The following is a 117,571-nucleotide window of genomic DNA, read 5'->3' as shown; positions in this document are numbered from 1 at the left end:
TCCTCATACCACCATCTGTGCCCTATTGCTTACAGAATTCTCTTAGATATGTTTGAGTGGCCCTGATTTATATGCTGTAGGGGAAAAAGTAAGGACTGATTGAATTGAGTGCAGTTGGGCTGTGGCTCGCTAGAGGGAGTAAAGAAGCGAGAACCAGGAAGCGAGCGGGAGAAGACTTGGTTAAGTTTGCGAGGGCGTGCACCCCGAGGAGGCGGGGCGGGCTTGCGTGTAGCTGCTCCACCCTCACTTTGTCAGCAGGTAGAGTGTGTGATTGCAGTCCCAGGGGAGGGAGTTAGAGCTAGAACGCCAATTACCAACCACAGGCTTCCTGCTGTGGGGAGCTGATCCAGAATTGTCTCTGGAAAGGAAGCGTGAGTCCTTCCTTCTTCTGAACTTCCCAAGTCCATCCATGATTCAGAGATACCGCCTTCTCCCTCTGGGATTTTCTGTTTCTGGTATTGAATTGTTGTATTTACTACTTTGTTGTCTTTCAAGAGCTGATCATTTAATTTTCTGTACAGAAACTGGGGGAAAGGACTTTTGTTAGATTTCGGAGAGGATTTTGGATCTTCTTTAAGCATTTCCAGAGTCCTTGAGGACAGTAGCTCTCGTCCTGGAATAAGTTTCTGCCTTTGACCTGCGTGGATTGCTTTCTCAGGCTTCGGAATTTCTCGGCACCTACCTGTAGTGCGTGCACTTGTCTGACTGCAGAGTGAGAAGGTGGAGGAAAACTGAGCTGCACTGGGTTAAGCAGCTCAGATCTTTTAAAAGCAGGATTTATAAAAGCATAATTGAATTTGTTTCACCCCCGTGGATTCCAGTGGGCCCGACAGCGCAACAGGTTTGCAGATTTCTTTTGAAATTCTTTTTTGTTTTCTCCCTCCCTCTGTCTCAGCAAAAGTATGGAGTCTATATAGCAGGTTCATGTCCAGTGGCTTGGCTTTTGAGCACTACTGAAGACTGTAGGATTTTCACACTTGGCCTCAGAACGCAGTAGGCTTTGTGAGGGAAGTACATTTAGAGTTACTTGAATGTGCTCATTTTAAAATCTGATGCTTATATAAGAATCTGAAGTTTCATAGGAGCCTAGAAATACCCCAGATCTGCTCTACTCTGCTTGACCCCCCCACCCAGGGTGTGCAACATAGAGCCTGTGACTTTCCCCCTATCTTTTATTCCCCACCCCCTCAAGGAATTTGAAAACGTGTTAGGAACAGTCCTTTGTTTTTCTTCTGAGTCCCAGAGATTACAGATTCTAGGGTCTGGATAGTAGTTTCTACAGCACGTTGTGGAAAGCCAAAGTGCTTGATATTCTCAAGCTGGAGAATAAAATCTGGAATCCCTGAGCAAGAAAGGAAAGTGGAAACAAATCTGAACTGGGAAATACCTGGAAAGCTGACCTCATCGAGAGTCAGAGGAGAGGTTTTGGCATTCAGATTTACTCTGTCGGATGTCAAAGATATATGAATCTGTGCCTAATTTTACAGGTACTTTTGGTGGAACACAAAAAAGAATATTGAAGTTCTTTAAAAGTGTATAAATTCAGTAGGCCTAGAACTCTGGGCTCTGCTGAAACACAATCTAGCATGGACGTTTTAATGAATTCATACTGTAGCCACCTTCGGTATCCCTCCAGGTGTGGCCTAATTAATTTCCACTCCTCTCCTATTAAAAAGAAAACCCCCTCATGGTCTTCAGCCATTTAAAATGGACCGTTTTTCTGGTTAACAAGGCCCATCTTCTGAGCTCTGAGCTGGAGCTCTGCCTCCTCACTTTGATGCACTGCTTAGCCGGCTCCCTTGGTTTTGGTTCCTCAACACTGGGTTTCGTGCCTCAGAAATGGGATACATATGGAAGACCAGCAGCAAGTGATCTGACACACAACCAGTCCATGCTGGCTCTAAGGCACATTTGGAAATTCCAGCGAGCAGTGGCGGTTCTCTACCCACAGTGACGATGGGAGAAAATGACATACCTGCCCCAGAAGTGGGCTGAAAACAAACAAACAAACCCTCTTCTCCTCCCAATCAGGAATGCCCCCTGTGCTTGGGAATACACTGTAGAGACAGGAAGGACCAGAGCTCTGACTTGGCTTTCGGAAACTGAAGCACAGCGTCTTTCCCCTCCATTTTCTGGATCTGAGAACCTGCCTTCGGGATGAGCTAGTGGAAGCAGTATGCATGGCCGAAGAGCATTGGTGCAGCTGGTAGCATGAGTGGCAGCCAGCAGCTGCAGCTGGCTGCCCTCTGGCCCTGGCTGCTGATGGCTACCCTGCATGCAGGCTTTGGACGCACAGGACCCGTGCTGGCAGCAGCGGTGGAGTCTGAGAGATCAGCAGAACAGAAAGCTATTATCAGAGTGATTCCCCTGAAAATGGACCCCACAGGAAAACTGAATCTCACTTTGGAAGGTGTGTTTGCTGGTGTTGCAGAAGTAACTCCAGCGGAAGGGAAATTAATGCAGGCAAGTATAACTTTATTCCATTTTACTCTCCATCTGTTGGAAATACGCCTTTTCTGTCTGACAAACCAAAACCCGTGCAAGGGTTAGCGTTCCTCCTTCCACTGCTTAGCTTTGCGTTTCTTCATTCTTGTGCAGATGTTGCTTTATTAGCAGTCTAAAGCAAATTTTTATTTTATCCTTAAAGAGATATATAAATTCTGTATTGTAGATGATAATTTGCTTATTTTAATTGGTATTACATAACCTCTTGGGGTATGCATAGTAAAAATTTTCTTTATAAATATGTATTTGGGGCACTACTTTACTAGGTCAAAAATACAAGTGTATATTTAATTGACTGGAGGAATATAGCTTACATCCTGTTAAAATGTAAATGCTAATTTTAATGATCAAGAGCACTCTGAAATTCTAGACTGTCCTTGGATGATATCTGATTACAGTGTCACTTTTAAAATTCAGTCAAGCTTGGACGCTATGGCTGGCTTTCTACCACGTGTGGGTGGCACCCTATTGCTAACCCCCAGGTGAAGGGACTAGGTTACAAAATGGACCCCAAGCATGAACCTGCCCCTGCTCCTTCTGGACCAGTTTTTAAATGTACTGTTCAAAACTTGAAACGTTTCTTTGATATATGTATTTTTTTGAACTCGCAGAGTTTTTCCTGACACAATTTCCTAGGCTTTGGGGCTGTAGCTCACTCACAGGCTACCTATTCTTTATGTGTTGAATTTATGAACTTCCTGGGGCCATCGCCTTTCTTAGACCAATTGCTCATTCCTGTGGTGAAGACAGAGCTCGGTGAGCTGTGCCCTTTTGATGGGCAACCTCCTGCCTCACTTCTTTAAAAGATGTTGTCTGTTTATTAAAATTCATTTTGTAAAGTGACACTTCTTGCTGTAGCCATTGGAGGCAGGTTTATACAAGTAAGTGATCCCAGCATACAAAGTCAGATTTTTATTTTGTGATATGTGTGGACTATGAATTTTAGTTCGTAGCTATATGAAAGAAGGTAAGAACATGAAATAAATTACAGCATTATTTTTCAAACATGAATACTTTAACTAGGCGTGGTGATCCATGCCTTTAATCCCAGTGCTCAGAGACAGAGGCAGATGGATCTCTTTGAGCCTGAGGCCAACCTGGCCTACATAACGAGTTTCAGGACAGCCAGCTGACATGAAGAGATCATGCCTCAAAAAAAAAAAAGAAAGAAAGAAAGAAAAGAAAGAAAGAAAAAGAGCCTGTTTATCAGTGGTTTTGTGGCTCTGCACTGCTCTTCTTTGCTGGCATTTTGAGACTGGAATAAATGAAGAGGATAAAGAATTGAAGTAGAGCCGGGCGATGGTGGCGCACAAATCCCAGCTCTCAGGAGGCAGAGGCAGAGGCAGGTGGATCTCTGTGAGTTCGAGGCCAGCCTGGTTTCCAGGACAGACTCCAAAGAGAAACCCTGTCTCAAAAAACCAAAAAGAAAAAGAAAGAAAGAAAGAAAGAAAGAAAGAAAGAAAGAATCAAAGTAGAAGCTCCTGCTGGTTAGAAAGACTGCAGAATGCCCTAAGATTTGCTGTGTGTAAGAGGGAATGGTAATTCTGCGGGAACAGAGCGGTGTGAGAAGAAACGTACTCCCTGTGCTCCCTGACCTTGCCTCCCTGAGGTGCCTGCTGCGTTGTGATTTTAGCATAGACAGTTTTACCACTAAGCCATCTGTTTGTATCTCTGACATCTTAGGGAGCCCCAGTCAGATTCTGTGATGGCATTGCTCAGTAACTTTATGATCTGCTCTGAGAAACAGCGTCCTCTGTCAGTTCACACTGCTTCTTTTCTAAAGCTCAGTATTTCCTAAGGGAACAGTACCCGAGGAGCCCCGTGGCATGCCCCCGCCACCCCGCATTGCTCCCTGAGCACAGCTCCTTCACTCTGAGCAGGACTGCCATTATGTCCTTGTTTCTCAGTGCACAGCTTTGCATCACTGACGATTCTCAGGTTTTACTTTTTCTGTCCGTATGTGCTGCTTTTAGGTTTTAAAGTAAGTTTTATGATGACTTAGTGTTAATCACTGAGTGTGCCAGTTTGGGTCCTGTACACTCTCAGTAAATCAATTTTTTAGTCCACAGCAGTTAACTAAATTTTCTTAATCATTCCTGAAGACAAACATTTTAAGAAAACTTGTAAGATATCCATCTTTATACATTATTTGATTAACTCTTTCAAAGACCTCTGGTGTTAGGGATACTTGGTTAGTGCGACTTGGATCCATTCTGTTTGCTTCTTATCAGATAACTGCAGCTCACTTCCCTTGGAAGTGCTGTCCCTGGTTCTCCAAGTGCACCCTAGCTGTCTTGGTAGCTCCATTATCCCGTAGCACAGATGGATCATTGCTTGTGACCTTCTGCCTATGAGTTGTTCCTGTTAATATCTAAAGATTCAGTTGGGTCTTTGTAAAAGTACAATATACCAGAAAATTTATATGAAACAGTGGTTTAAAAAAGAATAAGATATTTCTTTCCATTTTGCCAAATTAACTCAGAATGTATACACTTTCATGAAAACCAAATTAATAGGATTTCATTGCTTTGCTTTTTATTGTATTGTACTTATTGCATTTCATTGTATTGCTTTTAAAATTTCCAAGCCATCCCTTGACAATGTAGCCCCTTTTGTTTAATAATAATATAGACCATCCAACTGCCTTTAAAATAATTTTCTTTTTCTTGGCTTTTCCTGATGGCTGCAGTTCTCATACATAAGCATTTAAAAGCTGAGCAATGGTGAGTTTCTGCCTAGATTCTCACTCCTCACTCTTTATCTTTAGATTTCTCTTGTTAGCAGTGATGTCTGGGTCTATCTCCTGCCTGTCTCTGTCTCTCACTGTGTGTGTGTGTGTGTGTGTGTGTGTGTGTGTGTGTGTTTATGTGTGTGTAACCTAGGGCCTTCCACATGCTAGGTAGATGTTCAGTTGACTAATGTTCTTCTCCAAGTGCTGAAAGGCAGTTGAAAGAGGAGCTGCCTTCTATTTCCCATCTTCTCTTTTCCTGGAAACCTCGCCTCCTGGGACAGTCATAGTTCTACTCTGCCCTGGAGTTTCCCTCTGAGCTGCTGTACCATGCTAACCTGATGTTAGCCATGTCTTTGAAGGGTCCAACTCTCAGGTTCCGTCTGCATTTGCCAAACCTTTTTTTCTTCCTGCTTGTTATTTCCTTCTGCCCTTCCTGTTTGTCTTCCATTCGATTTGTGTAGTTAGGGTGGCTCAGCACTGCTCCCCTGATCAGCTGTTGTTTTTAACTCGTCATCAAAAACAAACAAAGGCCAAGGAGACTTTTGAGCCCTCCTAATAGTTGTTGGTGGTTTATAGGGTATTATTACATGATGGTGATTACGACCTATATATTTTTTTCATTTGAATATATTGTTTCCTGGTTGCACCATGCTGATGGAAAATATCCTAGAACTGAGCACCGTCTAATTTCCGGTTTTCTGCCTTGCTTATAATTGATTAATGTTTGTGTCTATTATTATTATTTAGCGATGTTCTTGGGACCACAGCTATACACGATTGTAGTCATATTTTCTTTTATTTAGAAGAACACCTCCAAGTCGTCTCCAAGCAAAAGAATCCAAGCATCTTAATGTAGCTCTAGAGAGGCCACTGACTCTTTGGCTGTCGCACTTTTCCTGCTCAGCTGGTTGTCCTGGATTTTCTTAGACTCCAGGATAAAGTTATGATCAAGATTAGAATGTGTTGCCTGGAGGCAGCAGACCTGCAATGGGAGTTAAGCCTGGGGTAGTTTCACATTTGACCCAAAACAGGGAGCACCTCCTGGACAAATTCCCTTCGCAGGTGCCTCTTCTTGCCTTCTCATCTCACCTACCTGCCAGCTCGTGCTTACCCCCTTGAAGTTTTCTCTTTGTTTGTATTGAGCACCAGAAACTTCTAGATTGATGTTTTTGGCCAGTGTCAGAGAGACAGTCCTCTGTTGCAAGCTGAAGACCTAAGGAGCAAACCGACCCTACATAGTTGTGAGATTGGAACAAAATAGCTTTTACCTCGATGAGGGTCACATTCTTTGTCTGTGACATTGAGGGATTTGAATATAATAGCTGCCAAACTGATACTGCACGTTTTATATGTATTACCTCCTTGAATTACCACAATAACTTTATGGGAGAAAGTGTTCTATGCATGTTTTCTCACATTTTACAGAAAAGGAAGTTGAGGATTTAATACCTCTAAGGCAATAATTAGTGAGTGATTGGCATAGCTACAGCTTGAATGGCAGAGCCATGGTTCTTCGACTCTGAATCCTATACAGGTCAAAGGTGGATAGGACGCCAGAGTGCGGCTGTCGGAGGCTGAGCCTGGCTGCAATATTCTACTGCCCTCTAATAATTTCTCTATTTCTGTTTTTCTTGTTTTGAGTTTGATTGCAGAAAAGTGAGTCAATTAAAGTGTTTATCCAGGATCTCCATTACATTACCTTCCTGCTCACTTTGAAATGTGATGACTACTAACACAGGAATGCTAGTGATAACTTTTGAATAGCATGCATTTAATTGACATTGCTTAAGTGAGTTCCTTGGATGCAGATTTCAGAGTAGATTTTAGGATTTTTTTTTTTTTTTGCTTTGCTGCCAGCCTTTAAAAGAACTACAGAGTAAATATTCAAGGTACAGTCAGCTCTCAGTTATTCATGTTAATGGAGGTGTAGAAAATATAATTAATAATTGACTCTGGAATGTAGTCAGAAATTCACTATCAGATACAAAGTGTGCCCAGATATGAACCCTGCTCAGGGCCTTCTAGATCTGGCTTTTTGTTACAAACCTGACCTCCAGGAGAGAAGAAGCTGCACAATATTTTTAAAATTTTTATTTTTGTGCATATGAGTGTTTTACCTGTAAGTTTATCTGTGTACCTCTTGTGTCCCTGGAACTGTGGAGGCCAGAAGAGGGCATTGGATCCCCTGATCTGGGGTTACAGACAGTTGTGAGCTGTCATGTAGATGTTGGGAATCAAATCCTGGTACTCTCAAAAAGCAGCCTGGGCTCTTAACCAACCGCTGAGTCATCTCTTCAGCCTTTGCAGAATATTTTTAATGGTACTTTTCAATTTTAAAAGGAAATCTCTTGCTGAATGTGGTGGCACAGGCCTGTAATCCCAGAACTCAGGAGACTAAAGCCAGGAGCATTATGAATCAGAAAACAACCTGGACTACATAATAAATTGAAGGCTAGCCCAGGCTATTTAGTGAGACTTTGTCTCAAACAAATAAACAAAACAAAATAAAGATAACAAAACCTAAAAAGTATGTCTTTTATAATTACTTCTAAAGTAGATGTGTGTGTATGTGTATTCAGTATTTTATGTAGAAATGAGAAAATTTAAGTTCGAATTCATAAATATCTTCCACTAGAAGGAATTAATAAATGAACTGTGCTTCAACTGTTCTTCCTATCATCTGTGTAGTGTTCAGTTATCAGATTCTGTGGGCAAGCATTTTCCTGGTTTGTACTCAAGTATGTGGAGGTCATTTTCCTTCTTTTTTTTATTGATATTTATTGAGCTCTACATTTTTCTCTGCTCCTCTCCCTGCCTCTTCTCTCCCCACTTCAATCCTCCCCTAAGGTCCCCATGCTCCCAATTTACTTAGGAGATCTTGTCTTTTTCTACTTTCTACTTCCCATGTAGATTAGATCTATATAAGTCTCTCTTAGTGTCCTCATTGTTGTCTAAGTTCTCTGGGATTGTGGTTTGTAGGCTGGCTTTCTTTGCTTTATGTTTAAAAACCACCTATGAGTGAATACATGTGATAATTGTCTTTCTGTGTCTGGGTTACCTCACTCAAAATAATGTTTTCTAGCTCCATCCATTTTCCTGCAAAATTCAAGCTGTCGTTATTTTTTTCTGCTGTGTAGTACTCCATTGTGTAAATGTACCACATTTTTCTTATCCATTTTTCAGTGGAGGGGCATTTAGGTTGTTTCCAGGTTCTGGCTATGAACATAGTTGAGCACATGTCCTTGTGGCACAATTGAGCATCCTTTGGATATATACCCAAAAGTGGTATTACGGGGTCTTGAGGAAGGTTGTTTCCTAATTTTCTGAGAAATCACCACACTGACATCCAAAGGGGCTGTACCAGCTTGCATTCCCACCAGCAATGCAGAAGTGTTCCTATTTCCCCCACAACCTTTCCAGCGTAAGTTGTCATCAGTGTTTTTGATCTTGGCCATTTTTATAAGTGTAAGATGGAATCTCAGAGTTGTTTTGATTTGCATTTCTCTGATGACTAAATATGTTGAACATTTCCTTAAGTGTCTTTTAGCCGTTTTAGATTCCTCTGTTGAGAGTTCTCTGTTTAGGTCTGTACTCCATTTTTTTTTATTGGATTATGTGATCTTTTGGTGTCCAGTTTCTTGAGTTCTTTGTATGTTTTGGAGATCAGACCTCTGTCTGATGTGGGGTTAGTGTGAAGATCTTTTCCCAATCTGTAGGCTGTCGTTTTGTCTTGTTGACTGTGTCCTTTGCTTTACAGAAGCTTTTCAGTTTCAGGAGGTCCCATTTATTAATTGTTTGTCTCAGTGTCTATGCTGCTGGGGTTATATTTAGGAAGTGGTTCCCTGTGCCAATGTGTTCAAGTGTATTTCCCACATTCTCCTCTATGAGGTTCAGCGTGGCTGGCTTTATGTTGAGGTCTTTGATCCATTTGGACTTGAGTTTTGTGCATGTTGATAGCTATGGGTCTATTTTCATTCTTCTACATGTTAATCCAGTTATGCCAGCACCACTTGTTAAATATGCTTTCTTTTTTCCATTTGATATTTTTTGCTTCCTTGTCAAAGATCAGGTGTTCGAAGATGTGTGGATTGATATCCGGGTCTTCTATTTGGTTCCATTGGTCCTCCTGTCTGTTCTTATGCCAATACCAGGCTGTTTTCATTACTGTAGCTCTGTAGTAGAGTTTGAAGTCAGGGATTGTGATGCCTCCAGAAGTTCTTTTATTGCATAGGATTGTTTTGGCTATCCTGGGTTTTTTGCTTTTCCATATGAAGTTGAGTACTGTTCTTTCGAGGTCTGTGAAGAATTTTGCTGGGATTTTGCTGGGCATTGCGTTGAATCTGTAGATTGCTTTTGGTAAGAGGAGGTCATTTTCTTTAACAGTTACTTGAATTACTTTTTTATAGATGATTAAAAAAATTATCCCTAAAGAGCCAGAGCCACGTGGTGGCAGCTCAGGCCTTTAATCCCAGCATTTGGGAGGCAGAGGCAGGCAGATCTCTGAGTTCAAGGCCAGCTTGGTTTACAGAGCTAGTTCCAGGACAGTCAGAGCTACACAGAAAAACCTTGGTTTTTCTGTTGGTGGTTTCTTTTTTTATTTCTAATGAAGCTTTTTGCATTTTGTCTCTTGTTCACTTGAGAAGAGCTTTTGGCCCTTATGTGTTTCACTTTTTCCCTTCAGTTGGTAAGTACAATAGAAGGGAATGTTACAAATTAACAATGTATTATTATTGCAGTATTAGCATCTAGAAACGGTGGCAGGGTATTGTAGAGATGGTACTCTTAAAGCTTCTGTAGCAACTTTCTTCCATGAAGCTGAAGTTGAATCCCAAATTTTTGTTAGCCCTGTAGGAAGAGGTAACATTTTACAGAAAATACCCCGAGGCCAAGGAGGCAAGAAAAGAGAGGCACAGAGACAGAAGCACTGTGCTTTCCAGGAGATGGAAGAGAAATCTCAGGGCCGTAGAGAAGGCTTGGCTTAGGAGCCCTTGCTGAAGACCCTGGTTCAGTTCCCAGCACCCACATGGTAGCTCACAGCTGTCTATAACTACAATTCCAGGGGATCTGACATCTTCTGGCCTCTGCAGGCACCAGGTATCCATGCGATGCACAGACAGACGTGCAGGGAAAACACCCATGCACATGAAATGGTAGTTGAAAAATCTTTAACTGGGCAGTGGTGGCACATGCCTTAATCCCAGCACTCAGGAGGCAGAGGCAAGCAGATCTCTATTGAGTTCGAGGCCAGCCTGCTCTACAGAGTGAGTTCTAGGACAGCCAGGGCTACACAGAGAAACCCTGTCTCAAAAAAAAAAAAAATCCCCCCAAAATATTAAAAAAAAAATAAAAGTAAGAGCAGAGCAAACAAACAGACAAAACCCTCTGTTTGTTATTTGAAGCAGGACAGACATGTGTAGACCAGGCTGGCCATGAACCTCACAGAGCTCTGCCTGCCTCTGCCTCCCAGGTGCTGTGATAAAGGTGTGAGAAATCTACTTTAAAGACATCTGAGGAAGCAGATTCCATGGTCAGTTGTATTCCATGAGGCGCTACAATCTTGTTGATGGCTGAGTAGTTCCTCCATGGATATATGTTGCTCAATGTGACAAATTAGTCCAAAAAATGTTGACGGAGCAGCTTCCCAGCTTCTCTGAAAGCCCTTTAAACTGTGTTCTGACCTGCACTTGCTGTTAAAGCCTAAGTCTGTCCGGTGAGAGACCTGTAAGCGCCCTAGCAACCCGGCTCCCTTTCTTTCCTTTCTCCCCAGTCATTTGGCTCCGGCCACTCAAGCTTCCAGTAGACTGGGCATATTCCCACCCTAGACCCCAGACACCTTGTTCTAGCCCCCCAGTGCCATCGCTAAGTGTCAAATAGGCCTTGCTGAGGCCTTCCTCCACCATTCTGCTTGAGCCACTTCTTGTTCCCTCAGGGTCTGTATTCCCCTTCTGTGATTTAGTTTTCTTTCCCAAGTTATTGCCTATAATGGCATTCTATTTTTCTAGTTGCCCATCTCCTCTTAGTGGACTGTGAACACTGTGAAAACAGATTTTTCCCCTCTTTTGCTGAAAGCTACATCCCTAGAAATGCCTGTTCTGCTAGGCAGTGCCTTAACACTTGACACGTGCTGCGTGAACAGAACTGTCTCCGAGCTGAGAGACAACTCAAGGACAAGACGGGTTTACTTATCGATCTCACTCAATTACTTTGACTTATTAACAGCCAACTATTCCCTTAATATTTCAAAATCAGACATTACTATCATGAATAAACTCGATATGCTCCTTTATACAGCACTTTATCCGTCTATCTATTGATTGATTGATTGACTCTGGAGATGGATCCCAAGCACACTAAGAAAGCACTGTCTTCCTCATCTACATTTCCAACTCCTGTTTAGCATTTTCTTGTTTGTGTGTTTGTCTTGCTTAATTTTGTGGATCATTTCGTTTTGGAGGCCGGGTTTCACTGTGTAGTCACGGCTAGCCTGAAGTTTGCTGTGTAGGGCAGGCTGGCCTTGAACTTGTTGCCAGCCATTCTTCTACCTCTCCGCCTCCCAAGTGCAAGTATTACAAAACCCAGCTGCTGACTCAGCATTTATTTCATAGATCGTTCAGCCTTTGCTTCTTAGGAAATTCTGGTTTCCCAAGAATGTGTAGTGGGAACTAGTTTTAAACCTCTGATCCCAGGATATTAGCATATATCCAAAGGACCTCACCTTCTTATCTCTTAAACTTGTGATTCCTAATTCTGGTTTTCAAATACCCTAAAATAGTAGTTTTTCCTGCCCCCCTACACCTCCTCTGTGTGTGTGTGTCTGTGTGAGTGTGTGTGTCTGTCTCTGTGTGTTGCTAGAGATTGAAGCCAAGACCTTCTGCATGTTAAGCAAGTGTTCTTCTAATTGAACTATATACTTGCCTCTAGCCTTGGTATGTTTTTTATATATTTATTTTTATTTTATGTGCATTGGTGTTTTGCCTGCGTGTATGTCTGTAAGGGTGCCTAACCCCTGGAACTGGAGTTTCAAACAGTTGTGAGCTCTCACGTGGGTGCTGGGAATTGAAATCAGGTCCTCTGGAAGAACAGTCAGTGCTTGTAAGTGCTGAGTCATCTCTCCAGCCCTAGGCCTTGGTAGTTTTAAATAACAGATAAGCTATTGTCCATATTCTAAGCATTATAGTTAGGGAAAGTTTGTCTCATGACTTTTAGTATCTTAGAATTTATGTTAAATTTGCAATTGTAGAAACACCAAAATGGAAAAAAAGAAACACCAAAATGATTTAAAAGTTAATTTTTTAAAATTGTAAACCTAAAGGCCCATATATTATTTCGTGAAATGGCAAACAAGATAATGTAGATGTTCTGATCCCTGAGCTACAAAAACACTGGAAGTTCTTCAAGCATGGTTTATTTTTACATCTAGACTATGTGTGCTGTGAGGGCTGACACAGCACCAGCACAGTCTTCAATGGAATTATCAGGTACCTATCGAGTCTGTGCTCCTGGGGGCCCAACCCGGGCCTTGCACAGGCCAGCAAGCTGCCTCTCAAGTTTCGATGCTGAATCGGGAAGGGCTGCCTTCAACACTTGTAACTACGTGACAGTTGAGAAATGGGGTTGTTACTTCCTTAGACTAATTTGGCTGAAACTAGAGGCTCTGTGTTTATGTCTGCTACTTTGATTATTTCCTAAAATGTGCACATGGATGTTCACTCTTTGTTGTTCTTGTTTTTCACAAACATTTTCTGTAGTCTGCTCAATTAACCACTCTAAACGAAAATCGTCTGGTGGCCAAGGCTTTATACGCTCTTACTTCCTACGTTCCACTTAGAGCTGTTTTTCCTCATATTCTCATGCCCACTTCTTTCTTCTTTACCCTAGTGAGGGGCTTGTTAGCTGGACGTTGGGATCGAGGTCTACTATTGTAGCCTTCGGTTGCTACGGTAAAACAGTGTTGGTGTGGGAGTGGGGAGGGGACAGGAGGCACCAGGTGTTCCATGTGGCAAATCATCACAGTTCAAGGTAGAATAAAACCCCAGTCCATTCTTTTCATTTTACAGATCAAGAATTGAATCCAAGAAGATTAATGTTTATCAGCCAAAGATCTGGTCTATTTTATTGACTGATAGTTTTAGCCAAGCTCATTCATTTTAAACGATGAATTGAAAGCTGGACAGTGTATTAAGAAGATGCTGTGGCTGGACATGGTGGCGTACATCTAGAATCTCAAAATCTGGAAAACTTAGGCAAGCGACCTCGTGAGAGTTCAGGGCCAGTCTAGGCTACATAACAAATTTGAGGCAAGGCTGGGCCACATAGTAAGACCCTCTGCCAAAACCCACCAATTTAGAAAAAAAAATCCTAAGCTTGTATGGTGGCTCACATGTGTGGCCCTAGCACCAAAGGAGGCTGAAGCAGAATTGTCATCCTGGATCAGGTTAGCCAGGGAAACAGAGCAACAGCAACAAAAACCAAAATCAGGGCTGGGGAGATGGCTCAGCAGTTAAGAGTACTAGCTTCTCTTATAGACCACCTAGGTTCAATTCCTAATACCGGTATGGTGGCTCACACCTACCTGTAACCCCAGTTCCAAGGGAACTGATGTCCTCTTCTGACTTCGGAGGGCACCAGACATGCTTGTGGTGCACAGACATACATGCGGGCAAACACTTAGACACATAAAAATCCTATTTTGAAAAGTAATGATTGATTTTTAAAAGATATAATACTGGGGATATAGCTCAGTGGTAGAGTGTTTGTCTTGAATCCATATGTTCCTAGGCCTGAGCCTAAGTACCACAAGGGAAAAAGAAGTCTGTCTGTCATCTATGGCAGTGTAGATTAATAGTCCTGGTACTCAGGAGGCTGAAGCAGGGGGTTGTAAGTTCAAGACTAACTAGGGCTACAGAGTAAGACCCCATCTCAAAGGAAAGAAAAGAAAATATTACAGACTACATTGGATGTCTTTCATCTTTGATCCCTAGTTAACTAGAAGGCATGCTTTAAAACAAACAAATCAGGAAAAATATAATTTGTCACAATTTAGCATTACTTTATGTGGTTCATGCCATTTATTCTACCATAAAAATCAGTGTAGACCAAATGTTCTGTAACCTGGATCATCTGAAAGCAAGATGTTCTTGGGAGTCTAGGTTGAGAAAACTCATCCCAAGTGGAGGCTGTGCTGGCTTTCCAGGATGCTAACATGGTGATTCCCTTTCTGTGCCCGTATGCTGAGGCAGTTACCAAAGGAAATGGGAACGCAGCACACCTTCCGCTGGTCCAGCTGAGGAGATGCAGTTAAACACCAGAAGGGCAGTGTGTGATGAATGGCACCAGAGTTGATCACATGACTGTAGTGGGCTGGGCATGTGGTTCAAGCAGTGAGGTAGGAGCCTAGCCACATGAGGCCCTGTGTTTGTTTCCTGGTAGCACAAGTCGGCAAATGAAAGTGAATACAGAATTAAGCAAAAGGAAAGAAAATGACTATGGTAATTCAGCCTTGAGTCCCCTGTGATTGAAGCAGAACAGAGTTGTATTAAGTTTTAACCCAAGCAATTTTCAGTAGCTTAAAGCTGAACAGCTGCTGAGAAGCCCGAGTGGCCACTCACAAATGCAAGCTGTAATGTCCCCTGTATAGTCTTGCGTCATGTGCTCCTCAGTAACCGTCTCTTTAGAAGTCCAAATAACTAAACATGCTGGCTTGCGTTTGGATCAAAACTGACTTTCCAAAATAGCCAAGACGTTTCTGTTGATACATTTAGCTTCAAATGAAATTTTATAGAGTGGGAACTTTGAGTTAATAGTATCAAGTGTTTTGGTTATGATTCTTCACAACCTGACTCCCATGAAGAGGGTGCTGGATCCCTGGAACTAGATTTCTAGACAGTTGTGAGGGTCTGTGTGAGTGCTGGGAACAGACCTGGGTCTGGGGGTCTGGAAAAATAGTCAGTGCTCTTAACCACTGAGATATTTTTCCAGCCGCTTAAAGGGACACATGTCCCATAGACATATCTATCTCTTCATCCATCCATCATTTCTTTTTCTTGAACTTGCAACTGCCTCCCAAGTGTTGGGATTATAGGTGGCTTCACCATGCCAGGAGTACCTCATTCTTTGATCTGAGGTAAATATGTGGTAGATGCTACACCATAGAGCTCAAAACCACCCCAAGTCTGATTAAAGCCACACAGTTTTTTAGCGGGGCCTGGGGCAGCACCACTGTCTTTTGGCCCTGTTCTGTCCTTAGCATCTGTAACACAGGGAAATGAGTCTTTCCCTGGCTTTCTGATTGTAAAGTTCCTTTAGTTGAATTGAGGACCTTTATTCTAAAAATCATCAAAGCTGTCCCCAGCCCTCTGTGGAACCATGTTATCTTCAGTCGTTAAGCGAGCCTGAGGGAATCGAATCTGCCTTTTAGAAAGACCTGGAAGAGGCAGAGGGAACCATGGGAGCCAAAGGAGAAGTGTGAGTCTGAGCTTCAAAAACCTTGTGATCATGAATTATTAGAGAAAAGCTAAATAATCACACCAGAACTAACGTTTCGGAGCATTTGGTAGGTGTTCATTGTACGCATTCTGAGAGGGTGGAAATGGATTCATCTGGTTAGTTCCTATGCCATCTCACTAAACCATGGCTGTCTGCATTATGTGACCCCAGAAGACTCCTGTAAAGAGAAAGGCTGCCGTGAAGTTTGTGAGACCCACAGTAGACACAAAAACGCCTTCTTGGAGGCCAGGCGGCAGAGGCAGCTTGTACAGGCAGGCCTGCTCCTCTCAAAGACTGGGAATCAGATTCTTTCCCCAGGGGGTTTCCAGCTAGTTTGCACTTCAGAAAATTCTTTTCTTTCTCCTGCTGTTCACGCCCTGCAAAGAATTTTCTTCTAAAAAAAAAAAAAAAAAAAAAAAAGTTTTATAATCAAAGATCTTTGTCCTTAGTTGTTGGACATCAAAGGAAGTTTGGAGGAGACTGGGGGATTATGTGAGTGCCCAGAATTTATTCTAAATGCAAACTTAGAGCATTAGCAAGTCCCCCAAAGAACATGCTTAGAGCTGAAGGAGGTCCTGTGTAACTACATCTTCATCCTTCCTTGCTTTAGAGGTGCTACAGTACAGGACAGATGGGTTGCGTTCCTCTGCCTTTGAGCTTGGACTTGTCCCAGGAATGTTTGGTTTTGAGCTGCAGCCTTACTAGAAGAGGCCACCCACCCTCTGGATCTGCTGCTTTATAACCTTCTATTTGGAAACATCGGGTACTGTGGAGGAAACCAGTCTTTTAACCTTCAGCGCTTCAGCTCTTGGGAACGTGGTGTTTCTTTCTGGGCAGTTGATGGTATCACCAATTTTGGGAGCCACATTCTCTGCATTCCCCCGCTGTCTCTGGGGTGTCGGTGATGTCATTTTCTCCCACAAAGGAAAACCTCAGCACCCCGAGGGCCTGAACTCAGGTCTTGGCAGGTAAATGAAGGAGGAACTTGCTTTTAGATTTAAACTGATTTGGTCAGGCAAAAGGAGGCATAGCCATCTCCAATACTGTCACTACAGCCTCGGCTCATTTGTCACCTGGCGAGAATTAAGATTATAAATTACAGAATTGTTTTTCTGGGTGAGAACAAAGATTCATTTAATATTTTGATTTTTATGCTTGTGACATCTATAGGACATTATTCCCTGAGCTTTCTGATCCCTCTGAAATGTCCTTCTCTTAACTCGGGAAATTTCTAAGCTATTGAGAACCTATTTCTAGATTATCCAGCTTTCTTTCATTAAACAGATTGACAACATCAGCCGAAAAGAGAACTGAAATGATGGGTAAAGCAAACTTGGCAACTTCTGCCCAGAGCGAAGCACAGCGCTACAGTAACCTTAGCTTTGTGGGTGGGAGCTGAGGAGCGTTTGCCCTCGGAGATCAGATTCCAGGAGCACCGAGAATGCTCAGTCTCCAATATGGCAGCCCAGGGCCCCCACAAGGATTCTATAAGCGTCCTCAGAGCTTTTCTGTGGTGTCCTTGTGGTTCACAAAAACCAACATCATCAGTTACAAAGGTTTGCCCTAAAGGGAAACCTCAGAGAAGCATCGCTTGTCTGTCTTTGCCCTTAAACATAATCTTTTATACTTTTATTCCTCTCTGAAAGAACATGTTATAGTTTTGTGGGTTTTTTTAAAAGTCTTTTTCAGAGACTCAGCAACAGACTATTCGCAAAAGTGTTTTTAAATTTTTATTGTGTGTGCGTGTGCGCAAATTTTGTGTCAGTGTGTGTCACATTTGGGGATGCCTGTGGAGGACAGAAAAGGGAGAATATACCCCAGAACTGTGGTTACAGGCAGTTGTGAACCCTCCGATGTGGGTACTGGAAACCACAGTTGGGGCCTCTGGAAGAGTAGACAGCCAACCTTAACTACTGAGCTATTTTACCAGTAGTTATTTTAATGTATTTTTGTTTTTATTTTTATGTGCATTTGTGTTTTGCCTGCATATATGTCTATATGAGGATGTCAAATCCCCTGGAACTGGAGTTACAGACAGTTGTGAGCTGCCATGTGGGTGCTGGGAATTGAATCCAGGTCCACTGAGCCATCTCTCTGGGCCCTCTCAAAAGTTTTAAATGCACTAATTTGCTCAAGGATAGTAGTGCAGTCTCTGACATAAGTAGTATTTACCAGTTTATTCTGCTCAGCAGTGAAACCTTACCTATTCAAGATCAGTCTGTTGCCACATTACCCTGCCCAGGACTGATGGAGGAAGCTAAGCTTGGCTGGGCCTATTTAGTCCTTGGGAGAAAACAAACCAGTTTGGGGGGAGGGGAGTTGTCAAGGCATGAAATTCCTGGTGACAGGAAGACCCGCCAGCTCAGAATGTTAGCATGTGTACTGGCACACACCTTTAGTCCCAGAACTCAGGAGGCTGAGACAGACAGATCTCAGTGAGTTCAAGGCCAGCCAGGGCTACTGGGGAGACCTTGTCTCAAAACAATAACAACAACAACAACAAAGCCAAGAGACCAATCAAAAAAAAAAACAAAACAAAAACAAAAAACCTTGCCTATTCAAGTATTAGAATACAGAGTTTTTAAAAACACTCTTAGGACCAAATGAGAAAAGTTCACTGAAAACAGGCATTCTAATCTAAAGACACAGGGGATTAAACTATACTGACGGAAGCCAACCTGCAGCTGACTTGACTTTCACGGTCTTATTTCTCCAGAGTTTTACGCTTGAACCAAATTTATATTGCTATATAAAATGCTTGTGTTTTCCAAGCAATGTCATTCTTTAAGGTATGGGACAGGACTTCACAGTTTGTTTCCATTTCTGTTGTTTTTCTAAAGGGAAGTTTGAGTTGGAGACTGTCTGGCATGTTTCCACACCCCTGCCATAACATACCACCTGCCCTGGCAGAGACAATGGAGTCAAAAGTCAAGTTCTTTAGAGCTGCACCTGCCTTGTAAAGGCTGCCAGAAGACTTGGTTCTCTCCAGTAGCTAAACTACCCAGAAACTCAGAGCTGCTCGCCGCCGGCCCCGAACAGCGGGTGCGTGGCTGAAAGTGTGGAGTCCTCATTTCTAGAGGATGAGGCAGAGCTCATTCTCCCACTGTCTGCTGTAGGTTTTGGCATGGCATCCCGTGATCAGTGTGTTGTTTGTCAGATGGAGGAGATGGAACTTTCTGGCTCACCTGGTTTTCAAGACTTCTGGAAGGGTCATGTGGTGACTTGATACTTGAAACCTATCTTGTCCAATTCTGCATCTAACGAGCTCAAACGAGTATGATCTATGAGGAGGCACGTATTCCAGGGGGGCCACCGTGTGGCCTTCTCAAGGGTGAGAAGTGGGGGTTCTCCAGCACTGCAGGTTATCGACTTGGCCACCAGATCAAAGCTCTTCAGTTAGACAGTTATTTGGAAGGCAACAAAGCAATCTCATGACTATTTTCCCCCCTTTTGAATTTTCGGAGTGTTTCTTGGGTTCCTTCAGGGCAGAATTACCTCCTTAGCTTTTAATTTTTGTATTTAACTGGAAGCATTCTAGCCTAACAACATAATTTCTATCACCGATCAAATAATTGAAGAAAATATGCCCCCAAATTGTGCTGTGTACGTAGTGTCCACATCCAGTTAGACACTGGGGTAGCAGCGTGGAGGGCGCTCTGCAGTCAGTGCCCTCAGTGCTCTCAGTGCCCCTGTGCCTCCCTCTCTTCTCTGAGCCTGCTGAGCTTCATGACCTCAAGGAAGATTGCTTAACCTCAGTGAGCTTGTGCCCTCCTAAGTAGGGCTAACACTAATAAATGGCCTGATCACCCGAAATGAGATCATGTGAGAACGACCTTTGAAGACTGCATGTGTAAAGTGTTATTAATAGCAGTTAGACTTGGGCTCCTTCTCATCCCTCCAGTAACTGTCAGGAGAGTGAAAAAGTGTGGGGATGATTTAGAGACAGCTAACCTGTTTGCTATTAGCCCTAAAAAGCCATCGAGGCTGTCTGTGTTTTCATGTGGCTGCAAAGATAAAGCTTGAGCTTTAAATTTTTGCGGGTCAAAGGATTGATTAATGTTCTGGTCATGTAGCGCAGGCAGTGGCTTGGAGAATGACTAACTGGGAGTTCTGGGGTGGGGACCGAAGTTCTGCGTCTGTCGTGGTTGTGCGGTGGTGAATCACTCCTGTGCCCTGGACCTTTGTACATGTGGCCATTCTCCATTGGCAAGCCATTAGTGTGTGTCCATGGCCACTAAGCTAGCTGATCGCTGATGCTGAGCGGATGTGTTCTGCCTTCCCATGTAGTCATCTGAGGGGTCCTGGACTGCACTAAAGACGTTCTTCCGCCTTCCCCCTTTGGCTTTTACAGCACTTCATTTCGTGCTTTGAAGCAACTACTTAGTGCCGAAGCTTCTTCACTTTGCCATGCCGCTTGCAGCTGCCTCCGAAGTGAGGCGTCCAGGATTGTGTCGGGGACTAACTTACCCAGTCCATCATGCTGTACTGGTCCCAGCATGTTCTCTGAGGCTCGTCAGATAAAAGTCTATATCCTGCTTGGAAAGTATCTCGGTAGTCCCTGAGCCTCCTCTGAGAAAATTAGGTCAAAACGAGAACAAAGCAGCGCCCTAGCTAGAGCACCTAGCAAACCTTTGGGGCCCTGACACTGCCCTCAGGTTAAGACCACTCCTCCAGCCATCCCTGAGATGGGTCTTCTACAGGATGAAAAGTCAATGCTTTGTAGCTTTACCAAATTGAAGCCTGCTCCCCCAAATAGATAGATAATGCGATAAAGGTAATTACAGGTTTCCTGGTCTTTTCTTCTTACTCGTTCCCTGTCATGATTAAACACACACAGCCTGTAACTCAATGACCATTATTAACCTCTCAGCACTTGCGTGGTGTTATAACTCATTTCACCAGCACGAAACAGTGGGGGCTGGGAGAGGAGGTGGGTGGGGTGGGGTAGAGGGGCAAATGTTTCCTTGTTACTGGTTTTCAGTAGCATTTTTCCTCCCTGAAGACACTTCTGGGAGAAAACACTTTCTTCTCCAGGCCTGATAAATAGTGCGTGAAGTCTGCAAAGCATTTGAAGCTCTTTGAAATAAAGGCTGGGACAAACACTCAGGTTCACTGTCAACTCTCATGGAAAAGGAAAGCCAGCACGTGATGCTTTGGGGCGGCTCCAGCGGTCTTGTTTGATGTCCCATTGTGACCTTTACCCCTTGATATCTTTATACTTTTATTGAGGCTGTTGGACAAAGTCTTGAGGTCCTAAGCCATAGGGTGGTAAGAATGAAAGAATGAGTGACTGCTAGCCTCTACCTCTTACTGTTTTTGTTTGCTTTTATTTAGGGGCAGGGTTCTGCTGTGCAGCCCATAGCAAAGAAGTGGGCTCAAATTCGCGAATGTAGCACACACCAGCCTCAAACCTCTTGCCTTTGCCTCCTGAGTGCTGGAATTATGGGAATGCGCCACGGAGCCTGGCTAGCCTCCAGGCTGATGGGTGGAATTTTTTAAAACATTTTTTCTGTCTTTAGATACCTTGTTGTTCCAGTTTGATAATCCTAGTGGCAAGGTCAATTTAATCTGTCCATTTGAGGCTTTTGTCCTGTTGTTAATAATCTGTGAGCGGATGTTTTATAGGAGATTTTTCAATAAGTAAAATAAATATGCATACAAAAGTAAAACAAATAGTATATTAACTAGACCATTTCTATATTGTGCTTCTGCAGATAGAGACCTAAGAATCTCTTGGATAGCTTCTGAGTGTAGCCCTCTACTTCATGCTAATAAGGCCCATGATAATATTCTTGTGGTGTTATAAACTATATAAATTAAATTATTAGCCACGGACCTGTGCTAATTAGAATAGAATATCCTATCCCCTAATTAACAAGTGTATTTAAGAATTAGAGCCATATTCTCTGAATGTGTCTCTGTTTCTCTCTTCTCCCCTTGTTTTTCTATTGCAGGATGGAACACAGAATGAGCCGTCTCCTGCTGAGGTCTCTCTGAGTCACACATGCCTCCCCACTCTCTTCTTTCTCCTCTCTTCTTCACATTCTTTTCTTTTTAAATGATGTTCATCACTTTTAAGTTTGTGGTGTTGCTGTATTTCATACCAAAGGGAGTGTTCTTAGTGGTCCTAATTGATGGATTGTTTGCTCTAAATGTTTAAATAGCCACCCTGCAGTAACGTTTGTGTACACACGCACACATATTTTAGCCTTGTAATTGTTCAGTTGAGTTTTTTTGTTTGTTTATTTGAGATCAGGTCTCACTTTGTAGCCTTGGCTGACCTGGAACTCACTACATAGACCAAACTGACCTCAAACTCATAGAAATTCTCCTGCCTCTGTCTCCCCAGTGCTGGGATTAAAGGCGCGTGCCACCACACCTGGCATGATTTGATTCTTTGAGGCGGGGTCTTGTGTATCCCAGGCTGGCTTATTACGTTGCTGGTCTTGAGCCCCCAATTCTGCTGCACCTGCCTCTGGAGTGCGAGGGTCACAGGCAGCACAGGTGTGTGACGTGGTGTCTCGCTTTCCCTCTAAGCTTTCACCAGGTAAGTGCCAGCTGGGCCAAAAACAAAGCAAGGGCACCTGGGTCTTTCCACTGGCACCAAGAGAATTAAGTTCTATAAGAACCTGAATTTAAGGGTGGGTGTGTTGTGGCAGTGACTACAGGAAAGTTTTTGAAATTGTCATTATGCCTAACTTTATACTAAAGCAGCTATGACTCTGCCGTGGTACCTCTGTTTAAAAACAATAAAAGATTTTAAAAAGAAGTGTTTAGGTTATCATCAACATAAACACATATGTATCTACATATATTTATGGAGAGAATAAATACTCACCCCCTTTCAGTGTTTTGAGACAGGGTTTCACTCTTAGCCCAGGCTAGCCTAGAACTTATGTAGCCCAGGCTGACCTCCAACTTTTTGTGATCCTCCTACCTTAGCTTTCCCAGTGGTGGGATTATGCTGAGATTACAAGAGGAACACACCACCATGCCCAGATTAGAGAATATACATACAAACACACACATATATGTATGTTATGTATATCATACAGACATACTCCAGAGACAGAGTTTTGTTTAAATAAGCACTTGTGTGTCTTGTGTATCCCAGGCTGGCTTTGAATTTGCTAAGATGGCCTTGAACTTCTGAACCCCCCTTGTCTGCCCTCCCAAGTGCCGGGATTAAAGGCTTGTACCTTATCACCGTACCTGGTTCTATGCAGTGCTGGGGGAATCACACCTAGGCCTTCAGGCATGCAAGACAAGCACTCTGCCAGCTGAGCCCACCCCTGCCAGAATATGGATTCTAAAAGCTTAATTTTCAACCCTTTTAAAGGGAAACTACTTCTCTTAAACTATGGATCAGTTCTTAAGACAGATGCTTTTAGAGATCCTACAGTAAAACTAGTTGTCTGTCCTTTGAAAGTTTGCTTGCTGAGACAGATTGGTCACAAGCAAAATCGGTGTCCTCAAGTCCCTTCTCCTACTCATAATTTTAGGTAATTTCCCAAAATGAAGTCTAATCCTTTTGCAAATGCCTTTCCCTCAGTTGTACGTTCATCTCTTCCCATTGTGTTGAATTTTAACCTACGTCATCATCTCTCTTGTTTCTTATCTGCCAGTCTCATTCTTCAGGCTTTTTAAGAATCCGGACCCACTGGTAAATCAATTGTTCTTTCTCACTATTAAAAAGAAAGAAGTGTCACTTGTATGCTCCCCGTTCTCTCTATCGTTTGGGTGAGGGTTTTGATGAGCAGACCTGTCCCCTTCTGTGCCGCTCACTGCATCAGGATGATTGTCTTGCGTTTCCGTAAATGTTTTTAAATGTCATCGTTGTTAAGTGTGTTGGTCCACCGCCGCTGTTGGTCATGCAGAGATGTTCCTCTGCAGCCTACAGTGGTATGCACCTTCACTGCATGCCGGGCTGCATGCTGGCCAGTGTCTTCCCATTAGAGACCTTTCCCCCCTCTATCAGATGAAAGTTTAGGTCTCTGAGGAAATTAGGAAATAGAGAAAGTGACGTAGAAGAGCAGATGGCAGCATCTGTGGTTTTCTATGTCTCAGTGGTAAGGCTGCTTCCCTAGGGGACTTCACAGTGACATGGTGACATAAACAGGCAACCCGTTGCAGTTTGCTCAGATAGCTGTTCTCAGTAGTGGTTCCTGCAATCATCTAGAAGAGATTTAGGCAAACCACGTTTCTCCCTCTTCAGCCGTAGAACCAGCACCTTTTTCTTTAAAGTTTAAGACTGTCTTTAAAGTGAGAGACATTACACTCTCTCTTCCAGAAGAACACCCCAGACTCTTGTGTTTTATAGCTTTCTGATTTTATTGCCATCATAGATTTACTTAGCGGGACATTCTGATCTATAGGAGCTCAAGTGTATGCAATAATGAACTATCCTTCACAAAAATAAAAAGGGTTAACGGCAAGGCTGTTGCTATGCTGGTAGGTTTAGATGTATCTCAGTAGGGAATTAGATCTGTTATCTGGCATAACTGAGGGTGTGTGTGTGTGTGTGTGTGTGTGTATGTGTGTATTTAAAACTAGAAAACTTACCAGTACCCCAGACTGCCTTCATAGTCTTTGGATAGACAGGGACTGTCGTCACAGACTTTTTGACTTTGGCTCTGCCATCACCTTATATTGTTTTCCCCAGAGTAACTAAAGTTCCTGTTAATAATTGCTAGTTTTGCTGGTTACTGCAGGCAGAGCAAGGTTGCAGCAGCAATCTCATGGAGAAGGAAATCGATATTCCTTATCTATTTTCATATATTGCCTATCTGTCCAGGCAAACCCATTCTATGGAGAACCGATAAGGAGCCCTGTTTTTCTCCTGATACACTTGCCTGTACAGTACCATGGCCTGCTTTGGAGAACCTGTGATAGTGTCAGCTTGCTAGGTAAGGTGCAATATCTATAAACATAAGTGAACCACTGTGCCTCCACGGATTTTCCCAACTCTAGAGGAGGGGAGGATGAAAGGGGCTATTTTTCTCTAGTCGTCCTGAAGTTCAAAGACACAGCTGGTTTCTCAGTGGTGCCAGCACATCTGGGGCAGCTCTATCGGTGGAGCTGCCCTGTGCCCTGTCTAACGGCCTCTGCCGGTCCCCAGTGGATCATTGGCTCAAGCCCTGTCTTTTTGTTAGGCCTCTTTGAACTCTTGTGGACTAATCTGTCTTACAAGTGGGGGCTCTAAGCAGTAGGTGGTAAGTACACACCGTGCGAGGAAGATTACTGAATATCTTGTTTCTGCATATTTCACAATTACAGTGGTATCGCATTCTAGCTCACGTGACTTCCTGTTTCCCAAAGAACTTTCTAAATGATGCTTCACCATTTGTACAGAATCTACAGCACAACTCTTCTTCCTTCCTTCTGATATCATCTTAGACGTGAGGTATGTTCCCATCCTTCTTTGAGACTGTCTTCTAGAATAATCCAGGGTTAGTTTGTAAGGTATCCTCTGGGATTTCTTCTAAAACTCACCGTCTCCTCACAGGGTTTCACTTTGTCATTTAATCTGTCAATCTTAGCATCAACTCAGACCATTTTCCCAAGTCCAATGCAACTCAGACATCTTGTATTCTGAATATCAAACGGAGTCCTTAGTCAGAGAAAGAAGAGTACCCTGGCAGATAGGCGTCCAGAGACTGTCGGTCGGGATGCTTTCCAAGCAGCGATGCCCGATTGTTTCCATTAGCGTGTTGCTCAGGGGCTACAGTCCAAGCGAATTCACACTGAGCACTGGGATGGTGAAGAGAGAGAGTGTGTGCTTAGCATGCACGAAGCCCTGGATTCAGTTCCCAGCACCAGAATGTAATGTGGTGCAGCATGCAGAAAGCTTTGTGGCAAACCTCAAAAATCAAAGCGGTTAATGAAAATGATAATAGCAAACAGGGCATGGTGCCTCGGGCCTGCAATTTCAACACTTGAGAGACAAAAGCAGGAGAATCAGGAAATGAAAGTCATCCTCAATTACATAAGGAGTTCAAAGACAACCTGGTCTTTGTGAGACTCCCATCTGAAAAACAAAACAAAACAAAAACAAAAGAAACCAATAATCTAAATTCATCACCTCTTCAGGAAGATAACTTGAAGAGCAGTCTTGACATGAGGGCCTGTCTCCTGCCACACAGGGTAGGCCACCAGCTGCTCCCAGATCAGGTACATTCACCAACAAGTTAGTACAGGAGAATAAAACAGTCGTATCGCATTGAAGCTACAAAGGATGTTCAAGTAACACAGTGCAGTAGTGATGGTTGTATTCTCGTATAGATAAAAAAGTGGGTGTGGCGTTTCATTTCTTTTCTTCTTTCCCTGGTGCTAAAAATTGAACCCGGGGCCTGTCTATGCTTGGCGTGCACTCTACCACTGAGCTCCGACCTCAGCCCCAGAGTTTCCTCTAAGGTGGCTTGGTGATAAGTTACGTTTCGACATGAGTTCATGTCTGGAATTTTTTTTAAAGCTATGTAATTTCTCCTTAAATTCTGAAAGCAGATACTCCCCTTGAGAGAACTGTGGTAGCTAACTGCCTTTCATATTGACCTGAAATACCTATATCGTCAACACAGTGGCCATCATTCATTCCCCCTTTGAAGTACGTTCCAGGACCAATAGGTACTTAATAGATCATAACATCTCCATCTTCCTTTAGCTGGCCTATAATGAGCAGACTCTGAATTCCCTTTGGTGACAGTTTACCCGGGAAGCTTTTCCACCCATGTTGGTGCGAGATCTGTATTTCTGTCATAGACTGGCTGGTTTCTGTGCTCTGCTTGATTAGATGGTCTGTACTCAATGTGTACTTCCAAAAAGCAGTCTGATAATTCTCCCAGGGGTGTGCCATCCAGTCTCTTGGGATCCATCCCAATAAAGAGGCATCTTAGTTCTCCCTCATTTTATTGACTTTTGTTTTGTTTTTGAGACAAGGAAGGTCTCGTGTAGCCGGCCTCTACCCCCCTGCACTGCCTACATGCTGACATTGTGGATATATGTTCCACACATCAGGCTCCTTTTCTTATTTGAGTTGGGATCTTGCTGTGTAGTCCAGATGTGCTGTTTTCTGTGTAGTCTGGGCTGGCGATGAATTTGCAACAATCACACTGTTCAGCCTCCAAAGTGCCCAGGTTATAGGGAAGCATCACCCGTGCTGGGCTGTGCTATCATTTTTTTTTCTTTTTATGAACTTCCCTATTCTGTTCTGGCATCAAGGTGATTTTTCTTTTTTACAACGTGTATATTGCCCTTTTCACTCTGTCAACTGTCCTATTGTAGTCAATTCTTCTGGATCTCTTGTCTTAGGGACTGTTTGCCATATCACATGGTATAGGTTTTTGTCTCATGTCAGGATCTTATTTCTCTACCCTCTCATCCTCTGGCTGCCAGTTGCAAAGACTCTTATCTATATGTCCTAAAGTGCTTTAAGGCAATCTGAGTCTCTTGGCTCCAGGACTGGCCTTCACCCTTTCCTCCGCCCAAGCAGTCCTGAATATCCAATGTCTGCAGCATCTAATTCATGTCCAATTTCTCACTGTTTCGCTCTGATTCCGGAGAGAGAAAAGGAAGGAAAGGGAGGGGAGTAGAGGGGAAGAAGGAGGAAGGGAGAAAGGGCCAAAGTGGGAATGAGAGAGAGAGAGAGAGAGAGAGAGAGAGAGAGAGAGAGAGAGAGAGAGAGGATCCTGAGCACTCCTTTTGTGTTGGCATCTCTGTGAGGCGCTTTGGAAGGACTCCAGCCAGGCATGGAAGGGCTCTTTGATAATATCTGACGGGTGGGTAAGAATTTCGGGCACCTGGCCAAGATACACACTGCCTGTAATCGTTAACTCAGTCTGTAAACAGTTCAAACGGCACCGAGAGGCCGGCCTTTATTACATTAGAAGAAGCCTTTCATCTCTCTTGCTCAGGAGCCAGGCGTCCAGGATTGGCCTCCACAATGGCCTTGCAGCCGTGGTATTCGGTGCACAACACCAAGACCCAGGACATGTAGGAACATACAAGGGAGCCTTCTCCAAGTGACTGACTTTCAGGCTCTCTGTACCCGAGCAATAACAAAGTCATTCTTTTCCTTTTGTTTTGACCCTGGCTGATTTGGGAAGGGAAGGATATGAGGAGTGGGACCAGGAACAACCGTGGAGAAGTCTGCAAACTTGGGAACCTCACCCCTCACCTCTTCATTCTACCTGTTTGATCCACATTGATTCCGAGTTTGGTCTTTGGAGTATTCCATGTGTCCTATCAGCTATACAATTGCTCAACATTCCCAGGGCATAAAGCTGCACTAAAGAGCCCCCACCCCTCCAGGAGCCCAAGATAACAAGCATTCCTGCCCTGAAGGTGCTTGCTGACTGAGACCTTAAGATAATGCTAGATATATCGGAGAGATAAGCTGTCCGAGTTTGTTGCAAGTGCCAAACAAGGGGTTTCTACAGGCTCTCCCAGGGAGGACAGCAGTGTGCACAGGGGCAGTGGGGAAACCCCTTTGAGTCCTGGGAGAATTAAAATACTTTTAAGTGTGCTAAAAAAAAAAAAAAAGGGTTTCTCTTTCACTTCCTTCCCTTTTCTAATGAAAATCGCTGAGCAATTGAGTGTTTTAGGCACTTGGCTGGAATCATTAAACTTGTGGGGAGTGTGTTTGCTTTTTAAGAGTCTCCTCTAGCCTTGGCTGGGAATGACCTTGCGCTCCTGATCCTCTGCCCTCTGTCTACCCAGCTCTGGGATCACAGGCGTGACCCACCACACACACACACACACACACACACACACACACCACACACACGCACGCACGTGCACACACGCACGCGCGCACACGCACGCGCACACACGCACACGCACACACACGCACAAACACGGTGTGCAGTGCTGGGGAGTAGGTCTAGTTAAGCCAGCTCTCTATCAATTGAGTGGCCTCAAGCAGCCCTTAACCTTGTCTCAGCCTTCAGAGAATAGGCCAGAGTTTTGTAGAGGTGCAGTTCTGCGACCCTAAAAATTGTACAGGAAGACCAAGCACAACTTACCCAAGTGTTTTACCGAAGACATCATGCCCCTGCCCCATCTCTTCAGTTTTAGATAGAGTCCACACTGTAGCCTAGGCCTGCTTGGGACTTACTATGCTGCTCAGGCTAGCCTTAAACTCAAGGCAGTCCTCCTGCCTGTACCCCAAAGGTTGGCACTATTGGTATGAGCCACCATGCCCAATGTAGAAAATTCTTTCCTGGTTAATGTTTTTGAAGATATTTAAAAATAAAGGCTAATGTTGGCAGAAACAGTTTATTTGATAAGCCAAGTACTAGAATTTAGATTAGACCATGGGTTTTGTTTGTTTGTTTTTTGAGAACCTCCCACCGTAGACCTCAGATTTTCTATGTAGCCACGGATGATCTTGAACTTCTGGTCTTCCTGCCTCAACATCCCAAGTTCTGGAACTATAGGATGAGCCACCATTTTGTCTGGTTTATTTGGTGCTAAGGAATCAAGCCCAGGTCCCTTGCGTGCCACATAAGTACCCTGCCAACCCAGCTGCGTGCCTACTGCAGCCATGGGTTTGAGTAAATGTACTAGAATTCCCCTTCAGGATCATTCAAGCTGCACATCACCTCCAGGTTTCGCCCCTTCTACAAAGTCTCAAGTGTAGGCAGCTGGGCTCTTCCTCTACGAAACAGTAGTTTAGCGTCTCCTCAGCTAGAGGGAGTGAATGAGAGGCTCGAGACCGTCTCCCAGGATGAGGCCCAGGCTGCCTAAAGCCTGCAGCTGCTGATCCGGCATCCATCCATTTCGGTTGTTTGCTTTGTGTTTTGCTCAGATTTCTGGGTCATCTTCTTATTTATTTTGGATTTGAGGTTTGTCTGTTTCTCTCCATCTGGATTTTCTGTGCTGATTCTGAAGATAGCTTTGAGGAACAGGGATAAAAAAAAAGGCAGAGCTGCTGACAGTGTTCTTGTTAGTGCCCAGTCCACAGCTTTTGATGTGCTCAGGAAACGTGTGTGTGTGTGTGTGTGTGTGTGTGTGTGTGTGTGTGTGTGAGAGACAAGTGTGTATGTGTGACCAGTGTGTGTGTGACCGGTGTGTGTGTGTGTGATCAATGTGTATGTGTGTGAGAGATTTGTGTGTGTGTGTGTGTGTGAGAGACTGGGTGACTGGTATGTGTGTGTGTGTGTGTGTGTGTGTGTGTGTGCGTGCGCGCACGCGCGTGAGAGAGAGAGAGAGAGAGAGAGAGAGAGAGAGACAGAGAGCGTGAGTGAGCATGGACTGGCCTCCAGCTCACTGCCTTGCTGAGGATGAGCCAGGGAGTCCTTCCTTTCATATGAGACAACCAGTATTTTCCCCACTTCATGGAAAAAGTGGTAATTCAATCTTTAAAGAAATCCGTCCTTTTAGAAGAACACAGTCACTAAAGCAAACAGATCAAGTTTGCTCAGCGTCGTTATTTGTTCATGGCAGAGGGAGAGTGGTTATTTGAAAGCACGTGTTAGCTCCTACTTATGTAGCAGAATCATAGAAGTACAGACTGCACATGGTACTTGGATGAGGAAGCTCTGAGGCGTGCTCTCCGACTGGCTCAGGTCAATGCTCCGGTTAATTCTCAGGTCACGTACAACCTGAAGGCAATGGGAGGTAATACAGGAAGCCTCTGGTATTCTTTGTGAATATAGAGTCTGCCTTTTGAGACATGATCTATCTTGAATTTTGACTTCCCGCCCCAGCTGCTTTTCATCTGTGTATAGTGGAAATGTATTCTGAAAGGGGTTTGTCGTCGTCCCCCCTGTCATTGCTGCACAAGTCTACCATGTATCAGAGCCAGTTTTAGAAGGTTTACTAAGATGCAGATGGTGAGCCCTCCCTGAAGGCTCTGTCTCCACGTGCCTGGTGTAGGGCCTGAACCGAAGACTTCCCAGGTGGTGTCAGTGCGCCTGGACTACATGTTAAGAAACGCTGCTCTAGGCCACTTGGTACCTTATAGTCACCGTGACTTTAACACGGCCAGAACAGCCAAACAAAGTTTAAGTAAAAAGATTGGCTTTAATATTTAATAAATGACCACATGCTTGCAGAGACAAAATGCAGCCAAAAGACCATGTGCCCAAGGCTTGGGCAGTCGCCTACCTATACCAGCAGACAAAGAGTGTTTTTCTGATGCTGAAATAGCAGGAAGCAGGTGGGAGCTTGCTTTAGGAGAAAAGGCTTAGCTAGACTCAAGAGCTGGAAGATTCTTCCTCAGTTCCTCTGTCACCTTCAGAGAGTAGGTTTGCAGTTTGCCTTGCCTTTGGGAGTTCCCATTTTTCTTTGTTCCACCTTAGTTTGTACAGTAGGTTATGTTAAAACCAACCGACGCTGCACGTAGTGGCGCACACCTGTAATCCCAGCACTTGGGAGTTTGAGGTCAGCTTGGTCCACATAGAGTTCCGGAAGAGCCAGAGCTACTTGGGGAGATCCTGACTCAAAAAAACAAAAACAAATAAAAAAACTAGGTGGGGCCTGTGAGAATGCTCCGTGGGTACAGGCCCTTGATGTTCAACATTACCAGCCTGGTGCCCCGGGTCCTGTCCCCAGACCTCACGTGAAGGGAGAGGGAGAAGACCTGAAGACCTATTCCTCCAAGTTGTTCTCTGGCCTCTCCCTGAGCACCATGATATGTGAGCTCTCTCTCTCTATCTCTCTCTCTCTCTCTCCTCTCTCCCTCTCTCTCTCACACACACATATCATCATCATCATAATCAATGTAAATCATGTTAAAATTTTAAAATAAGAAAGAGAAACCGAGCTGGTTTGAGTCACACTGTGTCCTAGCAAACAGCACAGTGTCATCCCTCCAGACTTACTGACCAAGAAACCAACCAGAAACAACTTCCCCGGTATTTCTTCCTTCTGAGCATTAATCTTAGCATTTAAAATGTTCCATCCTGCTGCCAGGTATAAAAATATAGACAGTGTTTTTGCGAGCTTAGACCTTCAACTCTTTCGCTCAGATTCTAATTCCTTGTTGTTGTTGAGTTAGTACACCCCTATGTAGCCCAGGTTGCCCTGGAACTCACTGTGTAGCCCAGGTAGCCCGGGATGACCTCCGACTCATAACTCTTGCGCCAGGGCCATGCTAATCTCTGCACCAGTCCAGTTTTAGTATGCGAGCGACTGAAGTGAGACAGACCCCCCTGTACCCCCAGTTCTCAGAACTTTCAGCTCCTCCCTCTACTTCATCCCTGTCGTCCAGTCTGTCCGCAAATACTGTCAGCATTTTCTCCATAACATCTTTGGTTCACCCCTTGCAGCTGCCACTGCCGGAGGCCAAGTCCTCATGGACCAGGCTGGATTCTCAGGAGAGATGTTCTGGGTGGGTTTCCACCACCAGTTTTCCTTCTTTCCACTACTGTTTTTATCTTCAGGGTAAAATCAAGATGCTTACAATATTGAGGTGTTTGTTTGGGACAGAATTTTGCTGTATGTACCCAGGCTAGCCTTGACCCCCTTACGTTGCTTCAGCTGACCTCCAACTCATGATTACTCTTCCTCCCTCGGCCTCATAGTGCTGGGCTTGCAGGCATGAGCCTCAACACCCTACACAACACTGTTTCGATAATAAACACCCCTTGTTCAGAAGCTAAGGTGAGCTCTTTTCCTCATATGGAAGGACCAACTCATGACACTTTCTTTCTCCCAACCCTTCCCAGATCCTTCCCATATCCCCACCTCCCCAATTCCTTGCCTTCTCTCTTTCTTTAGAAAACAAATAAAAACAAAAACCCAAGAAACACACACACACACACAAAACCCACACAAATGGAAACCATAATATACAAGCAAAAGACCAATAGGACAAAAAATGCTCAAATAATTCAAAATGAGACAAACCATTTACAAGAATACCATTTAGTTCATTTTGTGTTGGCCAATTACTGAGTATTGGGCCTGCCATGCAGTGTGGCTGATACACCCAGTGAGATTCCACTAGAGAAGCCATTGTTCATTACAGGTTGCTTCTTAATTAGAATGGGAGCCCATGTCTACTTCCTTCTCTCAGAAATGGGACCCCATTTGGCTTGAACCCATGCAGGTCCTATGTGGGCTGCCACAGTCCGTGAGTCCGTGTATTCATCAGCCCTGTGGTCAGGAAGGGCTATGTCCTCGGAGCCATCCATCCTCTCTGGTTCTTACAGTCTTTCCGCCTCCTCTTCCACACAGATCCCGGAGCCCTGAGGGGAGGGTTTTGATGAAGACAGCCCATTTAGAATGGGGTGCTCCAGAGTCTCCCACTCTTCTGTTCAAGTAGCATTCATAGCATTGACTCCCCCTCTCAGCTCTCCAAACTCTAGAAATTACTTATTCATCTTTATTATTACTACTGAATGTGTGTGTGAGTGTGCATGTGTGTATGTGTGTGCGTGCGCGCATGTGCAGTTTACATGTACCAGGGCAAGTATGTGGAGGTCAGAGGTCAGCTTTTGGGAGTCAGTTCTCTCCTTGCACTGGGGGGTTCTGGGTAGTCGACCCTGCATGTCAAATGGCTTTCTTTTTCTACTCAACCATCTCAGCGGCCTAGCCAGATGCTTTCAGGTCTGGTTTTCAGTCAGACAAGTCTCCCTGTTCTTTGAAGACCTGAGAGAAACAGTCCGCAGCCACATTCCACACCTAGTTCTTCCTTTCATCTCAAGGCTGAAACTAAGATGTTCCAAAAAACTCGCTTGGAAGGTAACAACAGATCCTGCCTTTTCTTTTAATGTGGCTGTTTCTCTCCTGTCTAAACCCTGTCCTCTTTAAGAGCTATTTGAAGACCCTCACAGGCCGCAGGGCTATTGGCTGCCCTGAGTGCAGAACTTGATAGCACCTTGCACCACCAATGGCCTTACATGTGCCATGCGTGTCCTCCTTAGGAGACTGTGGTTCCCGGGTACAGCCCAGCACAGTCTTAGGAAGGAAGCAGCTGCTCGTCAAACTCTTGCCAACTATTAAAAGGTCATCTATTAGTACCATTCTGATGTATCACAAGGAGCTGTGCATGTCTGTCCATCTCCACATGCTCAGGAGTCACATCAAGGGATTCCCCGTATATCGACAAGGAGCCCTGGGTGCCATTGATCTTCCCTACTCCAGACAGCGTGGAGGAAAGAGCAGTGGCTACTATTTTGGGGAGAAAGGCAGTTTCATACCCAGGTCTGATAATGCCTGGGGTTAGTATGGGCTTACAGTCGTTGGTTATTTGGCTAGGAAGGGGGATTTGGCCTTTGAAGTATTCCAGTTAGGTGTTGGCTTAGCAATTAGATCTGCTGCTGTTTTCTGAGGTCAGCCTACATGAGGACACAGCCATGGTGGAGCGACTGGGTGTCAGTCTTACACCATAAGAACTCATTTATAGGCACCCACAGAGGAGTACCCACCCGGGCAGAGAACAAACACCAAGGAAGAGCAAAGGAAAGTGCCCTTCCCATAGTCACTGTGTCAACAGACGTAGCAGATAAGGCGGCTTTTGTGAAGCAGGGATGTGGTGTGGGGGGGTCGATGCACCTGGGCTTGATGATTCAGAAACTTGGTGCCACATTATATGGCACTATGAGGCCACCTTATATGCCAGCCACTCCATGGTGGCTGATGTCATGTAATTACCCATTTGTTAACTGGGCCAAGAGGAAAGGCCTGGAAGACAGCCAGAGGAAGGTATACTTACATCTTTGCCGAGCCGCCTTCAGAACCCATGAACGACATGGCTGTTGGAGTCCTCTTTCCTTATGGGTGGAGTCATTGTCAGCCCAGTAGAGGCTGACTCCTAATATGGGTGTCGTGTGATTTGCCTTGCTTATTTCTATGAATAGTATTCTCTCGTTTAAATGTATTCAAGGAGGGGAGGGGGAGTTGCCAGAGAGATGGCTCAGTGGTTAAGAGCTGCTATTGCTCTTCTAGAGGACGGGGTTCAGTTCCCAACACCCACAGTTTTGCTCCCAACCCTTCAGACTCCAGAAGAGGGATGCCCTCTTCTGACCTCCATGGGCACCAGACACACACGGATCTGCAAGCCAAACACATACACATAAGCAAATAGTAAAGCTGGTTTTTGAACAGCATCAGGTGGAGCCGGGGAGATATCTCAGTAGGGAAAGTGACTTCCCCGCTGATGGAAGAGCCTGATCCTGGATCCCAGCACCCAGGTGAAAAGCTGGGTGCAGACGCAAGCACCGAGAACCCCAGCACTGGAAGGTGAGGTGGGAGCTGAGAAAGGACCATCCAGTCTAGCTCCAGATTCAGGGAGAGATGTTTCAAAAAACAAGGTGGGCAGTAGCCAAGGAAGATACCCAACCACAGCACACAAAGTGAAGTAAAATAAAATAAAAGTATGCAGATGGGTTTCTGTGGCTCAGCCACCAGCCCGCCAGCTGTGCCTTAAGCAGGAACACGGTCTGGCCAGTCCTGCTGGCTGAAGTGGCCGGGATTTGATTCCAGGCTCACCCAGCTTCTGTTGCAGTTGTCTCAGTGCGTAACTCAAACACACTTTCAGGAGACCAAATGCTCAAGCTTCCAGTATCAGTAAAGCATACATTTATGGATCATTATGTGAGGACTTTGTAATTTGTGAGATACAAAGACAAGCCTTCCCTGGTTATACTCCCATGGATTTCAGAAATCAAAAATTATTACATAATAAAAAGACAGAGCAAGATGCTGTGGACATTTCTCTTTCATTTTTCCCCTCCAAGACAGGGTTCTTCTGTGTAGCCCTAGTATCCTGGAACTTGCTTTGTAGACCATGCTGGCCTCAAACTCACAGAGATCTGCCTGCCCCTGCCTCCCCAGTGCTGGGATTAAAGGCGTGCGCCACCACTGCCCTGCCTGGGCATTTATTTAAAAAAGAAATTCTCCGTGAAAGAAGTAGACCTGCGCATCCTGAAGGCTAAGTGGGATGGGTTTGCTTACGCTGTAGGAAGGGAATGAGACAGATTCCCAGAGACCATAAGAACCACGATACAATTGTTTTGGACAAGCGGTGGTTTGGGAGCGAACTGGAGCTGTCTCTGAGGAGATGGGTAGAAGTGACACTTTGTGTTGACACTGCCTGTATTAATGGCCAGTAATTAAAATATGTGATTTCATCTCTATGCTGACCGTTTTAAGTATTGTTCTCTTTTTAAATATATTATTACCATTATCATTTATTATTATTTTACTTGAAACAGGCCAGGAGCTCACCAGGTAGACCAGGCTGGCCTTGAACTCACGAGCTTCACCTGCTTCTTCTTCCTCAGCGCTGGGATTAAAGACTTGCACCATCACATCTAGCCAATTAACTTTATTTTAATGTATTTTTAATTGTACGTATGTGTGTGGGTACAACGTGTAAGTGCAGATGCCCTCTGAGACCAGAGGCATTGAATTTCCCTTGAGCTGTGGGAGCCACTCAACAGCAGCGCTTGGAACTTAATTCGGATTCTCTGCAAGAGCAATGCACACTTCTTCACTGTTAGAACATCTCTCTAGCCCTGGTTTCCCATTTTTTGATCAAGATTCAGATAAGGTAGACCACTCACTTCTTGGAAGTGTCAGAGTTGAAATGCAGAAGCAAGTGTGCTGCTTCCAAAGGCTGAATAGCATCGTCTCATTTGATAGGCAAGGAGTCTGAATTTAAGTCAGAAGGTTGTCGACATCTGAACAGAATGATGATTCGATTAGCATTTTGTTTAGGGATATTGTTCTTGCAGGATCCACAGGGGGTTAGAATGCTGAGAGACCGGTTAGGAGTCGGCTATAAAGCCTCTGACTCTGGGGACAGGGAAGGCAGTTTCCCAAGACTAGTTAATAGACACGGCAAGATTCATAGTGACTCTGGGGTGTGGTGACCCTAACAAAGATAAGTCAGATAAGAAGGGCTATTGGCGCCAGGTGGTTGTGGCAGCGCACGCCTTTGATCCCAGGACTCGGGAGGCAGAGGCAGGTGAATCTCTGAGTTGGAGGCCAGCCTGGTCTACAGAGTGAGTTCCAGGGGACCCAGGGATATGCAGAGACACCCTCTCTCAAAAAACAAAACAAATGGCTATTAGTTTAGGGCTGCATGCTGGCAGAAGGTGATATTTCGGCTCCATATATTTGAGTTTGTGGGTGCCATTAAGACAGCAATGAAGTAATGTCTAATGGGCCTATAGAAGCACAGGCCAATTTGACTTTAGAGACCTGATTTAAGAATCATCTGAAAACACTAGCGTGTATAGGAACTCCAGGAAGGAGAGCATAGAGACGAGAGAATATAGCTTTAGGATGTGTGTATGTGTTAGATGAGAGGCAAAGGAAGGGGAGAAAGAGGAACTCACGACAAATGGAGGGCAGCCGGAAGAGAAGCGGGAGTTCAGTTGTGTGTCACAGACAGTAAGTGAGGAAAATCAGTTAGAGGCAGAGTTACCGAGGGACCTTTCTCCGCATTATTAGTGTTGATCACTGTCAAACACTTTCTTTTTTCTCTGTTCTTGGCCCTGTTTATGGAGGCAGTCAGTCAGTCCAGAGCACTGTTTCCCTATTAAAGACATGTTTAGTTGCCACGCTTTTAATTTGAGCTAGTGAGAAATCTCTGTTTTATTATCAACAAATTAACATAACCGTGTGCTGGCTTTGATCAAGTCATTGGAGAGTAATTGGTCTTTGGGTCTCTCTCTCCATCCAAGAAAACTCTTGTAAAGATTTTGGCTCTTGCTCCACACCTCCTCCCGTGGTCTACCAAGTCTCCATCAGCTTGAGCCTGTGAGTCTCTGGGCAGGGTTCAGGTCACAGGCTGAGCACCCCTTGTGTTGGTTCTGGGGTTACCTGCTTTGTGAAGGGGGTGATGCTAATGAGATGAGAATAAAATCACTAATGAAGGATTATAAAGCACTTTGCAAATCTAAAAGCAACATCAAAGCTAAATATAATCTTAATTTAGGGTAAAGAGTTCCATTACCCGAGTGAGAAAGAAAGAGGACAAAGGGTAGTAGTGCTTTGTACCTTGATAACTGCAGATCAAAAGTGCTATATTGATCGCAGTTGCTCTGTGAACTCTCCAACCTAGGAATTTGGCTCCCCTCCCTGGTTCTCTAAGTACTCCTCTGGCCCACTCAGTGTGCCCTTGGCGTTTCTCTGAGTCTCCGGACCAGCACCAGCAGGAACTTCTTTGCAGTGGCAGCTTGATAAGGGAGAGGAGTCTTCTTCCATTTATCTTCTCGGTATCTCTTCACTACCTGGGCCTCGCTAGAAAAGTAAAGAGGTTTGAGCAATTAGGAAATAACAAAGAGCTCACGGTCCACAAAGAACAAGTTAAGGGATGTTTGGAATATTTGAGCATACCTGTGCCTTTGCTGTGAGGTGGCCTGCAGACACCCTCAGGTACCGAGCATGCTGGAAGCTGCTCAGGAGGCACTTGGGAAGCTAAAACCAAGAACCATAGTGGGGATCATGGGCTTCACCTATATCAACTTTTCTGAGTATAGAGGATAGAGGAAAGAAATTAATTCATCTCTCAAAAGCAAGCAGAAAGACCTACTCTGAAAAGAAACCTACAGAATAGTACTGGGGCTGAATTGACTCTAAATGTTCCCAGAACCTTTTTATGCAGCCCATGGGCCTGGTTGTCATAAAATCTTGGTAGGGAGTGAAGTTCACCGGAAACACTCAGTCAACTAAAGCTAAAGCCAGTCCCCGAGTCCCCATGGGGAGCAAATGCTTCTTTGGGGCAACATTAAAGGGACATTTTCTCCCCCAACCCCTCACTTTTTTTTTTCGAGACAGGGATTCTCTCTGTAGCCTTGGCTGTCCTGGAACTCACTCTGTAGACCAGGCTGGCCTCAAACTCACAGAGATCCACCTGCCTCTACCTCCCAAGGGCTGGGATTAATGGCGTGCGCCACCACCGCTGACTGATCTTTTCTCAAATTGATTCAGTTGTCTCTAAATGATTTCTCCCCACAAAATAACTATCCTTCAGATCTGAAGATTTATATCAGGGCCCCAGATGACAAGAGAGCATACTCCCAAAGCCATGTAGAGAGAACAAATTAGTATATGCCCACATTCTACATTCCTCAGTGTGCAACGCTGTGTATGCACACATTCTACATTCCTCAATGTGCAACGCTATATATACACACATTCTACATTCCTCAGTGTGCAACGCTGTGTAGGCACAAATTCTACATTCCTCAGTGTGCAATGCTGTGTATGCACACATTCTATATTCCTCAGTGTGCAACGCTGTGTATGCACACATTCTACATTCCTCAGTGTGCAACGCTGTGTATGCACACATTCTACATTCCTCAGTGTGCAACACTGTGTATGCACACATTCTACATTCCTCAATGTGCAAAGCTGTGTATGCACACATTCTACATTCCTCAGTGTGCACACATTCTACATTCCTCAGTGTGCAACACTGTGTATGCACACATTCTACATTCCTCAATGTGCAAAGCTGTGTATGCACACATTCTACATTCCTCAGTGTGCAACACTGTGTATGCACACATTCTACATTCCTCAGTGTGCAATGCTGTGTGTTTGTGTTCCCTGTGCTATTGACATGTGACTTGAAAACCTTGTCTGTGTGCATGCACATACTGGGCTGTAGAAAACTTATTACTGACCTATGTCTCAGGTGAGCAGAGCTATTCTTTTGGCAGGTGGTGGTGGGAGGGCTTTTTAGAATGTTTCTTTGTTCCCCACACTGATTCTGAATGGGCAGTCATTAAGGAGGAAGGCTTCCTTGGAAAAGGTTAGTCTTGCTCAAATTAATAGATAAGGCTTAGGCATGATGGGTAAAAGGAAGGATGAGAACTCTCCCTTTTTATGAGGTTGAACATCTGTGACTTTGAGCTTATAAGGCGTGTGTAGAGCTAGACACCACCAGGTACATGCTTGTATCCCAGCAGTGGGGAGGAGCACACGACCAGGCGCCAAAGTAGAGTGTTGGAGTGTTGGGGAGGCTTTCACTGGGTTTCTGAAGAGAGGACAGGAGTCTGAAGATAGTTCTTCCCTGATGAAGTGAGAATGCAGTTGCCAAATTTGCTTCCTACTGGCTTGTTAAAATGTGACCTAGCACGCTTTCTTTTCTCCTGCTTCTGCTTGGTATTGTGCAAGTGGTGAGGAGCCCTCGCCTCTGACCTGGAGGAGCTCAGGATGTACTTGCAGAAAGGAGGACATGACTAATATTTTATTGAGCACCTACTCTAACCAGGCCCACTCACAGAGGAAGTGACTAAAGGGAAGGGCCCCAGTGGAGTTGCCAATTAATACTAACAGTCACTTAAGAATTTGGATAGGGGCTGGGGAGGTGGCCCAGTGGCTAAGAGCAGGTACTGTCCTTTTAGAGGACACGAGTTCAATTCCAGCATCCTCACTTGTAACCCCAGCTCTAAGCAGACGGCTGTGGGGGAAGGTGTTTCACTCTAGTGACTAAGAACAGGTCAGAGGGCTTGAGAAGGACCCAGTTCTGAGGAGTGGGGGGGGGGGCAAAAAGCAGTATAAGAGTAAAAATCCACTCAGCTGCCAGCAGTCTTTGGCTCACAGGACATAGCAGAAGTGCCATTTGTCCCCTGATCTGTAAAGGAGATAGGGAAAAATCCGTGGGAAGACAGAGAAAAAGGAATGTGGCAGGCACTGGTAGTGCACAACTTTAATCCCAGCACTCGGGAGGCTGAGGCAGGCGGATCTCTGCAAGTTCGAGGCCAGCCTGGTCTACAGAGTGAGTTCCAGGACAGCAAGGGCTACACAGAGAAACCCTGTCTTGAAAAACCAAAAGAAAAAAAAAAGAAAAAAGAATTTTGTATACAACAACAAAACTCTCCCATTATACCTTTAAAAAAAAGATAATCTAATTTTTTGTATGTGGGTAAGCATCTCTGGTTCACGTGGATGCGAGTTCCCGGAGAGGCCGGAGAAAGGCGTTGGTTCCTCTGGGACTGGCATTATAGGTGCTCATTTAGCCCGCTTGTGAGTGCTGGGAACCAAACCTGGGTCTTCTGTAAGAGCAACAAGTGCTCTTAGCTCCTGAGACATCTCTCCAGTCCCCACACATACTTCTGTACACACAAGTTAAGAGTTTTTCTGGTTTTACTCTTAGTGCTTAGAATTCTACCATAAAAAACAAACAAACAAAGCCTGCAGGGCTGGATGCCTGAAAGGTTAAGAACACATACTGCACAGAAGACCCAGGTTCAATTTCAAGCATCCACAACAGGCAGCTCTAGCTCCAAAGGGGATTTAACACCTCTGGCCTCTGTGAACACTTGTATACACACACACACACACACACACACACACACACACAAAATTTTTAAAAACAATACCTATCTTAGGATATCTTAGGGATTGATAAATAAGTAAAAAGCTTCTTATGTATGTTTCTTTTGAGTTCCCAGGAACTGCATGGATGCTGTTAGACATTACTGAAATATTCAGAAGATGGAAATACCAGCTGATATGAATGCTGAGATATATGCCAGGCACCATGGGCAGAGAGACCCAGTGAAATGCTGAGCCCCAAATGGCACCCACACCCCAGGCTTTCCCAACCCCATCGTACTTTCTCCTTTGTGCCCTGCCTAGAAGGCTCTTCTGTGAGTGGGAATAAAATATCTGCGCTCCTGGTGCATCCACTCAGCTGCCAGCAGTCTGTTTGCCATGTTCTTGGCTGGCAAATCATTAAACAGTCCCCCCAAAGCAGGCCTCTTCCCCAGGGCCACCCCATAGACAAGGAATCAGAGTTGTGGTCAAAGGCTGTCAGCAGTCATGCTGGAGCCTTGGGGCTGTCTCCAATGTGAGCCTTTCTCGGCTAGTGCCTCTTCTGAACAGAAACCTCTTTAACCTGCTATTAACCCCGCTACCCCTCCACCCCATAGCTTCTGAGGGTAGAATGAGCATCCGAGTTGGCGGGTGACTTGCATAATTGTACCTATTTCCTCCTGATGTAATTTCTAAGTGCAGCCACCCTGTGTTCAATCTACTGTTTCTTTATTGAGGCACGGAACCACCCCTCACAGCTTTTCCAGCTTGAATCTAAGTGTAATCCGCGTTAACTGCCCAGGAGCCAGGGACTGAGAACCGCCAAGCAACCCCTCGGTGAGCTTCGCCCACCTTCACTGTATGGCACTTAGAGCCTGGGCTGGGACGACTTAGTTGAACTTGGCTCTTTTGGAGACAGTATCTGCTCTTGTAGAGCTTTCCAGCTGCAAAACAAGCCAGCTGTGAAAGACAGCAGCATGGACCGGACCGGGGTTGGCAAGACAACTTGACATTCCCTGGGGTTTGAGCTAGATAGGCTGAAAGGCCTGAATGGGTGTGAAGTCGACCAGTCGAAGCTAGACCCTTTCACATTCTTGCATTGACGTCATCAACCAGCGGTGCTCTGGTAGTTCCCATAAGCCTCTGGCATATTTAAATAAACACTCTAGCTTCCTTAGGCTTCATTCCTCTGTTTTTTCTTTCTTTCTTTCTTCCTTCCTTCCTTCTTTCTTTCTTTCTTTCTTTCTTTCTTTCTCCTTTGTGTGTATGGTTTTTGTTTTTTTGTTGTTGTTGTTTGTTTGTTTTTTTGAGACAAGATTTCTCTGTGTAACCCTCTCTGGAACTCCCAGAGATCTGCCTGCTGCCTCTGCCTCCTGAATGCTAGGATTACAGATGCTCACCATGCTCTCTGCTCTTTTGGTGTGTTTATAAGAACTGTCTGGTTTTAGTCTTGGGCCTTTTAAACTTCAACTTCTTTACCTTAATGATGACTTTGGAAGCGAACATTACCTGCTTCTAACAGGCTTCTAAATTCCTACCATCTTGGACATGAGTTTGGCCAGAATAGAAATCGAGAAAGCATAAGGCAGAACACGCCAAAGCGCTTTTTAAATAGTTTACTGGGTTACGTATAAGAGGACAGTTAGTAAACTCACTGCGGAAAGAGGTAAGGCCCTGCCCCAGAAGCACCTAGGGCAGAACTTCCAGAATGCTCATCTTGGAAATGAGAGGATAAGGTTTTACCTGTCTAGCCCTTGGCTTCTCTGCAAAGGGCAGCTTGGGATAAGAGTTGAATAGAGCCAGCATGCCTCAGTGGTGCTTTCTGTACAGTGGAGCCACGGGATAGTGTCAGGACTCAGGTGATCTTCAGGGCCTCCTGGGATTCTTGGAGGTTGAGCCTTGAGTACTTCACCTGGTGGAGGATAGGTGTCCAAATGACATGACTAGGGTGTCTTCTAAGAAGAGTGTGTGTGTGTGTGTGTGTGTGTGTGTGTGTGGTGTTGGAAAAGGTCTTACTGCATAGCCTCAAACCTAACCATACACTTGCCTCAGTCCCCAAGTACCTTCGCACAGGAGGCCTGTTTCCACCACACAGTAGGCCTGTTTCCACCAGAATGGACTGTGCTCCGATTGTGTAATCTCTGCTGCGGTCCCACTGGATGCATCGATGATGGATGAACTACTGTGTGGGTATACAACTGTGTGATGCTATAAGAGGTCAGCAGCAGCAAGTGGTGGCTGAGTTTCTCCCTCTGAAGCAACCCCAGTAGTCAGCTTTTGTTTCTTATGTTTCTGAATCTTCTAAACAAAGAGGCTAAGCAGAGGGGGTGAGGATCCCCCATGGAGGCTGTTTTCCCGGAGGTGGGTCTAGGTACAGAGTGAAGCTTTGACACCCTCTGAGAAGAGGGTAGGTACATTTTGAAATGGAAGAATGACGTCTTTTCTATGGGGTGAGGGACGGGGTGGCGGGGAGGACGGAACAGGAGTCCGTCAGAAGGACCATTGTTCCGGTCTAAACTGTGACCTCCAATTTCAGGACACACCTTTCTCACCCCAAACATGGATGAGCCCCTGCAAAGGCATCTGCACCAAGACTCCTCTGCCTTCACTGTGGCTGTCGAACAAACTGGGTGGTCAAGGGGCAAGCCTTTAATCCCAGCACTGGGGAGGAGGAGGATCTCTATGAGGCCAGAGAGAGTTCCAGGACAGCCAGAGCTACACAGAGAAACCCTGTCTCGAAAAACCACAATAAGAAAGAAGAGCTATTAAATCCTATCAGGAAGAAGGAAGCTGAGGCAGAGCATGCAGAGACCCAGCCAGAGGCAAAGGAGCAGATAGATCCAGCCTCTCTGGCTTGCTAAGCCTGAGAACCGGGATGGATTCTGAAACCTTTGGGCCCAGGTGCCTGTGCTGCAGCTCTGTATGGGGCTATGTGCTCTCATGGGAAGGAGGCAGGCTGACGTGTGTTGTTCCAGGCCACATTGCCTCTCTGGCTTGTATTCCTGGAGACATGGTGATGCAGGCAGGGTAGAGGCTGAATCTAGGAGAACTCAAAACTCTTTAGCCAGAGTTCATTTTCCTCTTCTATGAGAAAGCAAGTTTGTTTTCGAGGTAGGATCTTGCCGTATTGCTCAGGCCCAAGCAATACTCCTACTCCATCTTCCCAGGTAACGGGAACTGTAGCTATGTGCCACACCAGGCTGAAGGCAAGTTTTGAAGATCTCAGATAGGTATGAGCCAGGCTAGGCATTTAGCAATTCATGTTTCTTCTATGAACTGTATGGTGACTGGATTCAAAATTAGTTTATTCCTTCATTAAAAAAATATTATAGCTGGGTACTGATGGCGCAAGACTTTAATCCCAGCACTCAGGAAGCAGAGGCAGGTGAATCTTTGTGAGTTCGAGGCCAGCCTGCTCTACAGAGAAAGTTCCAGGACAGCTAGGACTGTTACACAGAAGAACCCTGTACCAAAAACACAAAATACAAAAACAAAACAAAACAAAACAAAACAAAAAGTTATTTATGTGTATGGGTGTTTTGCCTGCATGTATGTTTAGGAATGGCTTGTGTACTGGTACCCACAGAGGCCATAGAGGAGTGTCAGATTCCCTGGCACTGTAGATATAGGCAGTTGTGAGCCACCAATGTGGGTGCTGGCAGTCAGAACCAGGTCCTGTGGAAGAGCAGCCAGTACTCTCAACCACTGAGCCCTCTCGCCACCAAACACTAGGCCTGTGATATGCAAAACCCCAAAGTAGACTTTCTGTGAGCTGGGCTTTTCCCTCAGGCTTCTGTGCTTCAGGAGTTGGTTCTAGCTCATCTGCTCTCCTCTGCCTTCTGGCTCACCAGCACTGCTGCTCCACAGGGAGATTCTCTCTCCCCAATACGATCTTCTTCTGTAGCTTGAAATAATACACAATGGCCAGGCAGGAAATGGAGGCATGGGGATCATCCATGGGCAGTGTCAGCTATAAGACAGAGTTTGGAATCAGCCCAGGCTATGTGAGACCTCATCTCAAATAAATAAAAATTTTTAAAAAAAAATTTTAAAAAAAGCCACGCGGTGGGGGTGCATGCCTTTAATCTCAGCACTCTGGAGGCAGAGGCAGGCCAATCTCTGAGGCCAGTCTGGTCTACAGGGTGAGTTCCATTATAGCCAGAGCTACACAGAGAAGCCCTGTCTCAAAAATCCAAGAGCTGAGAGGTGGACCAGCACTAGTCTGCTTTGCCCCAAGCAGCAAGAGCTATATTTTATGATGCTGGTGTGTCCTGCCGCCCAAGATAAAAGTCAGGTGGTTCTAAGTTCAAGCAATGGAGGGTGCACTGATGCGGATGATTATCAAATCTGGGAAGAGGAAATAGGGAGAAGGGCGCCTTTGATGTCTGGCCAGTGCTCCTGATTACAAAGGCAAAATTGTAGCAGGCAGTAAAGTTACCTGTCCAAGGCCTGGGTGAAGGTCTGAGTGTAGAATCCGAGAACTGAAAGATTGTTGCAGCAGAGGAGGGAGTGGGGGAGGGCTGGGAAATGGGATATAGTGCAGAGTGGCTTGCAGAAGCCCACGCCCAGGAGGAGGTGATAGATGCTGTAGAACTGAGACAGGAGTTAAGTACAGAGCTCACTGGAGCCCTGGAATGCCCTTTGTGAGGCCGTAATGAGGTCACATGGGAAGGAGGCGGGCTGAAAAGTGGAAGAGCTTGTTCGGTGGGGTTTGGAGGGCTGAGAACAGGAGTAAAGTGGCCTTGGATGAGGAACTGTCCCAGACTCTGCCCTGCAGAATGCTGGCATTCAGAAGCCCTGTTGACCGCCAAGGGAGGAAGGTGTCAGAAAGGGCCTTGTCTCTTCCAGGAATAAGGAGAGAATTGTTATTGTAAGTACAATAGTAAAGCCGGCTCCCATTTAATGAGCACTTGCTAGGTGTCGGTCTGTGCTGGGCACTTACTAGTCATTATCTCTGGTCTTTGAGATGAACAGGAATCATTTTTTCTGTGGTATTGGTGGTCCCATCCTGAAATGAAGGCTGTGATACTCAGAAAGTAACTTGCCCAAGGCTCCACAGGTACATAGTGAGGCCATTTCAATTTAAACCTTACTTCTGTCTTGGAAAGGAATTAAACCAGAATGAATAAGTTAAAGAAAGAACAATGGACTTAAAAATACGAAGTCCAGATAGTTGTAGCATCCGTGCCTGTAATCTTAGCACTGAAGCAAGAGAAGGCAAGAGTTTAAGTCAACCTAAGCTACACAGCAAGACCCTACCTATCTCTAAAACAAAACATGGACATTGGAGTTCACAGTTGGAACCGTAGCTATTCCAGGGGTTAAAGCAGAAGTGTCCCCTGAGCCCAGAAGTTCAGGGCAATCCTAAGCAACATAGCAAGACCATGTCTCTTAGAACAAAAGGATTATAACATCATACACACACACACACACACACACACACATACACACACACACACACACACACACCAGTTTTAATGTCTTTGCTGAAGGGTGTGTATGCAAAGCCAATTCTAAACCTGAGTGATCTGGACCTCCCTCATGGTAACTCTAGGACAGGGGTATCCCAACTCATGGCTTCTCTTGGGAATACACACCACCCACCAATTCTTCAATTCCTCCAATTTCTGGAAGCCCTACCCAGCCACACCCTCACTGAATCTAAAAAGCACTTGGTCCTCTTCTGGTATCACTGAAAGAATGGGCAGGCCAACAATTTCCTATTTGTGATTAGGAGCCCTGGCATCCTAAGGAGATGAGTGCCCCTAGATCTACTCTCTCCCCAGGAACTCTCCTTTGGCTGGGATGCCTAGAAGGAGGGGGGAAGGCTGCCTCTGTGTTCACGGGTAATGAACAGTCTTGGTGGGAATGACTGGTTTTCATGTTTAATCTGAGGATACTTGCAAGGCTCTCATTGTAACCAAGTCAAACTGTGCAAAAATGTGGTGAACGTGTTTCTTATACTACTAATTGGACTGTACAAGAAAGGTCATGTATTTTCTATTAAATCTGTTTCCAATGGCCGGGCGGTGGTGGCGCACGCCTTTAATCCCAGCACTCGGGAGGCAGAGGCAGGCGGATCTCTGAGTTCGAGGCCAGCCTGGTCTACAAGAGCTAGCTCCAGGACAGGCTCTAGAAACTACAGGGAAACCCTGTCTCGAAAAACCAAAAAAAAAAAAAAAAAAAAAAAGAAAGAAAAGAAAATCTGTTTCCAAGGCCCCATCTCTCGGGGTGAGCGCAAGGTAGCTTCCCTTCAAAAAGGAAGAGACACAAACACCCAGAGTTTGAAGAAACCTCCATTAGCTAGGGAACCCCTGATGCCTATGCTCATCGCCACAAATGCCTGATACCCAGATGCAGGTTCCCTTTGAGATCAGAGGGGAAAGCTCTGGGACTGTAGCTCAGTGGAAGAGCCTTTTCTAGCATACACACGGCTCTGGGCCCCAGCTCCAGCATTGAAAGAAAAGAAAAGTTTGGATATATTTCTTGTCTGTGGATGTGGCTCAGTTGGTTAAGTAGCAGCATGAAGCCCTGGGTTCCACCCCCAGCCCTGAATCAACCCGGGGAGGGGGGAAGGGAGGGCGCAGAGGGCACATGCCTGTAACCCCAGCACTCAGTAGGAGAAGGAAGATCAGAAATCCACTACGTATTGAGCTTGAGGCTAACCTGGGCAACACAGGACCTTGTCTCAGAAAGAAAGAAGAGACAGGAGGGAAAGGAGAAGGGAAGGGGGAGAATCTGAGTGGATACACCTTTTCTCCTGGGGTCCAGTCTCCCTATACCTGCTGCTCAGTCATTCTACAGGGACCACACACCTTCTGGGGCTCAGTCTAGACTCCTCCTCACCCCTTTATGTTCTAGAGGCAGGACCCTCCCTCCACACTCCACTTCTTTCTGCCTTTGGGACATCTGCACTTCCTCAGAGAGTTCACCTTTCACCAAAGCCAGGAAAGGAGCTGCTAGCCAGCGTTGGCATGTGGCAAATCTCTTAGGGCAAGGAGATGAAGGAGAGAAAAGACAGGAAGTACAGAAAGCCATTGTTCATTCTTCTTCCCGTTCCATAACCCTCCCTTACCACTTCCTCTCTCTCTCTCTCTCTCTCTCTGTCTTTTCCAGAGCAACCATTGCCAGGGTTTTTGGTGTACACTCTGTTGTCTTAGGAGTTATCTGCCAGTCATCTGGTTGTAGACCCTTGATAACTAATCAGTAAATCCTGGGTACCCCATGTCCAGCAGTCACTGACAGGACAGTGGGGGACAGGTGGCCTGAGGGCTGGGTAGGGAAGACAGCAGACAGATTCTCCACAGTGGGAAAACACTGTGATTAGAGAAATACAGGACCAGTCTGCAGATGCCAAGAGTGTGTTTAGGGAAGTGGAGCAGGTTATTATTTTTGGACACAGAGTGCGGGGGCGGGAGTAATAGGAAGAGAGAGTAAGCCACAAGGCAAGGCAGCCCAGACACAGCCTTTAAAACCTGTGTCCGTGTGTCTCTAGTGGGCACGCACATACACATGATTTGTATGTGTGGGCATGTGGGCCATAGCACACATGTGGATGTCAGAAATCGACTTTGTAGAGTCGATTACCTCCTCCTGCATTTACGTGGGTTATGTGGGTTCCAAGATCACGGCCGACACAGCAAATGCTTTTGCTCACTGAGCCATATCCCCCGAGCCCAGGCCAGGCGTTTAAGGCTGCAGACTTCATCCCAAGAGCTGTGAGGAATCCACCCAGAGCTTCCATTCAGGCAAGCAAGCTCAAGTTAGCATTGGAGCCACTTTGTACAGAGGGATGAGTGGGGTAAGACAAGCCTAGTTAAGAAGTTTCTAGTGATTCTGGGTAGCAGTGGTGATGGCAACTGTAACTAAGGACCTGGGCTGATTGGGAAGAAACAGGAGTAAAGAGACAGATAGATAATTGGATCCCTGAGCTTCCCACTTTATGATGAACCCAAAATGACCTAAAATGATGGTTCCTCTCTGCCTGGGGAATAAACTGACCAAGTTTGGTGACTTCCTTTCTTTTTTCTTTTTCTTTTCCTTCCTCCCTCCCTCCCTCCCTCCCTTCCTCCCTCCGTCCCTCCCTCCCTCCCTCCCTCCCTCCCTCCCTCCCTCCCTCTCTCTCTCTCTAGCTCTGGCTGTCCTGGAACTCATTTGTAAATCAGGCTGGCCTCGAGCTCACAGAGATCCTCCTGTCCCTGCCTCCTGAGTCCTGGTATTAAAGACATGTGCCACCATGTCCGGTTTATTTGTTTATTTCTCCCATGTTGATGTTTGAAGGAAATAGAGGAGACAGGATGGGTAGCCACTGGCTGGGTGATAGGTGGATCCTGCTTCTGATCCCCAGGACAGGGGACACTGGATACCCAGTTTCAGACTGTACAGTGATCTGGTCAGTCCGACAAGCTAAAAGCTAGTCTTGTGTGAGCTTGGCTTCTCTGAGCCTCAGGCTCTTCTTTATACAGGAGGCAAGGTCTGCCCCACAGTGGAGTAAGGCCTGAAGCCCGGGAAGGCAGGCGGCACAAAGACCGGTCACCCCCCATTCTCGTTCTTGGTTGCCGGTTCAGACTCGGTCTGCTGATTCTGACTCCTGGGTCCCCTCTTCCCCTTTACCAGAGGCATCCTCCAACATGATGCTGGTTCTCCGCTGAGACTTAGGGATGGAGTGCTGGGTAAATCGTTGCAAAGCTTCCCTTTCCAGATCTGCCCTCTGCTCAGTGTGCGTGTGTGCGCATGTGCGCATGTGTGTGTGTTGGGGGTCTTAGAGAGCTGGCCTGTGAAGGGAGGGCAAACTAGTCAAAACAGTGGACTTCTGCGACTAATTTCTACGTCTCAGGAATTTCTGCTCACTTGGCACAGCCGTGTCCAAATCTACTCCACACAGGCTTCTTGGAATCAGCAGGGGAGTCCTCCCGTGTACAAGTCTGTGGTCTCCACAGCATGGGCTGGCTCCTGTTGCCCGTCCCCTGCCATTCTGCTCACACCTGCCCCATCTTCCCACAGTTCCGTCTCAGTCTGTGTTCTCAGAACAGGTGGCTTCCTCTGCTGGGAATGGCCTCTCCACCCTCTTCTCTTTGTTGGTCTTCTGGGTGAGCACGTATTCAGTCAGCCTCTGATAAAGTTATCAATTCACTCTTGCAATAAATGCTCCGTTCCTCATCTGGACCCACGAGTCTCTGCTTCCCGTATCCTCCAGTAGTCTCTTGAACACGCTAGCCTCAGAACATCACAACGCAGTTTACATAGCACAGTGGGAGCCTGCAGGGTTATTGAATTAAAGAATGGATGGAGGGCTGGGAGACGGACTACTTGGTCAGTAAAACGCTTGCCGTACAATGTGAGGACTGTCTGTGCCCAGCACCGTGTTAAAAAGCTGAGCGCTGGCTGAAGAGATGGCTACTTAGTTCAGAACGCTGGCAGAGGACCTGGGTTTGGTTTCCAACACTCACATGGCAGCTCACATATGTCTACAACTTGAGTTTTGGGGAATCTGATGCCCTCTTCTGGCCTCCTCAGGCACCAGGTACATGAGTTGTGCACATTCTGGCAAGCATTCATACAGGCAAAATAGAAATAATAAACCTTAAAAACAAAAAAGGTGAGGTACGGCGTTGCTCACCTGTAGTCTCAGTGCTGTGGAGGCAGACACAGGCAGGTCCCTGGGAGTGTGCTGGCCAGCCGGGCTAGCCTAGTTGACGAGCTCCAGGCTCAAAGAGAAACCCAATCTGTAAAAGTAAGGTAGAGAGCAATTGATTGAGGCTTCCAGCATCAACCTCTGACCTTCACCCACATGTGCAATACATACAAAATGAATTGCACACATACACACATGCACACACACACACACACAGAATGGGCGGATGATTGGATAGGCTGACACACGGTATACATTGAAAAGAAAACAGCCCAGCGTCTTGGCATTCATTTCTGGAGACAAGAGTGTAACCTTTCTCCCACACTAAGCCTCCATCACCGCCAGGCCAGTAACCCCTAAATTCTGGAAATAAGCATAGGACCCCTGCTACCTCCCCAGAGATGTTCTTATCAAGGCCATGATGCAAAGCGACATCGTACATATTGATTGAGAACCTACCGGGTTTGAGTCAGTAAGAGATGAGCCTGAGAAAGCTTTCGGAAAGTTACTCCGGTTTTCAACCCGTAGCGGACATCATCATCATCAATTTGAAATTCTCTGTGCTTCCTCTGATGGCTCTTTCTGAAAGTACTTCAAACTCTAGCATCAGTAGAGAGTGAAGTACCAACCACCCCTTTGTAGGAAATCACTCTCTGGCCAGGACATGGGAATCCCTGACCTGTAGGAATATCCAGGGACAAGCAAGTACTACTTTGTTTTCTTAGCACTTTGGGAAAATCAGATTCAGATATATTTGAGAATTGTCTTGAATATAGGGCAGGTGAGATGGCTCAACAGGGTTGTCACCAAACCTGATGATCCAAGTCCAATCACTTGGATCCCATGGTGGAAAGAGAGAACAGGTGCCCACAGTTGTCCTCTGACCTCCACATATACACCATGGCATGCATACCACACATGCACAGAAAATAAATAAGATGTTATCAAAGAATAATATGGAATAAGATTGTTAAGTGAAGGGTCTCATTTCTCTGATGAGGGGTCCCGGATTTCTGTTCACACAGTTGGCCCATTTTCTCTTTAGTCATTATTTCTATACTAGTTTGGCTTAGAGGTACAGTCTTGGATTGGACCTTCCATAGTCCTAGAGCTAATAGGCAGAGGTGGTCCCATCTCTACTGCATCATTCCTGTGCCCAGGAATTGTGTTGGTCAGTCCCTAAGTCTTGGCCCAGCTTCATTCAAAAACAGCCTCCTCCAGCAACTTGCTTGATTCCACGATGGGCACAGGGCACTCACAGGCAGTGAGAAGGAGGGGCAGGTACACTGAGTTAGAAGACACAGGCCAGAATCTGCAGGGCTGTTGAAGCATCCCAAAACAGCATCGGTAGCACCTGGCACTGCCTCCAGGCTCAAGGACAGAAGGCACAGAGGCAGGAGTACAGGAGCACTCTCTGAGCCTGGAGCTTACAGGAGCACTCTCTGAGCCTGGAGCTTACAGGAGCACTCTCTGAGCCTGGAGCTTACAGGAGCACTCTCAGAACCTGGAGGTTTGGGAGCAAGTAGAAGGATCCGGAGACACTGTGCTCATCAGGAGAGGGGCCATCTGGACTTGGTCTGTTTAAAAAAGTGTGGCTTGAGAGTCCTGCAGCTGTTCCACAGCAGGTTCTTCATTTAGGTCCTGCCTGCAATGCTCCTCCTTCCCATCCCCCATCCTCTGTACTCTAGCACCTTTGAAGTCACAAAGAATGATTACTAGTTTAATACGAAGCTCTCCAGTAATAAGACTCACTCTTCTTGAGATACAGTGGCCTGAAACTCGCTGTGTAACCCAGGCTGGCCTCATACTTTTGGCAAATCCCCTGCCTCTGCCTTCTGAGTTCCGGAGTTACAGGCATCAGCCACCATGCCCAGGGAAGGTCTACTCTTTTCTAGTAGCAAGAGACCTACTCAGGGCCAGCAAGATGGCTCCGCGGGTAAAAGTACATGCAGCGCAAGCCTGGCAACCTGAGCTTGAGTCCCTAGACCCCATGGCGGAAGGAGAAAAACAATTCCTGAAAGTTGTCCTCTACCCCCACATATACATCATGGAGCATGTGCTCACATCCACATATGCACGCATGCGCGCGTGCACACACACACACACACACACATTATTTTTAAACATCTTTTAAAAAGACGCCAACCTGGAGCCTGCCTAGAATAATGTAGATGTCTTGGTTCTTGTCCGCAGCTCATACCTGCTCTAACCCAGGTCTTTGTCTCTCTGCAGTCCCACCCGCTGTACCTGTGCAATGCCAGTGACGACGACAACCTGGAGCCTGGCTTCATCAGCATCGTCAAGCTGGAGAGTCCTCGAAGGGCTCCTCGGCCCTGCCTGTCACTGGCCAGTAAGGTAGAGTCTCACAGCACACGTCCTCAGACCACATGTCCTCAGCTGCACCCAGCACTGGGCTGTGGGGCTCTGTGCTCTCTTGTCCCCTTGTCTCTTAGAACCATAAGCCCTGGAGGCTGGAGTGATGGCTCAGTGGCTAAGAACTCTGGCTGCTCTTCCCAGCACCACTTGGTGGCTCACAACCATCTGTAAGTCAGTTCCAAGGGATCTGATGCCCTCTTCTGGCCTCCACGGGTTCCAGGAAAAAGTAGTACACAGACACATATTCAGGCAAAACATCTATACACATACACATAAAATAATATTTTTTTAGGAATGCTAAACCTGGCTGGGCAGTGGTAGCACACACCTTTAATTCTAGCACTTGGGAGGCAGAGGCAGGTGGATCTCTGTGAGTTCGAGGCCAACCTAGTCTACAGAGTGAGTTCCAGGACAGCCAGAGCTGTTACACAGAGAAACTCTGTCTCAAAAAAAAAAAAAAAAAAAAAAAAAACAAACAACAACAAAAATTGCTAAATCTGATTCCTCAAGTTCCCTTAGCTCTCAACCCATCCGAGAGCCATAGAAATCCACACTTGTTTTTCTACCAACCAGTCCCAGGATTTTGAGTTTCCCACTGCCTCACCCCACTTCATTTCTTAGAAATTCTGAGGGCTTTCCCTTCCTCGGCACAAGAGCAGATCAGGTGGGCGGTACAGGGTGGGATGTCACTCGAAGGTTTTGTTTTTCACACTTCAGAAACATCTGCTGAGCACTTTCACAAGAACAGCAAAAGAGCCAAATTTGGTGGCTCATGCCTGAGGTCCCAGCACTCAGGAGGCCGAGCTAGGATTGTGTGCTTGAGGCCAGGGTCGGGCTGTAGAGTAAACACGAGCTCAGCCAGTGCTGTGTAACAAAACTCTGGCTAAAAAAAGGAAAACAAAACAGCCAAGTGGAAGTTATTGCTCTCCCTACGATGTGTACACATTTCCTGTGAGCTTTGTTAACTTTAGGCCTGCAAGATGACTTTGGCTTACCCAAGGGTCATATGTAAATTAGGGCTGGGGTATGGCTCAGCTGGCCTGGATTGCACAGGCCCTGGCTTTGTTCTCTGACATCTCATAAAGTCAGGTTTGGTGGTACATGCTTATAATTCCGGCCCTCTAGGATAAAGGCAAGATGATTAGAAATCCAAAGTCACCGCACTCACACGGTGAGTGTGAGGCTAGCTGGGCTATATGAGACCCTCTTACAAAATTAAAACAAAACAAAATACCTCCCACTAAAATGTAAATTAGTTGCCACATTTAAAAACTGGAAATAAACCAGGCAGTGGTGGTACATGCCTTTAATCCCAGCACTTGGGAGGCAGAGCCAGGGGGACCTCTGAGTTCAAGGTTAGGCTGGTCTACAGGAAGAGTTCCAGGACTGCCAGGGCTACACAGAGAAACCCTGTCTCCAAAAAATAAAACAAGTAAAAGCTTAAAATAATATTAAGGCAGAAGATACTCACAGGCCTGCATAGGTACTCAAAACCTAGACTAGCTGCAGACGCTCACAGGTCTGCACCACACCCAGCTTCCGCAGTTCTTTTAACACAGTCTGTGACTGCACTATCTACACATGGCCGACTGTAAGGGTGCTTCTATGCAGGAGGCTTTCTCCTTGACCTCTGCAGGAACACACACACACACACACACACACACACGCACGCACGCACGCACGCACGCGCGCGCGCTGTGCTAGTGTGCTTTCTCCTTTCCTCCCTTCCATCTGTAGCCTCAGTCTTTGGGATGGTGTGTCTTCCCCTTTAATTAAGCTCTCTGGAAACATCTTCACAGACACACCCAGAGGTACCCTTTGCTAATCTCTTAGGTGCTTCTCAGCCCAGTTAAATTGACAGTCAGGATGAACCCCCACACCTGGCTTCTCAATCATTGCTAAGAGAATTGCCTTTTCCCAAGCATGCCAGTCGGGTCCCATCATCTAACCTGGCCAACTGTTCCACACTGGACAGTCTTACCTAGAGCCTTGCACATGCTAAGTGTGTGTCCCACACCGAGCCGCCTTACCCAGAGCCTTGCACACGCTAAGTGTGTGTCCCACACTGAGCGGTCTTACCCAGAGCCTTGCACACGCTAAGTGTGTGTCCACACTGAGCAGTCTTACCCAGAGCCTTGCACACGCTAACTGTGTGTCCCACACTGAGCAGTCTTCCGCATATGCTCTACAGTTCACAAAGGCTGCTTTTGATTTTTTTTTAACTACTTATCTCACTTGGTCTTCTCTGAAACCCTCACCGTGATTCATTTGGACTTTTCTGTTCTGTTTCTGTCCCTACCCAGTCACCTGGAGTGGTGTTTGCCTCTTTATCAGCCCCAAGTCCCCTGTCATACCTGGACAAACACAGAGGCCTTTTGCCTAAGAGAAGGAATTAGATAGGCAAGCCGCTGGGTACCAAGATGGCCACCAAGCCAGCGGCTAAGGGGAAGGCCCTCTCAAGCTGGACATGGTGGCACATACCTATAATCATAGCATGCAGGAATACTGAGGGAGTAGGGTACTGATTTGGGGGCCAGCCTGGGCAACATAATGAGACCTTGCCTTGAGGAACACAGATCAAAACAGAAAGAGAAGGCGTTCTGGGGGCTGAAGTCCAGGATGATGCCGAAGAGTCTTCCATGGACCAGTTCAGGCCCTATGGGTCTTGGTTTCCTTACTGTCTTAGGGAATTCTGAGGGATAAATGAACTCATGTATGCAAGCCACATATAATAGTTGATATAATAGCACCATGTGCCAGGTACAAACCTAAGTACTTTACATGGATTAATTAATTCAGTTCTATGAGGTGGGGTCTGTTATTGCCCCAGATTACACAAAAGCAAACAAAAGCGCGGAGAAGTTTCCCACAAAGTCTCACAACTCCTGGTGGGAGCAGAGCTGGGATCCCCACCTTGGCTCTCTGGGCAGGGCAGATCTCAGTAAGAAGCACACACCTTCTCCTTCCTTCTCCCGTTGCTCTCAAGCCCAGCCTAGTGCTGCTTATCCTACTGACTCTTTCCAGTCTGACCCAGCCCTATGGGGCTGGAACTCCTCCCAGCAGATGGGGGTCTTTGGCCAAGTGGACTTCAACAAATGTTCTGCTAAGTCTGTGTTTCTTGGAGGGGGTGATGGGTGGGGGACAGGGGGACTAAAGTGCTTTCCTCTCCCCCCACCCCCAGAGGGAGCTGCTTCACATTTATCTGTTTCGTGTGTTGAGTGTTTGCATCAGATTGGGGACCAGAGAGTAGAGGGGACGGCATTCTGAAGTAAAAGGTGTCGGCCATTGTCTGTTCCTTTCATGTATGCACTAGAATATCGTTACAAGCAATCTAGGTTTTTTAAACCATTTTTTATTTAAATTTTATTTATTTATAGTTTATAGTTTATGCATGACTGCTCTGCATGTCCACCTGCATGCCCGAAGAGGGCATCAGGTCCCATTAGAGATGATTATGAGCCACCATGTGGGTGCTGAAAATTGAACTCAGGACCTCAGGAAGAACAGCCAATACTCTTAACCACTGAGCCATCTCCCCAGCCCGAGCATTCTAGTGTTGTGTGCGCAGGGAGTCCGGAGCTTCCTGGCTTAGTGGGCTTAGTGGATGCTGTTGTATTATGGATGAGCAGGTGATGGACGGAAACGGTCACTGTGGTCTGTAGAGGAAAGTTGAACAGCCGACTAATGGACCGAAAGACAGGATTCCAGCTCCCTCCTTGCATGCTCTGAGTTGGCTCCTGGTGCAGTTTTGCTTGCTGGCCCAAGGTCTGGCCACCCTGTAGCATCCAGAGAGGACCGTGCTGTCTTTGGCTGTGGGAGCTTGCCCATCCTCCCTGTCTTCCAGATTCCAGTCCTCAGGAGCTGCTCCATAGGTAACTCCTGCTCTTGGGTGCAAGCTGGCAGGGGGTTCAGAGAGCTCCAGGTTGGACTGCCGTCCATCCCCAAATCTTGCTTTCTGTCTCTGGAACTCCGGACACAAGAATCCACTGCCAGAAAGTCCTGTTTATATTCTCCTGTTGGCAAACGCTCTGGGCTCTTTGATCACTTTTACAACTTTGTAATTATGGGCTGTAATGGGCTAGGGTGTTTGAACCTCACAGTAATTGCTTTCTACTGTTCCTACCCAATTCTTCAAAGAGAGCTGGATGAAGAAGTAAGAAAATCTCCAAAGAAGGGAGCCCCCATACTCTTCTGGGCCACACTGAGCCCAGAACCTTGGGTATGGGAATCTTTCTGTGACTACTGAATTTCCCAACCCACTCCTGGCCCATCCCTGGACTATTTGATCACAAGCAGGATCCCCTATGGGGTTCCTTTTCCAACACTTCTTTTTGTTGTTATTATTTGTTTGTTTTGAGACAGTGTTTTTCTGCATAGCCCTGGCTGTCCTATAACTCACTCTGGCTCGCCCTGAGCTCAGAAATCTGTCTGCCTCTGTCTCATAAGTGCTGGAATTAAAGACAGAGGCCACTCCCTGTCAACACTTATTGAAAGCCCCAAATTGGAGGGCCCTGAAGATTTGTTTGGAGCTGGCTGGGCTTTCTGGGAAGAAGTGGTTAAGAGGACAGTAGAAGCTGCAATTTCTCAATTTCTTCCCCAGTCCATTCATTGTAGAGTCCATGAATTTCCTCGGGACTTGGGGTCCTAGGCAGGGTCCGAAGAGGGACCAGCCCAGTTCCCTGAAGTGAGAGAGAAGAAAGGAAAGTTATCTTAACCAAAATAGCGCACCCCCTTAAGTGTCTCAGTGCCCTCTCCCTGCCCCCTGCCTGCATGTAGCTGGTTCTGAGGGGCCCACTAGCCCCTGCCACTGCTTGGGGAGTGGGGAGAAGAGAGCAGAAAACAAGCTGCTCCCAGCCTACCTGGCAGGGGACCTGCTCCAACAGGCTCTCCCTGGGAAGGGAGCACAGATCAAAGCTCTGGGACTATGAGTAAGTCCCAGTATGGGCTCCTCTTCCTGCCACTGTGACTTGCAGAAGGGTTAACTCCTTCACTGCCTGCAGGAAGGCCCCAGGGATTCAGCAGGGTCCCTGGGTGGGAGATGGCACGGGAGGTGGCAGCTGGTGCCCTCTGGTCTGGTGGTCTGGTGGTCCGGTTCCCGGCTGGGGACAGCACCTTCCCAGTGTCCGTCCTTGTCAGTTAGTTGTTGCTGTTGTGTGCTTTATCTTCCTTCTCTCACCCCACACAGGCCCCAGATTCCCTCCTCTTGTCCCCTCTTGGGTTGTTATCTGTGCTGCTGTGTTGCTGCGTGGCTGGCTAGATTGTACTGCCTCAGACACACTCCTGGAGCCCTTGGAGAATATATATGTGTATTTGTACAGTGTGTCCTTGTGGGAGCAGCCCTTTCAGTCCCTGTCCAATCCAGCCATCCTAAGGGAGAGGACCAAGGGATCAAGAACTGGGCAAGGCTCCTTAAGGCCCTGATCTGGAACCAGAGAGCTTGGCAAGCGAGAGAGTGGAGGGGAGACATCGCCCCTGGGTGACCACTGAGGTGGGGGAATCTGTTATGGACGCTTTGGGTCAGAGCAGTGTCCCAGGCATTCAGCACTTGTTGGTCTCACTCCTGATGGGCTACATTCCACAGCCACCTCTGGATAGGTGGGGCTGGGTCCTTCTCTGTTTTCCCCATTCCCTCTCTACCCCCCCCCCCACCAGCCGCTGGTCACTCCCTGCCCTTTGTTCTCCCACTGCTTGATCCTTGAGCAGGGGCTTATCTCACCCTAGAGCCAAAGCCGGCTTCCCGGCACCCACTAAAACCTGGGTGGGTGTTCCGTTTCAAAATGAAAGACCGAATGTTGTTCTTTGAAGGCAGTGGGCTGGGTCAGCCAGGGCTCCCAGGCTCCTCGGCTCCTCGACTCCTCGCACACCGCACACATACATGTGCGTGTACAGGGTGCAGAGATGCGTGTGTTCAGGGTTGAGAGCCACCTGTGGCCGGCTGTGACAACACTCTGCTGTGTCTCTGCAGGCCCGAATGGCTGGCGAGCGTGGAGCTAGTGCGGTGCTCTTTGACATCACCGAGGATCGATCAGCAGCTGAGCAGGTGACTGGGGACGTGTGGGTGGTCCAGGAAGGGTCTGGATGGAAGGAGGTATGGTTCCTGGGGGAAGCAGAAGTCGCAAGAACCCTTGTGGAACTCTGTTCTCTGCAGCTGCAGCAGCCGCTGGGACTGACTTGGCCAGTGGTGCTGATCTGGGGTAAGGATGCTGAGAAGCTGATGGAGTTTGTGTACAAGAACCGGAAGGCCCATGTGAGGATTGAGCTGAAGGAGCCCCCGGCGTGGGTAAGCACCTCAGGCCTCGGCCTTGCATCTGTCTTGCATCTGAGCAGCCTTGCGCCCACTCCCTGGAAACCCTAGACCGCGGCACCCTTTAGCCACGTGTCTCTGGGAATTTTTCCCGCTCTCCCAGCCTCGTCTGCAGGGTGAACAGATTGGGTCTGTTGAGTCTGCTTGAAGCTCTGTGGTTTTATAGCATAGAGCACAGAAGCCTGCCTACCTGCAGAGCCCAGGCTCTGACCCCTGGCGGGTGCCTCTCTACTCCCTGTGCTCTCCAGCAAGTAGCTCCCACTGTACAAAGAGATTCTTTCTGCATCTGGCTGGAAATACATGGGTTTCCAGGATAAGGGTCTCACAGCTGCAGCTCCAGCCCCCTTTCTTGCAGCCCCAAGGCAGAGAGAGCACCTGGTCCTTCCAGTTCCATCCTTCATCCCTCAGGTGGGAGGCCCAGGGGACCCTCCAACTCCATCTCTCCTCCAGTGTTCCCTCGCACCTTGACCTGGCTCTTTCTGGAGGATGACCCTTTCTCCTCTCTGCTCCTCCCCACATCCCCAGCCAGATTATGACGTGTGGATCCTCCTGACTGTGGTGGGCACCATCTTCGTGATCGTCCTGGCTTCAGTGCTGCGCATCAGGTGTCGCCCCCACCGTAGCAGACAGGTGAGCGGTGTGGGCTGCCCGATATGAAGGGGCTTGGGTGCAGATGTGGAGGCAGAAAGAAGAATGTGAGGCAGACAGGTGTCCTTAAGCCCTCAAAACAGTCTCCATCTAAATTAACTCTAGGTTCTCTGATGGTTTTAGACTTCATATCTCGCATCCATCCATCCATCCACCACATATACTCAATAATATATATCAGTTTCAGGTGCTGGAAACAGCACTGTGAGTAAAAATGACAAAAAAATCCTTCACTTTTTTTTAAGGTTTATTTATTTATTATGTATACAGTGTTCTGCATACATGCCAGAAGAGGGCACCAGATCTCATTATAGATGGCTGTGAGCCACCATGTGATTGCTGGGAATTGAACTCAGGATCTCTGGAAGAGCAGCCAGTGCTCTTAACCACTGAGCCATCTCTCCAGCACCAGCCCTTCACTCTTAAGAAGCTCTCATTCTAGTGGGAGGAAGCAGGCAATAAAAGAAGTAAAATGTACAATCTTTTGGATGGCAACATGTGCTTGCTACAGAGAACAGTGAGGTAGCAAAGAGGAGCCAGCAGGCAGGGAGACAGGGTTAACCATTTCTAAACCAGTCCAGGAGAGTCTGCATCGAGAAAATGACAGAATAGCATTGGCCAGAAGTGGGTGAGCATGGGCGTTACTGTCTGTAACTCCAGTTCCAGGGGACCCAATACCCTCTCTGGTCTCCGTGGCCACTAGGCACACACATGGTGCACAAGCATGCATACAGACAAAATGCCCACACACATAGACTAGAAGAAGAATGATTTTTTTAAAGTGTCTCTCACAAGTAATCAAAGGAAGACAAGCATAACGGAATATTGCAAGGCGGTGGGATGGAGGGTCGCAGCTCTGCAGGAGCTTGGAAGGGATCCACCCTCAAGGGCAGTCATTCGGCTGTGTGATCTCATGGGGCGATGGAGCCGGGGCCCAGGGAACAGGGAACCAGAGCCCTTGCTCCAGATTGAACTCTATTCCTCTTCCCAGGACCCTCTTCAGCAACGGACAGCCTGGGCCATCAGCCAGCTGGCCACCAGGAGGTACCAAGCCAGCTGTAGGCGGGTGCGAGCCGAGTGGCCAGACTCAGCGAGTAGCTGCAGCTCAGCCCCTATGTGTGCCATCTGCCTGGAGGAGTTCTCAGAGGGGCAGGTGAGGTGGGCCAGGCTAGAGATGGAGGTGGTAGCTGGGGCGGGGGTGGACAGGTCTAGATATGACTACATCCTACCTACACCTGGGTCCTATGTGTTGCTCCTCAATGTGGTCATTTTGTTGGCTTCTGAGAAAAAGCATCGGTATTGCGGAGAGGGAGCCTCCTGTCAGGCGACAGTGGCACTTTAAACTAAACATATTATCTCTCGTTAGCCCCATGGCAAAGGAGGGTGGGGAGGATTGGGTTCTTATCCTTACCGACAGCAGAAACTGTTAAGAAATTTGAGCCAAGCATTGTGGTGCAGGACTCTAATCCAGCGTTTGGCTGACAGGAAAAGGAGGGTCAAGAGTTCAAGGACTATCGCACAGAGCTGTGAAACTATCTCAAAAAAAGTAAAACCTAAAACAGAGAGAGAGAGAGAGAGAGAGAGAGAGAGAGAGAGAGAGAGAGAGAGACTTGCCCAAAGTCGTGCCTCTTGACGCAAATCCACCAGCTACCAAAGCCCACACCTCCATGACCCTCCTGCTCTTTTGCAAGTAGGTGAGTCAGGGAGATCCGTGTAACCTTTGGTTGCGACACTCTCGTTTGCTTCAGGAGCTCCGGGTCATTTCCTGCCTCCATGAGTTCCACCGTACCTGCGTGGACCCCTGGCTACACCAGCATCGGACTTGCCCCCTCTGCATGTTCAACATCGTAGGTAGGAGGTGGACCAAGGGCTCCCCTTGTGCCCTCAGATGGATCTAGAACATAGTTGCCCTCTGGGAAAGACATTCTACTGTGAGACTAAGGAGAAGCAGCTGCCACCATGGTGGCTTCAGCTGCACACTGCTCAAAAGCCCCTTGTCTGCTGGGGAGGGCTGTCCATATGGAAGCCATCTTCATTTGCTTAAAGAGTGTGTTTTTCCGACAGTATTGTTGATTCTAAATCTGGGTTATTTTCAAATTCATTATTCTAATGTTCTGGCAATAAAGGGTCCTAGTCTAATAAAATCGATATAGCAATTTTCTTTAAAAAAAATGGATGTGAAATCAATATCTTGAGGGAAAAGAACCTTATGCTAATTCATCCAAAGGGACAGTGTGAGCTAATGGTGGCCCTGGGTGAAAGAGCCCCGCATGGCTGACGGGAGGAGCAGGGATTGACAGCCTGACAGGAAGGAGGAGTTAAGTCCAGTCACAGGCAAATTTCAGATTAGACGTTCTTGGTTTCTCAAACTGAGTTCAGAGGCGACGCAGGATCAGACAGGGTGGCCTTTCTGCGTTCATTCGCTGAATGAAGTCTGTGTCTGTGAAATCAAATGTGCATCTTCTTTGTTCTTTTTTTCAGAAGGAGATTCATTTCCCCAGGGCCTGGGGGCCTCTCCATCTTACCAGGAACCAGGCAGGAGGCTCCACCTCATTCGCCAGCATCCTGGCCATGCCCACTATCATCTCCCCTCTGCCTACCTGTTGGGACCTTCCAGGAATTCAGGGGCCATCCCCCCAAGACCTAGGCCCTTCCTGCCCTCCCAGGAGCCGAGAATGGGCTCTCGGCATCAACGCCTCCCCAGGGCTTCACATCTCCGTGCCCCAGAAGAACAGCAGCACCTGGCAGTACCTCAGCACCCCTACGCGCAGGGCTGGGGGCTGAGGCGCCTCCGATGTACCTCTCAGCACCCCACAGCTTGCCCAGCGGCCCTGCGTCGGGCCAGGCCTCATGACAGCAGCGGATCTGGAGAAAGCTACTGTACAGAACGCAGCGGCTACCTGGCAGATGGGCCAGCCAGTGACTCCAGCTCAGGGCCCTGCCATGGCTCTTCCAGTGACTCAGTGGTCAACTGCACAGACATCAGCCTGCAGGGCATCCATGGCAGCAGTTCGACCTTCCACAGCTCCCTGAGCAGTGACTTTGACCCCTTGGTGTACTGCAGCCCCGAAGGGGATCTCCGAGGGAAAAGAACGCAACATAGGATGACCTCTCGACCCCGTTCCCTGGAGTCAGTGGTACCCACTGGGGAGACTCGGGTTTCCAGCCACATCCACTATCACCGCCACGGCCACCACCACTACAAAAAGCGGTTCCAGTGGCATGGCAGGAAGCCTGGCCCAGAAAATGTCCCTCAGCCCAGGCCTACTGCTCCTCAGACTCAGCTCCAACCGGAGCCATCTATCTTGGACCCCAAGTCGACCACGCCCAACCCAGCAGCTTCTTCAGTGCTCCCCAACACACACCGGCCCAGGTCCCTTACAGAGCCAGCTCCTGGCCTAGCAGAAGCTGCCAGCCCCAACCCCAATTCCAACCCCAACAGTCTTTTGAACTTGCAGAAATCCAGCCTCCCTGTCCGACACCCACAGAGAAAACGGCGGGGTGGCCTCTCAGAACCCTTGCCAACCTCTCGGCCCCAAGACTTGACTGTGCACCCAGCTTGCCAGGTTTTCCCCGGTTACAGCCCCAGCCTAGCATACCCTTGGCCCCCAGAGGCTCATCCATTGATCTTCAGACCTCCAGGCCTGGACAAGAGGCTGCTGTATGAAGCCCCAAGCCCCTGTTACTCACGGTCGCAGCCAGTGTGGTTGTATCTGCCCCCCCGCCAGCCTCTGGGACCATGCTCTCCTGGAGAGGGACATTCCGAGTGGAGTTCTGACATGCCAGAGGGAAGATCATGCCCTTATCCACACTGCCAGGTGCTACCAGCCCAGCCTGGTGAGTTTTCAGGGAAGCAGGTGTTCTGGGGAGAGGGGGCTACACCTGGATGTTGCAGGGCAGATGAAAACAGCCACAGGGTTTCTGAAAGCCGAGGGCTGTAACTTATCTAAAGCGCAGAAATCACAGGGAGTTCCCAGCTTCCCTAGCAGCCTTCTCTTCCAAGCACTCTTGTTAGTTAAGGCCAGCCACATCTTCATGGGAACCCATGGCATTTCTGTGTCTCAGCCAACAGCAACGATGTAAATCCTTGGCTCTAAGCCAAAAGCATTTGAGCATTTATTTGCCCAAACCATCCTCCCTTTCCAAGGCTCTTACCTCCCACTCCCTCCCTGTTTGAGAGACAGCATATGAATGGTACACTTCTTTGCCTAGAGCCATTGCTAGAAGAACCCTTCTCCCTCAAAAGAGGACCCCAGAGGTCCTGAAATACAAGGCCCGGAATCCTACAGGCAGGGCTTGGGAGCTACGGTCACTCATTTATTCATTTCCTCCTGATTGCATACTTGCTATGTGGTAGGTTCTGGGCAGGCTTCTGAGGACACGGAGCTTGCTCAGGTCCATAGGGAGGCATGCATGCAAGCAGTGGTTGGGATGGATGTGTCCACAGTCGTGTGGCGTGAGCATGGGCCAGGTGTTTGGTGGTTCCCTTTGGGCTCGGTCGTCTCTGCTTTGGGTGCTTCCAGCTCAGTCTCCCTCTTTTTCCTGTGCTAGCTGTCACCTTCTCCTCGGGTCCACAACTGACAGCCCCTCCCCTTGTGGGGCACAGCCTGACGTCAAAGCAGGAGCCTCCGACTGACAGGGCCATGAAGGCCAGAGGCCATGAAGGCTGCACGCCTGGTATCATGCAGTTGTGCCCCACAGCTACTCCTTCTGCTCCCCTGCATGCTACTGCCAGGCTCACCAGCCTTTCCACAAACTGTCTAGAATCAAATGGTCTGTTACGTCCACAGGAAGGAAAAATCTAACCTAACATGGCCTTCAGGGCCAGCTAGATCCATTTCCCGTCCCTTCCTCTGCCCTCTGCTTCAGTCACTTTGGGTAAACACTACTAGTTCCTGCTGCCCAGGATACCCCACTGACTTCCCTGTCCCTACAAACCCAGTTCTTGCCATCCCTGTAACTCCAGCTCGCGAATCTTCAGTCAGAAAGTCTTTCCTCGCTGCTGTGCCCGGATGTGTTCTCTCCCCTTCCATGATGCACCTCTCATGACCCTCGGTCTGTGCCACTGCCGTAATACCCATGTGCATGCATGCTTCCCCTAGCTTATTCTTTTGGAGATCCTGTTCAGCAAATGGTAGCAAGCCAACTTCAAAGTGAATACTAAATAAATATTTGAGTGAATGAATGAATAGTAAATACTGGTCATACAGGGTTGCTGCAAGTATTTCTCTAGGTTTGTTTGTTGTTTTTTTTTTTTTACTACCGTTTCCCAAAGGGCCCCTCTCAGCTTTCAACCTAATCACCTTTCCAGATATATTTCCACTTCTCCGTCTCTGCAGTCACTCCCCGGCCAGTCTCCACAGATGGGAGAAGCAGGAAACTAGCTGGACCCTCGGTGACCTCTTTTCTCCGCTCTCTTCTCATGCAGGCTCGGAGGAGGAGCTTGAGGAGCTCTGTGAACAAGCGGTGTGATGTGAGATGACCAGACATAGCTCCAACCACGGGTGTGCTCCAGACGACTCAGGGTTCTACCCGGCACAGGGTTCTGCTCCTGGGAGAAGCCAGGGCCTCAGCAAGCCTCTCTTTTTGCCGCACTTCCTGGGACCACCGGAAGAAGAGTGGTGATGGTGGATGGCGGGAGGTGCTGCTCTCTGCCCCTAGCTCCCAGGCTTGTCTGCAGAACACACCCACTGTGCAAAGGTCCTGTGTCCAGCCAGACCGCCAGCCACGATGCAGTTGTGGGGTGGGTCTCTAAAGGCTGAGTTTTTGACAGGAAGCTAGGGTGAATGTCTAGGTGTCCTCAAGGTGCTGCTTTCCCCAGCCCAGCTGGGTCTCCTGCTGGGTCTCCTTTGCTCCAGGCCTCTGGTTCACACAAGCCAATGGGCTCGGCTGAGGGCATGGCTGTCAAGGCTTCACAGGGGCGACTTCAGCTTGATCAGTCCCCGTCTTCACACAAGAACAAGGGGATTTGGTGAGCCCCTGTCCTTAGGGAGGTCTCTGCACCTTCTCCAGCCAGTGCCTGCCCTGGTGCTCAGGGAGGAGTAGTCTCCTTCCCTGTTCTTAAACTGATCTTAAGTTGCAGGCTTCGGGAGCCAGGGTGTAGAGTTCGGTCCCAGAGGTGGGGACTTTTGACAAACCTGGGATGAATCTTTTGATTATCAAACTCCGCGTCACTCCAGCAACTCCAGTTCCTCTGAGGTAGAGAGCAGGAAGAGAGAGAACAACTCCTCCTGGAAGCTCTCCTGTCTCTAAGTCCCACAGCAGGCAGAGAGGAAACTGACCACCTGGGAAGAGGGAGAGGATGAGATGAAGGCAGGGAAAGCAAAATCACAGCTGAGCAAGGGCAGAATTTCTCTCAGAGTGATTCTCAAAGATGGAGCATGTGGCCTCGTGGGTTTGCAGGGCCCAGAGGCCCACCTTCCCAGTGCAAGCCGTACAACCCAACAGAAGGTGTACACGTGGAATCAGAGCAACAGGTTGGCCTGGGCCGCTTGTACCAAGTGGACAAGGGCTGAGGGGCCTCCTGTAGCTCTTCATCCCAGGGCTTCCTGACCATTGTTAGCCCCTCAGGCATTATCCTTGCCTGGAATGTGAATGTGGGGGCAAAATGGGCATGGGATCCTACTTGGGAACCTTGTCTCCTCAGAGTCAATGAGGAGACTGGCACCCAGGCACCCACATAGGTATTTATATCTGAACCAGACAGAAAGATGCTTGAATCAGGCACTATGTTGAGAAATGTATTTATTTGCTAATATATTTATCCATAAATATGATCTGGCTTTGTGGTTTTGTTTCATTATAATTTTCCACTCAGGATAACAATCTCATCTTCTCTCTTAACTTTTGTTGAATTTTTGAGGCCCAGCCTCACTCAACTTAACTTTGCAGCTGAGACTAGCCTTGAACTCCTGATCCTCCTGCTTGCCCCCTCCCCCCAATTACTGGGATTATAGGCATGCAATGTTATTATGTCTGGCTTCATATGTTACTTGTGATATCAAAAGCTCGTAAGGAAAGGTTGGTTTTAGATCCCCAAAACATGGCTTCATAAGATCAGAGAGAGCATGCCTGGGTCCTATCGCAATTCAGTTATTTATGTTTTGTACTATTGCTCACTCTGATGCTTCGGTGACTTGCCTTTTGACCTTAACCAAACCAAATATGCTGCCTTGACATGTGTGTATGTAGTGCATGTGTGTGTACACATGCGTATTCAGGTGTGAGTTTGAGGTCAGCCTGATCTATGTATCAAGTTCCAGGACAGCCAGAGCTACATAATAGACCCTGTCTCTGGAGAAAACAACAGAAAGGGTCTCTCACTGCACCTGGACCTTTGTTTTGACTAGACTGGCTGGCCCTGAAGCCCCTGAGATCTGCCTATCTCTGGTCCCCAGTGCTGTGATTATAGTGCCTACCATCATGCCCAGCTTTTATGCGCTGGGTCCTGAGCCAGCTCCAGCTCCCCAGCAGGGTTGTCTAGCTTTTCCCATCAATAAAATGATCCTCCTTCAGAGTTGATACAAGGCTTACTTACATGAGATAGAGTAGTGAAAATGTATTCCAAACTGGAAAGCTATTTCCCACTGCTAGGAAGCATCCCAGTTACAGACCCCGTCTGAACGAACACAGCTTGGGACAGGCAAGAATCAGTCTTTCTGTAGTTAAGTTTTAATTACAAGGGTTGGAAGGCCAGAACAGCAGGCATTGCGACTATTTATATCCCAGCGCTCCAATTCAGATAAACACAATGACTACACTTTGTCCACACGCCAAGAGAACTGGTACCTTTTCTGTATGAATTCTTGTAGGGATCCCCATGCCCTCCACAGATTCCCTAGGGTCCGGAGGGGGATTTGCTCTGTTTACACTGCCCCAAACCTCGTTCTTCTTCTGTATGGTTTGCTCAAGATACTAGGTGTCTGGGTGCCCTGTTCAGAAGGCAAAGACTTTTGCGTCATACACTGTTCAATGGCGGCTGAGGTGGGGGAGTGTATGAGAAGTGAGATACCTAATCTACAGAGGTTCTCATGGAGTTATGTCTCAATGTGCCAAGGGTTTTACAAAGCGTAAATTCTCAGCCGGGACGCGCAAGCGAGAGGTTTTTTTTGTAGGAGGAATTGAATATGCGTTCCCCCCACCCGTCTGCGCGGCTGGGGCCAGCATTCCTGTGGACCGCAAACGCAACCATATCACGCTCTCGCAGTTTCAAGAAGAGGTGGGGCCGTGTCGGGTTTGTTTTCTTCTCTGCAGACGACCCAGAAAGGCAAGGACTCCCTGCCTCTTGTTTTAAAACAACCTAGCGCGAAGCCGCAAGCTTGTATTCTGAGCATTCTGGAGGCTGAGACACGAGGGCAGGGAGTACCAGATCAGCCTGGTTTCGAAAAAGTAAAACACCCGGACGCTGTGGCACGCGCCCACGATCCCAGCTCTCCGAAAGGCAGGAAGATCAAAAGTTCAAGGTCACCAGCTCAGGAATTGCCATTTACTGTACAATAAATAAACAAATTAAAACAAGCAGACAAAACAATCTAGGCTCTCTTAGGGAGCCTGAGAAAATCGGCGTCTGCCGCCAGACGTCTACATCAAAAGGCCCGCGCGCCTAACAGTGCTCAGTTCCGCAAGCCGCTTCGCGCCACGCCTCCTGCGCAGGCGCTGACCGCACCCCCACAGTCCCGCCTCCAGCGCACCGTCTTCCGCTCGCTCACGCGGGTCCAGGTGACGGGCGCGCGCGGCCCAGGTGGCGGCCGGCTGCCCCGCCCACTGCCCCTACGGGAGAAACCATCTCCTCCGGGGGGGAGAGGGCGGGGCCGCGGGCGTCTGCACCGGAAGAGGAAGTTACGTGAAGGAAGTGGCAGGCATTCTGGGTAGTGGTCTGTTTACTTCCTGTGGCTGATTTGTCGCGTCGGTGAGGATGGCCCTGGAGACGGTGCCGAAGGACCTGCGGCATCTGCGGGCTTGTTTGCTGTGCTCGTTAGTCAAGGTGTCGGTCGGGGACGTGGTTGTAGGGACGACTGGGGAGGCAGAATGGGAGAAAGAGGGTGAAATGGGGCCACAGACAGAAAAGGAAAAGGTCTGAGAGCCCGGGAGATCACCAGGGGAGTGGGAAGCCTAAGGGAGCCGTTGTTTACGTCGCGGGAACGTGAGCAGGGCGTTCGTGCCCGCTGAGGGCGCGGGTGGTCGTACCCGCCTTTCAGCATACGCTTGGCTCCCCAGCGGGCGGTTCGGTGGATTGCTGGGTTGGACTGGAAAGACTAGGAGTCAAGGCAGCTGAGAGAGTTGGAGGGGGTACCTGACCCCAAGGAGACTAGAAAAAGTGTATAAGCTGAATTAGGGACGATGAGAGAAGAAAGGCGTGTGGGGGTGGAATTTAGGAATAGTTTGCAGACCAGTAGGTGTTGGACTACGTAGAACCAAGAGGTTGTCTTCATCAAGATATTAAGACTTTGTGCCAGGCTGTGGCGGCGCACGCCTTTAATCTCAGCACTCAGGAGGCAGAGGCAGGCGGATCTCTGTGAGTTCGAGGCCAGCCTGGTCTACAAGAGCTAGTTCCAGGACAGGCTCCAAAGCTACAGAGAAACCTTGTCTCGAAAAACAAACAAAAGACCTTGTTCATGTTTATCCTATCTGTTTTTTTCCCTCCAGACCATAGACCAGTTTGAATATGACGGCTGTGACAATTGTGAAGCCTACCTACAAATGAAGGGCAACAGAGAGATGGTGTATGACTGCACAAGCTCCTCATTCGATGGGTAAGCCCTGCCGTGGTCCCCTGTTCACTTCTGCACCATGTTGACTTGTGGCCCAAGAAGTAAAAACAGGGCAGATCGTTGAGGTCATAAGACTAGCTGGTCTCAACAGTTCTTTAGAGACCCACTAATTCTGTGCTTCTGGACCAGTAGCTGCTGAGTACTTGAGATGTGGTTTGTTCAAATTAGAATATGTTTACGTGTCAGAGATACGCCAGAGAGCAAAGATTCTGCTTGAAGAAAAAAGGATGCCTAATTATCTTAATTTTTAAGATTAGTTAAATGTTGAAATAATGTTTTGGATTTATTTGATTAAATACTGGAATTAGTTTCATCTTGTCTTTACTGTTTTAAACAGTGGCTAGGAGAAAATATAAAATCATATGTCCTGGATGGGCAGTGGTGGCGCACACCTTTAATCCCAGCTCTCGGGAGACAGGAGGCAGGCAGATATCTGTGAGTTCAAGGCCAGCATAGTCTACAAGAGCTAGTTCCAGGACAGGCTCTAAAGCTAGAGAGAAACCCTGTCTCGGAAAAAAAAAAGACACCCCCCCCCATGACGTGTCCTTTTTCTGTATTTGTTTAACAAAGCTCCCCTACCCTTGTCAGCTCGGTGATGGTTACCCTGTGTTTATCTTGGACAACTCTGCCTGGCACAGGATGTAGGAGGTGGAGGCTCCATAATGCCGAAGGAAGGGTTGGAGTATAATACGGCAGTACAGCTTGATTCCCATATACAACAACCTCTGATTTCTGATGCTTCCGCAAAAACAGATGCACGAAGATCCGTTTTAAAAATGAAGGGAAAGGAAGGTGGTTGCAATAAACTATGCCCTCAAACATTATCTTAGTGGGTATAGTGGCTTGCACCTGTAATCTCGTCTTCTGAGGGGGAGAAGCCAGAGAATCAGGAGTTCAGGGCATGCTTGAATTATGTGTGTTTGAGGCCAGCCTGGACTGTGTGAGACCCTGTCTCAAATAAGGTCAGCTCAGTGGCTCAGCAGGTAAAGATGCCTGATGGAAGGGAGGCCTGGTAACCTTGACTTCAATCCTGGATCCCACAAGGTGGCAGGAGAGAACTGAGTTCCTAGAATTGTTTTTTTTACCTCAACACATGCACCCTGGCCTGCATGCATCTGTGAGAGAGAGGGAGGGCACTCCCCCAGTAAGCTAACTAGAAAAATAATAATAAAACACAACAAACTTGACCATCTCAAAGAGGCCTGTAAGAGGACTATATTTTGGTGACATGGTCCAACCGGGACAAAGGGAAATGAGAGAAGTGTGAATGGCCCGGTCTTCTTCCCCAAGGCATCAGCATTGCTAAATTTCTTCTGGACCCCAGGCCAATTAAAGATTTACATCTAAACTGGGCTTAAACCTAGTATTTGTTAAAGTTCTATGAAGGTGGGCAAAAAAGATGTCGATTTGGAACCTTTGGTTCCTGTGCTTGCGAATACACATTATGGCTTCTTCATTAGCCATTCAAGATTGATGCTTCAGGAAGAAGCTGGGTGTGTTGATGCTGCCTTAAGTCCTAGCCCTTTATTGTATCACGAGATCCTGTCTGAAATTATAGTCTAAAAGGAGTTGCTCCCATCTATAGGTGAAGTTCTATGCTAGCTGCTTGGAAAGATGTTGTTACACAATGAGATATAAGAGGCACGCTTTGAGTTCTACCAATTTAACCTTTTTAAAAATTGTTTTAAAGATTTATTTTTCTTTTTGAATTACATGTATGTGTGTGGGTGTGCGCACATAATGCAGGTGCCCAAGAAGGCCAAAGTCCTCAGATCCTTGTGAGCTGCCCCGTGTGGGTGCTGGGAACTATACATGGGTCCTATTCATGAATAGTATGTGTTCCTAATCACTGGGCTACTCTGTCTCCCAAAAGTTTCTTTTTTTTAAGTTGGCTGTTTTTATTACATGTATGTGTATGATACAGATTGTAAAGTTGTTATCTGTTGATGCTGTGGTTTCTTTCCTTTTGGCCATTATGAAGAAAACCGCTGTGGAGATGATCCACACATGCTTGCTTAAGTCCCTGCTTTGGGGCTTTTGGTCTTATGCCATGAGTAGAACTGTGATAATGTGACGACTATTTCGTTGTTTGAGGAAACAACTCGAAGGTTCCAGTTTCTCTCCTCACCACTGCCTGTTACTTCCTGGGTTTTTGTTCTTGTATTTGTTTGTTTGGTTGGTTGTTAGTTTTTGTTTTTATTTTTAAGACAGAGTTTCTTTGTCTCCCTGGCTGTCCTGGAACTCACTCTGTAGACCAGGCTGGCGTCAAACTCACAGAGATCCGCCTGTCTCTGTCTCCCAAGTGCTGGGATTAAAGGTGGGCGTCTTGCCTGGCTTTCGTTTGTTGTTTTTTAAGTTTTAAGAGTCATCCTCATGGCTACAGGCTATATCTGTAATTGCCACCATAATAGGTAGGAAATATCTTGTGGGTTTGATTTATATTTCCCTAATAATTAATAACATTGGTCTTTTATTATTGCTGAAGCCATTTTAAAAAGTTTTTTTTTTTTTTTTCTGGGGCTGGAGAGATGGCTCAGTGGTTAAGAGCATTGCCTGCTCTTCCAAAGGTCCTGAGTTCAATTCCCAGCAACCACATGGTGGCTCACAACCATCTGTAATGAGATCTGGTACCCTCTTCTGGCCTGCAGACAGAATATTATATACATACTAAATAAATAAATATAAAATTTTTTTAAAAAAGAATCTTTTCTTCACCGCTAGAGATTGAACTCCACATGCCCTAAGCAAGCTCTCTATCGCTGAGCTGCATTCCAAGCCCAATGTCACTTGTCTTATGTGTTTATAATCCGTTCATGTCCTTTGGCCATGATGGTGTGCAACTGTAGTCCCAGCATTTGAGAAGTAGAGGCAGGAGGATCAAGAGTTTGAGTCCACCCTGAGCTGAGAGAGAGAGAGAGAGAGAGAGAGAGAGAGAGAGAGAGAGAGAGAGAGAGAGAGGGCGAGAGCGAGAGAGCAGAGAGAGAACAGAGAAAAAAATTTTAAAAAAGTCCCTCCCCTGCCACCCTGTTTTGAGACAGGGTCTCATGCAGCCCAGACTAACTTCAAACTTGGTGTGTAATAGAGGATGACTCCTCATTCTCCTGCCTCTACCTCCTGAGTGCTAGAATTAAAGGTGTACACTCCTGAGTGCTAGAATTAAAGGTGTACACTACCACACCCACTGGAAGCCAGATTAGGACATGCAAAGTTAGCATTCTGCTGATTGAAGTATATCCCCAATTCTGTCTTTCCCACTTTTTAAATCTGGTTTGTTTTGGTACTGTTGAGTTGTGTATTCCAGTCCATATTAAGTTTTAAAGAAGAAGCAAGTCAGAGGCTGATGGCAATCAGAGGAGAGCTACATTATTGTTTAGACAGAAGTCGGGGGAGGTAGATGTTTATCTGAGAGAACTATAAGATCCTTTTTTTCACTTTTGTTTATTATTTCCTGTATATTATTGAAGATTGAACATAGGGCCTTTGCAGATGCCAAGCTAATGTTCTACCTCAGAGAAAGAGAATGCCTGCAGCCCTCTTTGACTTTTTATTTTTGAAACAGCATCATTTTAAGTTGGGCAAACAGACCTTGGACTTGAAATCTGCCTGCCTCAGCCTCCAGAGTAGCTGGGATTGCAGGCTTGCCTGCCCAAGCCTGTCTAGAACTATAGGATTGTAGGAAGTTGAGATGAGGTAGAAAGAACATTTCAAATAAAAGAAGTATGACTGAAGCAGAGGCAGAGGGTAGGAACACCCGGGCATGTTTGGAGAAGTGTGGGCATTGTCTTTAGGTTCAGTCATTTGGGTAATAGGTTGTTGATTGGAAGGGTAGGTTGTGGGGGCAGAGAGAGTACTGATGGTGGGAGGAAAGCCTTTGTGTGTGCCTGTCCTGGATCCATCTGCAGAGCCATGTAGCTGTCCTTACCCTTCTTGCCACTCCTGGAAGTGAGATCAGTTCCACTCGAACCATGAGCAAAAGCATAGACTCTAGCATTGTTGCCAGGGAAGCAAAATGGCCTTGGGGAGGGAGTCAACACTAGAACAGACCTGACAGTTCAGACTATGGAACTGCTAGGTGAGGAACAGAAATAACCCCTGTGACTCCATAGTGCCTGCCTGCTCACATAGTGCCTTCCTAGCCCTTCAGCCGCCTTTGTGCTCACTGCCAGCATGTGGAAGCAGCCACCTGCCAGAGGACTGTTGGAATAAGAAGTGGTTGGTCCTTGTCTGCTCTGTCAGTCTCTGCACTAGGAACTTTGTAGGCCCTATCTCAGCCTCCAAGTCCCATTGTGAAGGTCTGTGAAATGTCTCCATGTATTTCAGACTGCACAGCTTGTTAGAGAATGGGCTTGGTCAAGTCTCGTTCATTTCTAGTAAAACGATCCATTGTTTTGAGTCCTTTGCAGCAGGCTCCAGCCCCTAGTGATTGGGCTGGTCATGGTCAGTACTGGCCATCTGCGTGTAAAGCTCTTCTCACTGGCTGGCCAAGGACACAGACTGAAAGATCGTTGTGACTCCCTCCTAAGTCAGCTCCTTCCCAGCGCTAGACCTGTCCCAGTTCTCTGGTGATGACTTTCTTCTCAGACTGCTCTCCTGGGGCTACGGCTTGCTCAGTGCCCGCTCTTCAGGCAGGCTCAAGCTGACTCTGAATTTCCCTCTCTAGGATCATCGCGATGATGAGCCCAGAAGACAGCTGGGTCTCCAAGTGGCAACGAGTCAGTAAGTGTTCTCATCCTGGCCTCTGCAGTGCTGGGAATGGGCCTGAGGGTCTGCAGGAATGCCTTAAATCGGCAGCCTGTGCTGTCCTGTGGTGGGAAAGGTGGAGTTATGGGAAAGCTGAGTCTTGAGGCTGGTAAGATGGCTCAGCAATGCCAGGACAACCTAAGTCTGATCCTGGGGATCCACATGGAAGGAGAAAGCTGACTTCAAAAGTTGTCTTCCCACCTCCACCCCTCTTCCATTTTTGGCTCAATTCTCCATTGGTCTCCAATCTTTTTTTTTTTTTTTTTTTTTTTTTTTTTTTTTTTTTTTTTTTTTTTTTTTTTGGTTTTTCGAGACAGGGTTTCTCTGTGGCTTTGGAGCCTGTCCTGGTGGTCTCCAATCTTAACTCATTCCCATTGTAATCTGTTTTCTTCCTCAGGTAACTTTAAGCCAGGTGTATATGCTGTGTCAGTCACTGGTCGCCTGCCCCAAGGTAATAACAATTGCAACAGTGTTTCTGTGTGGGTCCAGGAGAAGCCAGTCTTTTATGTGATTTAACAGGAGTAACCTGACTGATATCACCCAGACATTTGGCTTCATACCTTTGTGGGGGTTTCGTCTGTTTGTTTCTTGGGGGGGGGGTGTTCAAGACGGGGTTTCTCTGTGTAGTTTTAGAGCTTGTCCTGGAACTCACTATGTAGACAAAGCCGGCCTCAAACACACAGAGATCCACCTGCCTCTGCCTCCCAAGTGCTGGGATTAAAGGCGTGTGCCACCACTGCCCAGCCAAACCTTTGCTTTTGGTGATTGTGTGAGTCCTACTTTTAGTTGTTCCCTGGTAACTCTTTGCCAGGATTTTAGGTAATAATCGGGCATTCTCACTTCACAGTGGCAGGTAGGTCGGGTGGCTTTATCCCTGTGACTCTCTCATGGGACTGGTTTTTTTTTTTCCTGTCATAGGAATTGTTCGGGAGCTGAAAAGTCGGGGAGTGGCCTACAAATCCAGAGACACAGCAATAAAGACCTAGTTAGGTGCAGCCCACGGTGTCTTCTCTCTTCTTCTGGCCTGTGCTTGTTTTCGTGGAACTAAATAGGCGGAACTCCAGATGCTCCCTGCCCTCTGTCTCAGCATCAGCAGACTCCTGTGAAAGCAGCACATCCGGCCGGCCCTTGAGTCATTTCACTTTCTCTGAGGCCTGGTGAAGTGGGAGTGTCTGCTGGGTGGAGTCTCCGAGACTGATGGAGGAGAGTAAGAGGCTGGTTCCTACCTCTGCCCAAGGCTCTGCCTTTGTCAGATACCAATAAAATGAACTTTTGGGATACACTTAAAGCTGTGGCCATGCCTTGTGTTCCATGCCTGTGTCCCTGTCTCTCTCACAGTGAGGGCTCACTTGCCCTGTGAGCCCTGAGGCCTTTCTCTCTCTGGCCTGCGTTTGAGGCTGCAGGGTGCAGCCTTTCTGCTGTGCTTGCTGGCATATGGTCGGATCTGCAGTCCTGATGAAGGTAACGCCTCTGACTGGAAGCCAAGTGTCCCACCTAGACCTGATGCAGCAGACTCCTTTGAAGGAACCCCATGACCTTAGTCCCCTTACCCCATTGCCCTGTTTTCACCCCTCTTTCTTCCTCGCTTTGTCTCTCCTTTTCCCACTCTTGCCAATCTCACATTTCACATTTCTCTTCTTAGCCTTAGTGGCTATTGGGTCTTGGTCTGTGTTTTTGTGTTTGCATGGAAGGCAGGCTCTCCTCTGGCCTAGGAGGGAGCCCATGGGTAATGAATGTCACACTGACCAAGATGGGTAGTTTTTATAATAAAAAGTTTACCGTTGTATTCTCGTTTTAGTTTCTCTTCAGTTTCCATCTGTAAAACGGGAGTGAGCTGTTCTTCCTGTCTGTTTACTCTGGATTCTAAAGACTGGAAATGAAAAATAAAATTATGTAGCTAGTCTAAAAGGGCCAGATGTGGCACATGCCTGAAATCCCAACACCTGGAAGCTGAGGTTGGGGTTAGCTCAAGACCAGTCTGGTCTTCATAGTGAGGCCCTGTCCCAAAAAGGTCAAATAATAATAAAGAGTAATATGTAAAATTTGCTCACCAGTTATTAGCTATTCAATATTATAATTAGTCAAAATTGGGGTAATGCCCAGAACCTCCCTGTTGGGGGAGTACCACCTTGCTAGCATAGGCACCTGCACCACTCTCTGGAAACCAGGCTCCATAATACTTGTGGGAAACATGAGAAAGTCTTCTGCCCTGGCTGTGTGGCTGTGTCCTGGCTCCACTTGTCTCGTCCCTGCCTATGGAAAGAAGTTGGTAGTGACCAGGCTGCGCACATCCACTCGGGTACCCACTAAGACCTGTGCCTTCAAGCTCTGAGGTCATCACCCTCAGTTCTAACTGAGCTGTTGAAGGAGATTTCTGGCCATCTAAAATAAGAGCTCAGCATGTGAGTTCTTCAGCTGGGTGTCAGTCAGAAAGGGGCTTGGTAGATAGCCAGAGCAACTCCGCCAGGCTGGAACCTCCCTCCTGGAAGGAACAAGGTTTCCCCAAGAGTGTGCCCAGGCTGTGGAGCCAGCACCTAAGCTTTCACTGGCTTTCTCAGAAGTCCCTTGGAAAGCCCCAGCTGCTGTCCTGTGTGCACGACCCGGACGTGACTGCGTGGTGAGAATGGAAACACTTGCGGGGAGGGGAGGCAAGAAGAGCCTGTACAAATAACCACACCAGAGCTGCCTGAGTCCCACACCTAGCTGGGCCCCAACTGTCAATCTCACAGGAAGTGAGAGACAACCACTGTCATTGGGGGCAGGGGGGGCTTGTTGCAGCGCCCACCACTCGGTAGCTGCTTTTCCATCACTCCCTTGCCTTCTGGTACTGGAACCGTGCAGCCCAGACAGGCAAAAAAGTGCCAAAGTCCCACCCTTTGTGTGAGCCGAAAGATCCTTGAGATGGGACCTCAGTTTTGGGCTCTCAGGGTGGGCTGTCCTGTGGCAGGGGTGGGGGTGCCTTTCAAATTCCAGGACTGCTGTTTGCATTCTATGTCAGGGTAGTAAGGCCCGTACTTGCTGTTTAGACTGCCCTAGCTCATGAGGTTCGAGTCAGCCCAGTCTTAAGACCTGGCTGTCCCCACTTCAGTGCTCGGGATCGAACCCCGGGCCTCCTCATGCTAGGCAAACGATTTTCCACTAAACCCCCCAGCCCTCATAGTTGTTGAGTCAGAGCTCACGAATCTTATACATTGACTTTAAAACCACCCTGCAACCCAGGCTGACTTTGAACATGAGATTCCCCAGTCTCCTGAGTAACTAGAATTGCAGGTGTACACCATGAGGCCTAGATCCTCCTGGTCTCCTGTTTAGTGGTTTGACCTCTGTCCCTCAGGGGGACAAAGCTTCCCTCCTGTTCAACAGGACAGATTCAACTCAGGCAAAACTCGAGAAACAGTGGCAGCCGAGTTGCTTTCAGAATGCTGCCTTGACCTCATTTTCTACCACCTGGTATTGGTCTCTCATAACCAGGGGCTAAGTGACCGGCAGCACAGTGATGGCTGGTAGCTGATACAGCACAGACAGCAGTTTCCCTAAGAAGGCAGTAGGCTGGTAAGGGTCTAACTTCAGGCCGGGCTTGCCAGGTCAGGGACTGAGACTCTGCTCTTGATGTAGCCACTACGTTGTTACCCTCAGCCTGTGTACAGCCAACAGCTCAGGCCTGGCATCCCTCAGACACCCCATCTGAGTATGTAAGAGGCAGGTAGGTAATGGTAAAGATAGACCAGTAATACCTTACTTTGGAAATCGCTCCCTGTGGTAAACTTTGATGTAAATAGTATTTGGTAGTTGACAAACGTCTTTGACACCCATTATCTCATTTGTCTTTACAAAACTCCTGGGACATAGTCCTTATTTAGCAGCAAGGAGACACGCTCTGTGGGTTAAAGTGGCTTAGCCATGATTAATTGAGCCTCAGCTCAAACGAGGCAGTGTCCACAGTTGAGCACTGCTGGCTCACGTGGTCACTCCCTGTGTGAGGTTTGCACAGAACTGTGAGGCATTAGCTTTTGGTTTGAAGCCATAGCACCTTGTCCCTCCACACTGGACCCTGCTAACCACCCTACTCTTAACGCCTCCCGTCCCACATCTAAACTTAACCACGTGAGGCAGTGGGAGTAATGGTTAGGGAGGAAGGGAAAATGGTCAAAGGGAAATGGGGCCAGCCCTTCGGTTCTCCAGCTACATCTTCCATTCATCTCCAAGCACTAGGTACCCACCAGCCTGTGCCCCACATTTCCCATCCTCTTCTACATTGTCCTCCCCACCTCCCCCACCTGCAGTCTGACTGTGGCCCCACCACACCCTGATGGAACAGAGACGCTTGTGTGTGTGATGCAAATGTGTTCCCGCCAAGAGCAAGAGTCCTTGCATCCCAGGTCTGCTGCCTCTGCCAACACTGTCCCTGTGACTTTAAATCATCTTGTCTACACACTTTCTTTCCTTCCTTTCTTCCTTTATTTTATTTTATTTTATTTTATTTTATTTTATTTTTGAGACAGGGTCTCACTATTGTAGTCCTAGCTGGTTGGTCTGCAACTCACTGGAACAGACTGCAATCGAACTCAACGAGAGCTGCCTGCCTCTGCCTCCCAAGAGCTGGGACTGAAAGTGTGTACTGTACTCAGTGCTGAGCTCCTCTCCACACCACGGGTGACAAAGCCATGGCAACCGTTGGCCAGAGAAATGTGCCTGTGATAGTGTGAGTGGAAGAGGGCATGCAGGGCACCCAAAGTGCCTGCTGGGTAGATTGACTGTCTCCTTCCTTCCTTCCTTCCTTCCTTCCTTCCTTCCTCTTCCTTCCTTCCTTCCTTCCTTCCTCTCTCCCTCCCTCCCTACTTTCCTTTCCTTCTTCCTTTTTCTCAGCCAAGCACTCTACCACTGAGCTGCACCCCCCCACACACACACATTAAGCTTTGAAACACTTCAGCATATTATCCATACTGGTCTAGAAACTTACTCTGCAGCTCAGGCAGGCTTTAAGCTTTTTGTTTGTTTGTTTGTTTGTTTGTTTGAGACAGGGTTTCTCTGTGTAGTGCTGGCTGTCCTGGAACTTGCTCTGTAGACCAGGTTGGCCTCAAACGCGCACAAAGATCCACCTGCCTCTGCCTCCCAAATGCTAGGATTAAAAGTGTGCACTTTGAACTCTTAATTCTCCTGCATAGCTGATATTGCAGGCCTACATGACTAGACTTGTCTGTTTTCTCTCTCGCTCTCTGAGTGTGTGTGTGTGTGTGTGTGTGTGTGTGTGTATGTTGCTGAGGATTGAGCCAAGGGCCTCGGGCATAATAGGCAATGTTCTAGCATTGAGATATATGCCTGATCTTATTTTTAATGTATTCCATGCCTTGCTATCTGCCCACAAAAGTCAGGATACAACTTAACCTCTATTTAGCTCAGAGTCATTGTTACGAACCTTCAGCTTTGTATCTCTGGTAAAATGGCTTCAGGACTAATTTTTTTTCTATCTCTTGGATTCACAGCATGTCAGCTGCCGCTGCTGTCACTCGTTCACAGCTGTCCCCCTTCTAGTCTCGCTTGAGCTGATGGACAGACAGCTACATCTGGTTCCTTCTGTAGTGTGGCCTGTGAGTGAGTGGAAGCACACGGCTGCTTGCCTGGGCCTTCGGCTGGGCGTAGGAGCCTCCAGCTGTGGGAAGTCAGAACCTTGGGGCTGGTGGAATCATACTAAGGCCATACTAAGGCCACCACCTTTTGAGTGACAGGACCAGACCATATCGGCCTACTCCAAGAGGAACCACCACTGTGAGGTGTGTTGTCCAAATCTGGCTCAGAGCTTTTGACCTCAAGGTGCTGCTGTGCTCCACGAGTGTCCCAGGAAACAGGAACCAAGTGCACAGCAAACTGCACTGTGCTTTTGTCACCAAGATGTCTAGATCCTGGGGACTGCGATGAAGACTGTCGTCCCTTTGAGTTTTGGCACTCCATCTCAACAGTCTCTTTGGGGAGAGGACAGGCAACATGATGCAGAGGACTTGAGACCCACGGAGCTCTCCTTGGGTCTCTCCCATGGCTGATGGATGCCTGTGTCTATATGTCAGGGAGCTAGCAGGCCCTTTTCCAGAGCTCTCTGCGTTGTTTCCATATGTGTACTTTCCCCTGAAAACTGAGACCCTGATGCTATACTACACAGCAAACGGGGGGAGGGCTTCAGTCACCAAAGCGGGGGGGGGGGGGGGAGGGGGACCCAGCTGCTTTCCAGTTGTCCCTCCTTCCTGCTCCTCAAACCCAGCACCTGCCACCCTCTGAATCCTTTCTTGCTTTGGAAAAATACCTGGAAGTGATTGATCTCTGTAGGGCCATTAGTCAGAAAAGTATGGTGGTTATGGTGGTGGTCAACTGTTGATCAGTCCCTGGGTGACTGAACGGCGAGATCAGAGGGGGTAACACAAATCCATACTTGGCAGGGGAAAGAGCTCTGGGAGGGAGAGGGTGCCAGTAACAACCTAGTTTTCTCAAGAGCTCTGGTCCCAGCAGGGACTGGATGACCCCGGGGACAATGGCGTGATACAAAGCCCAGAGACAAGCTGGCACCTTCCTCAGCCCAGCTGCAGCACTTTCCCTGGGCAGCTGAGTAGACTCACTTCCTCAGCCCTGCACCCTAGAGAAGCAGAAAGATGGAGGGCGGGTCTCAGACAGAGGTGGGGCATGACCTGGAATCCAGGCCTCTGCTGGGGAAGATGAGGTGGGCATGTCCCTGGAATGGGCAAGCTCCTCCTCTACTCCCTTAGAGGTCCTGGGGTCCAGGATTGAGCTGATGTTCACCCTGGGGGCCGGGACAGGGTCAGGGTTGGGGAGGGCAGCCCTCCACGTGTTCCTTTTGCCTCCTAGAACCCCAGCAGACAGGTGGGGCTGGGGGAGTGTGACTGCAAGTCTCCAGACCTCAGCACCAAGGTCCCTTTGGGAGTGGGGCCCTTAATGCCCCCACTGTGTTCACGAACTCTCAGACCCCTAGAGGAGGAGGGCCTGGATCCCCTGCCCCCATCTCCTACCTCCGTTTGTCCCCAGCCTCTCACCTCCCCCTCTTGGAACCACAGCCCCATGACGCTGACACTCAGGCTCCATTGGTCTCTGTGGAGAACATTTGCCCTTATTTGGCCAGGCCAGCTCCACACTGGGCCTCCACCTCTGGCCCAGCCCCCACGGGCCTGTGTCTCTCTCACTTCGTCTTTTTGAGGTTTGGCTGTGGGGCCCAGTGGGCGCCACTGCAAACGCACTTTCTGGTTGAGTCACTTCTAACGGCTCCACCACCGCTGTGAGCCGGAGCCGCTGCCACTGCTGCTGCTGTTGCTGCTGCTCACTCCACTCCTGGACGCCCTCGAGGCTTGGTGGCTACCCCTCCCCCACCTGACTGCTGTAGAGGGCTGGGGGGACGGTGACCTTGGACAGGTTTTGCAGACCACTTGGTGACCCCTTTAGTCACATCTACTGGCCCTACCCACAAGCCTGGGGCAGGGAAGTGGCCCTGAGTCCCTCCCCTAGACTTTCCCAGCTCCTTCCTCAGACTTCCGGGGATTCTGAAGACTGATGGTTCTTATGGAAGAACTGCTTCTTTGGGGGGCAATTAGAATTGACTTCTTTGGGGGAACAGAAAAACGGGATGCAGACTGTTGGCTGATATTTAGAAAGAAGAAACTTAACCTGGCCGAGATTCCGGTTCCTCAATCTGAAATGGGGATACTGACATTTGTCTTACTGGGCCAGCATGATCAAATAAGATGCAGACCGTTTACTGGGTGCTCCGCGGGCCCCTCTCGTGGCATGGAGAGGTGAATACATACACGGAGCCCAGGCTAGCTCCTGCACATCACATGGTCTCCTCTTCCCACATCTTATCTTGTGTTTCCTGTTGTGCCCGGGTGCGAGGAATCCTGTGGGGAACAGGAGGCTGACAGACTAGACAACCCTTTTGCCCCTCTTCCTAGGTAAGAGGACTAGGGAGCCCTCTCTGGTCTTCAAGATGTCTGTCCTGGATCCATCTAGGAAGATACACAGCTGCCCTCTGGCTGGACAGGTTTTAGAACATGGTACTATTGCTTCCCCTGACCACCAAGGTCCTTGGACCTTTGTCCTTGGGGATACTCTAGAGAAAAATCAGATCCTTTGGTCAACTATCTCTTCCATTCTATAGTTGAAGCAGTGGGTGGGATGGGGGTTTGGGGCAGATTCAATAACAGGCTTAAAGTTACACTATAAAGAGACCCAAGAGTCTTGTCTCTTCATTGTGTCCTCTTGGCTCTCATATCAGGGGTAGGATTCCGGTTAACTGAGAGATCATGGCAGGCAATACTCTCCCTCTCTTCCCAAGTCCTCTCTTTGTCTGCTTTCCTCTGTCAGCGTGATCAAATGAGATGTAGACCAAACATAGTATTTACATGTACTCTCAACTCTCTTATGGTACAGAGAGGTAAATACGTGGAGCCCAGGCTACTAGCTCCTACACCACATAGCAGCCTCTCTCTCTCTCTCTCTCTCTCTCTCTCTCTCTCTCTCTCTCTCTCTCTCGATCTCTCTCTCTCTCTCTCTCTCGTGTGTGTGTGTGTGTGTGTGTGTGTGTGTGTGTGAGAGAGAGAGAGAGAGAGAGAGGAGAGAGAGAGAGAGAGAGAGAGAGAGAGAGAGAGAGAGAGAGAGAGAGAGCACATATCTAATCTAGGGAGCCAGAACAGATATACACATTAGGTTTGGCGCCCATAATAGCGGGAACTTTCGCTTTCCTGTCTGTGTCCCTAGGAGATCCCAGGACAATGTGTCTGGTTTCATTACCACTCTCAGGGTGGCTTTCTCCCTTCCACAAACACCCCCTTTCTTTCCCAGACTTTCTGCTTCTTCCCATGCCACGGGAAGAACCCTGCACTTGGTCCCCCTTCCAGTCTGCCTTCGATTTGTCTCTGTGCTTGCAGAGGGGCTTCCTAAGGGTCAGTTTGTTGCTCGAATCCCCATCTTAGATCAGAATGGCTGAGCCAGAGCCCTATAAAACAATCTCCCAGAATGGGCCCTGCATGTTGGAGCTGCCCCTTGTCTACAGGAGAGCATAAGGTGGGATGTGGAAGTTGCCTGGACAAAGAAGACAGAGGCCAAGGGAGACAGCCGGCCCACTCTCCTGTCCTGCTAGGCGGCAACTCTTATGCTCCCAGGGCACTGAGAGGAAATCCTCCTGAGTCTGAACTGACCTCTGCTGGGGACTTCGCAGTCAAAGGTCTTTGAGATGTTCCCCTCTCTTGACCCTGGCTTTCTTTTGACTGCCCCTTTAGGGAGGCCAGGCAGGGCCTCAACAGTTTTAGTGATCGGCTTTGCCCAGTTTTGTGATGCTGGGGGATCAGTTTCCCTCCTTTGTGGCAGGCCCGCCCCGGCTTCAACACTAGTTCTCTGAAGGGTGGGCCTCTCAACCTTCTGACTTCCTGTTTGTGAGTGGTTAGCTCCTGTGGCTTCTCTCTTCAGAAGGCAGGTTATCTGGCCTTCCATCTCTGCCTGCCTGCCTACCTGCCCACTGAATGAGGCCCCAGGCCTGTGTTCTGGAGGAAAATATTGGTTTTCTTCTCAAATTCTCTCACCTTTCGGACCTGCACTCCTAGTAAGGCAAAGGCCTTCAAAAGACCCCTTTTCTCCATTTCTTCTCTTTGCCCAGTTGCCCCTTCCAAACTCTCTTCTGCTTGTACTTCTTCTAGAAGGCCTTTGCTGATATCCGCATGACTCTGGCCCCAGTGATCCCCTCAGCACCAAGGAGGATTACTTGGTACCTATCCATAATGACCCTACACACCAGTACACAGAATTCCCCTGTATCCTCCTGCAGTGACCCCGAGTTCCTCCTCAACTTCATCCTTCTCAGAAGCTGAGAGAACACCCCAGAGCGGGTCTCATATCTTCTCTTCAGGCTAACTTTACCTGCCCACAGCATGAGCTCAGCAGACAAGATGGCTACCCTCAGGGTTAGTTACAAAGGGATGGGAGCAAAGACTGTGAGTTAGAATGCCCCAGAATCGCTAGTCCAGTCTGGACCCATCCCTTAGGTGAACAGGCTTTCATTCCCATCTCCCATGCCCACTTCCACTTAGCAGAGGTATCCCGGGAAATGAGAATGTCAGGACTGGAGATGGAACTGCACTGGTGGAGTGCTTGCCTGGTGCGCACTAGGCGGGGTGGAGGTGGGAGCACACGCCTGTAATCCCAGCACTTAAGGGAAAGGCGGGAGGACTGAAGTCTTGGTTATCCTTGATCACACAGCAAGCTCAAGACCAGCCTGAGCAACACAGGAGCCTGTCTTTAAAAACAAAAAAACAAAAATTATCTTTGATTACATAGCAAATTCAAGGCCAGCCTGAGCTATACAGGATCCTGTCTTTAAAACACAACAAAACAACAACAACAACAACAAGAAACAAAAATAAACGAGGACAGGGGTTGTAGGGGTTGTGTACACTTTAGATCCCAGCACTTGAGAGGCAGGAGGATCTCTGTGAGTTTGAGGCCAGTCTGGTCTACATAGTGAATTACAGGACAGCCAGTATTACAAAGAGAAACCGTATTTTGAAAAACAAACAAAAAGTCGAAACCAGAAAACCTTGGAGGCTGGTTTTTTTTTTTTTTTCCGGAATTTAAATGGTGGCCGCTGCCTCGTGTGCCTCACTGTGTCTGGATGTGTTTCCAAGGGTGGAGTTCAAATCATCTACTTGAACCCCACCTCCTCAACAGAGGGAGACATTAATCCCTCCCCTTTCAGCCTCAGACCACCACTGATGGCTTTGTTTCTCTCTTCCTGGGGAGCTCAAGCAACAGGAAACTTTGGGGGCAGCAGTGGGGTTTAGGCCTGTTCTTCAGAAGTGCCTGTATGCTCCAGGACTTCTGTCACCTCACTGGTCCCAGCCTCCCAAGTGAGGCTCCCTGTGTTCTTGCAAGAGGCAGGGGTGTCCAGGAGTGGGGAGAAGGCCTTCCAGGTGAGCGGTAGGCCTGAGTTGGTTGTGTCTGCTGTGTTCACTCTAGGAAGTGCAGCACCTCACCACACAGGACACATTCACTCTTCGGACACTCACAGCCCTGGTGACCTTGCCTAAGATGCTGCCCCCTGCCTTCTACTGTGTCTTTTCTCTGGTTCTCATTTTTAGGGAGTTTTAGGCCCAGCAATGGTGAAGCCCAAGGCACAGGGGCCCTGGGCTCCTTCTCAGTTCCTTTGTTCTTCAGTCCAGCCTCAAGATGGGAACCACAGAAAATTCCAGACCCTCCAAGAAACTTCCTGATCCCAAAAACTCTGTGGGTAGATGCTAGGCCCCATGTGGTTTGGGGCACTAAAGACTGCCTTCAGAGGGAACGCAACACAGCTTCTTCTTAGAAGGGTGTAGGTATCAGTGACCTCCACCGCCTTGCCCAGGACTGAGGAGAGTCTGGAGTGCCCCTTGGACTCTCAGCTCTGACTTACTCAAGACATCTGTGGCACAACTGGGACCAGAAGCCAGGCCCGGCTTCCCCATGGCATGTCTCTAGGACAGAGCGCCTCTCCAGTGATAGGGCCAAGGGCCGGGAAGCCCTGAAGGATAGGGGTCCAGGAACCCAGGTTACTGCACAACTTTGATATTCTTATCCTCTTATCTCCTGGGGCAGCCACTTCCCCTCCACCCAGGTCTGAGGCCTGGTGGTGGTCTCTTAAAGGAACACTGTCCTATTTTTGGCCAGCCAGCCTTGCAAGGCTGTTCCCCACTATTTCTTTAGACCTTAGGGTCATGTCTTAGTTTCTGACTTTCCATTTGGGGCACCTGGGACAGATAACTCTTTTTCAGGATGGCAGTGCCTCTTGCAGAAGAAACAGATGTGGAGCAATCCCCCCATCTCTCTGGACCTCCCCCTATTCCTTTCTGGGCCTTGAATCTGTATTCCCTGAAGCATGTGTGGTCTTGTGTCTAGATGGGGCACCCAGAAAAGACTCTCATGGCCTTCCCCGAAGGAGTCAATAGTGGATTTTCCTGTCTCCTGCTTCTTCAACTGCCCCTCAAGGCGACTCTTGATTCCAGAACCAAGCTCACTGAGAGGGACGGCTGGGGAAAATACGGGGTCCACACTCAGCCCAGTAAGTTCCTGCCCAGACTCCCACCTAGTTCCCATCCCCCAGCTTGGGGCCCTAGACTGGGTAGTTTCCTGCCTTCCCCATGGGGAGAGTGGGGGTGACATGCAGGTGGGTGGACCCCGTGCCCACATCCGGTGGCCAAGAGAACCTCCTGTTAGAGTCTCTTTTTTCCCCTCCCCCAAGACTCCAAGACACCTAGGCCCTGCCCAAGGACCCTCATCGTCACTAACATGGCCTGTCCTTGTTCTGACCTTAGAGCCCTAAAAACAGAATGAAGACCCAAGCCAAGCCAATTGTGACACACTCCCCCACCACCACCACCATGATGCTGAGGGCTAGGCTGGGCCTGGGGAATTGGTTGCTTTCAGGGGTACTGAGAATGCTGACTGACTCACTAGGGTATGGGTTCCATCTCCCTTCACGCCTTTGTACTTCCACAGCCTCTCAGGAGAACGCATGGAACAGCCATGCCTTACTTGGTCTCAGTGACCAGAGAAAAAGGCTTGTCAGTGGGGGTGGGGGTGGGGGGTAGGACTTAGGGTTCAGGACTCTTCTGGGCTCTCACTGAAGGTCCTAGCAGGAAACTGTTGTCTACCGGGATCACCTCCAATGAGTCAGTCTCAACTCTTGAACCTTCTGTGGCTGGTTCCACTGGGTAAGGGCAGGCCTGGGATCCAGGAAGCCACCTGCCCCGTGCATGTGAGATGGCCTCTTCAGCCCCCTCCCGCCAATACCCAGCCTTGTCTCTGGTTTCCTGTCAGTCTGCACTCCCCAGGGAGGGGAGGGGTGGCTAATCTCTGTTGCGTTGTGGAGGCGGGCTCCAAGACCGTTGGGCGCCCTGAGATCTGACCCACGTGGCCTCGGGGTTATAAGCCCTGCCCACCCTGAAGGGAACCCCACTTTGGATCCTGTTCCTCTCTGCTCTGCAGCATCAGGTAAGGGCCTAAATCTTCACTCCAGCCCCAAGCAGGACTCCTTAACTCTGGGCCTAAAGGGTGGTGAAGGGCTTTGGGTTCAGGTTTGTTCTTTTTTCTCTTTTTTTCTTTTTTGGTTGTTTTTTCTTTTTTCTTTTCTTTTCTTTTCTTTCTTTTCTTTCTTTCTTTCTTTCTTTCTTTCTTTCTTTCTTTCTTTCTTTCTTTCTTTCTTTCTTTCTTTCTTTCTTTCTTTCTTTCTTTCTTTCTTTCTTTCTTTCTTTTTTTTTGAGACAGGGTTTCTCTGTGTAACAACCCCAGGTAGCCTGGAACTAGCTCTTATAGCCCAGGCTGGCCTTGAACACACAGAGATCCACCTGCCTCTGCCTCCCGAGTGCTGGGACTAAAGAAGTGTGCCACCACTGCCCCGCTTGGGTTCAGGTTCTAAGTAGAGGCTCAGGACAGACAGTAGGCGGCCTAGGACTTGGGTGCCAGAGCCTTAGGCAAAGGGGCAATGACACTAGGATCTGCCGCCGTCATAGGGAACAGCTTTCAAAATCTTTTAAATTCTTGAAAGCAAGGTTAAAGGGGAAAATTATTTCTGGGAAAATTATTTCTGCACCCCCCACCTCCGCCCACCCCCCAAAAAAGAGGCCCCTAAGGCTCTGAGGAAGGAGGGCTGGAGAGAAGGACGGGAATCGGGAGCGGGCAAAGAGTAAGAGGGACCAGTATCTGCAACTGGAGCCCAGGTATTTTTTCCGCCCAACATGGCCTCCATTTCCGTTGGCGCATTAATGGACTCCAGCTTGGGGAAAAGCCTCCCGGGACTGAGGGACTCAGGGCCTTGGTCTGATGGGGAGGAACACCAGCTTATGGGAGTCAGAGCCTCTGTCTAATGCCCAGGCCGGATACCGAGGGTTTTAGGGAAGGAGGCTGTGCTGCCTCAGTAGGATTCAAGACGTGGAGGCACCACCCAGGGGGGTGCAGTTTTAAAGATAGGGCTGAGCCTCTCCGGTGGCCGTGGGCTCCACCTGAGTGTCCCCCGAGAAGGGTGAGAATAGGGTGGAAACCTGGTGAGGGGGGAAGGGAAGGACTCATAAAGAGGAAGTTGGGGGGGGGGAGAGACGAGTCTGGCGCCATGCTGAGTCACCGCCCACAAGGCATAGGGCGGGCCCTCGGAGGCCACGGGCGGGTGTGGGGGGTCCTTGGGAAGCTACGAGGAGGGTGGGGGCCGAGGGCTTTGTTTTAAAGCAGGAGTCAGCAGGAAGAGCAGGTGGCCTGAAGAATACCTGCGGACGGACAGACAGACAGTGCAGTCACCCATAAAGTAGAAAGCACTACTAACAGCACTGGAGGGTGTAGTGTTTCCTACTTTATGGATGAGTGTACTGTGGGCTTCGGAGACCGCGCCACGCTGCGGCCACCTGCCACCGCCCAACTTCACCCCGGGATCAAGGAGACAGGTGAGCACACCTCCCCGTTTTGCCAGCGCCCTCCCGAAAGACTTTCACTGCCCCGCAAGGATTGTGCTTCCTGACCCCAGACAACTGGGGAAACACCATGGCAGCTCTCCTGCTTTTGAGTCTGAGGAGATGGGTGGGGCTGGATATGTGGGCCTTGGTACCACACCTGCAGGCGGACTCAGAGGATTCCAGAAGGGAGGCCAGATGACCGGAATGGGTAGGGGGTCACAGGGCTCTCAATACGAATAAAGAATTGGACTTGTTTCGCTTTTGTCTGAGACTCAGTTATTCGGGTATTGGGGTTGCGTGGGTTCCCTGAGTACCTGGGAACAGAATCACCACCCAAGAGAGAGATTGGTTGTCCTGACACAAGAAGAGTTAGACCAGGCTAAGCCACAGCCTGGGGATGGAAAGGCTTGGGTCACCGGAAACACCGGAAGCAGACCACCTGGCATTGCGAATAAAGGGTTAGGGCATGAGGGGGCCTTTACTTTTGGCCCTTATTGCTGCTCCATCTTCTCTTTACGCTCTTCACCTCCAAAATAAAGGCCGCTTACCTCTGGTTTTGGTCTAAGAAAGTCCAGAGCAGTGGTTCTCAACCTTCCTAAGGCTGCGATCCTTTAATACAGTTCCTCGTGTTGTGGTGACCCCCAACCATAAAATTATTCCCTTGGCTACGTCACCCCTGTAGTTTGCTACTGTTGTGAATTGTAATGTAAATATCTGTTTTCCAATGGTTTAAGGTGACCCCTATGAAAGGGTCATTCAATCCCCCAAAGAGGTTGCAGGCCCCAGGTTGAGAACTGCTGGTCTAGAGGATCCTTGGTAGCGTAAGAGTTGGGCAAAGTCACAATAGCACACTGCCCACCAGCACCTTACACATTGTTAGGCCATGGGTGCTAGTCAGCAAAGCACACATGCATCGCACCAGGCTCTACACATGCCAGCAACATGTACAGATCAAGACAGACTGAGACATGGTGGGGTGTAGCACTGGGTATATAGTTACCTACAACAAACACGTGTTCATAGTACTTACACAGTGGTATATATACATGACGTCATGCCCAAGAATATATCCATAGTGACATACATTCACATAGATACATATATACATATAGTGACATTTTTATAGATACTATAAAATGAAGATAATATAACAGCATACACACTGAGTCAGGATCTCTGTGTGGGTTTCAGCACCTATATGACACCTACAGACTGAAAAAAATTTTTATTTCAGTTTTTGTGTGTGTGCTCATGTGCTGTGGCATGCATGTGGGGGTTGGAAAACACTTTGTATGAGGGAATCAGTTCTCCACTTTCACCTTGTGGTTCCTGGGGATCAAACATGGTCAAGCTTGGTGGCAAGTATCTCCACCCACGGGGCAATCCTCCTGGCCAGACTGAGAAAAAAAAAATGTGTTTTTAATGGCAAGTCAAGTATGTGGTGTATGCCTGTAATTGGATTACAGGCAGGTGGAGGCCGGAGCTGCATGAGACCCTAAGAAAAGAAGCTGTGTCTTAAGTTCCATACGTCTCTGTCAGCCTCACGATTTCCCCAGTAATACAGTACAGTTGCTTGTTAGCACTTACGTTGTATTATAAGATAGGTATTATAAATCTAGAGATTTAAAGCATAGAAGAGGACTGAGGACATAAGTGGGAGGGTGCTTGCTTGGCGCGCGAGGGACCTTGGGTAAACAGGATGTGTAAAAGCTGTGGGCAGTTACTTCACCACGTCATATAAAGGAAGGACTTAAGTGTCTGAGAACTTGGAGCATCTGGAGATGATCCTAGAGCCAATTGCCCTTAGGCATGGAAGAGTGAAAAAAATATATCTTTTTTTTTTTTTTTTTTTTTTTTTTTTTTTTTTTTTTTGGTTTTTCGAGACAGGGTTTCCCTGTAGTTTCTAGAGCCTGTCCTGGAACTAGCTCTTGTAGACCAGGCTGGCCTCAAACTCAGAGATCCGCCTGCCTCTGCCTCCCGAGTGCTGGGATTAAAGGCGTGCACCACCACCGCCCGGCAAAATATATCTTTTTAAAAGTTGGTTTTTTTTTTTTTTTTGAGACAGTTTCTTTGTGTAGCCCTGGTTGTCCTGGAACTTGCCCTGTAGACTAGGCTAGCCTTAAACTCTCAGTGATCTACCTGCCTCTAGTCTCTCAAGAGCTGGGTAAAGGCATGCACCATCACACCTGGAGAGTATATCATTATATACATGTCATTGTATGCTATTACACATCACATGACAATGTGTGTCATAATGTGTCGATGCCATATAATGGCATAGATATACATGATTTATGCCATGACGTTATATTTTGTAAACTTACAATGATAGAATCATACTTATAATTGTATGCATATAAACATTGTATCAAATAGACATTCCAATGAGACAGAAACTTGCACAGATAAATATACAATGATATTCATAGACATAAAATAGTCCACATACATATAATGATCCTCTCCACATGTACACAGACACAAATATATCTCTCATTTATACATACAATATACATAACGACATGCATATACATACTGACCTGAAGTTACATGATAAACATCATATAGTGACATCATACTGATGCATGCACGAGTATGTCATCTCCTCCCTCTGCAACCCTCCTTCCCCTAGTCCCATCAGCTCTGGCCTTGGTGGAGCCTACAGTCTGGGGTGGGCCAGTGTTCTCTAGGGTTTAGCTGCTATTCCATTGTGGTGCCACATGAGGGCCCCCGACCTTGGCTTGAGATTGCTTGTCTTATTGAGTCCAGGAAACGGGCTGCCTCTCCCCAACACTCTTATCTCTAGGGATCTAGGTGCCCCACATACAGGCAGGCACCTGGGTGGGGCAGTTCCTATGTCCTTGCTCCCAAAAATCCTTTTCTCATGGCAAAAATAAATAAGCAAACAAAGCCTAAGGCTAGACAGAGGTGAACTTCCTGATAATTGAGGGCAAAGCCAGCCCAAGAGGTCACGTCTTGTGGTCTCCCCTGCTGGCCTGGGAAGGCTGGGCTGTCCCCCAAATGTGTTCTGCTGGCCTGGAAAGGCTGGGATGTCCCGCAAATGTGTTCTGCTGGCCTGGGAAGGCTGGGCTGTCCCCCAAATGTGTTCTGCTGGCCTGGGAAGGCTGGGCTGTCCCCCAAATGTGGTCTGCTGGCCAGGGAAGGCTGGGATGTCCCCCAAATGTGGTCTGCTGGCCTGGGAAGGCTGGGCCGACTCCCAAATGTGGCCTGCATGAAGAAATTGAACTAATTTTTTGTCTTGTTTCTACCTCTCCCTCTGCTCCTTTTCCTGTTTTCAGCCTTATATTTCTTTGTTTTATCCTAAATCCCATCTTTTCCACTCTGCCCTTCTCTATGGCTAGGTCTGTGTCACATTGTCCTTCCTATCTCCATCTGTCTTGCCTGACAGGCGAGGACTGCCCACTCCTTTTACTCTGGACCCTGGAAGATAGGGGGTGTGGAATCAAGGGGATGAGGCCGCATGGGTGTGTGTGTGGGGTCTAAGCTGCCATCCAGCAAGGAACCTGCTCTTCCCCCTCTGTCCCGACCCTGCCAGCCTGCCAGCCGGTCCAACCCACCAGTCCAGCGCCATCGCCATGGAAACCAGCAGCTGACTTCCTATTGGTGGGCAGGAGGGGAGGAGGAGGGGGAAGGGAGGGTTGATGATTCTCCCCTGCTCCCCCCACCCCATTCTGAGGCTCAGCCCTCCTTCGTGCCCACCATCTCATTTGGGGAGCTCTGGGACCGTGAGGGACTCCTGCAGTCCCTCGTGCTGAGACTAGCTGGGGCAGAGACTATGAGGCAAGCAGCTCATCGACCCAGGCCTCCTTAGGACCGCCCAGCCACCCAGCAAGCAAGTGATCAGCGGCAGCGGAGAGAAAAACTGGAGATAAAGGACCACAGTGGATCACTGGGCATCACCCCCCAGCAACTCCTGAGGACCCCATCCAGGCTGAGAGGTTATGATGGATGGCCAGACTCGCAGACACTGACAGATAGACACCACTACAGATACACAGGGCTTGACAACACTGGCACACTGAGATAGGACCGGCGACAGCATCGTACACCGCCACAGCCCTGCAATACAGACAGCCCCCACCCCACGCAGGAACAACTGGTAACTCTGAAATAGGCACAGACAGTGACACATAGCACCACCCTCCTCAGCACACACAAGTCGGGGTACCCATCCTCCAAACGCATATAAGACATCACTGACCTGCAGGGACAGCCCTGGAAACGCGCATACACATACCTTCAGCTAGGTTCTGCTGCTGGTGCCTCTGCACCGCCCCCCCTCCACAGGGGACACCCTTGCCTCTCCACATATTCTCTCACACACAGAACCATGAGCAAACATACCTGACATACCCCAAGCTCCAGTCTGGCAACCCTGATACCTTCTGAAGCTTCCTTCATGTGTGGGAAGAGCTCAGCCAACCTCTCTCTGATGGAGCCTCGGTGAAGCCAGATGCTTACAGGGAGAAGGGTCTAGCCTGGCATGACCCTTATCAGTCTCCCCACTTGGCTGGGTGATGTCCCCAGGTCCAGGTTCTGGGGTTCCTTGTGGAAACCATGGAGCAACTGACAACCCTTCCACAGCTTGGAGACCCTGGAGCCATGGAGCCGTGGACACTGCCTGCCTGGCAGTGCTGGACTCAGGGCCAGGGGTGCGAACCTGGAGATGCAACTCCAAGCATTGCTGCTACAACGACCGTTCTGCAGGCTAGAGGACTGAGGTCTGAAGAGAATTCTGAGCCTGAGGGAGCCCGTAGTCCTGGGCCTATTGGGAATACTGACCCTGAAGGAACAGAGACAGGGCTGCCCAAGCCAGGACAGCAAACAGAGAGCCCTGGGTACAGCGGCCCCAGGCTAGAGGATGAGGAGGCACAGGCTTATAAGGTAAGAGAAGCCGAGGAGGGCTGCAAGATTGGCCAGCCATAACCTGTAGCCCCACGGCCCACATTTCTTATCCGGGGCCTGCCTCTGCCTATGAGTCTGTCTGTGTGATTATCTGTCCTCCCTGCATTGGATGGGAATCTCAGTGACTTTATTCTGTCTCTCTGGCCCTGCCCCTCAGTGTGTGTGCATTTCTCTCTGACTGTTAGGTCTCCTCCTCCATGAACCCGGCTGTTTTGGGGGGTTCTTGGGTATGTTGGGGTGTGAAGGTGGGCTCAGTGCTGGGCTGAGCCAAGTGACTCTGTTAGGTCTCCTCCTCCATGAACCCGGCTGTTTTGGGGGGTTCTTGGGTATGTTGGGGTGGAGGTGGGCTCAGTGCTGGGCTGAGGCAAGGAAGAAGATGATGTGGATGGGTGTGAGTGATTTACTGAAGGATGGAGGAAGCAGGACTTTAGGGGCAGGCAGGGGACTCCCTGGACCCAAACTGTCTAGAGGGATGGGGAAGGGGCTTGATCTGGCATTCCCCGGGAGGATTTGGGCAGAATGGCAAGGATAGAGAAACAGCAAGAAATGCCTCCAGAATGGTGTGTGGTGGCATGGAACTGCCACTGAAGGCATGGAGGACTGGGCACCCCTTCTCTTTAGGTCCTGGGGGGTACCCCTCTCTAAAGGCCCGGGGCAGAAGAGAGAGAGAGCCTTCTTAGCTTCTCAGACTGTATAGGGAGATATTTCATATGGAGGACCCTGGCTAGCCTGAGGAGATTTCTGAGGCACTGTACCGGTCCTTCCCCATGCCAGGCCAAGCCGAACGTGGGCTTCGGGGTCAGGTCCAATCTGGAGCTGCTGAGGGCCCTAGGCGAGCTGCAGCAGCGCTGTACCATCCTCAAGGAGGAAAATCAGATGCTGGTGAGACCTGGAGAGTGGGGTTCCCCTCGTCATCACCCTGATCACCCCATAAACATCTCTTCAAGGAGGGAGGCACCCAAGGGTGACATTATCATGTACCCCACACCCCTAAGACCCTTGCATAGCACCGTCAAGGATCTCACTGTGTGCCTAGGCTCTAGTCTAGGGCCTGGGGAGCAGAAATGGGTCTGTGGGGTGCTCCCTACACCGTCCAATTCTGGCTGACCCCCTGCCAGAGAAAAAGCAGCTTCCCAGAGACGGAGGAGAAGGTACGGAGGCTAAAGCGGAAGAACGCGGAGCTGGCGGTCATTGCCAAGCGCCTGGAGGAGAGGGCCCAGAAGCTGCAGGAAACGAACATGAGGGTGGTGAGGACAGACTGCTGGGTGGAGGCTTGGGTGGCATAGACTTACTGCCCAGGGAAGCAGGAGTCCAGGGTAAGAAGGGCAAATGCTGGCCCGGAGGTGGCTGGAGGTGGCTGGAGCTACCAGGGGGAAAGGGGCGCGTGGGAGAGCCTCCTTAGCAGTCAGGGAGCAGAATTCTGGATTAACACGTGCTGGAGCTGTTTGCAGCCTCCTGCTGAGCTCATCTGGGGTGTGGAGCGGGAGTGGGGGCAGGGAGAAGTCCCATCACAGTGGCAGCCCTGAATTAGTAGCGTCCTTGTCCTCTGAGACTAAACTAAGACGTAGAGTTAACACTTTCGATCCTGCTTGGGGGACTGTCAGGATGAGGTTCATTGAGGATGCAGTTCCTCTGAGGCCCCAGACTGGGTTTCATCCCAATTCTTCCTCTGGGAGATGAGGAGTGGGAGGTGTGCCCCCAGCCCTCAGGTGCTCACGGCCTTTCCTCTGGCTAGGTGAGTGCCCCTGTGCCCCGACCTGGATCCAGTTTGGAGTTGTGTCGTAAGGCCCTAGCCCGCCAGCGAGCCCGGGACCTCAGTGAGACAGCCAGTGCACTACTGGCCAAGGACAAACAGATTGCAGCCTTGCAGCGGGAGTGCAGGGAGCTGCAAGCCAGACTTACTCTGGTGGGCAAGGTGCGAATGGGGCCTGGGCGTCTCTTCCTGCTCGATCCTACCCAAGGATGTCTGCTTAGAGTGTGGGATGTGGACCAGATGTTAATGAGATGCAAATGAAACGGAGAGGTGGTGGCTGCTGGGGGAGTAGGTTCCCCTGGCAACGGCCCAGGTGGGAGAGGGGAGAAGGCGACTGAACCGAAGGGGGTTGAGCCGTGAGTTCCAGAACTGGACATTTTTTTGTGTGTTCCAAGCTTGAAGCTGTGGAACTGACTGCAGGAATCCACACATAGTTCACACTTGTGTGAAGGAGTGTTCACACAAGCATTTAGCACAGCTCAGGAACACTGCGAGCGCCCAGTGAACGAGTTGCTGTGAATGTCTGCCCGCGAGCCAGGGGCATGTGGCTTCATACTCATGATTATACGACCAGCCATATATGCATGGGAAGATGCGCACTTTCCCGCGCAGCTGAACCTATCCGGTATGGTGGAGAGCTGGAGCTGACCAGGGGCCAGGCAGGGGTTGGAACTGACTCGGCTCCTGGTCGCCCCATCCCAGGAAGGTCCCCAGTGGCTGCATGTGCGGGACTTCGACCGATTGCTGCGCGAGTCCCAACGGGAGGTGCTGCGGCTGCAGAGGCAGATCGCCCTGCGCAATCAGCGGGAGCCGCTTCGGCCAGCCCGGCCCCAGGGTCCCACTGCCCTCTCCAGAGTAGGGGCACCGGCCCCCGGGGCCCCGGGAGAGGTGAGCGCCTGCGCGAGGGCAGGTGTGTGAGTGTGCTCAGATGCGGGATCGGGGCAATCCGGGGATCTCCCCCTGCAGGAGGCTCAGAGGGGGACCCCCGTGGTGACATGCACCCTCTCCTAGGGTCTAGGGAGCCTTCCCAACAAGGGAGAGGGGGACTTGTCCAAGACTCCCGCGCTCGTACCTGCGCCGCGCCCTACCCCTGGGGGTTTCGGGGTTCCTCCCTCCGCAGGCCTGCGCCCCACGGGGCCAGCCTGGCCGCCCCTGCCGTGTCGCTAGTGGTACGTCCCGGCCGCAAATCCCTGGTTGCCCTGGCAGCCGCCCGGGGCCCAACCCGCGCCGCCTCCTCCCGCAGCTGCGGTAGAGCGGGACGCCCCCTTCAGCGTCCGCCCGGGGCTCAGGCCTGGCCGGGGTTACCCTGGGGGGCGGTGCTTACGACTCAGTTCCAGGTACGGGCGACCTTCCTTGAGCATGGGCTAAGGCAGCTTCTGTCTAAAGGGCCTGGACCCCCCCCTCCCGCTCCCCAGGAATCTCGGGGCCTGGCTCCTATCCATCATTCTAGGTGGGCAGCATTTAGATTGGCCTCCTGGGAAGAAGCCTGGGAGGCAGGAGGGATCTGATAGTGACTTAACCTCGCGGGATGGGGATGCAGGAAGGGGTGGTGGTGCTTGCTCAGACTCTGCCCCTCAGTCTGACCGATCCATGGAGGAAGATGCAATCAAGCACTGGCCTCCAAAGTTCGCAGGAACAAACGGGAAAGCTGATGGGGAAGGGGGTAGGGGACCGGGGGAGGGGGAGAGCTGGCTAGGATTGCTCTACTCTAGGCCAAGCTCAGAAAGGATGATCCAGAACCCTAGCTCTAGGAATACCACGTATATCTCTGGGGATCCAAGCAGACTCCTGATTCTCTGCTAGTCGCTGAAGGACGCCTAGGACAGTTATTGAGTGCAGAACAGGGCAGCTGCTGGAAGCTAAAAACAGAAAGCGCTGGCCTGGATAAAGGACCCATCTCCCAGGGCACACGTGGGTCCTGGGATCTCAAAGCACTATGGCTCACAGATACAGGGGTGGAACCTTTATCCCTCCGTGTCAACTGGAGATCTTGGGAGGGGTGGGCGGGCAACACCCCTCACCCATTGGCACAGATGTCATTGCTGACCTGGTCATGAGGACAGGCCGCTAAGGGGCCCCGTTCTCTGGTACCATTTCCCCACCCCTGGGGATTTGCAGGCCATACTCCAGGATGATGTGGACAGCCCACAGGTGGTCCTAGGGGAACCAGAGAAGCAGCAAAGGGTGCAGCAGCTGGTAAGTCCTAGGCTGAGGGCTGGAGGCAGCTGACTATGGGCACTTCTACCTTTCCCCATGAGAAGCCCTCGGTTCTGACCCCTGTAGGAGTCTGAGCTCTGCAAGAAGCGAAAGAAATGCGAGAGCCTGGAGCAGGAAGCCCGGAAAAAGCAGAGGCGATGTGAGGAACTGGTAAGCTCTCATGGTGGCCCAGGAACCAGCTCCCTTCTTTTTCCCAGGCCAGCCAGAGGGTGGGTTTCCTCAGCCCCGCTGCTTGCATCCTCCGATCTTCCCTTTCCTTCGAGTTTCCATGCCTGGGAGGGCATGGTCCTTCAAGTCAGTGAGCCAGTAAAGTGAATTCTGGCCTGTTCCTCAGAGCCTGTCTGACCTCACTCCCACAGGAACTACAGCTGAGAGCAGCCCAGAACGAGAATGCCCGCCTGGTGGAAGAGAACTCTCGGCTCAGTGGGAGAGCCACGGAGAAGGAGCAGGTTCAGTTTCTGCCCTGTCCCTGGAGAAAGTTGGGCCCCCGGTGAGGCCTGAAGGCCTCCTCTTGGGGTGTAGTCTGAAGGGAACTGTCCCCCTTTGGCAAGTAGCAGCTGGGCCAAAGCGCACACGTGCACCTCCCTGACAACGCCCCCCTCTCCAGGTGGAGTGGGAGAATGCGGAGCTGAAGGGACAGCTTCTGGGAGTGAAGCAGGAGCGGGACTCAGCCCTTCGCAGAAGCCAGGGCCTGCAAAGCAAGCTGGAGAGCCTGGAGCAGGTGCTGAAGGTGAGAGGCTCCCGCAGGCGCTGTGATGAGCCGGTGGGTGGGACAAGTCGAGGATCAGGGAGTCCTGGTGCTGCCAGCCCTTTGTCGCTTCCAGTCTCGGTCCTCTGTTTCCCTGAAGCAGGTGGTGGTCGAGGTCCCCCCGGTCTTAGGTCTTCTGTGACATGGTGGAGTGGGAAGCTCTGGTCTTGACCTGGTCTTGTGTTTCAGCACATGCGGGAGGTGGCCCAGCGGCGGCAACAGCTGGAGGTGGAGCATGAGCAGGCTCGGCTCAGCCTGCAGGAGAAGCAGGAGGAGGTCCGGAGGCTGCAGCAGGTGGGAGCAGGGACAAGAGAAGGGTGGCTGTGGGGTGGCTGGACCCCAGCTTTGCCACTCACTCATCCAACCATTAAAAGCAGGGAGAGACAGCAGGGAACAAAATAGGGGTTCCCGACCAGTCAAGTGACTGACCAGAAGATTCTGAATTTGAGGCCAGTGTGGGTGATATGGTGTGACCCTGTTTTAGACAATAAAAGGTAGAAAAATAAGATTAATTCTATGAAGAGAGTGACATGATACAACTCATAATTTCGCAAGATCGGGCTGGTGGGATGGGTCCTGGGAGTGGCATCCAGCGGGTGATCAGATGTCAGGGCTGTGGCAGTAGTCTAGGAGGGTGCACATAACTGTGGAGGTAAACAAGCCAGCAGATTGGACACACAGTTCGGGGTAAAACTGTGAGACCCCTTCCGTATCACATTTTATCTGTCTGAAGCCTGGAGAGAATGGGGCTTTTCATCCCTTCCCCGGCCCCAGCATAAGGAGGAGGAAGGAGGAAGAAAGCTAACGAGTCTATTCTGTTGCTGATAGGGGAGGAAAGAGTTCATTTCAGCTTACACTTCCAGGTTATAGTCCACCATCGAGGGGAGCCCAGGCAGGAAGCGAAGCAGAAGCTATGCATGGGGCGTGCCTCACCGGCTCTCTCTCTCTCTCTCTGGCTTCCTCAATGTCTTCTGCTCAACTAGCTTCCTCTCTTTCTCTCTCTCTCTCTCTCTCTCTCTCTCTCTCTCTCTCTCTCTCTCTCTCTCTCTCTCTCTCTCTCGTCTCACTATATTACCCTGGCTGGCCCAGACTGCTCTGTGTAAATCAGGATAGCCACAGATTTACAAAGATCCTCCTGACACTGTCTCTAGATGCTGGGATTGAAGGTGTGCACCACCACACCTGGCCCTCAGCTAGCTTGCTTATACAGCCCAGGGTCACCTGCCTAGGGATGGTATTGCCCACAGCAGGCTGGACCCTCGTACATCAATTAACAATTAAGACAGTGCCCCACGGGCATGCCCACATCCCCATCTGATGAAGGCAATCCTTCAGTTGAGAGTCCCTCTCTCCAGGTGACTCTGGGTTGTGTCAAGTTGACGGAAACTAACCAGGACAGAGCAACAGCTCTGGGAGACAGGACACTTTGAGTTTCAAGTTCTGTTTCTGGCAAGCTTGAGGGGTATGATGAACCATTCAGACGGACACATCCCAGACAACTGGACATGAGTCTGGAGCTATGAAGTGGCTGACCCTGGAGGTATTTGGGGCCATCAGTGCTCAGGAGACTGCAGAGAAGCCTGTGTCCAGGGATGTTGGAGGAAAGCCCGCTTGATGGTTCCCAGCTGCCTGGCTAGCTTAGATCCGAAATAATCACATAGAAACTGTATCAATTAAATCACTGCTTGGCCCATTAGCTCTAGCTTCTTATTGGCTAACTCTTACATATTAATTTAACCCATCTCCATTAATCTGTGTATCGACACATGGCAGTGGCTTACCGGCAAAGTTTTGGCATGTCTGACTCTGGCCACAGCTCCATGGTGTCTCTCTGACTCTGCCTCCTTTCTCCCAGCATTCAGCCTAGCTTTTCCTGCCTACCTAAGTTCTGCCTTGCTAGAATTCCAAAGCAGTTTCTAATGGTAATCACAGCACACAGAGGGGACTCCCACATCACAGGGACACCTTGACATTCTAAGGACAGAAGGCAGGGGACAGAGAAAAGGCTCAGAAAGAGCCACAGTAGGTAGGAGAGGAACCGTCCACCAGAAGGGTGGATGTCCCAGGAGAGAAACCGCACCTGGCTCCACCTCTGGTGCCACCCTCCTTCCTGTTTAAGTCATTGCTCAGGGGGTCTGTAGGAAACCCTTTGGCCTCTGGCTCCCCAGACCCTTTCTCCTTTTCTCCCTACATTGTCCCCCTTGCCTTCCAGCCCCTCCTCCTCTTCCTCCCTCACACATCTTTGTCTCCACCCTGGGTCTGTTGTGCAGCCCTCCCTCCCAGCATTTTGCTTCTCCCTGTTTGTAGGCACAGGCAGAAGCCAAGCGGGAACATGAAGGAGCTGTGCAGTTGCTGGAGGTAGGGGCCTTGGAGCGTACAGGAGTGGGAGAGAGCGGAAGAGAGCGGAAGGAGAGCCTTAAGTGAGGCTGGGTGGAATCCCCTATTGTTTGGCCTGTTTCTTAGACTGGGGTGCCCAGGGGCAGCTCCTGAGTCTGGTGGCAGTAGTCCCCATTGCCACCCATCTCAGAGAAATCTCTTTTCTAAGCTTTCTTTGACTCAGTGCACCGACAGGGTCGTACCCGTCCGTCATAGGTCCCCTCGTCCCTCCTCCCTCGGGGTTATTGACATACAGACCTAAATGTTCTAACCTCCTTGTGTCTTCCTTCCCCACCAGTCTACGCTGGATTCCATGCAGGTACAGTGTCCCTTCCACCTTCCACTTCCTGGGTGTCCCCTCTCCGGCACCCCCATATTTCTTCCCTCTGGTATCCCACAGAGGGGCCGTCCCTGATGGCAAACCACAGATATCTGGAGAGTTTACAGGACACATGGGCTGTCCCCTCGTCCTAAACCTGTGACTGTGCTTGGCAGACACAGGGCCCTCCCTCCTGTTGTCTTAGACCATGAGGACGTTCGTTACCCATTGGCTCACCTTCCTTATGACATTGTCAGTGGGAGAGCCCTTGGTCTCGAAGCTTGCCTAGTAATTGAGAAAAGGTCACGAGAACTGGCTCATTCTATCCAAAGACAGCCTCGTTTCCCATGGAACCTTTCACCCGCCTCTCTGAGGGCAGGGCCACGGCCTATGGGAGAATAACTAGCGGCAAAGCTAGCTAAGAAGACTCCTGAGTTGTTGATGGTGGGCTGAGGAAATCCCTTTGGCCTATAAAGTATTCTGAGGCAAGAGCAACACTGGCCTGGGTCTGAGGTTGTTGCCCTAGGTTGGTACTCAGGCTGGGGTGCCACATATGTGTAAATTAAAGTCTGATGTGGGGCTGTGTGGAGCTGGCTCATTCTCTACAGCTCTGCTAGGCCTGGTAAACCACAGTGGATGTCATTTCAGGCCCGGGTTCGAGAGCTTGAGGGGCAGTGTCGCAGCCAAACTGAGCGCTTCAGCCTTCTGGCACAGGAGCTCCAGGCTTTCCGTCTGCACCCAGGGCCCCTGGATCTGCTTACTTCTGCCCTGGGCTGTAGTGCCCTTGGGGACCATCCGCCACCCCACTGCTGCTGCTCTACCCCTCAGCCCTGCCAGGGGTCCGGCCCCAAAGGTAAGGTGTTCCCTAATGACATTGGTCTGGGGCTTTTGTATAGTGCCAGGAGTTCAAGATTAGAGGCTAGCCGGGCATCTGGCGTCACACAGCGAGTTAAAGACATACCTCCTTAAAGTCAAGAGCTCAGGCAGCTGTTCTCCCTCTAACTGGGAGTCGGGTCTTCACTGTCGGTATCAGGGTCTTAGGAAGAGTCGAGAATTAAAAATCAGTCAGATCTGGTGGGTCTAGCTCGATTCTCTTACCAGCCAGCTGGAGTTAGCATATTGCTTAACCTCTTTAAATGGTAGTTTCCTAAGCCTTGAGGCAGGAAGAACTCAATGCATTTCATTAAACGCTGAGAGGATTCTGATAGATCTGAATCACAGTGAGTTTCTCCCCAACTATTTCCCTTATGGCTAGGAAATCTGGGTATAAAGGTCACACACCCATAGCCAAGAAGCTCCCCCTCTCTCTCCCAGTCCCTCTTCAGACCACAGATCCCAAACCCTTGGCATCTTCTCTTTAGAACTTGACCTCCCGCCGGGCTCCCCAGGACGCTGTACCCCCAAATCTTCTGAGCCTGCTCTTGCTACCCTTGCTGGGGTCCCTCGAAGGCCGGCTAAGAAGGTGGAGTCTCTTTCCAACTCTTCCCGCTCAGAGTCCGTCCACAACAGCCCCAAGTCGTGTCCCACGCCAGAGGTTAGTGCTGGGCCAGGGACTTTGGGCTTAGGGAAGGGGCAGAGGTGGAAGGAGCTTGGTTGGACATAGAAGGCCTGTGGGTTTCTCTTGTGGGCAGGAACTCAGGCGGAGCCTGCTCTCCAGGGCCTGCCTACCAGCCGCACCTCTCTGGGGTCCAGGGAGGCCCTAGAGTTTTGAGCTGGATGAGGAGACAGTTTGGCGCCTGATCCACGTAATGAGTCTGTCAGTAAGCGCGACCGCAGTGGAAGCAGTGGCTTGTGGGAGAAAGAGCACAGGCTCCTGGGTTCAGATCCCAGACTTATCTTAGGAAAGTCACTAGCAGGGGGGTCTCCAGGCTTGGTTTCCTTATCTGTATGCTGGGGGTAGCAAACACACCTTATAAGATTGTTGTGAGGTTACATCTCAGCCAGGGGCACCCAGGAAATGCCCAACCTGTGGCAGCTGTAGTCATTACTAACTTCACCCACAGCTCTTCTGACCACCTGGTCTCTCTTTCCTATGAACCACCCCAAGTGGAGGTGGCAGGCCAGGAGCAAGGCTGCTCTCACCAGGTTTTCAGAAAGTGGTACAACCCAGCCCTGGGCCTCTGCTGCCCCCTGGTGGGATAGACTGATGGTGCTGGCTTTGGGCTAGCCTCAGCGGATCTGAAGTTAAGTTCCAGTGGGCCGGAAGCAGGAGACACAGTCACAGAACGGGGGTGGGGGTGAGGGTGGGGGTAGGGTGTGTGTGTGTAGGGTGTTTCCAGGTCCTCTTTCTTCTTGTTTCCAGCTCTTTAAAGTTAAGATGCTTCACTGAGTTTCTACTTTAGGGAGCCAAACTGTCACTGATTCCTGCTCCCCTCTGGCCTGGCCACCAGTTGGGTTGGGGGATGTTGTTTTAGTTCCTGTGTTGGAGCCAACATTCAGGAAAGGGTCCAAGTTGTCCTCACACCCCCAGACTGGGACAGCTGTGTGCGTCACAGACCTTCTGTCTCAAGTCTGGTTTAGAAAATGTTGTCAGTGGCCTTGCTGTGTGTGTGTTTCCTGTTCCCTTCTCAAGGCCACTCTGCCTGCAGTGTCTTTGGGCCTTGGACCATAGACTCTGGAGAGGAACCAACTCTTTCTTCTTGCCCCAGGTGGACACAGCCAGTGAGGTGGAGGAGTTGGAGGTAGACAGTGTCTCCCTGCTGCCAGCGGCTTCAGAGGGCAACTCGGGAGGAGCCAGGATCCAGGTCTTTCTAGCACGTTATAGGTGGGTCCCACTTGCTCACTCTGCCACCCTCAGCGTTGGGATGCACAGGGGACAGGTATGGGCAAAGATGGATACCCCTGGACATAGCAGAGGGTGGTACAAGGGTTCTGGCTGAACACTGTGCTTATAGCACAATTGAGCCAAGGTGAACACTGTGCATGCCCTACTTGGCTACAGTAGTAACCACGTCTCCAGAAAGGCTTGCTGTGTGACCGTGAGAAGCTGAATTTGAAGGCAAGATGTCAGCTAACGTGTTGTTCCTCCTCTGCTACTCTCCCAACAGCTACAACCCCCTTGAGGGTCCCAATGAGAATCCGGAGGCTGAGCTTCCCCTGACAGCTGGCGAGTATATCTACATCTATGGCGACATGGATGAGGATGGTTTCTTTGAAGGTGGGACAGTAGTAGGGGTTACCCTGTCCAGTCTCCTGCCTTTACTGTTCCTGGAGACTTCTGTCCTTCCAGTCCTGTTCCTCAGCACATTCCGTCCTCTCCAGCTTTTCAGACTCAGCTGAGGGTTGCTCTGAGATTTGGGGCAGCCAACAGGGAAAGAGAAAGTGACAGGTCTGGAGAAGGCCATATGTTAGAAAGAGTGCCACAGGATGTCACAGGATGCTTTGGCCAGATTAATTTTTGTGCTAATAGAGAATGGCACTATTTAACACTGGTGATAATTGCAGTTTGACATCTGTCTGCAATGGGTCAGATAGGAGGAGGAGAAAGAGGAGGAGGAGAAGTAGGAGGAGGAGGAAGAGGAGGAGGAGGAGGAGGAGGAAGGGTTCATGTTCCCATCCCGCACAGTCCAAGCAGGTGGTAGGTGGGTCCTAGGACCAGGGCGGGACTGAGCTTCAGGAAGGTTGCCTAGGTCCTGAAGGGAGCCACAGGGCTCAGCATGTAGCAGGCAGATGTGTCATTGACACTAGGCCAGCTGGTAGAACCTGCAGAAGGAGTAAGTGGTTGCAGGAGCCTCTTGCAGAGTGCTCCTGGCTGGTGCTCCGAGCCGCATCCTTCGACAGAGGGGAGGTGTGCTGGAGAATGTGTGTGGCAAAGACCACAGCTGTGTGTAGAAGTTTAGGAAATGGGCCAGATCTGAGTGAACACCAAGAGCTTCAGAGCCTACCTAGCTCCTTTCCTGGGGCCCCATGAGCAACTTTTGGGATTGCTGATACCTGCCTTTGTATTCCAAACGGCTAAACTCCCCTTAAGGGTAGATGCTGAAGGGCTAGACCAATGGCTTCCAGGAGAATTGTACTTAATTTGTGTCTTCATTTGTTGATTTGTTTTGATATTTGTTGTTTCTGGGGTTTGGACCTTGTGTGCACCTACAATACTGAGCACAAACCCAGCCCTCTTTCTGTTTCTTGACATTGGGTCTCACTAGGGTTTCCAGACTAACCCTGAACTTGGTTTTTTGTTTTTTTTTAATTTGGTTTTTTGAGACAGGGTTTCTCTGTGTAACAGTCCTAGCTGTCTTGGAACTAGCTCTGGTAGACCATACTGGCCTTGAACTCACAGAGATCCGCCTGCCTCTGCCTCCCGCGTGCTGAGCTTAAAGATGTGTGCCATCACTGCCCAGCTTTGAACTTGGTTTGTATCAAGGCTGGCCTTGAACTCTTAATCCTCCTGACTCAGCCTCCTAAGTAGCTGAGATTTCAGGCCTGTGCCACCAGACCTGGCTATCATGTGTTTTAATGAGAACAAATGCTAGAAATTATATCTCTATTTCTAGAGATATAATTATTGGTTGTGAGTCACCATGTGGGTGTTGGGAACCAAACCTGGGTCCTTTGCAAGAGAAACCTGCAGAATGTAGCTGTGCTCTAACCACTGAGCCATCATCTAAGTCCACACTGTCAAGTTTTTTTTAAAAGGGAACAGCAAAAGCACAAACAAATCTTATACCTTAGTTTATTAGACTTTAAATTACATAGTCTCCAGGAGGTTGAGATAGGGTGTTTGTTTGTTTTGAGACGGAGGCTCATATGTAGCCCAGGCCAGCCTAGAATTCACTATGTGGACTAAACTGGCCTCTGACTCACTTTCTGTGGCCACATCACTCCAATCTCTGCACCTATGGTCACGTTGCCTCCTGGTCTCTGTCACTCCTGTGTTGTCTTTTGTAAGGATATTTGTCATCAGACTAGGGCCCACCCAGATAATCTTCAATCAAGATATTTACTTAGTTAGATCTTCACAGGAACTTTTTCCAGTTTAGGTAATGTTCTCAGGTTCCAGGGATTGGGGAACATGGCCATATTTGATAGGTCATCATTCAACCTACTATGGTCCTTATGGTATTATTTAACTTATTGGGAATCCCTGCTGTTTCTTCAAGTTATTTTTTTCTCCTAATATGAGCAGAAAAGGGAAGGGGGAAGGGCATAAAGTACTGCTGGGGCATCCCCTGGCACCCTGGAGACCCCACGGCCACCCAAGGTCTGCTCCCCAAGAGCTGCTTCTCCCTCGTATGCCATGTGTGTGCCCACTTGCTTGGCCTCCAAGTCTTCTCTGTCACTTCTTCTTTGATGAGGTGGTTTCCCCCTTCTTTAGTGGCTATTTACTTTTTGTTAAAGAGAAGTTGGAGATCTCCATAGTCCCTACTCCTCAGGCCTGTGTCAAATTTACTACAGTAGAACATCTTCCCTCCTCCCTCCTTCCTTCCGATACGGGATCTCCTATAGCCCGAGCTGCCCTCCAATTCATTCCATAGCTCAGGGCCACTGTGGGCACCTGATCCTCTTACCTCCACCTCTCATATGCTGTATTGCAGATGTATACCCAGATCGTAACATATATATGTTGATTTGTTCTTTGACAGTTTCATGCTTGTATACAATACATTTTGGGTGTACTCTTTCCTCCTCCTATGCCCACCAATCCCCCCTTCCTTCTACCAGGTCTCCATCTCTCTTTCATCTCTTTTTCCTTTTGCACTGTGACCCACTTTGTTAAAGAGAGCCAGTCATGTGAGCATGGGTATGGAGCTACCCACCAGTGTACGAGTGACTCACCAGTGGCTACATCACTGGAGATAGGGGTTTCCTATCCTCCAGCATCCCTTCACTCCACCGAGTGGGGTTCTGTGATCCAAGAAATTTCATATTTATTTGTGTGTGTGTGCCTGCAGAGGCCAGAAGATGACATCAGAGTCTCTGAAGCTGACATGGGTTCTAGGAACTGAACTTGAGTCATCTGCATGAGCAAGAAAGTGCTCTTAACTGATGAGCCACCCTCATTCTTGAGATAGAGTCCCACTATATAATCCAGGCTAGCCCCAACTTCCCATCTTCCTGCCTCTGACCAGCTGAGAGTTGGTATTACAGGCATATACCACCACTCCCAGATTTTTAGTATGGAAGTTTCCTGAATATGTAGACTACATTGAGAGGTGGAAGGGTTGTGGCTCGTTTGGTAGGGTACTGCCTACCAAGGGCAAAGTCCTAGGTTCAATCCCCAGCACTGTGTGAAACCATGGGTGGTGCACATCTGTTAGTGTCGTGAGGTGGATCAGAAGGTCAGGGTCATCCTGGGCTCCACTGCGAGTTCAAGGCCAACCAGGGCAACATGAAACCACAACAGAGCAAAGCAAAACAGAACACCCGAGGCCAGTGTGATGAATGTCCACATGCCTAAAATCTGCCTAGATTTACAATTGTCTGCACCTTGACATGTTTGCTTGATCCATATGTAGATGAAAAAAAAAACTATTTTGAAATGGACTATGGACCTCATGACATTTCTCCTAGACGTTCTTCAGTCCGTTGCTTTAGAATGTGGGTGTTCTCGTAGGTTGTTGGGGGCACCAGCCTTGCCTGGGATCTGGTTAGAAAGAATGAAACTCAGTATATCCCAGACTGGGCTTATGAAGAGTCTGCATTTAAAAAACAAAAAAAGCTGTGGGTGATTCACATGCACGTTAAGATTTAAGAGGCACTGTCCTGTATGACAAAAAACCCCACAAAAGCAGACAGTAGTTCTCTAATTAAAACCTGGACTGCCCTGGGTCTAAAATCACCACCAGATAAAGGTTGACAGGTACTTATGAAGCTGCCGTTGAGAAAATGTGTTACCGGATCAGCTTTTCTTTGCTTCTTTGTCTTCCCTTCCCCTGCTTTTTCCTGCCTTCCCTCTGCCAGGGGAGCTCATGGATGGCCGAAGGGGCCTGGTCCCCTCCAATTTTGTAGAGCGTGTGTCTGATGACGACCTCCTGACCTCCCTCCCTCGGGAGCTGGCTGATATGTCGCACAGCTCGGGCCCTGAACTCAGTTTCCTGAGTGGAGGTGGGGGTGGCTGCAGTAGTGGGGGCCAGAGCAGCGGGGGACGTAGCCAGCCCAGACCAGAGGAGGAGGCTGCAGGAGATGAGCTCAGTCTGAGCCCCCCACCAGAGGGACTGGGCGAGCCCCTGGCTGTGCCTTACCCCCGCCGTCTCGTGCTCCTCAAGCAGTTAGCCCACAGTGTGGTGCTGGCCTGGGAGTTGCCTCCTGAGAGAATAGATCTACGTGGCTTCCATGTCTTTGTCAATGGGGAACTTCGTCAAGCCTTGGGGCCCGGGGTGCCCCCCAAGGCTGTGCTTGAAAATATGGACCTGCGAACTGGGCCCCACCATGTGTCTGTTCAGGCCCTAACCAGCAGAGGCAACTCAGATCCTCTGCGCTGTTGCCTGGCTGTGGGTGCCAGGGCTGGGGTGGTACCCAGCCAGCTACGGGTCCATCGGCTGACAGCTACATCTGCTGAGATCACCTGGGTACCAGGGAACAGCAACTTGGCCCATGCCATCTACCTCAATGGAGAAGAGTGTACACCTGCTCGCCCCAGTACCTACTGGGCAACCTTTTGTCACCTGCGGCCTGGCACACTCTATCAAGCCCGAGTAGAGGCTCAGATCCCATCTCAGGGGCCTTGGGAACCAGGCTGGGAGAGACCGGAGCAGCGAGCTGCCACTTTGCAGTTCACCACACTTCCAGCAGGTATGTAGGTGTGGACAATGGTGTCCCCCACACCCAGGAGAGCCAGGCCCGAGTGCTCATGGCAGGGGAGACTGGCTTTGTTTGCATTCTTAGGGATGTGGCTACCATCTCGGTCAGGGAGAATCCTACATTGATTTTTCTTGTGCCCCACATCTCCCAGGTCTACCTGATGCCCCGTTGGATGTGCAAGTTGAACCAGGGCCCTCTCCTGGAATCTTGATGATCAGCTGGCTCCCTGTCACCATTGATGCTGCTGGTACCTCCAATGGTGTCCGGGTCACAGGCTACACCATCTATGCTGATGGGCAGAAGGTAAAGCTTGGGGGCTCCAGATACCTAAAGCCAAGGGGCAGTAGGTAGGTCCTTCCGGAGGGAGGCCTGTCTTCCTGGCCTGGCAGAGATGTACAGCCCCTGGCCTTTGGGCACTGTGTAGTAAAGTGATTGAGAGCGTGGGTCTTGGCAGCCCGTGGAGGATAGAATTGCTTCTACTCTAAAACCATATGATAAGTAGAACTAAGAAGAGGGCTTGGGCAAAGCTGCAAAGATGCCAGCAGCCAGCCATCCTGACCTCCCACTTGGCTCTCTTAGCCCTTCTTCCCTGGTTTCTTTCTTCCCTGTTCCTATAGATTATGGAGGTGGCTTCCCCCACAGCAGGCAGTGTGCTGGTGGAGGTGTCCCAGCTGCAGCTGCTGCAGGCCTGCCATGAGGTGACTGTGCGAACTATGTCACCCCATGGCGAGTCCACTGACTCCATCCCAGCCCCTGTTGCCCCAGCCTTGGCTCCTGCCTGCCAGCCAGCCAGGATGTCCTGCCTCTCACCACGACCAAGCCCAGAGGCCAGAACAGCCCTTGCTTCAGTCTCCCCAGGGCTTGGGGATCCCAGCTTTCCCCTCCGGCATCCTGCCCCTCATGGATCTCAAGATTCCCCTGCATGCCTTCCCATGGAGACATCCAAAGGATCCCAGGAGGAACCTCCAGTCTCTTGCGGTCAGGTACTTTATCTGTTTGGTGGAAGGCAGGTGCAAGCTGAAGGAAGGGTTGGAATTTGGGCTTATTCTCAATGTCATCCATCCCAGGAAGAGTCTGGGACAACTGTGCCGGGCACCTCAGAGGAGAAGAGGGCTATCGAGCCAACCCTGGGCCAGGAAGGCCCTGACCCTGTGACTCCCTCCCTGGCTAAGCAGCAAGTAGAGTGGACTTCAGGAGAGACTGGTTCCACGCCTTGCTCCACCCAAGGAGAGCTGATCCAGAAGGCGCCGAGTACTGAGGCCTGCCATGGAGGAGATCTGTGCTCGGGGATGAAACACAGAACCGAGGTAGGGGTGGGAGACGCGCTGTGTAGAATCCAGATGTCTCTTTACACTTGGTCAACACCTCTCCTTGTTTCTGCTCTGGTCTGGTTCCAATGCCTTTGCGTTGTATGTCCGCTTCTCTTCTGTCACCCGTTTGACTCTCTCCCTCACCTGTCACAGCTACCATTGTGCTTCCTGGCCATGGCTTTCTCCTCCTCTGTGAAGGGATCTTTATGATCCCGGTTGTGGCTGACCCTGCCTAGAGCTCTTCTTGCTTTTCTGTCTTACCTCTCCTATTTTAATTTGACATGCAGACAGGGCTCAGTCAGCAGCCCGGCCTGGCCTGAACTCACTCTGTAGCTTAGGCGGGCCATCACTCTTCTCCCTTACCCTCCAGGGTATTGTGATTCCAGCCATAAGTACCTATCTTGCCTTTGCTAGAAAGAAGATACGTCAGAGCTTGGAGTTCGCCTGGTGAATTCCCTTGTAGATCACGGCCGCAACTCAGACTTATCGGACATCCAGGAGGAAGAGGAGGAAGAAGAGGAACAGGAACTGAGTTCCAGGCCTTGTTCCCCCCAGAAGCAGGTTGCTGGCAACAGCATCAGGGAGAATGGAGCCAAGGTAACGGGGTGGGGAGGAGCTGGTGGGCCCAAGACCTGAGGCTCCAAAGGCCTCTACTGCCATGGCAGCTGCTCCAGCAAGTCTAGGTGTGTGGCCTGGGTCCTAGCCTAAGGAGTGGATGTGAAGAAGCTAGGGCCTTCTGCCCTGCTGGGCAGAGGTGGTGGGGCATTTACCATACTTTCCCCTGCAGTCTCCCAGATGTAGCACCCTAGTCCTGGGAAGCCTTCTCAGAGCCTTGTGCTAGGAGGCTCAGGAGAGGTGATGGAGAATTCCCTCTGTCTGTCCTGGCTTGCTCCATGCTCCTGCCCGACAGGGACCGATGTCATCCTCAGTTCAGCCCGGACATGCGCGTGACTTTGGTCCAGCCACTGTCCCTCTGATTCTTTCCTCTTGGCAGGAAGCTGAGGGAGGAGGGCTGGGTGTGTGACCCCAATCCCATGTCCTCATTTGAGGACAAAGGCCCCGGACTTCTTATTTTCCTCGTGGACTTCTTGCTGCTCTCTTCTCCCCACTCCCAGCCCCAGCCCGACCCCCTTTGTGAGACTGACAGCGACGAGGAGATCTTGGAGCAGATCTTGGAGCTGCCCCTCCAGCAGCTCTGCCGCAAGAAGCTGTTCAGCATCCCCGAGGAGGAAGAAGAGGAGGAGGAGGAAGGGCAGGAGAAGCCAGACCCTAGCCAGCCTGAACTTGCATTGCTAGGGCTGGACTGTGACAAAAGTCAGCCCCAGGGACCTGGCTTGTGTCCCTTGTCTTCTGAGCCCTCTGGGGCCAGGGAGTACCTGGAGGATGTGCTGGGAGTAGCTGGTGGAAATGGCCGGAGGAGAGGAGGTGGCTCCCCTGAGAAGCCCGCAAACCGCAAGCGACCTCAGGATCCCCGAGAACATTGCAGCCGACTTCTTGGCAATGGCGGGCCCCAGACCACTGCACGGCCAGGGCCCCCACGGGAGAGGGGCAGCCTCCCTGTGATTGAGGGCATCAGGGTTGGACAGGAGGCTGGTGGGAGAGGGCGGCCGGGTCTTTCCCGGAGGTGTCCCCGTGGCCCTGCTCCAGAATCCAGCTTGGTCAGCTGCCTCTCTCCAAAGTGTTTGGAGATTAGCATTGAGTATGATTCTGAGGATGAGCAGGAGGCGGGCAGCGGGGGTATCAGCATCACCAGCTCCTGCTACCCCACAGATGGGGAGCCCTGGGGCACAGCAGCCATAGGAAGGTCAAGGGGACCTCTGAAGGTCAATTCAGGGTCCAACCCCTACGTGCGCCTCCCAGCCTGGGAGAAAGGGGAACCAGAGCGGAGAGGCCGCTGTGCGACCAGCAGAACCAAGGAGCCACCCTCCCGGGTCTGTGCCCATTCCCCGCTTTGGGCGGCCCCCTCTGCCTGCTGCTGCCTGGTGGCTCTGCTTGCTGCCCACCAACCACCCCCATTCCACGCTGCCACCTCCATCAGCAGAGGTGGGGCCAGGCCTCTGGGTTCCCTCACCTGTCTCCCCCCCCCCACCTACATTCCACTGCTTTCTGCTTCTGCTGAACGGAACTGGGATGCACAATATTCTGTTACTATTGGCCGCCACGCGCAACCTTGGGCAGGGTGGCCCTTTCCTCTGAGTAGCTAGTTATATCTTCAGGACACTTGACTGCGATGCCATATCCAGAGTCACCAGCCCCATGCTGATGGGAGACTGTCCTCTCACACTTTCCTTGGCCACCTCAGGCCCCCTCTACTGCACTCATCTATTGGGGACCTCCCACTGTGGGCGTGTCTGGTGCTCAGCGAGGCCAGGCCAAGTCCTGGGGAGGAATGCTGTGCTCCTATTCTGCTGTGCTGCTTACGCTGATGCGGGGGCCAGAGCCGGGGGTCGTGGGCCAGCACCCGGACGGTGTGTCACTTCTGCCATCTGTTGCCCTGTCTTTGCAGGCAACAGAAACTGGGGAGTCCAGAGGGCAGGACAACTCTGGGCGGAGAGGACCTCAGAGGAGAGGAGCCCGGGTGCCTAGGCCTGGAACCACTGAGTTGGGTGAGCATCTAATAGTGGCTGGGCCAGATCCAGGGGAGTGTTTCCCCACTTTGGTTGGAGCTTACTGAATTCCTGCTCTGTCCCCAACCCTCCACAGCACCTCCAAGGAGCCCTCCTGAAGCACCAGCTCATCAGAACTTACCTGTGAGGGTCTTTGTGGCTCTGTTTGACTATGACCCTGTTTCAATGTCACCCAACCCTGACGCTGGAGAAGAGGAACTGCCCTTCAAGGAGGGCCAGATCCTCAAGGTGACCGACTCCCCCTCTGGGCCCAGAGCCCCAGCCTCTAGCCAGCATCTCGTCTTCTAACTCCTCTTGCATTGAGCTGGGAGAGGGTCAGAGAACATAGCTTCCAGAGCTGGACGGTGGGATTCGTGGGATTCGGACCCCGCCTCTTCCACTTCTCCCCGTGTAGCTCTGAGTAGGTTGTAGAACCTCCCTGGGCCTCGGTGTCCTCTCTTGTAGAATGGTTATGGTCCTTGTCACCTCACTGAGTTGCTTATAGAGTGACTGACTCAATGCACACACTTCTTCCTGCCACACGGTCAGCACCGTAGCAATATTAACTACTTGTTAATGTTACACTTTCGTTATTCCTCCGAGTATTGATGTGAGGCTTTTTGATTTCCTCTGGGGCTGAGAGATCCAATCTGGGGTGCTTTGAGGGAAAGACCGTATAGACAGCAGATTGGGGTGGCAGGGGTAGAGAAGAGATGGTTTCCTCAAATTCTTCTTAGTTCTGAGTTTTTCCTGTTTCCACTCTCCTCTGCCCCAGTCTTCAGAAGAGAGAATTCTGCAGTTCCTAATGGGGATGCTACCAGGACCCAGGGCTGGGGTGCAAGGAGTGGGCAGAACTGGTATTGAGACCAGCGGCCTTTGCTTCCAGGTGTTTGGAGACAAAGACTCGGATGGTTTCTACCGGGGTGAAGGTGGGGGCCGCACAGGTTACATCCCCTGCAACATGGTGGCTGAGGTGGCTGTGGACAGTCCAGCAGGGAGACAGCAGCTGCTCCAGCGGGGTTTCTTGCCCCCAGATGTTCTCCCTGAGGGCTCGGGTATGACCTGCTGCTGTTCCTCACCCATCACCATTCTCCCTTGGTTTTAATCCAGTCCCATCCTAAGAGGTTCCTGTGTCAGGAGGTGGCCCAAGGTGCCTCGTTTGTCCTGAGTTGGGTAGAGCCACTCAAGCCTGGCATGCCTGCCCCTGCCCCTCACCTTTCGACAGCTGGCCCGTTGAAGAGGTTGCAAAGATGTAGCTTAGGTCCTGAGGGTCAGTTTGGCTCTCATTGGAAATATGAGGTGTGGGCCTTTAAATGAGCTCACTATGAAATGCCAACAAAATTAAAATAAAAAAGAAGAAAGAGACAAGTTCAGAAACCTCAGAGGCCAGGGGCATGGCTTAGAGCACTTGCCTAGGTTGTAAGGTCCTGCATTTGGTTCCCAGCCATACAAAAGAAAACAACAAAAATACGGGAACCCTGGGAAAAGCCTCTAGACTGGTTTATTCCCCGATTCTTGCCTCAGTTTCTCTCTTAGATCTATCTATCTTCCTCAATCAGGGAATGGTCCCTCTATATATTCCTCAGCCCATATGACTGGGCCTCCCCCCAAGCCTCGCCGGTCTAAGAAAGGTAAGAACCCAATATCCTGTGGTACCTGTGACCACTTGTGTGGCTTGGTGATGGGGTGGCAGTGTGTGACTCTCTGAAGAGATGCCTGTAGGATTTTGAGCAGATAAAGACCCCCCCCCCCATACACATCTGCCGCTTCTAGTCTTGTTCTGACTGTAAGTTCTGTGCATACTGAAGCATGTTGCTTACTGGCTCTGGTTCTCAGACCAAAGGTCTGTGCTGATATTCTTTCTGAGTATCTCTCCTCCTGTGCCCTTCATGGGAGGGTGAGCATCCTGTCTGTCCCCCGCCCCCACCCCAGCCTGGAACAAAGAGGGAAAGGCAGGCAGGACTCAGAGACACATTCTCTCCACAGTGGAGCTGGAAGGTCTCCAGCCTTGTCCAGGTGAGGAGTCATTTCTGGGCAAGGGTGTCTGGGGAGAGAGATGGGATGGGGAGACCCCACTCATGGGGAATGATGATACTGGAGTGGTGGGGCTGGTGGCCACGGGGCTTCAGTGTGGAGGACAGTATAGGGAGGGGCTCAGATGCAGCATCTTCCCCCTCTGCAGGTCCTCCTAGGCTGGTCCATTCTGCTGTTCTGAAAACCTCCCGACCTATGGTGGCTGCATTCGATTATAACCCCAAGGAGAACTCCCCCAACATGGATGTGGAGGTGACGGCCTTCATACGATGTCTGATGATGGGGAACGGGTGGCAAGTCCTTCCCAGGTCTGACATCCGTTTCTTGATCTTTCCACAGGCAGAGCTGCCCTTCAGGGCAGGAGATGTCATTACTGTGTTTGGGAATATGGATGATGATGGCTTCTACTATGTAAGACCCTTGTTGGGGAAGGAAGGTGTATTATACTCTGTTATATTCCGGTTCACCAGCTGGGTGGGCATAAGAACAAGAGGACCTGACAGAGGGCTGGAGGAATGAACTGGGCTACTTGTGGTGACGCTGGCCTCAGGCTTTTCCCCGGGGCCTCAGGGTCAAGGGAACAGGGCTGGGGCCTTCCCCTAAGTCTCAGTCTCATCAACCTCTCCTCCTCAGGGGGAACTGAATGGACAAAGGGGCCTGGTTCCATCCAACTTCCTGGAGGGCCTCGCGCCTGAGGCAGGTGGCCTGGAGTCTGGGACATCCCAAGCTGAGAGTCAGGTCAGTGAGGAGCTGGGCTACCAACTCAGCATTTTATCTGTCTTGCTGGGGGGTTCTGGATTCTACGGCGGAAGATTCTCAGAGGCTGAGACCATGATACAGAGGAGCACTGCAGGTGCCTTAGAAGAGTAGGGGAGCACTGCGTGTGCCCCAGCAGAGTAGGGGAGCACTGCATGTGCCCCAGCAGAGTAGGGGAGCACTGCATGTGCCCCAGCAGAGTAGGGGAGCACTGTGTGTGCCCCAGCAGAGTAGGGAGACACTGTGTGTGCCCCAGCAGAGTAGGGAGACACTGTGTGTACCCCAGCAGAGTAGGGTTCTACTAGCCCCCCTTACCTAGTATCTGCCCCTGTCTACAGATCAGTGATGGCCAAGACCCTGATTCTCAGGCCATCTGACCTAACTAATGATGCCCATGGGCCAACGCTAGTGAGGAGCCCCATGAAAAAGAACCCCTGATACTAGTCAATCATTAGGGTGCTCCCACCCTACTAGGTCTTCCTGCCTCCCTCCAAGGTGCCTTTTGAAACCAATTGGCCTGCAAGGCCTGTCTTCCTGGGGTCTCTTTACATGCCTCTGCTTGGGATGGGTGGGATACATTTAAGTATCCAGATTCAGAGAGCAGGAAGGGCACCAAGAGACCAGGAGCCAACGAGGAACCCCATACAGTAGCCTCAAAGGCAAAGGCTGTGTCAAGCAGGGGTCATCAGGTACCTGGGCCACTTGGTGACTGGCGGAGAGCATGCAGATCTGTTGGTAACCCATCTCCTCTCTTTGTTCCCTGTTCTCAGAGAACGAGGAGGAGAAGAGTCCAGTGCTAGATGGAGATAGTATTTGTAGAGAGAGCGACATGTAAGTGGGGACTGTCTCACGTGTCTCATGTCACTGCCATCCCCCACCTTACTGTAATTAGACGTTGTCTCAAATGGAGTTGGTCTGGCTTTTCTACTTCCTTTAAGGAATGGGGGAGGGAGATCTTGCCATGAACCAGATGTGGGTGTGGGATCTCCACTCTCCCTGCCTTGCCTTTACCCTGGGCAGTGCCAGCTAGCTGTCATAGGAGGACATGTCATCTTAGTATATGACATTGTACCTTAGCTTACTCCTCATATGCTGTAGCATGCAACTTATAGAACATGATGTGACATTCATGATATGACTCAGTGGTATTATGATACTACATAACTGTGGTATTATAATACTGCGATTATTATGGGTGACAGGGAGATGACACAGTAATGTCACCAGTAATAATAATCTTCCCACCCTGGTCCTCTGTGATTCAAACCATTAGAATATCAAACATATGCTTTTATCCCTGTTGCTTAAGTTTCTCTGCTTGGAGGATAAAAGGGATAGCTTGAATAGTTGAAATCTATAGACAGCCTCAAGCTATTCTCTGGGGCTCAGTGAACCCTTCCTTTTGTTCCCCCAGCCACCTTTTCCTCCTGGGAAAGGCTTGGACTTCCCAGGAGCCATGGGCCTTGGCTGTAAATGTATTGTCTCCTAGGCCTGGGCAGAGACTCCGTTTGTGGCTGTCCTTTGTTCCCTCTGCCACCTCACTCAGGGCCACAGTGGGGGCAGCAGTGATAGGTTTGCTTGTGCACCCAGTCCCTTGCTTCTGGTCTGGGTTCTGTGCTTGGTTTTGGCTAGGAGCTTGCCAGGCTCCTGGGAGTAGTGGGGGCTGGAGGGAGAGAAGAAAGGAAATGCAGTTTGGATAAGGCTGTGCCCAGCCAGTTCCAGGTGAGGTTCAGTTGGGAGTAGCTTCCTGATGATTACCCTGTTTGCCGGATTCCCTACCCACCAAAGAGCTCTGCCTGGTGGGCTTGAGACAGGAGGAGCGGCTCAGATTTGTGAAGGGAGCAAGGGAGGAGGGCTGATAAGAAGGTGCTCAGGGAGGAACTGCCTGAGAGCCCCCTCAGGGGCCATTCGGG

At 49.2% G+C, this 117,571-nt stretch overlaps 3 protein-coding genes across 6 annotated transcripts; all 3 read left to right on the top strand.

Annotated features, from left to right (window-relative positions):
• The first annotated feature begins 278 nt into the window (after window positions 1-278).
• Rnf43 (ring finger protein 43) lies at window positions 279-66,680 on the top strand. 2 transcript variants are annotated; one of them, XM_038325105.1, is made up of 10 exons: window positions 279-841; window positions 2,032-2,463; window positions 52,809-52,931; window positions 58,918-58,992; window positions 59,101-59,232; window positions 59,782-59,886; window positions 60,896-61,057; window positions 61,653-61,755; window positions 62,386-63,741; window positions 65,333-66,680. In XM_038325105.1, exons 2-10 carry the CDS (start codon window positions 2,212-2,214, stop codon window positions 65,374-65,376), a joined length of 2,352 nt encoding a protein of 783 aa, XP_038181033.1. In that variant the 5' UTR covers window positions 279-841; window positions 2,032-2,211; the 3' UTR covers window positions 65,377-66,680. The 2 variants fall into 2 exon arrangements, with proteins under 2 accessions (XP_038181033.1, XP_038181034.1); XM_038325106.1 differs by lacking the exons at window positions 279-841; window positions 2,032-2,463 and adding an exon at window positions 24,513-24,627.
• Window positions 66,681-68,732: 2,052 nt separating this feature from the next.
• Supt4h1 (SPT4 homolog, DSIF elongation factor subunit) lies at window positions 68,733-75,702 on the top strand. Its single transcript, XM_038325107.1, has 5 exons — window positions 68,733-68,887; window positions 69,550-69,656; window positions 74,335-74,390; window positions 74,812-74,865; window positions 75,333-75,702. The coding sequence occupies exons 1-5, from the start codon at window positions 68,819-68,821 to the stop codon at window positions 75,398-75,400; spliced, it is 354 nt and encodes a 117-aa protein (XP_038181035.1). The 5' UTR covers window positions 68,733-68,818; the 3' UTR covers window positions 75,401-75,702.
• Window positions 75,703-93,451: 17,749 nt separating this feature from the next.
• On the top strand, window positions 93,452-116,458 carry Tspoap1 (TSPO associated protein 1). Of its 3 annotated transcripts, none has more exons than XM_038327654.1 (31): window positions 93,452-93,778; window positions 94,574-94,681; window positions 94,918-95,046; window positions 95,535-95,714; window positions 96,255-96,440; window positions 97,671-97,748; window positions 97,836-97,919; window positions 98,129-98,218; window positions 98,377-98,499; window positions 98,707-98,811; window positions 100,825-100,875; window positions 101,192-101,212; window positions 101,861-102,065; window positions 102,574-102,746; window positions 103,861-103,976; window positions 104,260-104,369; window positions 108,113-108,943; window positions 109,104-109,255; window positions 109,570-109,935; window positions 110,020-110,259; window positions 110,677-110,859; window positions 111,378-112,193; window positions 112,769-112,868; window positions 112,966-113,117; window positions 113,755-113,923; window positions 114,455-114,499; window positions 114,855-114,884; window positions 115,051-115,154; window positions 115,242-115,313; window positions 115,536-115,640; window positions 116,429-116,458. In XM_038327654.1, the coding sequence occupies exons 1-31, from the start codon at window positions 93,452-93,454 to the stop codon at window positions 116,456-116,458; spliced, it is 5,481 nt and encodes a 1,826-aa protein (XP_038183582.1). The 3 variants fall into 3 exon arrangements, with proteins under 3 accessions (XP_038183582.1, XP_038183581.1, XP_038183583.1); XM_038327653.1 differs by having other exon boundaries at window positions 114,428-114,499; XM_038327655.1 differs by lacking the exon at window positions 95,535-95,714 and having other exon boundaries at window positions 114,428-114,499.
• The last annotated feature ends 1,113 nt before the right edge of the window (window positions 116,459-117,571 follow it).

This window comes from Arvicola amphibius, chromosome 4 (assembly GCF_903992535.2).
Source record: "Arvicola amphibius chromosome 4, mArvAmp1.2, whole genome shotgun sequence".
NCBI lineage: Eukaryota > Metazoa > Chordata > Mammalia > Rodentia > Cricetidae > Arvicola > Arvicola amphibius.
Note: the sequence above shows the minus strand (reverse complement) of the source record. Positions and strands in the feature narration are given on the sequence as shown.

Excerpts from the sequence above, each read along its gene's own strand:
- Supt4h1 (XM_038325107.1), top strand. The coding sequence starts at position 68,819 with ATGGCCCTGGAGACGGTGCCGAAGGACCTGCGGCATCTGCGGGCTTGT. Across the intron at positions 74,391-74,811 it reads CTCCAAGTGGCAACGAGTCA|GTAACTTTAAGCCAGGTGTA; the intron begins GTAAGTGTTCTC and ends TTTCTTCCTCAG. Across the intron at positions 74,866-75,332 it reads CACTGGTCGCCTGCCCCAAG|GAATTGTTCGGGAGCTGAAA; the intron begins GTAATAACAATT and ends TTCCTGTCATAG.
- Tspoap1 (XM_038327653.1), top strand. The coding sequence starts at position 93,452 with ATGGAGCAACTGACAACCCTTCCACAGCTTGGAGACCCTGGAGCCATG. Across the intron at positions 98,219-98,376 it reads GAGCCACGGAGAAGGAGCAG|GTGGAGTGGGAGAATGCGGA; the intron begins GTTCAGTTTCTG and ends CCCCCTCTCCAG. Across the intron at positions 109,256-109,569 it reads TCTATGCTGATGGGCAGAAG|ATTATGGAGGTGGCTTCCCC; the intron begins GTAAAGCTTGGG and ends CTGTTCCTATAG.
- Rnf43 (XM_038325105.1), top strand. The coding sequence starts at position 2,212 with ATGAGTGGCAGCCAGCAGCTGCAGCTGGCTGCCCTCTGGCCCTGGCTG. Across the intron at positions 52,932-58,917 it reads GCCTGTCACTGGCCAGTAAG|GCCCGAATGGCTGGCGAGCG; the intron begins GTAGAGTCTCAC and ends GTGTCTCTGCAG. Across the intron at positions 59,887-60,895 it reads GCCCCCACCGTAGCAGACAG|GACCCTCTTCAGCAACGGAC; the intron begins GTGAGCGGTGTG and ends TCCTCTTCCCAG.